Source organism: Poecilia reticulata, chromosome 5, assembly GCF_904066995.2.
Source record: "Poecilia reticulata chromosome 5, P_reticulata-male-v2, whole genome shotgun sequence".
NCBI lineage: Eukaryota > Metazoa > Chordata > Actinopteri > Cyprinodontiformes > Poeciliidae > Poecilia > Poecilia reticulata.
Genome location: NC_088834.1, coordinates 11045197 through 11189375, shown reverse-complemented (window position 1 = coordinate 11189375; position 144179 = coordinate 11045197). Strand labels below are relative to the sequence as shown.

Sequence of the window (144179 nt, the reverse complement as noted above, 5' to 3'; positions counted from 1 at the left end):
TGTCGGCCATCCTTTGGATCCCCTGTCAAGGAAACAAGACCCTGGGTAACAAAGGGTATGAAACAGGGATCTAGTTCATCCTCATGTTTAGCAGTCTGTTTGCTGGAGTGTGACACATTTTTAAGCAACCCAACACCTTTTGTCTGTGCTGCCAAAGCCTTGCTCTTTAATGAAAGGCAGTCAGCAATGACATGGCCTTTTTTATGGCAGTAAAAGCACTCCCTTACATCACGTGGAGAAAGTGGTGGTTGCTTAGCCTTAGCTTCTGACTGAGTGGGGTCAGGTTTTTGTTGACGAATGTTCAAAACTTTATCTGCACGAGGTACAGACACAAATACATTCTTGTGGGTCAACATAAACTCATCAGCGACAATAGCTGCTTTAGACAAAGAGGCCACTTTTTGTTCATTCAAGAAACCACCAGTCTTTCAGGCAACATGTTCTTGAAGTCTTCCAACAGAATTAGTTGGCGAAGGGATTCAAAGTTACCTTTAACCTCACTTGCAGCACACCATTTATCAAAAAGTAGTCCCTTCTCACGTGCAAACTCCACATAGGTCTGGCCATTAGACCTCTTTTGGTTCCGGAATTTTTGCCTGTAAGCTTCAGGTACAAGTTCATAAGCACGCAAGATTGACTTTTTCAGCACATCATATTTCATGCCGTCTTCTGTTGACAGTGATGAAACAACCTCCTGTGCTTTACCTATGAGCTTGCACTGCAAAAGCACAGCCCATATCTCCTTTGGCCACTCTAGTGCCACAGCAATCCTCTCAAATGCATTGAAGTAAGAGTCCACTTCTGACTCCCTAAACACAGGCACCAAAGCAATATTCTTGCTGACATCAAACTTGTTTTTATCTGACACCACCTGTGGAGAATCAGAGTTCACAGATGAACGAGGTGGTGAGTTTCCACGTGAAAGCCTCATAGCTTCTACCTCAAGCTGTTTCAATTTAATCTCCTTTTCGGCTTCAATTTCCAACTTGCGCATTTCAAGTTTGAAATCAAACTCAGCTTTTCTTACCAACTCCCTCTCCTGTGCCTCCAACTGTAGGCGAGCCAGCCGAACCTTGAGTCTGACATTACCACTGGAGCCACTGAGCTCTGGTGACACCGGATCGAACCGTGGTAAAGTCGCAGGGGGCGCCTGTGGCTCTGCCAACCCCTTTGGGGGAGTTTCCATTACAGCAACTCCGTCTTTCGAAGGAGGGAGTCCTAGATCAACAGAAGGAACAGCACAAACATCTACATCCATTTTACTTGAGTCTGCTAGGACTTTAATCTCAATCAGTTTTTGAACAACAATGCTTTTAATTTCAGCTTTTGAAAAGTGTTTTTTCACTGAAATGTCAAAATGTTCAGCCAGACACAACAAGTCGTCCTTACGACACAGTTCCAGCTGTTCATGGCTAGGAGCCTGTACGAATTCCTCTAAGCTGAAGCTCATTTCTAAACAGACACAAGGATCTCTCAAATTATTGTGGATGTCTACAGCTCAGGGAAAATGGTGATCCTGGACGAGCCCCCACTTGTTACGGCCCCCCCCTTTTGTGAGGAGGAGGGGAGTAACCCGACAACCACAAAAACTTGACAGAGTCCAGGTGAATGTTTTAAAAAAGAGGGATTTATTGATAAAAATCCCAGAAGGCTTGTACAAACTGTGGGGGAGAAAGGGACGGTTAGGTGGTGCCAAATCAAAGAAAATAATAAAACAAAACAGGGCCTAACTACCGTCTATGCTAAAGAAAAGAAATAGAAAACAAAAACCCTGCCTACCTAATCTAACAAAAGTTTCCACCAAAACTTTACATGGGTGGCACCCACCTACTTACCTAATGTTTCTAACAGAAAAACACCTACGTGATGACATGTACAGGGTACCCCAAACTTACCTCGCCCTCTAACTCCCACCACAAACCTTCACACCAAGAGCAACAAGACATGCGTCAGGTAAAGTCAGTTCCCCCTCAAGAGATCTCCGGCTGGGATGCTTATATAAGGCCTCCCTGGATGCTGATTGGGCCTTGGTTGACGAGGATCAATCAGGAGAGATTGACACCAGCTTTCCTTACTACCTGTGAAGAGACAAACAAAAGAGAGGGGGAGGGGAAAGAGAAACAAACAGCCTGACAGGCATGTAACAAATGACAAACAGCCTTTTAGGTCTATGAAAGGGATGCCGCATTATTGGAGTCAGATGCTTAACTACAAGAGCACAGATCTGTAGAGATTGGGTGGATGCATGAAACACAGAGAGGTTTAGAACAAATTTGGGTGGAGTCACATCACATGTTGCACAAGAGGAAAAAAAACCCTGAAAGTTATTTTAACCAAGTCTGAATCTGTTGATGGCGAGAGTTTCTGTACCAGCAGGTTTTATTGGCAGTTTTGTATTAGAAAAAGTAAAGAGATGTAGCTTTAATGATGACTAATCTCACTACTCTTAAGTTAGTAGGGGCCATACTGTCACATTCATGTAAGTTTCACTTGTTCTTTGTTAAACATTATCCATCCATCCTTCCATCTATTTTCTTTCACCCTTGTCCCTCAGTGGGGTCGGGAGGGTTGCTGGTGCCCATCTCCAGCTAACGTTCCGGGCGAGAGGCGGGGTCACCCTGGACAGGTCGCCAGTCTGTCGCAGGGCAACACAGAGACACACAGGACAAACATTACTGTTCATTTAATAAAATATAGCACTATTATTTTAAAAGTGGGCCAAAACTATGTAATGTGGTGAGATATTGAGATCTAAATAACAAAGAGTACATTGTTAAAGGGTGAAACTATCCAGAAAGGCTTGACATTTCATTTCTGCTATTACATTAATGCTCCTTTCACAGGCAAGCATAACATGTTCTGTGACTGTTATCACAGCCTGTTTGCATTTAATTTATATCTTCTGGGCTTCAACTGCCAAACCCCCGTCCCAAAACCCCCCCTAAATTAAACCTTTCACTGAACACCTAATTTAAAAATACTAAAATCTAAAAGACTGGCAAGTCAGTTAAAAGTGTTAACCTTTATGTCTATCTCACACTGAGCAGTGTTTTCCATGTGTTGAGGAATGCTGTCGAATGAGTTCTTTAAGGGAGGGACATTCAAGTTCCAACAACCAACAACCATCTCGTTGCAGAGTCATTTCTTTGGTACGGCGCTTCATGGCAGTTATGGTCTCAAGTGTTTGGGTCAGAGTTTTGTGTATTTTCTGTTTGATCGAGTTACCAGAAAGAAGTTTGGGGTGAGTTTTTCTTATTCGCGTTGGACAGACAAAGACTGTCTTCGATGTTAGACAGTCTTTGGTCACATGACAAGGACAAGAAAAACAAAGTGAAACTAAGATCGAGGTGTATGTGTAAAGTGTGCTAATGATTGTCATTTACAGACAGTTTTATATCAACTTGAGTTCTGGTTCCGATTATCAGTTTTTACAGGTATGACTGTTACACTACATCTAGTTTAAAAAAAAAAAAAAGTCTAATCTCTCTTAATCTCTTTGTTTCACAGCGGAGGAGTATTGCACTTTGTACACAGACTCACAAAATAAATACCATGATTTGAAGGAGTGTATATGGCATTGCTGTGGTGATTGCAGTAATAAATATTGCTGCACAAAGAGAAATGAACGTTTCACTGAAGAACAAGCTAACTGTCAAAACTGGTGTGTCTTTGTTTTTCTCTTCCTCATTACCAAATATTTAGTCATAATTCATAGTGTGACTTTCAAAAGATATTATGAAAACATTGCTTTTCTTTATTGAAGGTCTTCCTCCACTCCACACAACATAACTGTTGTGGAGGTAGCAATCATTATTGGTGGAGTTATTCTCTTCATCATCTGTGTGTGTCTTATCATCTGCTTTTGCTCTCCATGTTTGTTCTACAAATTGTGCAGAAAACAACCCAATCAAAGACGAATAGATAAGCCACAATTTCTGCATTACTTTTAGCTTCCACAATAAACAGGTTTTAGTGTTGCAAAGATAAGAAAACTGGACCTTGTAGAAATATTCACACTTCTTGAACCTCTTACTTTGCCATGTTAAAAACACAAACTTAATATCAAAATACATAATTTTTTTATATTAGGATTTTTTGTGATTGAGCAACACAAAGAACCGTGGAGCTAGAAAAAAATGGAACAAAATCTGAAAAGTGACAATCATTTTTATTGAGACCGTGCATAAAAATGGTCTGAATTTTTATTCAATTATCCATCCATCCATCCATCCATCCATCCATCCATCCATCCATCCATCCATCCATCCATCCATCCATCCATCCATCCATCCATCCATCCATCCATCCATCCATCCATCCATCCATCCATCCATCCATCCATTTTCTGCCGCTTATCCGGGGTCGGATCGTGGCAGCTTGTACCATATGCAGGCGGGGTATTTATATCCCCCGCCTGCATATAAATACACCCCCATCACAGTCATCGTTTCAAAAGATAAATTAATTATTTTTTCTTGTTTCCTCAGCTTCTCCATGGTACCCAGCTCCTTTTGTACCAGGGCAGGCGATGTACTCTCTCAGTCCTCCCAATCAGCCTAGCGCACCTCCACTGCCTTCAGATGAAATTGATCTGCCCCCCTACAATCCTATATATACCACAACATTGATCTGAAAGCTTGCTACACAGTTATACTGTGTATTTCAAAGATCTAGTTCAGCCATTTTGGTATTATCATTGTCCTGAAAAACTCACCATAGGGAGATAAATCAGAACAAAATTTGTGGAGAACTGAATATGTGCTACTGCTTTATTGGTGTCTGTTTGTGTAGCTGTCATCTTTCACATCCTTGTGTAAAATGTGAACAAAAGTCAGATATCCTGTTCACATGCAAATGTGAACAGGATTTGCATGTGACTTGCATGTGACTGTAAATTTCTCATTAGGGTCAAATTTACAGTGTGAAATTCAGAGAACTGTTTGTGTGTTCATGTTCATTCATGATCTCTGCAGAAAAGTTCCATTCGTTCTTGGTTTCTCTGTTAAGAGTAAATTGAAAATGAAAGTATGCAAAGCAAACAAAAAGCGCGTTTATCTGACATGACTGAGATTCTTATAGTAGCCCAGAAGAGGGCGCCTCTGACTCTGTTCTTTGTAAATATTTGTGTCTAAACCCATTTCTGCTTCCTGTTTTTCTCTCAGTTTTGTCCAGTTTAGCAATGCATTGTTGTGTGTTAAGTAGGTTTATGGTCACAAGGTCTGCCTTGTTACATTTCTGTTTGGTTGTTAAATATCTGCATAAACTCTGCAGAAGATCATGAATAAACTTCTATTTTTTTTAAAAACAAACACATCTTCCAGTTTTTTGTTGTTCTTGGAGTAAATATGCAGTCATTCAGGTATTCATTTACTTTAAGTCTACAGTAAATGGTTTATTAAACATGGACTAATAAGCAGCTTTCAATTAACTCACCCCCCATCCTATGTAGCTCAGTGATTTTTCTTCTGCTGTTCAACCATTTTGGTTAATTTTAAATTTCCCATAAATACTTGCTGAAATGATGAGACTCTTTTGTACAGCCTTTATTATCCTGTATTGATAAATATATGGCTTGATAAATCCCGTTTGTATCAGAAATCTCTGCATTGGATCAAATTTCAGCACAGTTTAGCTCAGTTTTATCCTGATTCAATTTTGGTTCACACCTGTTAATTTATTTGTGCCCAAAACAGAATACATATATTCCAATAAAATATAGTTATGACAGATAATACCTGGGAAAAAAGAGACAAATCAGTTAGCTTGCGGCCAAGATTTGTTGATTGATCAAATGCGTAGATTTCCGTCAAGTCATTCTGTATAAATAAATAATTCTAGATAAAACAGCAAATAATTAACCACCTCTTCCCCCAGTTTTCCCCCTCTGTATTGTTACGTCTATGTACATCCAACACCTTCTACTGAAAAACATAAAAAACTGAAATCAGATGTCATCAATTGGACAGGGGAGACAATAGAGGGGGATTGTGCGATATTAAACTATTACAGCCAGCGCTCCATCAATTAGGATTTGTGAGCAAGTGAAAATCTTCTGATATTATCATTAGAGTGGAGCCTGAAACATGGGTGTGATGCTGATTTATGGAGACACTAATCTGGAGATCATTCTTATTCTTCTTAATCTGCAAGTATTTTAATATAGCTTCAACTTGTTGATGATTACTCAACAGGACGTTCACGGCTGAAAATTGTTGGTTTGTCTATCTGCAGACTTGTTCCATTAAAATGTGTAAAATTGTATGTTTAAATACAACAATGTTGCTGCATTAAAAAGAGAATTAGGAGACATAAAGACCAGCTAATGTTAACAACTTGGTTGAAATGAAAAGGCACAGACTTTAAAAACAGGACTTAAAATTTTTATCCAAAAACTCAAAAATGGACAAATGTTGCCCTTTAACTCAGGGGTCTAGATAATAAGGATGAGGAGGAACAGAAAATGTACATGCATTGATGTATTGTAAAATATAAGAGCCAGAAAGGGAATGATTGAGAAAAATAGTAAGAAGGATATGACTGGAACAGAGTCTTGAAGGAATATTAGGAACATAGAGGATATTTATAGATTAATCAAAGCACTATTTATTTATCTTCATAATACAAAAATAAAAGATCCAGTTACATGGATGCGAGTTTCCTTTCAGTCGATTCACTCGGTACAACACATAGAGTATAGGATATCACGCCCCCGCGTGGCCTAATTGAAGACACCTTTAATCACGCCTTTAGGCAAATGACGTGTGATGACGGGTGGCAGGCCCCACCTGCATATAAATACACCCCCATCACAGTCATTATTCTGTTCTTATGCTCTTCACCTTGCTGAGAATACCTAATTTCTAACCCGTGCTTTCTAGCTGCTGATAGCTAGCATCGCTCTTGTTTTTTCCAAAACTAGCTTAACTGCTCATGTTAGTGTTTGCTACTGCTGCCTGCTGGTTAGCGTGTCTGCCCGCAGAACTCTACACTGTAAAAAATAAAACATAGATTTTATGGTAAAATGCCAGCAGCTGGGATTGCCGAAAATCCACCGTAAAACAAAGAAATGTTTTACCTGTAATTTTTTTTATGGTTAAATTTTGGCAACCCCGGTTGCCAGCGTTTTACCGTAAAACAAAAAAACAGGTTTTACCCATAATTGTATTTTACGGTTGAATGTTGGCAACCGCGGCTGCTGCCGTTTTACCGTAAAAAAAAATACATAAATAAATTTTACCTGTATGTCATAATGGAGTCTAATTTCTTAACCCACATGCAGAACACCAGGCAGAGAACAGAAATCAGTTAAATAAGTTTATTGTAAACACAAAATATCACAGGAGGCGAGGAGCAAGTGAGACTGACAACAGGGTAATACAAAGAGGATTGGTTTACTGCGGAGGTGTCAGTGGAACTCTGGCAACCAGTAGGTCCAAAGCATCACGAGGAATAACCTGAGGAAGAAGAACAAAGAGATATCACTTGAAGTCCACAACAGGAGATCACAATGAGATGCATGGAGGGCTGGAGTACCAAATACTGGCTAACACTCTGGATCTGAAGTGTCGGCAGCGCCGTCGTCATATACTCCTCCAGATGATCTGATTATTTGCAGCTGTGCAGGAATCCAAGAATCAACAGCAACGCTCTCAGGAGGGAACAGTATCTTGGCTGATCCACTCTGATGGTAAAAGAGGGGGAAAGCAGCTAAAAGGAACCATTCCAACAACCTGGGTTCCCAGCACTGTAAATAGTTTTTACGGTGGAATTTTGCCAACCCCTTTTCTTTGCTCTCTTTTTTCCATCCTTTTCACTTTGCCGCTTCATGGAGCTCCACTCACGTTAACTTAGTAGGCTCAGCTGGTGACAAGCTTTACCCAGAATGCACTTGGAGACAATAAGGACGATCCACTTGTAATTTAATGTGTCATAAAGTTAAATGTAAGAGTGAAAATTCGCCAGTCACGTAGGACAACATTTTATTCAATATTTTACACTCACTATGTCACTAAAATCGGTTTTGGAAAGTTTTTAGCAACCGTGAGTCAACAATGACTGGAGCTTGCTATATAATCTACTGGGGCACTGTTTACGATAATCCTACATACATCATACTCAACAGCAGAGACTCTTCCTTCTCAAGTTCTCGTCAGTCTTGATAAAGGGTTGGATCCCTTAAGTCATATGCTGCCTCCCATCTGGGCTGCTCGCTGCCCCCTCAGGCCCCTCCGTAGCTCCGCCACTGCTGTCGACCAAAATTCCCAGTATTTTACAGTATTTTCTAAAATACAGTAAATGTCTGTAAATTACAGTATCTTACCGTATTTCCTAAAATACGGTAAGATACCGGCAGCTGTGGTTTTCCCTTAGTAAAATTGGTCATATCCTTTTGGTAAATTAATGATGCTGACGGTACTGAAAAATTAGGTGGAATTGCCCTTTACCCAACTTCACCTTCATCCAAGCAGCAGGGCCTACCATACAGTTGTGACAAATCTATGGTGTCCTAAAATTAAATAATCCCAAATACATCGTTTAATCAAATTCTCTCATAATGATGTAGGAGTTTGCCCCGCAATCGGTGGATTGCCAGTTTTATACCTGGTCTTCCTTTGAGATTTCAGTTTGATATATTAAAGTCATTATAGATTTAGTTATTAAAAAACAAACCCAAGTATCATACCAGCATTCTAATCTATGTAAATTACTTTTGCAGTCTGGTTTATGGTTTTACATCATAGATATAAACATCAGCAAGGAGTGCTGTGGTGGCGCTGGGGTGTATCACAACCCATGTATTGAGGCCTTAGTCCTCATGGTGGTGGTTGCAGGTTCAATTCCCGGCCTGGTGACATTTGCTACGTCTTCCCCAGCTCTCATAACCCTCCTTTCTGTCAAACTACTTTTGAATAAAGGCCAACAGAACCTTTTAAAAAAAAAAAAACATCAGCAAAATTTGGAATTTTGGCTGATAAATTCCATTAATTTTAAGGTAATTAGCTGCAGGCAATATTACAAAAATATTTTTTCGGAATTTTATAATTACTTAGATTTTTACAATAGATTTCTGTTTTCTACATTTCAAAATCACCTGCAATATATGTTTATGGAGTTATTGTAATTCCATGTATTTTCTACAGTAATTAAGTGCTTTTTATATAGTCAGCACCTGTAACTATTTTACCATTTTTTGCCGTAAATTTATGGACTTATTTTACAGTGTTGACTGACGGTGATTCCACGTATTTTCTACAGTAATAAAATGTTTCAGATTTTACGGTCAGAAACAGTTATATTTTACCATTTTTTACCGTGAAATTTACTGACTTTTTTTTTACAGTGTACATTAATGCTCCTTTCACAGGCAAGCATAACATGTTCTGTGACTGTTATCACAGCCTGTTTGCATTTAATTTAATATCTTCTGGGCTTCAACTGCCAAACCCCCGTACCAAAAACCCCCCTAAATTAAACCTTTCACTGAACACCTAATTTAAAAATACTAAAATCTAAAAGACTGGCAAGTATATATACATATCAGTTAAAAGTGTTAACCCTTATGTCTATCTCACACTGAACAGTGTTTTCCATGTGTTAAGGAATGCTGTCGAATGAGTTCTTTAAGGGAGGGACATTCAAGTTCCAACAACCAACAACCATCTCGTTGCAGAGTCATTTCTTTGGTACGGCGCTTCATGGCAGTTATGGTCTCAAGTGTTTGGGTCAGAGTTTTGTGTATTTTCTGTTTGATCGAGTTACCAGAAAGAAGTTTGGGGTGAGTTTTTCTTAATTCGCGTTGGACAGACAAAGACTGCCTTCGATGTTAGACAGTCTTTGGTCACATGACAAGGACAAGAAAAACAAAGTGAAACTAAGATTGAGGTGTATGTGTAAAGTGTGCTAATGATTGTGATTTACAGACAGTTAGGTTTTTATCTGTTTGACTGTTACACTTTAATGATACATCTAGTTTTTTAAAACAGTAATCTCTCTTGATATGTTTCACAGCGGAGTATTGCACTTCGTACACAGATTCACAAATATCATAATTTGAAGTTGTGTGAAAAGTATTGCTGTAGTGAATGCAGTAATAAATATTTGTTGCAGAAACAAAAATTAGCTGAAGAGCAATAGGCTAACTGTTAAAACTGGTGTGTCTCTGTTTTTCTCTTCCTCATTACCAAATGTTTAGAATTTATTCATAGTGTGACTTTCAAAAAATGTTGTGAAAACATCGTTTGCTTTTCTTTTTTGAAGGTTCAGCCACTTTGGAGACGATCAAATCATTATTGCCATTATTGTTGGAGTTATTCTCTTCATCACCTGTGTGTGTCTTATCATCTGCTTTTGCTCTCCATGTTGCTGCTTCTACAAATTGTGCAGAAAACCACCCAACCAAAGACAAACAGGTAAGCCACAATTTCTGCATTACTTTTAGCTTCTACAATCAACAGGTTTTAGTGTCGCAAAGATACATACGGAAGAGGATTAGGGCCACTGAAAAAAAATAAAAACAGTTCTGACTTTAATCTCATAATTCTGAGATTAAAGTCATAATTCTGAGATTAAAGTCAGAATTCTGAGAAAAAAGTCAGAATTCTGACTTTAATCTCAGAAATTAGAATTCTGAGATTAAAAGTCAAAATTCTGAGATTTTGACTTTTAATTTTGGCCCTAATCCTCTTCCGTAGATACGAATACTGAACCTTGCATAAATATTCACACTTCTTTGAACCTCTTCATACTTTGAAGGTAACCTGCAAGAGAGGGGAGCGGCTGTAAAAAATCAATGGGCTCACTGTGAAGTGAGTGCACCCACTAATCAGGCGTGACTGATTAGTTTTTGAAAAACTATCTAAAACACGACTTAATCAGTTAATTTTTTTTCTTTTTTTCATTTTATATTGTTTCTGATCAGCAGCGGTGCAATACGTCAACCGCTGAAGGTTTTGAGTCGATCTCAGCATAGGTGACACACTGAACGCCGCCAGGACGCTGAGACTAGCACGTCCTCCTCTGACTCCTTATCAAAACGTTCATAACTTTATTAAAGAACAGGAAACCCGACGAGGGTCCCCGTTGTCAATCAGTGTTGCTTCCTAAGTGGACAGTTTGATTTCACAGAAGTTTGATTTACTTGGGAGTTATATTTTGTTGTTTAAGTGTTCCCTTTATTTTTTTGAGCAGTGCATATCAGTGGCGGGCCGTGCATTTCACACCTAGGCCTTCAGTAGTGCTCCGTCTGAATCAATCCAACCCTCAATAACTATTTTATGGCTATAAAACTATTGCAGGTACAGCTGCGACACACATAAAAAAAGCATCAAAAATAACCTGATAACATTGCAATATTATTTGGGAATGTAGCAACATTTTACTCACCAAAAATCCTGATTATTTGTACACAAAATCCATCCTCCTTTCTTTCCTCAAGAAGATTTCAATTACTCTGTTGTGCAGATTATCCGTGCGTTTCAGTTCCATCAAGAAGTCCTTTTCTATCGCCATCGAAGCTAATGCTGAAAGTCGAGCCTGCCCTGTCGTATTTCTGGCTTAAGTTTTAATTCGCTTAAGGGCTGAGAATGTCTGTTCAACAGAAGCTGTAGACACGGGGATGGTCACCGCCAAACACACAGAAACATCGTTGCTTCTAAGTGTCCCCGGCAGTGCTTTGATGCCTCGTTACTGCCTTGGTTAGGCAAGTCAAATTTACAAATCCAGTGTGGTTCCAAACACAATGTCGATCAGTGGCAAATAACAAGCACTCCCAGACAGGGGTGGAGCTATAGAGGAGGCTTGAGGGGCGACTGCCCCCGGGCCCGGGTCGGATGGGGGCCCGGGTCTGGAGGTGCCACAGAGGGAGGAATGGTTTCAAGTCGCTTAAATGTCTGATTATAGACGGAGAAAGTGCGCCCTCGCCTGTTGAGAAAGATGTATTTAATGTTAAAGTGAACAGTTTCAGTTTCGTTCCTCGGAGCCTGTGAGCCAGGAGTACCGCTCGTAGTTAGTAGACTGAAAGTGGAGGACAAATCCTTTTCCCGGTTGTGACAGGCTTGCTAGCTTCGGAGTTGCCCGACCTTGCTTAACAATGTCCAGCTTTTCTTGAAAAGTCCGTCTTGAAAATTGCTTTGACAGTAAATCTCCTACCAAATCCATTTCTCCTCCTCCTTCAGCCATTGTGGGTTGACAAATCAAGACAACAATATCTTTGCTTGTGCAGCTCGCTACAGATGCAGTTTGCTAGCTCTGGCAGTACACTGTTTGACTATCCAATCAAAGCGTGTGAATACGCTGACGTTTCCGTGCTCCTGCTAGAGGGCCTTGGTGTCGCCAACTCAAAATCTGATTGGTTGAAGCAACAGTTTGATCGATATTTATTTTATGCTACATAGCCCGCAGAACTGATTGTGAAGGCCTCCAGGCAGATTTATTTGACCCTGGCAACAAATAGTGGCTGAAATGTGATTGATTAAATACTTAAATATGAAAATACACGTCTGGAAACAGCGCAACCAGGGGGCTAGCAATGAAAGGAAGCGGACAGACCATTTGGAATTATTTAATTCATGGACAAAATATAATTAACATCAGTCTGTGATTCAGATATTTTTAGGCCAGCAGAGAAGGCCTTACAGGTCTTGACGGCCCATATGTTTTATATATATATATAAAACACAAACATATCTGGCGATCGTGTGACAGTCAAACTAAATGTGTTGCTTTCTCCAGTAGTAACAAACATGCCCCAGCCTCACTACTCACCATCTGGATCTCAAGCACAGCCTCCAGATTACCAGGCCGTGGCGGGAGACGAGGGCTCCACGGCGCCTGCCACCCCGCCACCATCATATATGGAGAGCAGTAAGTTGTTTCATTAGCTGCCGAACCTTGTTTCAACCTCTGACTGTACGACTTATTCATAAAGACAATCAGAAGATAATCCTAGAAGTCCAGGTCAGTCTCTTGAGAATATCTAATCAATTCTTTAGCATATTTCTAGTCCTTTCATTTACCATGAAGTCAGATTTAGTCCTGATGTGTATGGATGCAAAAACAAAATGTGTTTTATGGGAGCTTCCAGTTAGCATCAGGCAACCCAGCTCAACTGATATGCTTTGATATCATTCTTCTCTGCTAAATGGAACCATTACACATCTAACAATATTATAGTTAACAGCTGGAAAGAAATTTTACCCATCTGAAGCTCAGGCATTAACATTTGTATTCTAATGAAACAATAAATCCAGAAAATTATGTGGAAAGCAACATTTTATTTTTGATGTTGAATTAGTTTAAATTAGCAGCGAGGTGTAGTGTTAAAACAGCTTGCACAGCTTGCAATTTTTTAAACAAATTAATATAAAAAGACATGTTTCTGTTATGACAAGCAATAGAAACTGTACATCTGGTACATCATGCTCGAAAGCTTTGCCCCTCACTACTACGTTTTGGGTGTGACAGCTATTTATCGTCTCAAAAGATACATTAATTATTTTTTCTTGTTTCCTCAGCTTCTCCATGGTACCCAACTCCTTTTGTACCAGGGCAGGCGATGTACTCTCTCAGTCCTCCCAATCAGCCTAGCGCACCTCCACTGCCTTCAGATGAAATTGATCTGCCCCCCTACAATCCTATATATACCACAACATTGATCTGAAAGCTTGCTACTCAGTTAAACTGTGTATTTCAAAGATCTAGTTCAATTGTTTTGGTATTGTCATTGTCCTGAAAAACTCACTATAGGGTATTAAATTAGGACAATATTTGTGGAGAACTGAATATGTGCTACTGCTTTATTGGTGTCTGTTTGTGTAGCTGTCATCTTTCACATCCTTGTGTAAAATGTGAACAAAAGTCAGATATCCTGTTCACATGCAAATACTGTATTTTCTCATTAGGGTCAAATTTACAGTGTGAAATTCAGAGAACTGTTTGTGTGTTCATGTTCATTCATGATCTCTGCAGAAAAGTTCCATTAGTTCTTGGTTTCTCTGTTAAGAGTAAATTGAAAATTAAAGTTTGCAAAACAAACAAAAAACGCGTTTACCTGACATGACTGAGTCACAAGGTCTGCATTGTTATATTTCTGTTTGGTTGTTAAATATCTGCATAAACTCTGCAGAAGATCATGAATAAACTTTTTTTTTTTTTAAAAACAAACACATCTTCCAGTTTTTTTGTTGTTCTTGGAGTAAATATGCAGTCATTTAAGTATTAATTTACTTAAGTCTACGGTAAATGGTTTATTAGACATGGACTAATAAGCAGCTTTCAATTAACTCACTCCCCATCCTATGTAGCTCAGTGATTTTTCTTCTGCTGTTCAACCATTTTGGTTAATTTTAAATTTCCCATAAATACTTGCTGAAATGATGAGACTCCTTTGTACAGCCTTTATTATCCTGCATTGATAAAGATATGGCTTCATAAATCCCATTTGTATCAGAAATCTTTGCATTGGATCAAATTCCAGCACAGTTTAGTGAATAAATAGTAAACAAATAAATAATTCTAGATAAAACAACAAACAATTAACCCCCTCTTACCCCAGTTTTTCCCCTCTGTATTGTCCCTCTATGTACATCCAACACCTTCTAAAAAAACATAAAACACTGAAATCAGGTGTCATCAATTGGACAGGGGAAACAATGGAGAGGTGTTGTGCGATACTAAACTATTACAGCCAGCGCTCAATTAGGATTTGTGATCAAGTGAAAATCTTCTGATATTGTCATTAGAGTGGAGCCTGCAACATGGGTGTGACCCCTTGGACCTAAGAAAACTTATATGCTGACTGACTTTCTACTTTCTTTTGACATCAAATTTTTTGTAAATGTTTTTTAAATTGCATCAAAGCTTTCTCGTAAAAAGATTAGAAGTGGTTAAATGTGGTTAAATCTAACACAAAGACTTTTCTGGACTTAAGACACAGTGCTTCATAATGTTGACCCTGAACTCCACACATGATGATTCAGTAATATATAAATATATAGGAAAGCAGCCAATGCAGAATAAATATTTAAGAGTTCAGTATTTAAGAAGGTTTATAGAACATCGGATCTTTGGCCCTTGAAAGCAAACAGACAAACACACCATGAAAGTGAGACGGTGTCAGATTTAGTCCTGCAGTAGAAGAGGATTACTCACCTTAAAGCTTTGGGGGGAAAGCCGAGTCATAACCCTATTTAATAAATTGCCCTGTTTCAAATTTTAGGTTACATTCGTGCTAAATGTCATTGCCAGTCCACCACAGCCTTGCAGTCCGTTTTGCCTTTTCCTGTGGGCTTGTGTGTGGTCAAGACTTTGTATGCATACATTTAATCCCATAATAACCAGCATCACTCCCTCCTATAGCGCTGTCCATTAATCAATACAGTCACAGTGCTGACTGCAACTATCTCAGTTATCACACTGATGGACTAAATAGGGAAAGCTGACCCTGATTGTACACTGCTGCTGCCGCCTTCAGAAACAAACCCTCTCCTTGAAGTGTGGCTCAGACTGCTAATGAGCCTTTTGTAGTGGGATTTTACCCTGTCAGATAATCTTTAGATGTAGCCATCTTTGTAGTTTCCCCTTCTCCTTTAGGCCTGTGTTCTGTTTTAGCTTCTTCTCTTCCCACTCGCTGAATGTGCTTTGTTCTGTCTCAAGGTTTCTGGCTGTCTGCCCAAGCTGCCATTACAATATTTTCAGCTTGTTTCTCAACATCCCAGCGGTCCTGTTTTCTTTTTACTGCTCTGCAGCACTGTAGAGTCCTTCAGATATTTCTGTCTCAAACTGAAGGTTTTCAGCACACATGCTGTTATATTAAATATCAAGTTAAATTTAACTATAGTACATGGTAATATTGGACTTCATGTGCATGAAAAAGATACAAAATGAACAAACATAGACATAAAAGAAGCACAAATATATGAAACACAAACAAGGAGTATTACTTATAAAGCAGAGAAAGTTAATGAAATAAATAACACTTATCAGAGTAAAACACGTAATTGTACATTTTATGCTCTAGCCTTTATTATTTGATTGTGTCATCTAATTATCATTAGATTGAGATTTTTTTCCCCTGGTACTTTGTAGAAATTTGCACGTTAACTTGACTAATACCAACAAACCTGCCTAGCATGGTCATCTTCAGATGAAGATACAATCTGTGGCCTCAGAAATAAATGTACAGTTTAGCAGCTAAAAATAAGCTGGCGTCACATATATAGAGTTTCCCAATGAAAGAGGTTTCTAAACAGGTGGTGACGACAGAAAACTGCTTTTAAATGATGCCATAAGAACAGCAGGGGGCAGACAGAGTTCAACACCATAGTTGACGAATCCAGACAAATCACATGAGGAGATTTTAGCCTCCTGTTAGTTGAAGCTGGTATACTGATGCTGATTTATGGAGACACTAATCTGGAGATCATTCTTTTTGCAACTGCAACAGGGAAATTGTTGGTTTGTCTATCTGCAGACTTGTTCAATTAAAATGTGTAAAATTTTATGTTTAAATACAACAGTGTTGCTGCATTAAAAAGAGAATTAGGAGACATAAAGACCAGCTAATGTTAACAACATGGTCGAAATGAAAAGGCACAGACTTTAAAAACAGGACTTAACAACATCTTTATCCAAAAACTCAAAAATGGACAAATGTTGCCATTTAACTCAGGGGTCTAGATAACAAGGATGAAGAGGAAAAGAAAATGAAATGTACAAGATGTATTGATGTATTGTAAAATATATGAGCCAAAGAGGGAATGATTAAGAAAAATAGTAAGAAGGATAGGACTAGAATAGAGTCTTCAAGGAATATTAGGAACATAGAGGATATTTATAGATTAATCAAAGCACTATTTATTTATCTTCATAATACAAAAGTAAAAGATCCAGTTTCATGGACGTGAGGTAATGTTGCTACACACTCATGTACAGTAGGTGGCGGCAGTGATGGGAAGTAACGAAGTAGAAGTACTTCGTTACTGTACTTAAGTACAATTTTCGTGTATCTGTACTTTACTTTTTTAATAATGGGTACTTTCTACTTTTACTCCACTACATTTTACAGTAAGTATCTGTACTTTCTACTTCACTACATTTCAGGGACTTAAGGTGGCGCCGTAAAATCCAAGCAATAACGTGACTTAAGTGTCTGTTGTCACCCATCGCCTCCCTCTTTACTCGCATGCAGAGCTCCAAGAAATGTGCAGTGGTTTCCTCTGAGCGGGAGAAGATGTCTGTCTAATCGTCAGTAATATAATAGCGCTACATAAATTATAGATATGACGACATGTAAAATCAGCAGCGCTTCTCTTTCACAGACGGTGGGGACTTCGTCCAACTTTTAGCGTCACTTCGAAGGAAAGCTTAAAGAAAGGTAAGATCTGTGGACGTGATGCTAGCAAAGCTAGTTGTACTGACTGAGACACAGATGTTGCATCTGCGATGAAAAAAATGTTGTCACTCATGCCCTGAATTATTGTGTGGAGGTGTTGACTGAGGTGGCGCAAATATGGGACCAAAGTCTGCATTGATATGACATTCAGGAATGATCCGATTCTTCTGGACGGATCTTTACTGATTACATTTATTTCAGCTCTAAGTATTTAATATTTAGGTGTTTTATGGGAATGTGGATCTTTCAGATCAATTTGAGAAGCAATTTTGATAGGTAAAACTTAATTTTTTTGTGTCATGTAGCGCAGGGTGCTGGTCTTGACTTGGTCTTGGGTAGGTGGTCTTGACTACAACTCTGCTACGTGGCTCCTCGGTTGCATGTCCTCCCCCACCCACCTTCTTTCCATCCCCTTTCTGTTGGATTTCTTTAAAAATAAAAACCACTAGTTGCAAAAAAAGTGAAGTTCATGCTGTTAGGACAAGAAACAAGATGTTTCCATCCCTGAAATTATGATGCATAGAATCACATATCTAAGTCTAAACTATTTTACAGAGAGTAAACATAATAAAAACATGCTTTACCTGTGGCATTGTTCATTAAAATGGCACATTTCTAATGTATTAAAATGAAATATGATTGGTACACTTAATGATATTGTATTAGGGATTAGGTAATGCATTCAGCAAGTACTTTTATTTTTAATACTTAAGTATTTTTAAAGGCCAGTACTTTTTTACTTTTACTTAAGTACAAATGTTAATGTGGTAGTTTTACTTTTACTTTAGTACATTTTTGTCTGTGTATTTGTACTTTTACTTAAGTAAATTTTTTGAGTACTTTCTCCACCACTGTGTGGCGGTATGCACCTGGAAGCTGAAGAGAAGAGAAGAAGAAATGTTACCTGCGGAAATAGAGCAAACCTCCGATATACAAACCATGCAAACAGTTATAATGGCAGAATTAGTGCACTCAATGTGTTACTCAAAACATTTTTACCTTGTCAGCCAACACTGAGATTAAGACAACAGGCAAGAAAATTACCCAAGTCGTACAACAGTAAGATTATAAGGTTAATATAACTTTGTGAGGTTATCAACTTCAAAGCCCAAGTCTTCACAGCCAGAGGAAGAATGAGGGGCATAAAGTCTCATTGGATGCGAGTCTGTGAAAGCTGTGTTGGATACATTTGGCACAACAAAACGGGTGAGTAACGACTTAAATAATACCAGTTTGTGAAAATATGCCTTCAGAAAAATGCTTAAATTTAAATGTTAGCATAAAAAAGTGCTTAAATGGAAATACCGCAGTTACTGCAGCAGATGTTTTCACGCTGCCATGGAGCCATTGGAATTTACACACATCAAGCATATTTCTTCAATTATTTGATATTTTATTTGACCAAAATTTATTTATCACTACCATTGATTCTGACAAAATGCAGGGTGTTTACAGCTCGTTACATTCATGCAGATAAACATGTGACAGTTTCTGCCATGGACCACTTTTTTTTTTCTTTCTAGAAACTAGGATAAAAATAGCTATTTGGGACAGGTCACATGAAATATCTTCAGCTTAATACTAAACCATAATTAAAATGACTGTGAACTTTTAATTTAGTTTTAATTAACGCAGTTAATTTAAACTTCAAACAACTGTAAACTAGGCAGCCTTTGTGCTCCACTAAAATCATGAACGCTCCATTAACAAATTACACAGCAGTCTAAACTAAAGAAATTTAACCCACTCTTTCACTTCAACTCCAACAAAATGTGAGAGAGACGTCTTGACAGCATGGTCCAAGAATCTCACCTGTTTGTGCGACTGCTCTGCATCTGTTTGTGCGAGGTTTATTGAGGCAAACAGTTGAAGTGACACACTGACAGCTGCTCACAGACTTACCCAAGTGAAACAGAGCTCAATCACTTAAAAGTGTTACGGCCTCTGCCTCATGTCCAGTCAGTTTTTCCTGAGGCCCACCTCTATTATTGTGCCTGGCCATCCCTTTTAGTCTCTTATGTTTCTCTTCTCTCTGCTTGGCTGCACTTCATGACCACAGTCCAAACTTTCCAACTCTTCCTTACAAACCTCTTTGTAAGGAGAGGTTTGCCTCTCATTTCTGCATCTTACTCTTAGGTTTAGCAATGTAACTGTAGTTTTACAGTGTACAACTACAAACTAGTCCCTTCCAGATTACTGCAAGTCAGATGTAAAATGTCTTAATCTTTATTTAGCTGTTAACGTTTTGACTTTCAAAGATACAACTCTTTATTTTTCTCTTTATGGCACTCAGCCTTACAAGCACCCGGAGCAGAGAGGTGCAGAAGAACCCAGAAAGGACCGTGTGAACTCAACAGGTAAAACAGTCAAGTGTCTTTACGCCTTCTCTCACTCTGTTCACTATCCTCCAAGTATCCTGACAACCTTGCCTGGTATTTTGGCTCCGGTCCCCTGAGTGTTGATGTCAGCTGAGTGAAGAAGAAGGGGAGGGAGGAGTGGACAGGCTGAAAGAGAGAGGGGAGGGGGAGGAGTGAGCGGGCTATTCAAGGCACTTGTCCTCTGTCTCCCTGTGAGCATAAAGGAGGGGGGAGGCGCACATGCATTGAGAGGAGCCCACTTGCACACACACATAGTAGTAGCAGCCGCATTTCCACAGCCCGCTCTTCAGACTGACAGCAGCACACGGAGTTGAGAGCCAGCACAACAGAGAGAGGAGGACAGAGGGCTGGTGACAAGGAAATCATCTACAGAGGACAGGAAAGAAGAGATTTACTCAGGATTTGCAGCTTTTTCAGCACCCTGGGAACCATAAAAGGAATCTCCACTCTGCTCTTCTTCAGCTGAACTTTCTCTGCTGGACAACCTGCTCTCTGCTATGGCAGCCCTGATGGGACATGGGGACTCGGCGGCTTCCCTCTCATCCGTCTCCTCTCATCCTTGGGTGTTCTTCCTCTTGGCTCTCTCCTCTCTCTTGAGTCAGGTCTGCTGCTTTAATCTGGACACCACTCACACACTGCACAAGCTGGGAGATCGGGGGACCTTCTTTGGTTTCTCCGTGGCACTTCACCAGCAGCTTAACCCCGAGCCTCAAAGCTGGTGAGTTGGTCAATGCTGGGCTAAGTTCGCTCTGTGTTATTTCTTCAAAATTTAAGTGTGATATTTCTTGTAATTTCAGCAACTGCTTGCTTTACAAAATACTCCCTAAAACTTTGAGGTTATGCTTTGCAGTTTTGTGCTGCATCACAGTGAAAAATGCCAGTGGAGTGCGTTAAACAAGAATGACTTACAGTAAATGGAAAGTGAATGAAAGTGGGTCTGATGAATCAGCAGAAATGGTTTGAGTGGTTTAAATTTTTCTCAAAATCCAAGACTAATAGTCACAGTCAGAGAATGGTCTCTCATTGAGTTTAAATTAATTTGTTTCATTGATTTCACACTGATTATAATTTTTTTAAAAATTTTTTTATGCGCCTCAAGAAATGGGCTCTGTTCCAGCCCCTTTAGAAATCGTAGATAAATAATGATGACTCGTTTCGTGTTCTTGTAAATCTATTGAAATGTTTGTTGCAGGGCAGCAAATAAAAGGCAGTTCTCTTGGAGCTTTGGCATTAATATTACAGGAAGGAATGCAGATCGTCCACTTTATTTGTTGGTAGATTGAGTGCAGTGCTCTGTGTGTGAGTCATTAAAATCCTGCTTCCTGCAAGTGATCGCAAACTACTCCAAGTCTGAAACATGGTTTTTTGTGGAGTTTTGGGACTCTACGAAAAACACAGACTCGCGTTTTGAGAGTTATTAGACATATTTTACATTTGCTTTAAATATCCATATAATGTAATCTTTGTAAAGTTTTCAGTTAAAATCTTTATTAATTAGCTTAATGGAATTAAATGTGAAAAGAAATATAACAAAGTATCAAAGTACTGAAAATCTTTAAGACATTTAGTATCAATGTGAAACTAAATAGTTTTTCTCAAGGGAAATTCGTGTTCTATTTGCTCTTGTTTTGTGGCTCCATATTTAACCATCAGCTCCTCAGTTTACCCGTGCTGCAGTCGTCCTGACGCCTGGTAAGTCCAGGCCAGTGACATCAGGCTGTCATGTCACCCCTCTGAAAACCTGCTTGTATGTCCTGCAGGACTCCCGTAACTAGTTTTGAAAATTGACTGTAGTAGTAATAATTTAATACGGCTCACTGCGGTGGCCTGCAGCAAACGAGGGATGACTTCAAAGATTTGGACATGAGTAGTGTTAGAACCAGGAGACAGTCAATAAATGGGATGATGCACCAGCTGGCAGGGGAAGTAGTATGAATAATGCTTGCTTTTAGTATGCTGTTACATCAGTTTTTATATTCAGTACTTATAATGATTTCATCTCTGATCTGATTGGAGTCTAATGGCATTCTGGGCTGAAGCCAGGACTTTAGAAATACAGAGTTTATCTGTGCTCAGTGCCATTTCTCTAATGTGTATTTGACAAATTATCAACGTTTTCTCACTATTGCAGTCATATGATTAACTAATGTTGGTATTTCAAATTTATGACCACGCCTGTTGAAAAATTATAATTTTTAAGATGTATAACTAAGAATGAGCAACATTTATTCTTCCATCTACAGAATCAATTTCCAAAGGCACCTTTGGAACAGTGAATACTATTAAATGTACCAAATTCCTATTATTTGGCTGATATTAAATATGAATAAATATGAATCAAAACATTCTGTTCATCTGTTTGGTCCTCCAGGCTTTCAACCAGCATTCAGAGGACACTATAAACTGGTCACGAGTCCATCGTAGGGACGCAAACGAGAGTATCAGTCATGGATGCCAACAAGAATGCAATCCAAGGGATATCTTTTCAATTTCAAAGGGATATCTAAGAAATTTAATGAAGCATATGTCCTAATTTTTACATTTCCTTACTAATTATGCACAAACTTGCATTACACAGATGAAATTCATGTTCATGTCTACGATTGAGAAATAATTTGAAAAAGGATGAGAAAATAAAGGTTAGCACAAAGTATCTGAGGAGAAAATGAAAAGTTGTCAATGATATTAGGTTTGTAAGCTTAGCCATTATTGCTTCCAAACTCTTAAAGCTCAGTCGGGCTGCATGGGAATGAGCTGTGACCAGCCTTTTTCAAATTCTACCACAAATTTCTGGGCTTGTTCTGGGCCTGTTCTGGGCTTGATCAGGCCATTCCAGAACATCCACTTTTGGATGTTCTGAATTTGTTTAGCTTCATCTGGATGTTTCAGATATTTGGCTTGCTGGAAAATAAATAAAGTCGCCCTTCTCTTAAAGATGGAAACAAATTGCCATCTAGCATTTTCCTGTATTTTGCTGCATTCATTTTACCTTTACAAGCTTTTTAAGGCTTGCTAACCTGAAGCATACTGTGCACCAACATACTTCACAGTAGACATCTGTGATGTGCATTGTTTGGTGCCTGCCAAACACAGTGTCTTGTCTGATGGCCAGAAAGACTAAATAACTTTCTTTCACTTGATTATGGAGTCTCTCACATGCTGTTAGGCTAACTCTAGTCAAGTCTTGAGTTTTATCAACAGTGTCTTTCTGATTGTCACTTTCTCATGAAGCTTTGACCCAGGCAGCAGTTGTAGTCTGCAGAGTCTCTCCCATCTCCGCCGCTGTTACTCTTTCAGGATAGTCATGATGAGCTGGTGTTTTACCAATTTTACCAAGTATTTTTGGTCCAGTTTCTAGTGCAAATATCTTAGTACACTTGGAATAAGACAAACTAAGTAACTTTTCAGCAAGATATACACACTTGTTTTAAGTAAATAATTCCTTAATATTGATGAAAAAGTACTTGTTTCATTGGCAGATAAATTAGTAACAGAGCAAATTAACTTATAAAATGTCTTGTTATAAGAGAAATAATCTGCTAATGGCACCAGTACTTCAGCAATATTAAGGAATTATTTAATTAAAACAAACCTCTTCATCTAGGTAGAAAGTTACTTTTACGTTAGTTTTGTCTTATTTCAAATGTACTAAGATATTTGCACTATAAACTTGACCAAAAATACTTTAAGATTTTGTGTGCTTACAGTGTTTCTTCTTGCATGAAGTCAGCCTGATCTAGACAGATTTACACATGGGCCATATTCCTTTCTTGTCTTTATGTATTTAACTGACCTCCAGGAGATGACCGATCCTTTAGACATTTTTTATGCGTTCCTTGACTTTTCATAACCATTTTCTCTGATTTGCTTGGGATGTTCATTTATCTTCATGCTGTAATGGTAGCCAGGAATACTGATTAACCAGTGAATCCAATCTTTATGCTACAATCACCTGAGACGCACTCAGGTGATGCACTCTCAAGCACCAGTACTACTAGCACCAATTAACTGGACCTCTGATGAATTAGGTCAGTCAGGTGTTGAATCGTCTTTATTCAATCTCGTATTTTATGTTACACGTTTTTAATTCAACTGTAGGAATCAGTTCTCACTTTGACATTATACGATTTTTATGTAATTATTTTGTCAAAAAGCCAAATTTTGTTTCTCAAGATTGATTTGTAAAAGCAACAAAAGGTTAACACAACCATGTAGTGAGTACTTTTTACAGACACCGTAGATAATCTTTGCTATGAAAGTGCTCGCAAACATAAAGCATTATCAAAAAGTAGCCAGACATTTAATTGGCAAATTTCTGTTAGAAATATATTTTTACCAAGAGAACAATGTGTTTCCTGTCTACAGCCTTAGAGAGCAGCAGGCTTTGTGGTTACAGTCAGTATGTCATCATCCATATATCTTCAGAAAGAGACCGTGTGCTCTTGTTGTTTGTCCTGTCTTTCTCTGTGATGGACTGAAATACCAACTAACCAAAATTTCTCCTGGAATGGATCGATGATTTGTCCAGGAGGATGAACCCTTAAGAACCCAGTGTTCATGATTCAACCACAATAAGGAGAGTGGGCAGAAATGGCACCTCATAGAGGGTCCCAAGCCAAAAACCATTGCTGACCCAAAAGAACATAAAGACCCCTGTTACATTTGCCAGAAGAAATAACATAGATGATCCACAATACTTTGGGGAAAATAGTCTGTGGATTGTTTTGGAAGGTGTGCAACCTAATATGTGTGATGTCAAAGTAACAGAGCAAGAAATCAAACCAGCAGCCAAACATGCCTCTGCTTGCCGCTTCAGGATGTACAACTTGCTATAATTTATAACAGCGTTTAGTTTTTGGGACAATTCCTTTTTTCACAGAGCTAGATCGGTTTGGATAGCTGTTTTCTCATTATTGGAAAAGGTTTTCTTTGTACTTATTTTGGGGGCGGAACTACTTTTTCCAGCACTATATGTGGTGATATACCTAATTTCAAGCTGATACTATTTCTCTTCTAAACAATAAAGACAAATCTAAAATATTTCATCAACATTAACAATAAAATCATGGTTAATGTGTCATTAACTCATCTTCATAAAATGTAACCTAATGAGACACAATATTCAGTTAGCAAGCAATGAACATAGCAATTCCTGCTATAATACATTTCCATGAAACTTTCTTTTAGTGTTCGCTCTGTGTTCATGCCATTTTCATACCATTCTGAAGCTTATCGTTTTGCTTGAAGCAATCCATTTGAAACTTGCTGTAATTAAATGCTGTTGAGTCATTTTTTTTTGGTATCAGGACTGTCAGGGTTACTTCAGCCTGTGGCCATTCTGTTCCTGCTTCATTGTGTGTTTCATGTCACCTGATTCAATAGTGAATCTGATATTGGCGCTTTGATGCTCTGTTACTCATAACTTGATCACACAACTTGTGATGAATAAGCGCTGAGCTACCTCACTTTAGCAGAGTTTATAAAATGTAAGAGCTGAAGATTAGATTGAATGTGGGTGAAAAATGTGAGTTCTTATTGTCTCAAGGGACTGTGCTGTATCTCCTTAGTTGGCTTTTTTATAGTATGGCAACACAGATCAAGGCAAGTAAGACCCTGTGTAACACAATGAGCTCATATTGAGTGTAAATAGATCCTTCCCAGACACACGTCTCGAGGAAACAACTGAATGCTGCCCCAGAGAGCTTCTATCTGGTGTAGTAAACCTGCAAACCTTTTAACATTTGCTATTTTGGTTGTTGTGATACAGAGCCCTTAAATCTGAAGGGGCTTCTGCTGCTGATGGCACAGTGAGGATAAGAGGAGAGGGTATTTGAGTTATGTGCTTGTTGGCTATTTATAATGACATGAGGAGAGCTTCTGCTTATAGTTCTCTAATGGTTGAGAACTATCCTGAGGTTTTTCCCCTTCACCTACATTGTTTCCAAATTCTGCTGCAGCGAATTTTATCTCTAGTGCAACATATGAAACAAAAAGGTTCAAGTGGGCCCTTGTGAATAAGGGTTTAAATGACATTTGATAATTACACTAGGGAGCCTTGTTGTTGTTTATTTTTATGTTTGCTGCTGAGCAAGACGTGAATGCACCATTTAGAAAGCTGCACTCAGATGAATAGAGATTAATACTTATATGAGCATTCATTCTTCTAAAATATATTGTAAATAAAAAAGCATAAGTCATGAAGCTGTCAGTCATTTACAAAAACAGTTTTGTGAAAAAAACATCTTCAGAGCAAAATAAAGTTTATTTTTCATCATAAACCTTTAACACAGACGTTACGCTGGCAGTTCTTCGCTGAAACCATGCAAGTCATCTATTATTGTTTCTTGTTGGAAGATATGTAACTGGTACTGACAGACATCTGCTCTGATCTTAATGCCTCCCTTTTCAATGTGCAGCAAGTTGTCTTTCTCTGAACAGCTTTTCAATAGTTTTTGACCAGAATTGTTCGATTTTGATTTATTTCAACCTGTTGCCGTTGATTCAGTGCGCTTAAAATGGACTGTGCTGCACTACTCTCAAATGGGATAGCAAAAAGGTCTCCGGTTGCAGAGAGGTTCATGTTTACATGTGGACTTGCTTTGGTGCTTTTGCTGGCATGGACACTCTGTCTCACTCCCAGGATGGTCTCGTGCAGCCAATGTGGACGCAGACATGTTATCTGGAGTTTGGTGTCACCGGCTGAGTGCAAATCTGAAACAAGAATTTCTGAGGCTGAACTAATCCTCTCATTAAACCTCAGGATTCATTAAGAATAAGACCAGTGGATAAACTTGAATCCCAGTTTTCTTCTAAAGGCTACAAGGGAAGTCACTCGAAAAGGATACGAAGGTCAAAGTAAAGATGCCAGTTAACCAAACATGTACAAGACACATCCATATTTTCGCACCAGAGAGGGAAAAGTAATACATGATGAAAGCCTCTGCAAGCAAACGTCTAAAAAGTACCTATCAACATCACCCCAATAATAACAAAATAAGTGAAACTGAAATCTTTCTTATGTAACTTCAATCAACTTCTGCCTAGAAGAGAAAACATAGAACAGTTCATGTTAAATTTGCCTCAATCACAGTATTGTATGCATATCACAAATATCCACTTTGGCCAATGAAAGCAGTTTATAAGCAGTAAATAGGAATTTGTCTGACAGCTGCCTGTGGTCTCTCATCAGTCATCAGTCTATCTGGTCATCGTTCATTTCCCGCAGATATGTGAGCTTTCACAAATGAATCTGGCATTGTGTAACTACATGAGCCGTGGGAGGGAAGTCAGTATGGGTCCATTGATTTTAAAACATTGCTGGTATTCCACAAGCTATTCATGACAAATGTTCAGTGATGATTCTCCTGTCTTCAGAACAAACTGTTCATGTGTGCTAATGACAAGAATTTGACAAGCAAAAATAATAGTGTGAGATTCTGGTATTAAGTTTTGAAGTGAGTTGGTCATACGGAGGGAAAATTACTAGTTACTCCATAACTAGTAATCATCTGTGATGATATTGCACAAACATGGCACAAGCACTTCAATATATTTCCTGGAGACTATAGAAAAATAATTCATTCATAATTCTAATTATAATTACAGTTCATAATTATAATTCTCACATAGATGGAGGTATTTTGGTTAGAAAGAAGATCACTGTAGGTTATTTTGGGGTCACAAGTTTTATTTTAAATTTGGATCACAACCATAATCTAAGAACATTTGTTATAAGAGAAGAGTGTGTACAACTATAGTTTGGGCATTTTCATGGACTTTTATCTTTATAATTTAAAAACCAAGCTGGATGTTCTTTTTAGCACTTGGGCTGTTTTGAGAAGCATTAGAAACCCAAATGGAAGTATAAAAACATGAAAATGGAAATTTTGAATTAAAGGTCTCCTTTAAAAAAAAGAAAATCCACTTTTCACATGGATACAAAACAAATTTGCTGATTGAATTGAAAAGTGAAATTACGCGCCATCGCTGCATCCTTACCATTTACTCTGAAGGGCAATGCCCAGCAATTAGATTTTCATAGATATCTGAAAAGGGACTGCGTCTAAGTTTTTCTACCTCCCTGTTACTGACGGTTTTGAACAGTTTTCACCTCATGATAATGTGGAGGACCAAAGCTGACATACATACACACAATACTGTGAGTTTATAAACAGCAAAAGGGGGAACTGGTTTGGTGGTTTCAGTTTTACAATGTTGTACAATAAACATTTTAGAGCAATAACCAAGCACATATTTTCCCTATTTTCTGTTTTCTCTGGGTTTTCCTTTTTCCCAGAGTCAGAGTTTTAATTTTGTTCCAACATCATCAACAACGGCTGACAGTAATTATTGTCAGTGGTCATGAATGAAAAAAGAAGATTTCCTGTCATTTATTTTCTGTTGAACTAAACGCATAAATGTATACAAATGGCCCCAGTGAACCTGCCTCACACAGTCACAGTACAATAGAGAATTTCAGTATGCTAATTTGCATTAGAATAGGATGACTGAAACTACTTTTCATCCCTGGTTTAGGAGTTCAGAATAACCATACCCTTATTTCACTCCTCCATTCATAAATTATGTTCTCTTCTATTCTCTTTCTCAGTTGGTCTCACAGCATCTGCCCTGTGGAGTGTATGAGCTGTTGTGCTGCTTAAATTTAGTGGAGATTAGGAAGAGAGAAGCATCTACATTCTCTCACACACGATTAATGCTCTTTCTGCCTCCCACTTACTCTCTGTCTATTTAGCATTCTTCCATTCCTCCACAGTGCTGCCCGGGCGTGGACAAAAGCTCAGTGGGAAGCAGGGCTGCCTGGATCAGGGCTTTCAAGAATATTGCTCTGCGGACCACATGCTCACTGAAAGCACCGGGACAATCTGCAGAGTCAGGGGGAAGCGTGCAGCTTAACTGGAGAGGCAGATAAAAATGCACAATTTGAACTGTGTTCAAAGAACAGAGGCTGATTCTGTTATTCAGAAGCAGTTTGTGTTCTGAGTTTACATCAGAATGTTTTCTTTGTGCATTATCTCAGTTGATTATGACTGTTGAGGTTTAATTCTAGCTTAGCTTCCACAGTGTCTTGTATTTTTCTTCTGAATATCATGCAATCTGTGGGGGAGGTGTCCAGCGTCTGATGAAAATGGGGGGCTACGAGGGGTGGCAGGGATGAATAAATCACTGCAGGGTTCTCTTCAGATTAAATAAGTGTGTCTATACTTGTTTGTGCATGGAGGCATTTGGGTTGATACTCGTACTGACGCAGTTTAATCAATCAGCCGATGGCAGCCTCGACTGGGATCTGATAAAATGAAAGACGTCAAGAAAAAGCCCCTTAGGAACGGAAATTACAATGGGAGGTGGAGGTTTTATGTTTAAATATGTAAGTAATTGGAACAATTGACTAATGCGTTCATTCCAACATCTCAGGCTTTCAGCAAATTCTAAAAACACACTATGAGAAAGCTGAAGATGTAAAAACCATACACATATAAAACAAGTGGGGTTAATGACTTTGTTATGATTTGCTTCAAAAGCACCTTTGAAAGTTTTCAGTCTTTGAGGACCAAAGAAGGGAAGTTAGTTAGTAGTTAGTTTCTCAAGATGTTTTCTGCAAATTAATAATAGAAGGAATTATTCCTTTAGCAGACAAATTTTATCACAAACTATATAATTTACAAATACCCAACATATATCTAATTAGTCACCCACACAACCAGTTTAGTTCAGTCAGCAGCTTTGATACCGGCATTAAAAGGTGCTTAAAACTGCAGCTGGTTGGGAATTTAAGACTGAATCAAGACGTTCGTGCTTTAAGTTAGAAAGATAACTTACACTGAATGTTTTTGAATTGTGATGCAGAGTAAATAACAAATGCAAAACTTACCGTAAAACTGATTTGAAACAAAGCTTTTGTAACTAGATAATTGTCAAAATAATTTCCACGGCTGTTTTAACACTGTGCTGGAGTTATGCTGTTTATTTCCTTTGGAGAAGTTTTGAAGGATAGGTGATTTGATTCAGTGATAAATGCTGAACCAAAAGAGAGGACTCCTAAAGAGTAAATTTAAGACACCAGATACACATAAACCAATCAATACATGGATAAGTGGATAGGAACAGAGACAAAAGAACAACATCGGGGAGGCCCTCTTTATCTTACTGCATCTATGCCAGAAAATGGATCTTCATTTATTGATCAGTGGAGCAGGTGTGGATCTTGGGGGCTGTTAAAGATTAATATGCATCACATACACAATTACCAATTACTTTTATAGGTGGAACATTGTTTTCTTTCACTTTTTCAACTTTTCCAGTAGTAGTGTAAAACCTTTGTTGGATTGAGATGTTGCAGCTTTTGGGATAACCACAAACTAATCATTTCGGCAGGAAGTTGAGTCACATCCGTGGGCAGTGAAGCGTAATGTCCCAGAGGATTTTGTACCCAGACAGGCAGCTGTTTCTGTCTCTCTCTTGCACTTTTTATGTTTTGCCAACCATTATCTGCTCTCTCTGGAGTGAGTGAGATCTGAAGTGTTAAACGTGATGATACACGTTTTGGTCACCCCATTATCAGCTGCTGTTTTCCCATCACGAGATGTAAAATGAAAACTTGGTGTTAGGTGTGAAAGTTTGGATTTTCTGAAAGAGGGTTTTATTCTAGTCTGCATTGTTGAACAGTGTGCTGTATAGAAAAGATGTATATTTTAATTAAATGTAGTTAATAAAAAAGATCCATTAGTTCCTGGCTGTAGCTGCCATGCCTGGTTTACTCTGAAAGGAAATTAAAACAATAAACAATATGATCAAAAGATTAAAAACCCATTACATTTTAACATGCACAGGAAACACATGGTTGAGGAAGCTATAAAGACAGCTAATTTTATTCATTGTAATGTCTCCTCTGGCTGCTCCTCTTAATAGCACACTCCTTCCTAAAGTGCACAAGAACCTCCGGAAGAGGAGAACCAGCACCGACCCTGCAGATTAGAAAAACATTCCTAATTTTCTGAACACAGGAGAATACGGTTCCTTAAAATGCAACAGTGATGACGCTAAATAATAGACAAAGTTCTGAAAGCAATGTTAATGTTGAACAAACCTGTTATTTTAATATACCTGTAAACACTTTTGAGAGCTAATTTACAGACTAAGGAGAAGTGGAACAGCTTTTTAAGTCCTGTGGGACACATGAGAAAAACTGGACTTACAGTTTTATATTTAACAGCTTTCGAATGATAACAATTTAAAATAGATGTCAGTTTCTGGAAAGTAAAAAATATGTTTGAGAATTTTATGATTTTTGAAAAACAGACCCTAGAATTCTACTTTTATCCCTGAAACATTACAACTTTTTAGTAACAAATCATGTTGCTATTTCTGTAGAATTGATAAGCCTGAAACTAAATCATATTGGATGCAGCACAAAGTTACTTTAATCAATGATTTGATACGCAGCAGATGGTAATGCTGGCAGTCCTTGTCAGATGAGCTAATCCATGTGTGCATGTTATAAATATTGGAGGCATGTGTACAGTTACCTGTAAGCTCACAATCGTCACCCTTGCAGATGTTTTCTACTGCATGTATGCGTGTGTGTGTGTGTCCAGGTCAAAGGTCATAATCGTTTTTTCAGGATGACGACAGAAGGTCTGAAGTACCTCTTGGCCTCTTGGGGATTGCTTAGGGACAGTGTATACAGAGGAGCAGATTCACACCACTGTGGGATTGACAGATGGTGAACGATCTGAGCACACATTATGAGGGAGCAGCAGTAAGAATCTAGAAACTAACTATTAGAAGTGTTGAGGATCATTTTAAATTGCTTCTTAAAACTCATTTTTACTCTTTGGCATTTAATTGATGTTTTGTTTTGTGCTCTGTTTTGTTATTTGTGTTGTTCTTGTGCGGCACTTTGGTGCAGTTTTATACCTGTTTTAAAGTGCTATATAAATAAATTTGACATTGACATTGACATTGACATTGAGGATGGGTTTGATTTGGCTTTTAGGGAATTCGTTGTCGAGTTAAAACTCACAGCTGCAGGATTCCAACAAAGGGCTGGGTTTCCTGAGAAATACCTTCACTTAAAGCACAACACTGAAGAATCCTCTGGGTCATTAAAGATTAAACATATTGTTTGGCTCAAATCCAGACTTCCTTTGTTTAGTTTTTTTCTGGTTTGATGATAAACCTCAGTCATTTTTCATAAACTAACAAAAGTGCTTTGAGTTCTTCTAAGAATGTGAAATAACGTTTTGCAGATGCTTCAGTGTCTTTATTGTGTGTCTTGATTTTAATGTTTCAGCTGTTCATGGCCAGTTACTTCAGCAAAATGTCTCGGTAACAAAGAGAAGACAGTGTTGTTTGGTTAGCTTAGGGGCTTTTTGAGGTTTGATCACATGAGGCAGATTTTATAGAAGAAAACTCAAAGAGTTTAAACTTTTTTATCCCTTAGATGAGGATGCAATCTGGCAGACACACAACCTCTGTTTTCAGTAACAGTTTATTAAAATGTGTCAAGTGACCTAATGTTTTCTCCTTCTTGTCTGTAGAAATTGAATATGTTCCTTAATATGTGCTTTGTGGGTGATATCAAGTGTTGGTGTGAATATGTATAAGCGTTTGTGTGTGTGTGTGTGTGTGTGTGCGTGTGGGTGGGCGTGTGTGTGTTAGAGGGGATAAAAAAGGGCTTGGTGGGGGAAGGGTCATCAGGACTGCCAGGAGAAAGTGTTAGGGTCACTGCACATGCTCCCCTTAGTGAACACATCTGTGTGATGAGCGCAGCGTAATGGATGCTGGTGTTTTTGTGGCGATCAACTATGAAAACAAAGTAGACTACTGTAGAGATGGAGCAGGGGTCAAAGCAGAGGCCAGAGAGCAAAGAAAAAAGCTGTGCAGGTTTCAACAGCAGTGTTTTAATAAACACAAAAGCAACATTTCTTTCTTACACAGAAATCTTGATCAGTACATTCAAATCGTAAGATTAACAGTCTCTTTTGGAGTTGGAGTTTAGATAGATGCATTGGTGTATCCTGGAAGTCTCACGCTACGCCTGAATGCTGTCACACTTCACTTAACCCTGTTTATATTGCACATATGAAAACTTATTGTTACTTTCTAATTGTTATGCATTTGTTACGGAGCTGCACCAGCCAGGATTGTGTTGGCTGATAATAAGTTATGTTTTTCTTTGACAACTGAGCTGTTGGATGACAAAACACAGAAACTGAGGTCTGAAGACGAGGAAAGTTAAAGTGTTTATATATTCACATTGGTGCTCATTTGATACTTAATGTACTTGAACTTGCTTGCCTGCAGTAAAAATATCAATGGGGAAAAAAAAGTAAAAAAGCAAGTAGCCAAAGGCACACTATGAATAAAGTGAAAATAATATGGTTAAAGTGCCTTTATGTCATACAGAAGTTCCAGTAAAACATTTTTCTGACCAAAGATTTGAGACCTGAATCCCCAAATTGCTTTGTCTCTTCTATGTCCTCATCCTGGAACACCCTCAGACAGATGCTGGTACTGACGCTGGTGGTACCACTGGGCTCATGAGGGTATTTCTTTAAGCACAGTCGCCATCGTTTTAAACACTGTGATATCTGCAGAGCCAGTCTGCAGCAAAACCAACATAGCCTGACATCACACATACTCACCATGGAGGCCATGTCAAATGTGGATTTACTGAAAATTGAGTTTAGTACTGGGGATTACGATGGGATGGTCTGAGTCAGCATTAAACAATGAGTCGGCACAGACTTGGCAGAAGGGAAAATAGATGAAAGTATTACTCATCCTTGATGCTTTAGAACAGGTGCACATGTCTGTGTGCTGAGCTGCAACCACTTTACTTTATTTCAGTATCTCTGTGTACATTAAATGCTTCTAAAATCCCAACCCAATGTACCTTACTGCTATAAATAAGAGCAGAACAGATTTTAGTACTCTAAGAAACTAATTTCCAGTAATATTAAAGCCTACCTTCAACGTTTTGGTTTGCTTACATTCCTTGTCTATAAATGCTCTTGTGTGACACCTGCGTGATTTGTTTGAAATGAGCTTCCCTTTAGCTTTAAATAGACCAGCTTTCTCTGTCGAAAGTGTACTGCATATTTGGACCGAATCCTTTATGCTTAGAGTGCTGCTTAACAGAGATACTTTGCTGATTTTCTTTCAAGAACAAGCAAAGAATATTATTAATTTTCCAATGATCTAACGGTGTTGTGTGTTTACTCTTCGGCCATTGTGGCTTTAAAACCCTTTTTGCTGATGAGTTTAGGAAGCGACAGTTCTCCATGTCGCCATTGGTATAGAGGTGGTATAACAGATTACTCGACCTCCCAGAATGACACCCCAACGCCTGCATCTGCTCATGAATGAGCAAAGAGAGATATCTATCATCTTTACTCACAGACTTAGAACGGAGCCTACTGGAATGTTAAACTGGATCTTATCAGGTTTTTACTGCCTTCATCGCTTCCGTTTTTAAAAAAATAAAAAGATGCATTTACATGGTGCAGTGGTGGTGGTTTATCACCACTGCAGTAGTGGTAAATCTACTACTGCAGATTTACCACTGATGAATTGTAGCACCTTTGCTAGGCTTATGTCAGATCTAATGCGCTTGATACTGGGTCTTTTTATTCAAATTTAGAATTTTTTTCCCCAGAGATGAGCACAGTTAAATCTCTACAGGATTCTTTATCAAACTAGAGTCCAGCTGCACTTTAGGTGATACTCATGTCTATGAATCTTCACGGCTGGAGGACCTGTTTTATATAAACTTCAGAGAACTGTCAGATGATAAATTACAGCAATAAGTAATTAAATCAGAGAATCTAAGCATCCTAAATCACCATGAGAAAATGGTTTGGACTAAACAAATGGTCATCTTTTTAGGTGAATCTTAAATAAAGGATGTGTTTAACTGGCTTTGGCTATTCAAACTATACAAATCAGTCAAACACTTAGTACTGTAACTGGAAGCCGGAACACTTGCAGTAATACAGTTCATCTCTGGATTAACTGTATGATGATTGTAACAAAAATGAACTTAAAAGATTGTATAAACAAATCGAAGGATGCATTTTGATGAACGTCACCCACCTTTCCTGATAAGTTGATGCGTACCAGAAAAAGCAGTTTTGATACTTAAATATCTATTTTTATAATTGAACAAGATTGCTTGACAAAACTTTAGATTGTTCTCTGTTTTCGCTACATGTTCAGCTCCTTGCCTCTGTCATTTTTTTCTGTCCTCACTTCCATGCCTATGCTGTGGCTGGTGGTGTTGTAGGGAAATGAAGCTCAACGCTGGGTTTTTAAATAGCATCCTTGCCTGAATCAGCCGTTCCTAATATGGCAGAGTACGAGGACACTAGCCCCAAAATACCAGCCACCCCTCACTGGAAATAAAACTTTTCTGTGCCATAATCGTAATCTGTGCCTCTCGCAAGAAAAGTACACCAAAAACTCACAGAACTAATCAAGATTATAAGTATGCCGTACTGAATTTTGAGAGTTTCACTTGAGCTCCAGATGGCTATAGAAATAGCTTTAAAAATCTGTGGTTTTGAATATATATTACCTTGTTTGTTGAAGAAAATGCCATTAAAAATGGTAAAATTCGTCTTTTTTTGTTAGGATCTTGGTGGGAGCGCCACAGGCAGCAGGGCAGGGTCTGTTGACGGGAAGTCGGCCTGGAGCCCTTTTCCGTTGTCCGATCACGCCGGAGGAGTATGACTGTGAGAGGGTCAATATCGATGGAGACGGTCAGTTTGTGCTCAGCTTGGAAAATTCAACCAGTAATTAACTAGGTGATCTACAAGTAGCTTAATTACTATTTAAGTGTTTTAATTGCTAAATGTGTTCTGTGTTCTATCATTTGTAACATCAAGAAAAGCAAAACTTTGAGATAGTAGCTACACGTGAAAACATTGTGTTCTCGACAGTCGTCAAACGTGACGTCCTAATGCTTTTAATCCATTTATTGAGTTGGGATGGTTTCTTAAAAGCCAGAGTGCTTCAGAAACAATAAACACGATGACTCAACATGTCCTCCACAGAAAAAGGTCTAAAAAGCAGAGCTGCAGTAAACAGATGCAGTTTTTGGGTGCAATAAATACACTGCGGCATTTCTGTTATTGTTTTACTATTTTTTGTTCTTTTCACTGATCATATGGGAAATGTACTACACTACACCGCCCTGCAATTACCACTGGTATTGCTCTGTTTGTTTCATTTGAATACTCTTTTAGAAGGTCCTTACATAATCATTCTGCTCATTATCATCATCAACATTGACACTGATGCTTCATTTTCTGTTTTCACGCAGTAAGTCTTGACAGAGAAAGCAAAGACAATCAGTGGTTGGGAGTTTCGGTAAAAAGTCAAGGAATTGGAGGCAAGGTAGTGGTAAGTATTATTCTAAACACCCATCAGTGCAGAAAGGTGTCTCGTAATTGGGTGATAGCATATTGTTTTGTCTGAGCCACACTGAAGGAATAAATGTAATAAATTCTGCTTCTCACAAGACCTGTGCTCACCTGTATGAGCTACGACAACGAGTCACGCAACCTTCGGAAACTCGGGATCCCATCGGACGCTGCTACGTCCTGAGCGATGACCTGACGAGGCGGGACGACTTGGACGGAGGGGAGTGGAAGTTCTGTGAGGGTCGACCGCAGGGACACGAGCAGTTTGGCTTCTGTCAGCAGGGCCTGTCTGTCAGCTTCACTCCAGACAGAAACTTTATCCTGTTTGGAGCTCCAGGAACCTACAACTGGAAAGGTAATGTGTCAATGCAGCATTTATATATATTTCAGATTTTACAAAACATATCAAAGTTTAAGAAAGCATTATTGCAATATTCAGAAAGTGTGAGAAGTGGGGTAAACATCTTTATTGTAATCTAAGAAAGAAAGGCAGTCAATGGAAATATTATTAATATATTACTGACTGCAGGACAGAGCTAATGATTATAGGCCAATCTACTGATTGAACACAAACAGTGACAGATACTAAATCAAATTAAGCTCCTTGATTTATCTAATGCAATTATTACTTGATGGATTAGTTTCAGTCAGAGGTAAAGATGTAACAGTGTTTTCTTATTTTATGCATGTTCACATGTAAATTCGACTGAGCTCAACTTAGTTTATTTTTGTGATGCAAATTTACAACAAATTTAATCCAATTCACTTTACAAAACCCCAAATTTGTATCCAGAAACATGTTGTCAGAGCACATCCTTTGCTAAAAAGTTAAAAAGTGAGTTTGCAGAAAGATGAATAAGTTAGAACTGAAAATAATAATAATAATAAAAATATTTGTAAATATTAACCTTTTAAATGTTCACATTTCAAATTTGACTGTGCGTTCATCCTTTTTTTTTTTTTACTGATAATTGGCTTAGAAATAGAAGGTGTTGTTCAGCCAGCTGATACTGATACTTTCAACAAAAAATGTACATGTAAAATAAGTGCTTTTTTCTCAGTTCTGCACTAAAATATGATTTTACAATTGTTAAGTATTGTAGAAAAGCTAACAATTAGCTCTCTGTCACTGAGTATTTATTAATGCTTGACTCAAGAGCAACAGGGTGCAAACATTTGAAAATTCATAATGTCACCCTATAGGAGCTCAAAGCATAAAATCATAAAATAACAGAAGTACTTTTTTGTTTAGGTTAATTGGCTTCAGCCAAATATCACAAAAATTTGGGTGAAATTGTACCAGTTTGAGTAAAAAGTCAGTGATTGGTGCATCAATATTACATCATGTTATAATTTATTAAACAAGAATGAAGCAGAAAAGTAATTGAAAAGTAATTCTGCTGTGGCAGAAAAGTACACTGCAAAAACTGAAATCTTAGTAAGATTAAATATCTTAAATTAAGGAGATTTTTCTTGTTTTCTTTCTGACAAGATAATTTTTCTCACCAAGAGGGATTTATGTTAGAATATTTTTCTTATTTTAAGTGTTTTTGTACTTAATTATCTCAGTAAGATATAAAAGCTTAATGTTAAGAAAATATTACTTATTATGAGTAGATATGTGCTAGAATCTAGAATATCAATATTTACCAATCAAACTTCAAGTCTAGAACTTATTTTATATAAGTAAAAATTTCTTATTTCAAGCACAGAAAGCGAAATCACATACTTAATTAAATGTCTTCAGATAATTAAAACAGACTATGTCCAAATGGAATCCTTTGTGTTATAGTCAATGAAAAATTAAAAAAAACCCATGAACTTATACTCTTGTATAAGTTGGCAGAGTGTACTGGAAATTATAATTTAATATTTAAACGGTTGACATTTAACACAACAATTTCAGAGACAATATCAGTTTATATATCAAGATAATTCTTGGCATGTTTCCATCTGCTAAGGACCTTCTTAATCTGATCTTCTTGATGTAAGATGTGGGACCTCTTACTGACATGTCATGAAATTTCTATTGATGTGTGATTTGAAATGGCTGGTATTCCACACAATGAGATTAGAATCAACAATATTGATTGGGTCAATGTCATAATAAATATTTTAACTTTTGGTTTATATTTCAAATTCTTACTTTATAAGTTACTAATATTAGTTTGAACAATATTTTATTCATCATGTTTGTAACCCCTTTTATGACATCATACAATCCAAATGGGAAAGCGCCCAAAATGTCAGTGAGATGGTAGTAATGTTCGATACAACAGATTTTCTTTCCGATCCAATACCGAGTAAAATTTAAGATGGTATTGGCAATACAGATCCCATACTTTGTGCAAAGACAGTTAATTTGTTTCTTAATTAAATAAAAAATAAATGTAATCCATATCTTGGCTTCATAAAAAGAACACAATGTACTCTGATGCACTCATTTTAAACTCAGAAGTACATTGAGACAACAATCTTGTTTACTATAAACTATTTTAATTCAGCAGAAATATACAAAATATGTGAAAATGGAGTTGCAAACTAAAAAAAAGAAAATTAGTAAAGTAATAACCCTACTAAATATACTGCTCAAAAAAAATAAAGGGAACACTTAAGTGTTCACTTAAGTGTTTAAGTGTTCCCTTTATTTTTTTTTTAGCAGTGTACATCATTGTTTAATTATTAAAACTACTATAAAATGACAGCTGAAATAGCTCCGTGTCACTTTTTTATAATCTGTCAACATGTCCATTTCTGAGTGAGTGAGCGTCAGCAGCACGCTGCGCATGGGCATTACGTCCTTACACCTTACATACTTACCAGGCGGAAGAAAAAGTAGTTCCCATTAACAAAGTTTCATTTAGGCAAGATCTCAATAATTTAGTTACTTTCTAACGTGCTCTTGTTAATCTACATTATCTCAAATTACTAAAATGTTGAAAGTATTGATCCTTGGATCTGACAATAGATTTTAAAGAATTAAGTTCTGGTATCGGAAGAATCGATATTTCAGTATCAATCCGCACATCACTAACGGCAACGCCAGAGATCATTTAACTGCCCTCATTAACGGTTAATTCAGTTGTACTTAAAACAAGCCAATTTTACTAATACAAATAGAATATATGAGATTTATTTTCTTAATACATAGAGCATTTTTCTTAAAATAAGAATTTTTTAAGCTATTTCAAGAAATTCAGTGTCAAGTAACATTTTCTTTACTTGAGATAATTTTTCTTAAAATAAGATAATATATCTTACTCGTATAAGTAAAATTGGCTTGTTTTAAGTAAAAATACACTAATTTTAAGATATTGTAGGTTTATCTTGGTTAGATATTTTTTCTTGTTTTAGAAAATCTTGACAAGATAAATTTTCTTGTTCTGTTGGCAGATAATTTTTCTTATTTTAAGAAAATTCTACCCTATTTTTGTACTTTTTTTTCTTGTTTTTGAAAGGGGACTTTTTGCAGTGTAATTGAAAAGTACATTCCTAAAACAAAGTAGATTCTTAACAAACTTAGACTTAGAGTAAAACGTGCAAGAAAATAAAACTGAAATTGAAATGTGTTGTGCATTAGAAAATGTTTTCTTGTTACCCTGCTGTGCCTTCACCTGTTTCCTTTCCAGGCGAACTGCGAGTCGAGCTCCTGAACCAGACTGTTCTTGAACTCGGTTTCTATGACGACGGCCCGTATGAGGTGGCAGGTTACAATGAGCTCAATGCGCTGCTCATCCCCTTGCCCTACCACAGTTACCTGGGTAGGATTCGCCCTCTACGCTCACTGCTGCCCGAGCACAGGAGAGAAAGAGAGGGCCGTGGGAGGCTGACGTCCGGGCTCAGACTGTAACCTGACTAAACACAGGAACAGTAGCAAGACCTCAACCGCCCCTGACTGGAAGTGTTTTAGTGTCACTCCCATTCCCTGGGGATTATTTCTGGCTGAGCCCGTGACTCATAAAGCCCAAAATATGACTCAATATCTTTGTGTAAGCCCTTTCTCACAGTGGGTGGACATGTTAAAAACGCCTGCAGCCGACAGTGGCCTGAGATGAATTCTTCTGATGCCAGTGATTACTGGTTTTCTTATGGAAACAAGGGAAAACATTGTATGGTCCAGCTTCAGTGAGATGGTGCTGCCCTCATTTCACGTGCCACCCTCTTTGAGAAGCTGGAAGGGAGAACATTTGACAAATTTTTTGTGGGTGGGACGCAGTCTGAGCCCAAAACGTCACCTTTCCAACATGAACCCCGTGGTTCTGCAGGCGGAAGTGCTGCTGCGCCACAAAGACAAAGCATCAATCAATCACAGCTTGTCTCACCTGCATTCCCTCTTCTCCTCTTTTTCCTCCCTCACCATTTCACCACCCCATCACTCCCCTCCTACACTTGTCTTTTCTGTCTTTCTTCTCCCTTTTCTTTTGGGCCACATAGGGCTTTTGTTCATGGCTAGCGCCGTTGAAGATGCACTGCTGTACAAAACTCTGGAGCCTTCCACACCGTTTGAGGACGTAGCTCATAATAGCTACTTAGGTTTGTAGGCGTGGAGTGTTGTTGTTTGGATCCGGTTGGACTCTTAGTTGATGTAGTCTGTGTTCTGTCTCTGTCTTTGTCTTTATCATTTGTCCTCAGATGTAGATTTTTACTCTGTAGTCTTTGTACCATAATACGAGAAAGCCATCTACAGCTTTCTTTTTCTCTGAACTCTGATAACTTAATTTGACTTAATTTGATATTTTTTACATTAATTTCAGTCAGCATTCCCAACTTCCTGTTTTTGAGCCAAGCAGATGGTTGTCTCTCTGTGTTTATTAGCACGAGGGTGTTTGTCTGTTTTGTCCAACATCATTAGTGTATTTAGACCATTTGTCAGTGTTTGCTTTGGTGAAGCTTTCCAGGGCATCTTGGTGGTGGGTTTTCTGTTGATTGTTGGAGTTTCACTTAACAAAACTGTGTTAGAATTTAACTAACAACCCAAGTAAGCATTGTTGCACAGATGTGTTTCTAACCAAACTCTTACATAGACAGTGTAACAATAGTTATGCCGTTTTTGCAAAGTGTATTTTTCACAAAACTGAAAAAAAAACTTAAATGTAGTTTTCTTTTGTATTTTATGTGATAGAACAACACAAAGAAGTGCATAAAAAAAACAGTTATTTATTTTTATTTTTATTTTTTTTCCATTTGTATTAAGATCCATTTACTCTCATTACCCAGAATATTATCAATTGAACGTATGTCTGAAGTCATCTAAACAAGAGACTCAGATTGGGTATAATTTAATCTCAGCATTAATCCAACTGATTTGTGAAAGTCTCAACGGTTTGCTGAAGAAAAAGTGAACAAAGAACTTCACAAAGACAAAGAAACACCACATGCAGGTCAAGGATACAGTTTTGGAGAAGCAAGATTAGGTTTAATTTATCTCAGCATTAAACATCTGATTGTGAGCTTCTCATCCAAAAAAAAAGTTTTTCTTCCATTTCACATTTGTGCACAACTTTATAGTCTGTCATATAAAATAAATAAAACAAAACCTGATAAAAGTTTCTATTTGTAAAGTGGAAAAAATGACGAAAAGTTCAGTTAGTAAAATATCCACTGTATTATTTCATAAAAAGTTGCTATATTTTGCAGGATCTTGAGGACGTCTGACCAGATAAGAAAACACGTTTTTGTACTGGGTGGCCTGTAGATCGAAAAAGAGAATGTAGATAAATATTACAACGGTTTTTGGGCAAAAGGCTTTTATTTATTGGTTAGCCAATCTTAGTAAATTTCAGGAAAATATATTAATGTTATGGTGGAGCTACATGAAATCTCTAGGCATTAAAGATTCAGTGGCTTCTCTTAAGCTTCAGAAACAACATTTGGAAGGACGTCTCTATCAGGCATATTAAAACTGTCTGTTGTCAAAGAGCCAGCGTCTGCTAAACAAGACCAGTTTTTATTTATTGTCGATTTTCAGTTATTATTCTTGACTGTGTGGATCCACTATAAATCTCTCTCTATTCACATTCCTCTGAGCCTGGATACCCTCGCAAAGTTGAGCTGTCTCCTTGACAACACTAATTCCCTCCTGACCTTTTAGCCCTCGTTTATCACTCACATGCTGCCATTGATCCCGCAACCAAATGACATGACACACCTATGCATGCGTGCTAACATTTCAATCATTGCTCTTAAATATCACAGGATTTATAGATTTTATCACAATGTGGTCACAGCTGGTTAACAAATTATCGTTTCAAATTGGTGTCTTTCTGAATAATGGCAGGCATCCTTTGTGAAAGCCTCAAGGCCAAACCATATGTTACCCACAGAATGTAGAAAAGCACAAAAAGCAATTTTATAATACAGTTTTAATACTAGTCTGGTTTGAAATATTATCTCTTTGGGTATTTTCATTTATTGTCAATTTTATGCAGATTACTTGGTTAACGATTTAAGGCCAAATTATTTCAGATCACTTCAATTGTTTTCTTTTTTATCCATAAATACCATTAATTACAGTGAGGTTAAACAAATAAAATGAGCAACATTTACATAAGTTACAATATATAAAATCAAAAATATTAAACATATTTTATTATTCTGAGGTGAAAGTGTAACAGCCATACAGTTCAGAAGAGTTACCGCACTGGTAAACAATTTTTTCTGCTTTTACTCCACAGTAGGTTTTGCAGTGTTAAGCTTGCTGGTAGCATGCATGTTAAAAGCCACCATGTGCAGAAAAAGTATCACCGACCCTCCATTTATTGGTTTTAGAGGAGCTGCGATGTTAAATTCCACACCTGCCACCCTGGAGCTGCTCTCATTTTGTGTCCTTCTTGTCTCCTTTTGCATGTTTACTCAGAGCTAACAAATGTCCTTTGTGTTGTCATGGATTAACCCCTCCGTATAAACCCTCTGCCTGCTTTTCACACTGAAAAATGTATGTATTTGTATAAAAGACTTTAAATGATTTGTAATTTGTTTTACATCTTGATAAGAAAATGCTAACACGATATTTTCGTGAGGTAAATACACACTTGCTGCTCCTTTGGTTCACGAGATTTACATTCAAGTGTGTTTTCACATTCCTGCACACATCAGGTTGCAGAGAGCACACATAAAGACGGAGCGGATGCATTTGATCATAAATCAGGTTAATGTGCTTTCACTTTATTTACACACTGGCCCCGCCAGAGGCATGAGCTGCAGCGTCACCAGTCTCATCAGACCAGAACCAAACATCTCTTTCTGTTACTGTCACAATTAGCCCGTTTGCTTTTACCGTTAGACACAAACACAACCCACAGCATTTACACTCATCATGACTCTGTCATAAAATCAATAGTCACTTACGCCACACATTTCATTAGTAAGAAGACAAGCAGATCATTGCACATACTGAAGAGCCGCCACTAAACCTCACAGCCAATGCTAATGTCTGAACCCAAATCCGTTACTCCCCAACCCCCTTTTCCTCGTCTTATGCTTCTTTCTCCTCTTACACCAGGGTTTTCTGTAGACTCAGCTAAGGGTATAATGAATCTCAAGGAGCTGACCTTTGTGGCCGGCGCACCACGTGCCAATCACACAGGGGCTGTAGTGCTGCTGAGGAAGGACAACGTGCACCGACTGGTGCCACAGCACATCTTCTGGGGGGAGGAGCTAGCTTCCTCGTTTGGATATTCGGTGGCTACCACAGATCTTAACAAGGATGGGTGAGGAAAAGCTAATTCATAATTCATTGTGAAATTTTATGAGAGACCTGGTGGCCATCTGGCTTACTGTCAATTCCCACGAGGGGTCGCCACACATTTTTTGGCCAGTTCGGGGCTGTTGTATTTGAACCAAAAGAACATCATAAAAACATTTTTTGTCCCTGCTGGTTGATTTTTCTTGGAAGACGTTGGGGAAATCCAATGAAGCAAGAATAATCTATCAAATCCAACGCTCCTCGTGGAAATGAACAAAGGGAAAAAGCTTAAAGGCTGCTATAGAAAAACAGCTAAAACGCCAGCGGCTAATACATTTGCTATTGCCACTACAGCAGCAGATGAGATTTGACTCGGGGACAAATTGAGGAAGAGGTCAGGCTAAGAAGTAGCTGAAATGTTTGTAGATGTTTCCTGTAGGGTTTGTGTGTGTGAGTTTGTATGTTTAATAGTTCTTTTAATATTAAAAAGAAATAAATATAAAAAAAAATACAAAAGACTTCTTCAAAGTGAGCATCAAGAAAGTCTGCTTTCTGAGATATAACCGCATAAATCAAATTTGTTCAAAGATGAGGAGAGTGGTCTATAAACCTTCAAGCTCTAAATATTATTTAAATATGTGAAATTCTGTCTATTTCTGTTTCCAGATGGACAGATGTGATTGTTGGAGCTCCCAACTTTTTTGACCGCAAAGCAGAGATTGGTGGAGCTGTTTATGTTTTTCTAAACCCGCTCGGTCACTGGGACGACCAGGCCAGACCGATCCGCCTCAACGGGACGTACGACTCCATGTTTGGGATGACAGTCAGTAACATCGGGGATCTGGATCAGGACGGATACGGAGGTGTGGGAAACGTTGAATTTTTGTTTACAGAGCTTATGGCTGAATCATTAATCTTAATCAGAAACTTCATATATTAATAACAAAAAGGTTGTTTTTGAATTGTATGATTTTGAGACTGAGGTTTCTGAAATTTCAAAATGAAACGTGCTTTTCGGGTTTACTCCAGACTGGTGGGATTAGCAGGTTGAAAGGTCCTTATTAGTTGTGCTTGTGGAACCGAAAGTGGTAAAAATAAGTTTGTTTGATATTTGCAGATATTGCTGTGGGAGCTCCATTTGATGGAGATGGGAAGGTTTTTATCTACAGAGGCTCCGATGCTGGGATTGAAACTAAACCTGCTCAGGTCAGTTTCAGAAGGAAACCTAATAAGTTTGCATGTAATGTAATGTAATAAATGTAATCTGTATCACATCAGGTTCTGGATGGCCATGACTTTGATGTGACACGTTTCGGATACTCCATCTCAGGGGGGCTGGATATCGACGACAACCATTATCCAGATGTGGTTGTTGGTTCTCTTAATGACTCAGTGGTTCTCTTCAGGTAAGAAAAAACACCGGCAAACATTACTTTCACAGAGTCATTTTTCTCAGTAAACCTCTTCACAGAAAGTCATAGGTCTAATCTCTTGTTAATGTTTCCTAATTGTAATCAGTGTGCAGAAAATACTGCAAACAAGCAGACAATAAGGACATCTAAGCGGATGATTTAGTTTCCCTTAATGCGTCATAACGTGCTATCTCTGTGTCCTCAAGGTCTTGTCCGGTCATCCATGTGGTCAGAGAAGTATCAATTGACCCTCAAAATATTGATCTGGACCAAAAGAACTGCAAGGGAAGAGACGGCGTCTGGTATGAACAGATAATGTGAAAACCCTCTAACACGACTCGGCCCTAAACTAAAGGATTTGTTGCTTTAGAAAAAGTGTCTGTCAATATCTAACTGGGTTTTACGTTTCTCCAACTTCCTTTTAGTGTTGAGGTTAAGGCCTGTTTTATGTTCACAGCACACCCTCATCATTACTCACCACACGTTAGTAAGTCAAACTAAAGTTTTCAGCTTTTATATTGTTTAATGCACCTTCTTCACAACAGAAATTGTATCATGTGTCAAGAGATTTTACACTAACATTAGAAAGCTCTCTTATTTGAAGTATTACTACATTCAAATGAAATGCAGATATGCTTTAATTCGTTTAATTTTGATTCATTTCGTTTGCTCTCTTCAAGCCCTGGTGGTGCAGTTTGAAGCAGACACAGAGCGCAGAAAGCTGGGCCTCCCTCACCGTGTGAGCTTCCTGGGACGCAGCTCGCTGGAGCCTGAATACACCCAAACAGAAGAAGTGGAGCTGCATCGGCAGCGCGAGACTCACTGTGCCACGGCCGCCTTCCAGCTGCACGTCAGTTACTAAGTGCAACCATTTCTAAGTTTATGCTGCTTTTTTACCACCTATGTTTTTTTGTCGGCTAAACATTCCTGGTCCGTTTTGCTTCCTGTCCTGCAGGAAAACATTCGTGACAAACTGCGTCCCATTTCATTAGCGATAACCCACAACATCAAGCCTGTGCCACCACGCAGAAACTCTGCCAAGAGGCCGCAGAAACTACCACCTGTGCTGAATATCTCTCCGTCTAAAACGCTAAATTCTGAGGTTTGTAGCAAAAGTAAGGACAGTTGATCTTTTAATTGAAGCCCTTGAACTAGATGCTTCTTCTGCTTTTCTTTGAATAAACTCTGAAGGTGAACTTCTTGCGAGAAGGATGCGGCAGCGACAAAATCTGTCAGAGCAATCTGATGCTGAGCTACCAGTTTGGAACAACGCACCTTAACTCTGACTTCTTCACTCCTCTGCCAAAGTTAGTGCAGTCACTGGTTAATACTTGAGTTTGATTATGTTTTTCACTGATAATACACTGCAAAAACACAAAATATTACCAAATATTTATGTCTAAATTACATGTAACTCTTCAGCAAGAGGAGCTTGTTAATTAATGTTAAAAATCTCTTAATATTGATGAGAATACTAGCTCCATTGGTACTTTTTTGTTAATATTAGGTTTTTATCAATATTTAAGAAGTAATGACTTAAAACAAGCTCCTAGGTCTAGATATTTATCCTACAATCCAGATCTAGACAAAAATTCTTGGTAAGATTTTGTATTTTTCCAGTTTAATTATTATTGCTGTCAGACTGCTTGTTTATTTTATATCTAGAAAATCTTGCTTTCTCCTAAGGTGAAAGACATATTTGCTGCAACCCAGTAGGATTAGTTTAGAAAGATTGTGTGCTTATATATATATATATATATATAGTGTTTCTTTATTGCAAAATGTTTGCTTTTCAACCAGCTGACCCACTCTTGTCTTACCTTCGTGCAGAGATAACGGTGGCGTTCAGGTGTTTTCTCTGTCTGATCAGCGACTGGTGGTGCTGGAGATCACAGTCACCAACATGCCTTCAGACCCTCTGAACCCCGAGGAGGACGGCGACGACGCTCATGCTTCCCAGCTGTTCATCACACTTCCAGACACGTTAACGTACGCCGGCTCCAGGGTCCCACCGCAGGTATGCCTTAAATTAAGGAGTTGAAGGAACCCCTGCGTGAATCAGTGTGTTTGTTATGAAGGTATGTGTTTGATGTCCCGTAACTGCAGATGATATGTCAAGCGAATCTGAATGGGTCCCAGGTTGAATGTGATCTGGGAAATCCTGTCAAGCGAAATGCGAAGGTAGGAAATTGTTTCTTTTATCTCGTCTTGTGAATGTGTTGCTTCTTAGAAGCACTTTTAAAAGAAATCTGGCGCAATCCAGTGTAAGATACAAACCAGACTGAAACCTCTGTCTGTTTTACAATTATATTTACACTTCATTTCAGCTAAAATTCACCATCAACCTGAGTACATCAAATATTACTACTGAGACCACTGAGCTCACTGCAGATCTCCAACTGGCAACGTACGTCCCAATTACCCCATCTGTAGCAACCAGTGTTTAACACATGAACACTTTCATCTATTAAGTTTTTATTGTGACTTGTTGGTGTTTTCTCTCCAGGATCAGTGAACAGCTTAATCTGGATTCTGTCACTGCTTTTGCTAAAGTTGTGATAGAGCTCCCCCTGTCTGTCAACGGGTGAGAAAACAGTTTTCCACAAATAAGTCTTATTGGTGTTGATAGACAAAATGGAATGTACAGTAAATATTGCATTCTGTTTACAATTAGCTATCTTTTAAAGACAGTTGAAATGGATTTTCCTTAGAGATATTTGAGTAAATGTTGCACACAATACTTTTCAGACTTTTATTTGAAAAAAAAAAAAAGATTTAAAAATACAGTGAAGTTTTTGGTTGTAACATGAGTAAAAGATCCAGAGGTAGGAAAAAAAACCTCCAAGTTGAAGTGTTGATGTGATTGTCGTTTTTTTATGTGTTTTTTTTCAGACTGGCTCGTCCTCATCAGCTGTTCTTCAGCGGGACTGTAAAGGGGGAGAGTGCCATGACCAGCCTGGAGGACATCGGCAACCCTGTAGATTTAGAATTTGTGGTGAGTTTATGCCTATCTAGGCTGACTGTGTCCACTGCAAAAACATAAAACCTTGCCAAGTACTTTTGGTCTAGTTTGCAAATATCTGACCACACTTGAAATATGACAAAACTAAGTCTTCAACAAGACGGCTTGTTTTAAATCAGTAATTCCCAGATTTGTTTTAGAAGTACTTATTCCACTGGCAGATTTTTTCCACTTATAATATTGGAGAAAAAAAAGGGGGACAAAAATCTGCTGGTGGAAATGTTACTTTTTAAAATTAATATTTTGCTGGAAGGTTACTTGTAAGTTAGACTTGTCTTAGTTAGATGCAGATATTTGCAGTAGAAACTGGACAAAATATCTGGTAAGATTTTGTGTTTTTGTAGAGTATCTTATCTAAGAATAATATTCTGTGATCACCACAATTTAATTACTCAGTTTAACTAACACTGGAGAGACTTTTAAGCAAAAAGATAAAACAACAGCCGTTTTCTCAGCTCTCCAATCCTGGAAAAGCGCTCCAGAAACTTGGCTCCGCCTTCCTCAACATCATGTGGCCTATCGAGCTGCCCAATGGGAAGTGGCTGCTCTATCCCGCAAGCCTGAGGTTCGAGGGCCAACCAGACACTCGCTGCAGTCCTGCTGAGGCTGTGAATCCTCTAAATCTGCAGAGCTCATCAGCTGCTAATCAGGTGGTAGGTGGAACTGGAGTTAGGGTCACTCAGCTGTTCTCCAACCTCCACTTACATTAAAAATTACATGCTTAAAAGATAATTTACGGGACTGTTGACAGGTGGGTAGAAGTCGCCGTTCACACCCAGAGGAGGAAGATCGAGTGTTGACAAAAGGCAGCGATGTTGGCACCATGCCAGCAGTGGCAGCTTCAGAGAGACGCAAGTCACTCAAACTGGTAGGAGGGGCAAGAAATATGGAAAATATAACTAACTTTAGTTAATTATTGCAAATGATCTCAGGAAATTGAAGATAGATACATTTGATTTGTTGAGATTATGACACAAAGGATGTTTCTTTAATGGATATTCCACTGCAAAATGCTCAGATGTCCTCTTGCTCCTTAGGATTGCCTGCTGGGGTCAGCGCGCTGTGTGCTGTTCCAGTGTCCACTCCACAGCTTTACTGGTCAGGCTGTCCTCAAGATCCACGCCAGGCTGTGGAAGAGCAGTTTCATAGAGGTAAAACAAACAAACAAACAAAAAAAGTAATGTCTCATTTAAATGTCTTTAAAGGCAAGAATTGAAGATTAGCTGGAACTCATTTTCATTTTGAAAATGTTGTGATGGGTTGAGATGGAAACTGCAACCTAAACATACCCACATTTGAACAATTAAAATCACTTTTAGGGTTAAGTATGATTTTTTTTCTCTGTCTCTCAGGATTTTCCAACAGTTAGTGCTCTGGAGCTGCTGATCAGAGCTAACATCTCTGTGAAGTCCAGCATCAAACATCTGGTCCTCAGAGATGCATCTGTACAGGTACTGAGCTCACCTCAGGAAAGTAAAGACTAAATTATTACAATATATTTAAACACATTGATAAACAGAAGTCCTGAACATGTAGGTTCACCGAACCAGTGACCAAGAAGATTTTCATGTCAGATGTTTTTAACACAGAATACATTAAAATACGTGGAAAATATATGTTGCATTTTGTAAATTCTACAATTAACTCTCTCTTTCTCACCAGATCCCAGTAATGATCTACCCGGAGCTTGATCTTGCAGAACAGTACATGATTCCCTGGTGGATCATCCTGATAGCCATCCTGGCAGGCATCCTGCTGCTGACTCTCCTTGTCTGCATATTATGGAAGGTAACTCACAGGATATCTTGGTGTTATGCTGTTTGAGCAGTGGTGTAGACTTCTTTATACTGTAGATGTAAACTTTATGTATATCTGTTTTCGATAAGGGCCAACTCTCTAAATTAGAACATTATTGAAAAGATTTTGCGGCTTACTTTTTGCTGGATGGTAGTATATGGAAAGTTTAGTGGAAGGAAAATGTGTGTCGGAGAAAAACTGTATGATTTACAAGGACAAGCTTTGAGAAGATGAGAGGAAAACTCATTCAAGAATTGTTGGAGATTTACGTGGTGTGGGTTGGAGTTGGACTCAGAGCTGCAGGAGACGCCAAACACAGATGTTTCAAAGACATTACCTACATCTATCGCTTTACTTGTATTAAGCCTCTTCTGAACCACAAGGTATGCAGGAAGCCCTTTATAAGGGCTGAGGAGAAAAATGACTGCATGGTTACTCAGTGGTCCAGAGTCCTGTTTTTAAATTTTGCATTTTATTTAGAAATTAAGGCATAATTTTTTTTTAAATAAATCAATTTTAAGTGAAATTTCAATTCATTGAGATGCATCTGTAAATAATTGTTAAATATTAAATTGAGATAAAAATAAGCATATTTTCAGGACCTAAGTGAAGAAAACATTTGGTACTTAAATATGCCCTCAAATACTGTCTGCAGCTAAAATGTTCATCAAGGCTTTCTAGAGATCAACATCCAACTCAGAGGTTTCTAAATGTGTAAATTATCCCATCACTTAACTTTCAGTCATGGGATAATTTACACATTTAGCGTTCAGCATTTTATAAGCACTCAATCTGTTTATTTCTGACCTTTTCTTTATATTCCAGTCACATCTTTCCAGCCATCTCTCAATCATACTTTCCCCCCTTTTCTGCCTATATTTCTTCTACGTTTTCCCATTCCTGTTTTTATTTTCTTTTATGAATCCTTCTGTTTCTGAACCCGTCACTTTTCTCTTTGTTTCTCCACTCCCCTCTCCGTTATGATCTGATGCCTCAGTGCGGCTTCTTCAAGCGCAGCGAGCGGCGCCCGCACTATGAGACGGAGTACTACCGCGCCCATTTGGGGGTGCAGCCCTCGGAGGCGGAGAAGCAGGCATTAGAGCTATAATATCAAACCTATTTCCATCTGGCCTGCTCTCCCCTCCTCCTCTCTCTCCAAGCGGTAAAACTCCTCATGCACAATTATTCTGCTGCTCAGCCCACAGGAAGGATGGTGTTGTACGTCATAGCATGAAACGGAGATGAGTGCTGCTCTATTGGCCCTATGGGGGCTGTGCAAAATCTAAACAGTAGGGCTGAAAATAATTGTGTCCTGCTATTTTCTAATATTCAGATTTTTATTTTTAACCTTCTGATGCAACGTTTCTAGTGTTTCAACGTGTGATTACGCTACTGCAGTAAAAAAAAATATATTCAAAGACTTTTTACACTTCTTTACCAATAATTACTGAGTCTGTATGCAAGTTATTCCACAAAGCTTTAGATAGTGTCCTAATTCTTACCTTTAAAAGGTATTATGTAATGCACAGCATGGTAACAAATCCTCTTTATGCAACGCAATGAAAAAGAAAACAACTTAAAAAATTACATTTCTCTCAATCAAATTAAGTACATCCAAGTAAAAACATTAAGTTCACTAAAGTTATTATGTGAGACAAATGTAAATAAAGTAAATTTGGCAAATCTAAATCAGCTACATGTAGCAAATTAAGAAAATAAATTTAGATTGGAGCTCCATTCTTTTTTTTCTTTTTTTTTCTCTGGTGTCTACAACACCAGAGACACTTGTTAGATCAATCATCAGTTCCACAGGATGATGATTATTAGCATGTGAAGCGTTCCCGTTATTGAGGATCTCGTCTTAATTAGTGCTTGTTGAACACCATCCAGCCGCCTCTGCTTCAGGGCTTTGAGCTGCCTGCTGTGCTGTGTGCGGTGCCGCTTACTGTTTATTGACCTGCACCTGTTCATTCTGGCATCACTCTGTGAAGATGACTCATTTTCTGAAACAAACACTTGTGCAACATTTTTTTTTTAACCATGTTTGGTTTGCATCCCATGATACGCTTTAACTAACTGCCAGGATGAACTTGACATAAAATCACTGGGTGTTTTTTTTAATAGGACGGATGTTTGTTTAGTGGACTTTAAGCCACAAGCGTGTATAAATTTGGCAACAAAAAGCATGACAATGTGCTTTATGGTGTGTGCTTTTTTGACTGCAGGTAATCAGAGCATCATCTAAGTAATCTTAAAGGATTAGATGAGGTGATTAGATGATTAAATAATTGTTTTTCCCTATTATTCTGTGATCTCTTTCTGTCTCCTCCTCAACTTCTCTGGACTCGCTCCCCTTCCCGTGTGGACAGTGTGGCTTCTTCCGACGTGCCCACTACAAAGACAAACTTCCTCAGTACCACGCGGTGAAGATTCCTCGCGAGCTCCGGCCGCAGTTCCAAACGGAGAAGTCTGGAAGCATCCATAAAAAGGAATGGGCCACGCACTGGAGTGACGGGACCTTGTAACTTTTAAAGCACTGGATTTGAATCGGCGTGTGTGGTACTCATTCTGTCTTTGCTTTGTAACTAACTGACTCAAAAAGGAAAAAAAAAATTTAAAAAAAGAAGCGCGCCAAGACTGCGATCGTGAGATTTTGGTGCATGTCAGAACATGCAAATTGGTGGCCTCTGAGCAGATATGTATCCTCCAAACTGCAGCTCATTAACATCTTGGCCTCAGATATTCTGTTTACACTGTGCGTCCACAGTGTTTCACAGTTTGACAGCGAGCACTGAAGCCTCACAACCAGATTAGAACAAGTCTAGCGGCTCAGTATGTTTCCCGGCCTACGCGAGGGAGCGTTGACGCTTCGCCGTCTGTCAGTGATTTTGACTGGCAGCTCAAAGGAGGACTGGAAAAATCAAAGACCTGCATGAACGCACAGACATGGAGGACAACATTAGACGAGCAGATTGATGCAGAAGCCATGTGACAAAGACTACTTTTTGCCTTAACTACTGGGATTAACAATGAATATGGGCAAAGAAAAACAGCTTTTTAACAAAATGTGTGGAAAATATATTTTTTTTGTTAGCAACAATTAAAGAAATGCATTATTTCATGGATACTTGAAAATGTATTTAATACAAGTGCATCCCAATAAATTAAAAGCAACATTGAAAGGTTCATTTATTTCCGTAACAGTTCAAAAAGTGAAACTTATTTATAACATACTAATTACTTCAGCTTAATTTGATGGCTTAGAACTATGAAAAATGTTTTAATTTTCCCACTTTGTGTTTCACTTTTCAAATTTAGTTACGGAAATAAACTTCTTGATGATATTTTAATGTCAGATGCACCTGTATGCTCACTTTTTTGCTTACATGTGATTTAAGAGGAACCCCTTGTTACTGTTATTTCTTTTTTTTAGTTGCATTAGTTAAATCTGCTGAACATCTCTAGTCTGCTGTCTGGGTTACCTTGAATTTACAACAAAATACTATGGAGGGAATGAATTGTTGGGGTTTGTGGTAATGTTGTTGCATGGAAATCAAATGTGTCAGAAAGATGATCAATATTTAACCCAGAATTTCTTTTTCAACAATTTCCTGCTGATACTAAAGAAATGTAATGGTCCTTATGCACAAGACAGAATATCTACAACAGGTTTTCAGGTAAATTATTTTTTTCATCAAGTGTATTTTTCACCAGGCATTTTAAGAGCCGTGCAGCAAATAAAGTCGTTTTTTTTAACTATACAATCTCACTTCGCTACTCGTATAAATTCACGTGAACCGGTATAATAATTTCAGCATCGACTGGTCTAATTTCAAACACGTGCCTTGTAATAAAAGTGGCAGATGGAGATCTACTCATTACAAAGACGAGGCTACTGCTAATTAGATGATGCTGCCCTCAGACATCTGTTGGTACCGGTGGATGATTACAACCTCCTTCAGACACTGAGCAACACAAAGAGGGGATTTCCTGGTTTTGTAAAACAACAACAAACAAAAGGGCAAAAGTTTTTTTGTTTTTGTTTCATTGGAGTCGGCTGTGAAGCACGAGGAGACAGCTTGGATTTTTAGGTATTGCTGGACAATCGTTTGTTTTCTGCATGAGGGTCCTGTTGCTGTTCTGACGTCTCCAACTCCAGTAATTCTTGTTGCGATTTGTTTTATTTATTTTTGTTTGACTGTACGATGTCAACATTGTAAATAAATGACAAGTAGGTTCAGACATTTGTTGTTGCTAGACTTTCTTCATCCAGCAGCAGACAAGGAGACTTGAATTTAAAAAGGTTGCGGTTCACTAACACAACACAAGGTGGCGGCAAAACAGTGAAACCGACACCAACCAGAATGCACACAAAATACACACAAAGACTAAAAATAGATTCAGCGCAACATTTTTGATGAAATACGACGCAAGTTGACAGTTGACGGTGCATGTCAAAAATAAAAACCAGACAATGAAGTCAAAGGAATTGACTGTAAGCCTGTTGATTGTGTCAAAGCAGAAATCTGGGGAAGGATACAAAAAACAGCTAAACAGAAAATGGCAGCATTGAAAATGTGTTAATTTATTGGTTTATTTTCAATTTGATTCGTGCAAGTTTATATTTTTTGCTTTTAGATGCATAAGGAGACATATTGTACAACATTTTAAATACAAAACTGTATAGAAGCTGTCTATCATGAGTACAAACCTGGTTCTTCTATGTAAAACAAATTCTGCCACAAATTGGTTTCATTTCTGCAGCTAAAGAGTTGCACATTAATCCCTCTAAAAGAGAAAGCTGTTTGTCTCCCAAAACCATCTAACAATTTTCAGAGGAATGCTCTTCAAATCACAGAAGTATTAGCTGAAAGAGGAACCAAAGACATGTAATGAGTTTGACCTTGTGAGCATTTAGAAATGAGTTTTAGGTCTTGAAATTTCTTTTTTTTATTTTTCATATTCAGTTTTGTAAGGAACTCACAGTAAAGTGATCTGTGTGATTTATTTTTATCAGATCTTTATCAGACAATTATGCAGTAAATCTTCCCCAGTGCCTTGGTTGTTGTTGCTTCTTGTGATCAAGGTTACAGTGTAATTAAAACCGGAAAAAGTCACTGAATGCATAAAAACATTGCCGTATGATATGGTAGAAAGTCTAATAAGTCTGAAGCAGTGTCATTTGACTTTCGCAAGTTTGCTATAGATCTCAAATTTTAAATGTGATTTTCAAATCATATATTTTACACCAGAGATTTGTTTTGCACTTGAAATTCGATATGTACTTTATTATTTGTAAATTAGAATTTCCCTTTTAAAAGCACAGCATGCCTTTAATAATTCCTAAAGGTTAAAACAATCTACATATTACTGTGCAGTACTGTATAGGTAAGCTGCATTGAGCTTAGTTTTGTACCTTCAGAAACATGTTACTGTCAGATATTTTGCTCTAGTCACGCATTAAAACATGGTTAAGACAAAATACCCGAACTACATAATAAACTCTACCAAGCTGACAGAAGAGATTAGTTTAAAATCCAACAGTTTGAAGTAAAGCAGAACAAACTAAATATGCATTTTACGTTTAATATTTAATGTCAAAGTGAGCAAATTAGATTTTTCTCTAAATCCAAAAGCTTCTGAGCTCATTATAGTAAAGAAAGCTAATTCCCTTCTGAATCCTTCATCATGGTTGCCATGGCGGTTAAACGGGACCAGGGACACGGCGTGTGTGTTTAAGCGGATTGTCACCCATTAGGTGCTTTGATGAGCCAAATGTGTTGACGTCTCATCCATTGCTGGGGAAGTGACTAAGAACTGTATGGAAACACATGCACAAACCCACACTGAGGCAAATAAAGAAACAAAGCAAACGCATACGGAGCTAAGAAACTCAGAGTGACCCTCGCTAATCCAGAGGAACAATGTCTTCAGTTCATATAAAGCTAAATGTTGAAAGCTGGCTCTAAGCAGACAAAACACTTCTCTTTATGGAAAATATTGTCTTCCAATAAATTTGTAAGACACTAAATGCTCAGCAGTATTTAAAAAGCTTGTAATACTGATAATTTGTGGTGATGTTTTGGCTTAAAGTCGTTTATATCAAACAACAATGATCACTGTCTTTTGTAGATAGTGGGGAGTAAATGGTTTCCTGTTAACTCATCTATTCATCTTCTATCTCTACTTATTCATGCGTGGACTTGGGTGCTGCTGGTAGTTTATAGCTAACATCAATAATCTATTGATGTCAGCAAAAAGATTTTATTGGCCATTATCACTGATGGTTAACAGACTGTAAACCTACAAAATTAAGACATTTTACAACCTTCAGCTCTACTGATCAAATGCATATAAAGCATTCAGCCAGTGTGCATGCTTTGACCTGGTGCATTTTTGAAAACTTTAAAGATTTGATGCGATATTTTGTACTGACCATCCATTGATTCATTACCAAGATATTTCTTATTCCATATATTCTGAAATAAGAATATATTTTGGTATCGTTCCAGTACAAGACATGTACCGACAAGAGGCCGCCTAGATTTATTTTGAATTCATCAGGGTTTATAATCTGTTAATCTTTTAAGGGTAAACTACCCCAAAAATTTATCAAAATTGGCATAAATGGAAATACAAAATTTTCAGACTACAATAAGCAATCGAGCATTAAATTATAAATTGCATCTTAGCAGTTTTTTCTCTGATAATGTATTACCATAAATCATAGCATTACAGTAAAATGTTAAAATAAATCAATTGCTGTGGCATATTTAAATGGGTTATCATGGTTTGATTTCAGCCATGAACAGGAATGTTTGAAATGAGGGTCAAACTGTCACAGAGCCACCCAATATTTTACCTAAAGTTTTGTAAGGATTACTTATTGGAGAAAACAAAGAGCAGGTCTTCTTTCATTATTCATTTTCATTTGTGCAATGTGCAGTGAAACAGACCCACACCATAATACTACCACCACCATGCTTGACAGTTGATAGTGTTCTTTAACTCCCGGAGAAACAACAAACAACAACTGACTCTGAGCAAAAAGCTCTCTGTTTGACACTATATTGCAAAAATGTCAAAGAGGCAAATCGATCCAGTGATTTTTGTTTTTATTTTACATTGATGTTGTTAGCTGAACAAACATTGTAGTCTGGAAACAGGATGTCTCAAATGCATTAATAAAAAAAATGAGTGTATATAGACTTTTGAACAGAACAGTTTGGTCTTCTGAGTCGACTCCTTTGGACAATTTCATCTTCGGTCTCAGAGTGCTTTTTTCTACTTTGATCACTTTCTTTTTTTATTTGATCATTTTACCATTTATGCTCAGTAAATCTGTCCCGTCTAAACTCTCATATTGAAGCATAATTACTGTTTGTTTTTTCCGTTTTTCATCCAGTGTGAGCAACAGGACACCAGGGGCTGATGAATCAGCTTCCATTTGCGGGGATTTATCTATTTAATAACTCAGCGAGTTGTGTTTTATCACCCTGTGGACTTCATAACAATTCGCCAAGGCTCTCAGTCATCATTAATGTCCCATATTTTCCCTCCATCAAGTCCCATGTTACAGTAGCACATTTCTCCAACTCTTCAGAGGTTTCCAGCCCCCTGACCAAGAGGTGTATATAAAACCAGAGAGCTTGATGCCACCAGTGAATATCATCACGACGGCACAAAGAGAGAAAACCAAACCACTATCAGGGTGATTCTCTCTTTTGCTTTGCAGGACTCCAACCTGTGAATTTCAGAAGTTCACTCGGCCAACCTTTTCTCCTTCAGCATCGGTTCGACCTCCTCTTCATCTTCAGACCATGGACACAGCTGCAGTGATGACTCTTCTGGCTCTGATCCTGGCGATGGCTGGCGTCAGCCAGGCTCTTCACATCCAAGGCGGTGGGGAGGAAAATGACATGCTGCCTGGCAGCTCGGAGGAGAACATGGCTGACCACCTGCTGGGGCTGGTGAGGCAACAAATCATGCGCACAAACTCTTTGACCAATTTATTCTGCTGCCTCATGTAGTTTAGGTTACCTTTTGAAAAATACAATTTCTGTCAAGTGCAAAATCAATTTGGCATCTTCAAAAAAACAAATACAAAAGTTGAAAGACATCATGAACACACATGGTGTCACAATATTCAGTCTTAGTAAAACATGGAGTATCTGCCACATTAAGATGAATGAAAGACACTTCGCACAGACAGAAGCCATGCCAACATGTTCAAAGTCTGTCACTTCATGTGGTGCAGAATTTAAATGGGAAATGGGCCTTTTATGGATGAATCGCAGAGCCCATTTTGGATTTTAGAAGGCACTCCTTGTCATGAAACACGATGAAATACACTGCTACATTCAAATTTCTACATCTGAGAAAAGACTTGGTTTCAGATCAAAAGTAAAAGAAACAGGATTTTCTCTTCCTGGTGTTAAGGACCAGATAAATCTGAGTATAGATTTGCATTGAAATTAGATCAAGTTGATTCATGGGAAGCTCTGTGCTGTTCCACCATCTCAGCGTCTCACAGAGCAGCAGTTCAGACGGTTTGGAGTTTTGTTGTATCACGAAACTGACAAATATGTGGGGCTTTTCACAAACTTTTTTTTTTTTAAGCAGGCTTTCTGTTTTTTTATGTGTGCAAGTCTTGATGTGAATGTATGCTATGTGCTTCAGGAGATTGAGAGCAGAGACACCAGCCCTGACGATCGCCTGCTACTTTTAGTGCTAAGAGCACTGAAGCAAGCTGGTTTCCCTCTGGGAACCCAGAGAGAGACCAGGGAATCCGTCCTCCACCAGCCACAGAGGTCAGTCAAGATGGTTCGTTTGTAACATTTTTCAACAAGCGGACACTGCAACTTATATGACACCTTTTTTGTCTTATTTTTGCAGTCTAAATGTGAATTCCTTACAACATAAAACCAGAATAGAAAAGTGCATTTCCTGTTTGCATCATAAATATGGTTTAAATTTTCCTCTCATTTTCAACCAAATATACAAAACACGCTTTGAGGCTACAGGATGCAGATCTTTTTCCTAAAGTGCCATGATGTTTGGAGTTTAAGTTAAAAGCTAACTGCATGAAAGAAACTATCTATATTTGCATTTTTAAATGCCGCAAAGTGTGATAAGCACCATAATTAACTACATTACTGAGGGAAGGGTTTGTATAAGTGGTGTAGGAGAAAATTGCAACTATTTCTATAAAAATAGGAAGGTGTTTTTTCCTTTCCACAGTCCTATCAGCGTCCAAAGGCTGGAAATCATTCAGAAATTGTTGCCTGCAGGGTAGTTTTTCTTACGTAAAAGCAATTTGAAGTCTGCTCTGTAGCATATAATTTAAGTCTGAAAGCAAAACAAAGTAAATGCCTTCATGTTTTTGTAATAAACCCAGTTTGATGTAAAGCTGAGATGCATTACAACTTTTATCTTTTCAATTGACAAACTTTATGCCCTTGCATAAGTTCACATTTTTTATTGTGAAAATACTTTTATTCTTTCTACATTTAAGAATCTTCACTTCTTGCGCAGGATCCATTTTTAGTTTAACACTAATGACTTTTACAGCATATTTTACTTGCAATAAAAGAAAACAAACTTAAGAATCCCACAGTACATAACCTTAATTATTTTTTTTAATCTAATTTTTGCTGATCAGGTTTGGCCGCAGCTCCAACGGGCAGGTCGTGTTGGAGGATCAGATCCAGCCCCGGGACTGGGAGGCCGCCCCTGGTCAGATTTGGAGCATGGCCGTGCCCCAGAGGTTTGGCAAGAAGTAATCTGGCAGCCAGACCCACATGTCTCTGTTCTGGAACAAGGCTGAGCAGATGTCTGCAGACTAAATTAAGATGAATAAAATCTGAGCAGTATTAGCATTTTTTATTTTTATTTTCCTTTCTGATGAATATTGTAGTCAGCCACACGACCTGCTGTTATACTTAAATTTAGATTAAGGATAAAATTTGCTTTTTTTCCTTTAACTTCTAGCATACAAAAATATACTGATGTTTTTGTACCTACTGAGAGGATTGGGGTTAAACACTGAATGTGTTTGTTGTAATTTGTCAAATAAAACAGCTTTGAACTAGAAAACTGTGTGAAAAATAATAAAGGCGCACCCTTCAGGATGTACGTAGATTTGACAAACTCCAAAACAAGTGAATAATTTAGCAATAAGCTGTACATGTCGACGGGGTACTGAGTGAGTTCAAAGCAGTGAATACGTTGATCCTGCAATCACCTCAACACGTTCTGCTTACACTTACTAAACCCTTAGCCTCTGAGGTATATTTGAGTCAACCTACATAAAGCAATCTGTTTTATAACTTATTACTCTGACTGCAGAATTTAGCCTTTAAAGTGCATGGGAGGTAAATGCAACGAGATGCTGTATCTACATTACTATACATTTAATCACTTCAGAGCAATTAGATAACAGTTTAACAGATTTATTGTGAAGAGGGAGGAAACAGCCTTATTCAGCATCCGACCCTTTAACGTGAAGCTTCTGTGCTCAGCCACACCGACGGCTGTTGTCTGTGTTGGATTTACAAGCACCTGGGGAAGCAGCATGCAATAAGCTTGAGCTCTAATTAAAACACAGCAACATGCAATTACTCTGCGAGTTAACGGTTTCCACAGCCAATTACTGGGAGGGAATATATGTCCTTCCCTCTTAGTATGAGCCTTTTATTAGGATGTCCTCCCATTCCCTTTATCAAGGGCCAGGAAAATGAAAGAACTAGAAAGAGCACAACTGGTGCAATTCAGATCTAGATAACATCCTTGGTGGGTCATTTTTAAACCTGTCAATGGCTTCATGTCATGTGGCCATATATGTGTCATACAGTGCACAATAATTACAACGGGGCCTTTTATTTGCAACTTTAATGGGAATAATCTCTAAACATCAACAGGGCAGCCATCCAATCACTCATTAAATCATGCATTGAAGATTTATACATAAACTCAGATTAAAATATTTATCTCTTCAAAGTCAAACACTGAACCAGCTCAGTACAATGCTGTTATTGTTTAAACTTAGACAATAATGTCTCAAAGAGCTTACTAATAAAGATTAAAAAAAAAATTATCTTTAATTTTTATTCATTAAAGAACAAAGGAAACATCAAACAGGACAGAAGGTTCAACATTCCCCACCTTCCCCTCCCCCCACATGTAACAGTGAGGATAAAGGCAATAATAGGAACTGATTGTTGTTTTTTATGGTCCCCATGCAATAACAACCTTATTGATTGGTGCCTCAACCCCCAACCCCCAAACCCTCTTTCCAATAGCTGCAGCACAACGATGTCCCCAGTTAGGAAATGCATTCAGAGACCGACGATCCTGCAGGGAAATACGCTCTGAAAACGGATCACAAGGCATAGCTGAGCAGAAGTAATTTTTTTAACAAATTTTTTTCTGTTCTCTAGTAGTCCTCTTAGGAGTCACTAATGTTTGACAATATTAATACAATAACACGCATGATTATGTGGAGCTGTTAGCTGCACTTGACTATTCTCTGTTGTACAAATTAAACTGTTGGTGGCTTTAAAGCAAAAAGAGCGAACATGAGGCAGCAAGACGGCAAGCAGAGGGAAAGCTGGGTGCTGTTTCCTACATTGTTGGAAGCCCTTTATCAGCACATCTGGGTTAAAGAATGACTGAACTCATCTGAATTTCATGAGTCCACAGGGGGGCTCTGGAAAAAAAAAAACGCCTGTGTGTGCACTACAAAGAGACAGACTGAGAGACAGACCAAGGAAAACAAAGTAAACACATAAACTGATTTAAACATTGTGTCTTGTACACTCTCTGGAGCTCTAAGAACAACTCTGTCCAATTTAAGCTTTTTGACATTTCTCCAACCCTCCTCTTCCCCTCATGTTCATCACCATTCTCTACCAGCAAAGGGGGAGGTGGAGGTCAGTAGTCAGCACACTCCAGCATAGTCTGTCACATCAAACAGCTTAATGCTTGCATGGTGACTGAATGGAACCAAATAGGAGAAAATAAAAAGCCAAGAGAAGCAGAGTTTAAAAGTGACCCATGTGACAACAGAGGGCAAACATGGTTCCTCAATACAAAGCTTTCCCTGCCAGGCAGGATCTGAACCATTTACACTGCATATGTGTGATTCCTTATGTAAATCACAGATTATTGTCTTCCACATCACACATACTTATTGAGCCAATTCTTGCTGATAAAAGGGGTCGACATCAATGATATTTTTTGAGATCAGAAGAAACTTTTTTTTTTTTTTTTTGAATAGTGAGCCATTTTTTATTAGGTGCACTGCAAGCGATTGCAAGGAGAACAGTGGTTGTCTCCCAGCTTACTTTCTTTACTCTTTGCTTTTATTTCCCACTTTGCAATCCGGATGTAAACCTACTTTTTTTTTTTTCATTTCTTGTGTAACAGGCGTAGGCTACACACAAAAAAAATAAAACTAGGAAACCTTATGTAGTAATTTGTAGCTCCGGGATTTTGCACAGCAACTGCATTCACTGCAAGATTTCATGGTTAGAGACTTAAGACACTAAATAGTTTTGAAATAAAAAAAACCACAGAACAGATGGGGCCTAAATCAGAAACATTAATGAAGAAACATTACACACCCAACACAGAATTTAATGCAATGAATATGAGAATCAGAAATATACAGTATTACTTTCTCTCAGGGGTGTTATTCCATTATTTATCAGCAGTTTTTACCACCAAGGAAAAACTGCATGTTTTTTAGTTGTGCTAAAAATGCTTTGGGATATTTTTTTCCACCAATTTCATGCTTAAATGGGAGAAGACATCTTGCTCATATTCAGGAATGAGATAGATTTTTTTTTTTTACGGTTTGCTCTCAAGGTTGTTTGGGAGAACATGCAGCCAGCTGCTGCTAGGTCTTTCTTTTTAACAGAGAGAGCATTTAGACTTTTATTAACAATTTAATCACAAAGACATGATTCAGAAAGCCTCCAATTACTGTGGCAGGTTTTCATTAACGTTACGGCTTTTCACACTCAGCTGTGACGCAAGAAAGGAAAATGTGGTTGTTTTTGTGTTTAGGCAGCTTGCAGTTGCAACATACTTTCTAAAATAATAAAAAAGGATTCAGAATTTGTGCATTTTAGCACTACTGGATGAAGTTACAAGCTTTTATATTTGATTTGGGAAGATATCTTACTGCATTTTATAAGAAGTCTGTATTTTAAATCAGGTGTTATGTGCACGCTTTAGAAATGATGCAATGCAACATGACTGATTGAGCCCAGTGAGAACATTTCTCTACGTTACCTTTCTTATTTTATCAAGGCTGAAATGTGAACAAATAATTGAGTTCTTTTACATAATGCAAGATGAAATGAGTGTTAAAAATTTAGAGGAAAGTAAGATGCTTTATTCCTTTTTTTGTTATAAATGTATGTCCCTTGAACACAAACATGCTATTTTAAAGATAACCACAAAACATTATGTATCAATTTTTAAAAATATTGTTTTACTTTATGCCATTATTAACTTCAGTTCTCAAACATACCAGATACTCAAAAATTAATCTCTCAAGTGCCAGTTTTACAGATTAAAGTCTCTTGTGTTTCTTTATTTTATTTGGAAAACGCAACTAATTCTATACAGGAAATTCGGAAACGACTTTAAAACCGTAAGAGGAAAAATATGTATTTTAATGTAAATAAAATTGCATTTGTAGTGTACTTAGAAAAATTAAACCTGGAGTAGAGGTTACAAAGACAGTTCTATAGCATACAGATTCCCTTATTTAGAGTAAAAGATAGATGAAAGACTTGAAGACAAAATAAAAAAATAAAAAAAATCACACCATAAAACACAGTCCAATCAAACTGTGTACTGTCGGCATCAATACAAAGCTGAATAAATATAACATTGGAAAACAAAAGCTGATCTTTATGAACAAACTTTTACTTTAAAGCCCAATAAACTCAAAAGCATTCATGTCAAAAAAAGATGTATTTTTCTAACATGGTGTTCTTCATATATATATATATATATATATATATATATATATATATATATATATATATATATATATTACTGTTGTAATAAAGTCTAGCATTCATGCAGAGCTGATGTTGATTTGTTTATGAACAACACCTCTAGTGAAGAGAGCAGAGTTAGAAAGCTGCAAGCTTTTATTAGATTTTTTCTCATCAGAAACACTGCAGATCTGATGCACCATATGCTTCTTGGTGGTGTCAGGTATCGGGACCCAGCAGACGTGTGATATGGGGGACACTCAGGCCAAGACACGATCGATAAAGATGGGGTGGCCGACACACAAAGAAAACATTGCATCGGCACATTTGAACAAAGCTCAGATTATTACACAAGTTTTGCTTTTTTTTCCCCAGACAAACTTATCTAATGTTTAAAGTAGTGAAGCAAACTAATCAATATGCATTTATTCATTTACCAATTAAGCCACTTTATCTGTCAGCATAATTGCAGTTTCAAAATTTCAACCTTTATTTGCCATCTAGATGAGTGAAGATGGAGATTACTGAGGTTAATTCTGTGAAATTATAATCAGCACGCTGATCTCATAGAGCCACTGAAGGCTGGAACCAGTGTGTAAAGAACACAGTGTGGGTTGGTTTAAAGCATGTGTAGGTTGCTGATTTTAAAAATACTCCCAAAGCAGCGGTCGACTTTTTCCCCCTTCAGCAGAGATAGAGAGAGCGTTTCTTTGTCATCCTGACTCTGCCATCTGTGCAGAGGATGCTGCAGAACAGCCCTGAGATGAAACAGCCAATACAGACACACAGAATGGTGAAGAGAGGGCGGGGCTTCGTGTGAAGGGGAGCGCAGCGCAGCGAATGGGAGAGAAGGAGAGGAGAAGAGGTGTCCCTGGCTCAAAATGCCCTTGCCTGAGCACTGAGGGCTTGGAGAGGCTGAGAGGAAGGAGAGGGGAGCTGGGAAAGACACGCCGGCAGGTGCTGAGGACAGGACAAGTGTATAGGTCAGAAATAAGTAAAAGAAAGCTTATCAGGGGAAGGTGTAGGCAAGAGATAAAATAAATAGAAGAAAAAAGAAACTGGCTATTTTTTGGGAAAAGCTGGAGCCCACTTATTTTTTTTAATCCTGGTTCATTTACCTCTGCACGGATTCTCCTCTTCGTCTTCTTCTTCTTCTTCTTGCTCTCCTCTCTGACAGACAGCACCACCATGGAAACCGGGAGCCCCAGAAAGATTCAGTTCACCGTCCCCCTGCTGGACACCCACCTGGACCCAGAGGCAGCAGAACAAGTAAGGCGGAAAGCAATGGAAAATTTAAAAAGGGGGAAAAAAAAAATGGGGAAGAAAAGCTGGCTGTGTGGATCAATCAGAATCTGGAATGTCTTTGTGGATTCATGTTTGGAAAAGTGAAGGATTTCTACTTTTAAAACAATTTGTTAAAGATTATAAATTATTAGATTTAGACAGTTGAGTTGAATTTAACCAAGACCGATTGATGCTGAGCTGCTCAGGAGAGTGTGTCACAAATTCTGTGTACCGTAGTATTTAAATTAATCACAGTTAAAACATTTAACATTTGATGTGTGTCCTGAATGCAGAGCGGTTGTAAGGTCAATGAATTTATGATCGATTTTTCCACCTACCTAGACTCACAGCTTGGCAGATTTGTAGTAGGCACTTAGGATCCCAGCAGTGTTAAAAGTGATGTTGGACTTCAAACACACATCCCCAGTGGTTCATCGGGTGAATTTTTGATTTCACAGATTGACTGCTCACGGTTCCAACCTGTGAAACACTGATAGAAATTCTGTTGCATCATAGGTTAAAAATGAAATCACTATCGCTGGTGTAAATATTTCTTCTTCCAATCTAATAGTAACATCTGTGTTTGTTATTAGCAAACTAATCAATCATGTTTGTTTCAAAATATGGGGTGATGCAAGAAATCTGCATTTCATGATATAGGAGGGAATAAGGCTTAGTCAGTGGAAAATCCCAGCGCGTGCAGTTCTTGTGCCTGTGGAGAATACCGTGTGAAAATATGTCAGGTTTTCTCCTTTTTATAAATATAAAATGAAGATGACGGCTCATTCATAATGAAAGAATGCCGAATACAGCCGGCAAAGCTTTCGGAGTCTGCCTACACCCCATCTGCCTCTCCTCTTTCCTGTATCCTTCTACTTTTTAGTATTTTCTTCATTCTGACTGAAAAACACTGGGTAAACGTGGATGCCTGGAGACTTCTCAATGCTTTTCTGTTTATTTAGAAATTTTTCCCTGCAAAAGGATTTTCGGGAGCTGTGTGAGGTTGTGGTCAAATTCAGCTGAAGGCTGAGACAGAACTATAGCTTATATAGTTATACAGGCACATCTATGTTAAAATAATACTTTCCAAAACAAAACTATCACAACCCAGATCAATCAATTATGGCATGTCTGTCAGGTTCTGAGGCACCAGAACCCCAGACCATCACACTGTCACCACTGTGTTTGAAAGTTGGCGCAATGTTTTTTTTTTTTTTTCAAATGCTGCATTATTTTTGCAGCAGAAGTAACATGATAAACACCTTCCTAGTGTTTCCCCTTCTGTGGAAGCTATTTTAGTGTCTTTTTCTATTGTTGAATTATAAACGCTGATCTTTACTGACAATACTGAGGCATGCAGTATTTTAGATTTTGTTCTGTGTTCCTTATTGACCTCCTGGATGAGTTAGGGTCATTTTGGTATACATTACTTATAAGGTTCTCCATTATTCCATGTTTCTCTACGTTTCTGGATAAAATCTCATTGTGGTTTTCTGGAGACTCAATGTCTTAAAATAGCTTTCTAGTTCTTTCCAGACTGATGCATGTCATGTTTTAGTTTCCGATCTTTCTTTGAACTTATTTACTTTGTGGCATACTAATTTTGGAGGTCTTTAGCCAACAGCATGTCAGACAAGTGATTTCTCCACAGGTCTGACAATTTAATTGCAGTTAATTTATGATTCAACAAGATAGCCGGTTATATTTTTTCACATTGATCAGGTCGGTTTCAGGAAAAAAATCACCATTCATGTAATTAAGCTGTTTGACAGTGTGTAAAGTAACATAAAATATCTGATTGCTGATTAAATGTGCAGTGACACCATGAAAATATGAAAGTGCACATATAAATACAGATATAAGTGTCAAATAAAATATTTGGCAAAATATCATGCTTTCCAAATAAAAAAATAGACTTGATGCAAAGAGCTGTAGTTCAGTGCATTATAAGCAACGCATTATAGAAGAGACCTTCCTCTACCAATAAGCCCTTCTTCCCTGCAGCCTGGAGGCATTTAATAGCACCTTCACTACGGAAGAAACAGTGTCCATCTACATTATTGTCAAAGTGACGTCAAAGCTGTTTATGCTCAATATATCAAAGAAAACAGAGAGTGTGATCTAACACTCAAAAACAGAAAAAAAAATCCTGTAGCAAAATCTGACCCTGTGCTGTTTCACTACGAATAAAACATTTAATTTTGACAATTACATTGTCAACATTTAAAAATATTACATTTCACTAGGTAAAACTGAGAAGGCTAAAAATAATCCTTTAATATACTTTATTCTTTTACTTTTTGACCAGGAAAGACTCAAAAAGATTTAACATCTCACTTACAAGGATGTCCTGGCCAAAATGACAGCAGCTCAAACACCACAAGAATAAAATATAACCAATGTAATGCAAAGAGGAACACCTGCATGAAAACAGTTATAGCACAATTTGTCTCCCATGAAAAACAGCTGTAGCAAAGTGGTTTATACTAGTTTTCTTTCAGTACCTTAATAAAAATCAAGCCTCTGAAGTTTGCAGAATTGACTTTCCCAATTTATGTCAACAGTTAAGTAATTTATAGTTTCACAACAATACTGGAAAGTGGAATAACTTGTATCTGTTGCTCTTGGGTTCACATGTTTAGATCAAACCTTCAATCTGAATGACTGATACCATTTTGGTTCTAAAGCATATTTTTTAGCTTAACTATCAGGAGCTGGAAGTTCAATATATTCTCACTTCTTCTGACATATTAAGGAATTTTGATCTTTTTTTTTCCCCCAGCCAGAATTATTGTGAGGTTTTATGTTCAGGAAATCTTCTTGAAAAGGATCAAACATGAAAAGCAAGAAAAGAGAAAAAATAAAATTCCCTTCAAACCTAACAGGCATAAGCAGAAAAACCCGAGTTGAAAATGCAAAATATTTCTCATGAATTTTTGTTTTACCTGCAATTTAAAAATAACATGTAGGTTTAAAAAAAATACATTAGTCTTTGACTTATGGGCACAATAGTTGTAATGATAGACTTCATTTGAGAAATATTTATTTTAGATGTAAAAACAATACAGGTAGTTTAATTTTTAGAAATTTTAATAATATATTGTCACACAGACGTCATCACGTTGCCTACGTTGCAATGCATTCTGGGTAAATAACGTATGCTTGATCCAATTGTGTTAACAGCCACGAGTGAAATCACAAGAGGTAATGAATATGAGGGAACAACCATCTGTTGACTCCATCATTGTTGCTTAAAAATAACTCAGTCTTCTGGAGAGAAATGTTGAGGGCACAATGTCCTTCTGAAGTTGTGTTCGGTTCTTTCCCACTGCACTCTTCTTTTTCTCATGTGGGAAACATCCAGACTAATCTCACTTATGACTATATATATATATTTATTTATTTATTTATTTTTTTATTGCAGCCAACAGTGACACAGTGTAGAATTATCTAAATGTACACCAGTCATTTAAACTACAACTCTGGTAAAGTTAACCTTCCAGTGTTTACTCTGTAGGTTTCAGTACAGAACAGACACAGCCACGTCAGCAGTCCAGCTGATCTGGCTGGGCCATTTTTTCACATTGATCAGGTGAAAAAGTGGCAACCTTCATGGTTGAAAAATAAATTTTTGACACATCATAAGCCACAATATTTTAGTTAATAGGAAAATTACAATATATTTGGGACAACATGTTCAACTAATCATGGACGCTTTAGCAAGAATAAGGTGTGCAGTTTTCTAACTTCTTGGGCAAACTGCTTGATCTTTTTGTTTGATTGTATTGATCTATTACAAAAATATAAATTTAAAGTGACAAAGAGAAAAAGTCCAAGTGGTATGGGGATTTTTGTTATGTACTGTATATAGTGTACATTTTATTTCTAGGTGGCAGCTGTTCAATAGAGGCTCAAAATATCCTCTGACCTTCTGTTTGCTTCCTTTTACTCAATAGTACACATTTCCTTTTGGTTATATACAAATGAAATAATCTGTTTTCTTTGACCTGTAAAACCCAGAAGAGTTTTAGCTCACAACCTCAAATACAAGCATGATGAAACCTTTCATGATGTGCCAGTGGGACTTTTCCTTTTCAGGATGCATTTTCAATTTATTTCAGCATCACTATGAGCATCTCGCTCTCCATGCGGGTTCTCATGTGGCGTTGTATTTTTATTATAAGTATTACTATGACCAGAAGGCCCAGCAGGCCGTAAACAAACAGAGAGGAACCTCTGAATGTGAAAAAAAAGAATCATGTTTATGAATTTCACACCAAAGGGGTTTCACTCATGCTTCAGTAATCCTTGCACCCTGACACCTCTCAGCATTGTAAACCAGCCACCCTGGGGACCTGGGGTGTCAGTCAGGACAGCCTCTCTGGGCTCTTGATAGATAGCAGCAAAAAACAGCCCCATATTTCATCAATACGCCAACATTGCATAAATACTCACTGTACACCCAAAGGAGCAGATTGGCAAAACCGTATAGAGGCCTAATGATGTCAGTGACTGATGTAACTAATTGAAGATTCTCAGTTTGGGAACTCAACCTAAAGCAGAGAGAGTAAGTCCTCTAACTAATAATAACAAAGACTAACTTAGGACATTTCCATTAGACATTTTAGCTGAGTTGTTGCAAAGATGCAGAAAATCTAGATCCTCTGTTTTCTATCTCAAGCTGTTGGCAGTCATTTTGTGACAACTTAAGTCAGCATCTTACTGTGCCATGATACACTTAGAACAACATTGATTCAGAGACGACTCCATAGCGTTTTGTGCTCTTTGTACCTTTGCATTTTGTTGAAGGATGGCAACGGGTGTTAGGTTAGGGTGCAGCGTTGCCTGCTGATTTATGTTGAAGTATTAATGAAGAAGAAAGAGAAAGGTAGCTGCAATACATGCAGTAATATTGTGAATCTTATGTGAAGTTAATATCAGTATTTCAGCCTCTGTGCAGCAGGCATACCTGTAATTGTTTATTCTGCTAGCAAGCAGATTCAGTGTACAAAAGTATTCAAACATCCTTTTGGTCAAGTCAAAACTGAAGGCAAACACGGTATTTGCTTAGAATTTTATTGATGGGTGTGAGAGTAATGGACATTGAATAGATATGAATACCACACCTGTGAAATTTGTATAAAATATTAAAAAGTTGCATATTATTTTCCTCAAATTTTGCAGTTATTCAATGCTTTTTATTCATGAAATAAATTAAAATATCCATGTTTGTAGAAAGGATCCCCTTATAGACTTAAATGTTGAGCACACAAATATGTACTGTTTAATATCAAAACACTACAATTTAATTTTTCAAGTTTTTTTTACATTTCACGGTCTAAAAAAACTATAGAAACAATAGATATCTGATATAGGTCTTTCTCAGGACAGCAAACACATCACTGTGAATCATGAGGCATTTTAAAGAGAGATTTTATCATTACTCCACCTGTAGTCAATCCTTCATCAATTAGGCTCTTAAATGTTTAACACCTGAGGAACTTGTCAACACAGAACAATAGAAAACTGAATCTGATCATCTGCAAGTGTGCAATTTGTATATGTTATATTAAATATTACATGACCAAAAAACTATTCCAGAGCAGAATAGTAAAGGAGAAAGCAAAGAAAATTGAAGCAAAGGAAAATTTGGGGACTTATACATCCAACATTTTTGAGAGTAGTTTGGAAAGGAACAAACCTTAAACCTTTAGGTAATCCTGACTGTTCATCCTTCAACATCTCAGGTGGATTGATGCATTAGGCTTGGATCTTTTGTCATAACGACAGCTCAAAGGTGGTGCCATTGTAATCCAGAACAAAGATGCTTAGAGATTAGAGATCTTGAGACAGCGTGGAAAGGGAGTATTCTACACACTGTTGAGCCATTATCCTACATTGGCTTTTTGCACAAGAGATAAAACGTTTCTTAGAGAAAGCTCTTGAGGATAGTTATGAATACAAAAACAATGAATACAATTTTATATGGTAACAACATTGTGTAAAGCCTATTTATTACACACTGCCTGGAACCTGGTCGTCTTATAGTTAATCGGTTTCTAATATAACATTGATTTTCAAATCAAGTCCCAGCTGCTTCCTTCTACATTATAGAAACTGCATATTTTCTGAAAGACATTTTGTGCATTGTTTATCTTTCTGAAACGGATCCACTCTGCATTATGCATCTTGTAATTGTATATACTGACCTATTGGAAAACACTTTTACATTACAGTAATTTTCATCCTTCCAGCCTAAAGAAGAGTCTTCCTTTCAGTCAGCCTCTGAAAGTCAGAAGTATCTATGATGCGGATGAAGCTTTTGACATGCAAGCTAAAGACCTTTGCAAAAATATTTAGAGACATAAGTTAAGAGAACCAGTTACTGAAGAAAATGTTACGAGGGTGTGGCATTAGCCCCTAAAACTCCTTCCAGCAAGTTGGAAACTACATTCTCCCAGCTGGGGCTGCACAGTGGTGCAGTTGGTAGCATTGTTGCCTTGCAGCAAGAAGGCTCTGGGTTCAATTCCCAGCCTGGGGTCCCTCTGCATGGAGTTTGCATGTTCTCCCTGTGCATGCATGGGCTCTCTCCAGGTATCCAGCTTCCTCCAACAGTCCAAAAACATGACTGTCAGCTTGATTGGTTTCTCTAAATTCTCCCTAGGTGTGAGTGTATAGCAGACAGCTATAAACCTTCTGCTCACTTTTTGTCTCAATTACTTGGTGGTAATTTGTCTTGTTCTAGCTGAGCTGAGTGTAGTGCAATTATTAAAGGCAATGTGTTCCTACATTCTCATACAGATAAAAGCTTTTCTGTTTCACACAGAATCACTTGTCAGACTATGTTATATAGTTATTGAAATGTCCTTGTGGCTTGATTTATATATGCAGAACTAAAAACCAGGATTTCAGAACCTTTTATGTGATTTATATTTGAGATATATTATGAAATATCAAGGCAAATAAGTTGTACTGGCTCCTAAAAGAGGAGGCAGCAGAGATAAATCTTTGCTAGAAGCATTTTAGACCCACTCTTTATGGAGATTAAACCCTAAAGAACTTAATAAGGAATTGAAGTTGAACTGCTTTCTTTAACTTTAGTGATTTCATGTATTTATATATGCTCATGTTTGTAAAGAAAATTTCTTTTTAATTTAGTTCTTTGCCACTAATTATGCTAGTTGCTCACAGATGTCTCTTCTTTGGGTTGATTGCCTGCTTGTTTCTGATTGGCTAAGATGCCCTTTGACCTCTATATAGACACATGGTTTGTCTGAGGTCTGTAACAAGCTGACGACAGCATGTGGCTGAGTTGAATCCTATTCTTTCCCCCTCATAAAATCTTAAGCATATTCTCCAATTTTTGCTATCCCAACTTTTTGTGCGTCTTTCAAAGGGCTGATGATTCATTGGGATCCATTTGACTCCCTGAGGAAGGCTTATGTAAAAAATACTGAAATTTCCTTCGTATTTTAAACCACGTCAGCAAAGTTTTTTTTAAAGAGGAAAGTGCCCATTAGGAATAGATATTTAAACACTGCAGTATTACAGGGTATGAGGGGGAATATGCTGCCCCTTGGCGGTTACCCATGTCACCCATATCAGAACTCACCACTGATCACAGCTTACTTGTTATACTACTTTGACGTAATAATAACCACTTGCCTTTTCACAATTTGCAGTTTTAGTTTAAAATATTTAGGTTTCCTTGCTAAAGTAGCTGAAGGTAGATTCAGCTACTGTAGCTATGAAGGTAGATTTAAAGCTACAATATGGCTCAGGACAGCTAGCAAGGTTAGATGAATTCCCTGCTACCCAGGTTTTCTGATTTTCTGAACAAATTTTGAACTGAAACATGTTTTTGTTGCTTTTATCACAGTTACCAAAAAGGTTCAGACATCAATTGGGGTCTTTCTACACTAAATATGCATGCTGTGCCTCTGCTTGCTTGAGTTTTCTTGGTAACAACCTTTTCTTCCACTCCAAGTCCATAAAAAATTTACTGGTCAGGTTAATAGAGGTCACAGAGATCTCAAAGTGGCATTATGTCCATGGAGTGCTTCACTGAGTGATGATTATGAACCATAGAAGTGGCTGAAAAAATAGAGAAATGAACTGAAATGGCTGCTATGCATTTAACTGTATAAAATTCCGTGATTATCTCTTTACAGAGTTCTGAAAAAATAGGAAGTGAAAGCTTATATTTATTCAGTCCAGGTTCAGAAGCCTGAATTTAATTAAGCAAACTTTCGGTACTAAACAAAAATAAGCCATTATTGAAATTTGCACATGGGCTGCGATTTCCTGTACAACCAAGTTGATTTTACAGCCTTCATGCTCTGTAAATTGTTCCAAAATATCAGTACATTTAATTTCTGTTCTGCTTTTAAAGTGTCTAGTGCTAAATTTTGTAAGATTTTCAATGTTTATTTTGTGCTAAAATTAAATTGTTACTCTTGATACCCAGCAGATAATGGCAGAAGGGAAATGTTTTGCTATCAAATGAAGTACAAGAGTTCCTGTACAGAAAAATGACATGCGGTTGCGGTTGTTGGGTGTCCTCAGGTGTGCATGTGTGAGTGAACATGAGGATTATTATGTGGAAATAGAAAATGGAAGGTGATGTATGTTCGCCCTCATTAAATTTATTCCACACTGACCTTTTCTGAAGTCATCACTAATGCTGAAAAATGTTTTAATCTGAGCTGGACTTTATGGTTTCACCCCAGTCTAAATCTGATTAATGAAGTTTCATTAATTAAACAATCTTATTATCTATCTGATATTAATTATTTTTGTTTCCCATTGAATGATTATAGTAGGCCTTTGTTATGCAAATCTATTATTTCTTGCGCCTTGTTGGCTCTAACAACTTAATGACAATTTTTCCAAACAAGGATTTAAACTGGTTGAATTGAGGATGTATTTCTTTTTTTTAATTATTATTATTATTATTTCTACTTTTACATATGTCAGAGTGACTCAGAGCTTTAACAAGATATAAGCTGTGCTACTTACTACAACATAAAAGACTGAGGAAAACTTTAACATAAGACTATAAGTCGCAGTTCAGGCTTTCATTTAACAAAACCAAATGTGAGAGTGCAAAACTAGCAGACCTGACAAATAAGCATTTGCCTTTTGTCATCTTTTATTGGTTATTTTGCTCATCAGATCATACTCATTACATATATTTATCTTTTGAATCAAAATTATTAGTGGTTGTATAGCTTTTTAATTTTCTTGAATGTGATTTTTTTTCTCTTGTTACTGATGTGGAAACATAATCTTACTATATCACAGACATAAGTGCTTTTTAAAAAAACTACATATAGTTAGAAGTGTGTTGTTTCTTTATGGGAGAGTGACTCATGAAGTTAGAAAGCCATTTACTGCATGCAATTCAACAATGAGACTTTGTACTTTAATGTTCCCTACAATGACTTTGTCTTTCTCTGTTTGTCCTTTTACTGAGAACATTCAGAGCATTTGGGTCATCATTAGTCTCCAGTTAATGTGCAGACTTAAAAAGACTTAGAAAGATGGAGAGAAACTGAGAGGGTATTAGAGGAATGCAAAACCCCAGGTAGTGATGTGGCTGTTTCTGGAGTAATTCATCTTAATCAAATCAAAGTGAACCCACTGTTGGAGAGTCTGAAAGATTCATTATGGAGGAGCTCTTGTCTGAACAATGCCAGGATCACATGTCAAATGACAGAATGAAAGATGAGAAATCGTAATCTTCCTCCTGGACTGATATAATCTCACCACTTTGCACGATTTCTGATCTTCTTTGGCTGCCCCAGTAACAAGCCTTGGGGAAGGTTGTTTTCACTTTTTATTTATGCAGCTTATTTTCTTACTCGAGAATAATATTTCATCATTAACCAAACCCCTCCGAGGAGGGATGAATCAAACACAAGCTCAAAAGAGCAACTTCCTGTACAGACATTTTAAAATAGATTTATACTGAATCTACAAAGTTTACTAAGCTTGATGAACTCTTACAGAGAAGCTGGTAAGATCATTAAAGCCATAAAATGTGAACAGTAGTTTTATTTTAATTAAACTCTCCTGGTTCCAATCAACCAAGACTTAAGGCAATTAAGAAATTGAACATTCCAATAAATCAAAGGTTTTGTCTGTAGCTGAACCAAAAACCATATAAAAGCCAGATATTTATTTTATTTCAGTAGTTGTAAATTTAATTTACCTACAAGTTTGCTCTGATCTATGTACAGATGGGAAAAAAATAAAAAAAGCTAGTGAGTAAATTTCACTGTTTAGCAATGGAAATATTACACATAAAAATTGAGTCTGAGTTTAGTCATCACTGTGGTCATCAATCATCTAAGTGATAAATTAATGCAGGGGACTACCATTTATTTGATCTGGAACATAAAGCACTTTTTCCACAGCATTGACCTTGAATCTAATTTGAATGCATCACTTTGTAAAACCAAACAGAACCGACTTTTCATCTCTCCAAGGATTCTTTTGGGGAGCTGACTCACAGATCAGATAAGAAAACAGATTAATTTATTAGTTGTAAATAAATTAATCTAGAGAGTTTTAGTTATCATATGAAAATAAAAAAAGCTTTTTGATTTATTTCCCAAGATTTGTTCTTCAGGTATTTTTTTCAGTTTGAGGACAAAGAAAAATAAAAATTAAGCCACTCTAATGTCTATTTTTGCACATGAAAAATTACAAAGCAGAGCCATGAACATACTAGTGGAGTCACAACCCTGCCATTTTTGGCTTGACCTATATTTTACAGCTACGGCTTCTCCTGCCCACCAGTCACTTTCAAAGAATGCTGCTGTCCGTTGTTTCGAGAAGTGACAGGCGTTCATTATTAACAGACTGTGGGTTGAAAGGCAGGCATGGTGGCTTGAAGGGCAAGTCCGTTCAGTAAGTGCTGCTGTTTGTGCGAGTGGAGGATCGGGGAGTTTTCTTTGCTGCAGGGTGAGAAGAATAACAATGACTCTGGTTGTAATCAGTGCTACACAGCCATGGTTGTCCTTTAAAGTAGGCCAGTGGGTTGGCTTGTTGGAATGGAAAAAGACACAAAGCTAAAACTGCTAAAAGTATTGTGTAAATTACACAAGATTTACAATCCAATTATATAAGTACACTCATCACTGGCATGGATGCTATAGGACAGATTGACACTACTTTTAAATCTCAGTAATGAAGTATCATTAATTAAACAATCTTATTATCAATCTGATATTTTTTTTTGTTTCCCATTGAATGATTAGTTACTTAGATACTTAAAAGGACCTGGGGTGAATCCATTCTTTAGCACTGTAATTAATTTCTGTCAGAGAGATAATCATGTAACCCAATATCATAGAAAAAGAAAAAAGAAAAGAAGCTATTCAAAGCTCTAAGAGCTATAAAACCTTCAGACATTTTCTTGATCCTGTGTGTAAAGGCTTCTTGTCTCTTCTGATTACTTGTTGGTTTGTGTTTTAAACTACAAGCAAATGTTGTTGATTCTTTGTGCAGATTGACCAGCTATTAATACTTTATCCATCATGATGTATGAGTGGAGGGTGGACCAAAGTGCAAGATGGATTCTGGATGAATATAAGGAAAGATGTTTTTAACAAAGTGTCCAAAAATCAAACAAACTCGCAAAAATCATGGAGAACACAGGGAGCCAGAGCAGAGCAAAAACACAGAAACCAGCTAAAAAGACAGCAGGGTAAAACGGAGAAATAAGATCCAGCGAGTACTGAAGGCAGGGGAGGTGGATAAATACTGGGACTGGGACTGATTAGATAACGGTAAGACACACAAAAAATGACAGTAAAACACCAGTTTAAACATGTTTTAAGCCAGCAACATTTTGGGTAATTAAAACCAGAATTACTTGTAGCAAGCATAGCATAGTATATTTAATGACACCAGAAACAAGCTTTCGTACCGGAGGTTTTATCAGGCTTTCCACACATCTTGACTGTGAGCAGCAATGCATAACAGAGTCACACTGGCTCAAATCGAAGGCTGCAATCATTACAGTTAATAACTGACATCTGACTTAAAATGAGAAGCAACCAATTTTCTCAGAAATGACATATAGTTGTGCGCAGGAGCTGCACACCTCTGCCTGGCTGCTATAGAAAAGAAAATACATTATCATCACATATTCACACCCTTCTTGTTTGGCAAGGTTGTGTTTTAAAGATGATGAACGCCCCTCATATCTGAATCACATCACTTTGAATGTACTAGAAAGATGGAACTCACTCTGCTTCTTTTGTGCCCAGGGACTTTTTTTTAATCTGTAGTCACATTTGTACCTGGAGTCAAAGCGTGAAGCTCATCAGTTCAGGTCTACAACCTTGTGAAGCTCCAATATCTAATATCTGTAGCACATGTAAGAGAAAAAATATAAAATAAATATTAACTCGTGTTTGAAGAGAGACAGAGAGAGAGAGCGAAAGGTTTGAGCAGGAAGAAAGATTAATAAAACTGAAAGCAACAACGTCTGGTTACCACTGTTAAGTATATTTATGTATACTTCAGAGTGACTTTACTTGGTGGAAAAAACGTAAACCTTATTGATTTCTGGTTCAGATGTATATTTTAAAGCATAATTTTAAAGCACCTAATTTTAAAGTTCCTTTTTGGTAATGAAAACTGATCATGTTTTGATGCTGCTTTGTTTTGGATGAGGTTTTGCTAAGTGAAGCAGGCTTCAGGATGAAGACCAGACTCGACACCCAGCATTACCCAGCAGCTTTGTCAGCTGCAGTACAATTGTTTACGCTTCTGTCAAGAGGAGGACATGTGACGGTGCTTAAACGCTATTTAAGCTAACCTTATTATAGGGCTTTACATTTATTGAGCAATAAAATTAAAAGTAATCTCCTGTTGCTGGATTTGTCTGAGGAATAAAAAAATAAATAACATTTTCCTCTCAAGAGCTTTTGAGAGAAAGTACTATTAAGCAGTTCACAGCGGTTTTCGTTTTTATTATTTAATTTTCTAAATATGTATTGATGCACATGATGAATCTTGCTCTGAAGAGGCTTTATTTTGTTTCTTCTTGCAATTTTATTTCCATTAAGCCCCTTCTTATTAGTTTTGTATTCCCAACAATGTCTTTTTTTTATGAATGCTCTTTTTCTTTCATTTTTCAAAGCACAAAAAAATCTCAACATTCACAATCCAACTACCCTTTCCATCTGCCGTGATCAAACAATGCACACTAAAGTTCTGCACCACCTCAGAGCCGTCATCTTTGAACATTATTGCTCAGTTATTTTCCTCTATAAGTGAATATTCACAAGTGAAAATCCTTCTTTAGTCACTGCGTGTTGCTGCTACTGATCCCAGAAACAAGCAGGAGTTTGATAACTATCTGATCTCAGTGCTCAGTGCTGCAGGATACAGCCTTGCCCTGGTCCAAATCAGCCATCTTCAAAGTCTACAGAATTCCAGTTCTTCTGAAAGTAGTAGGATCCTGGATGCTGGACTGACCTTATTAACTGCTCATACTGGGAAAGGGCTGCAGCCATGCTGATAAAATCTATTCAAATAACTTGTTAAGCAAAGCACTGCTATTCTTACCATCGTTTTATTATTGATTGTATGTCAAACTGAACACCTTCTGAAAACGAATGTCTCAAGAATACTGACATAAAATGGAGAAATTTGTGTGAACATTCATACACCTGTCTGTTACTAAAACTGTGTTGATAATAATTAAATCATCAGTTTCTGAACAAAACGTAATCTTTTTCAGATCAGAAGACGCAGACCCACACCTGCAACTCTGGTGGCGTCCAGTGATCAGTCCTCACCAGGTAGGAGACTCAACAAGTGAAAATAACATGCTAAAAAGAAACATGTTTTCTATTGTTAGTTGTGTTTCTCACACACACACACACACACACACACACACACACACACACACACACACACACACACACACACACACACACACACACACGCACACGCACACGCACACACACACCTACACACACACAAAAACATAGTTTGAAATAAAATGCTTAAAATTTCAGTATCCTCAGTCACTATTAAATGCAACTTCATAGACTGAATTCATTACTCCAAAAATCTTGCATATTCTTCAAGCTAAAGGTTTATACACAAATGAGGATAAAAGTATTTCTGTTTTTCAGCTTTACTGCTGTTATTCTGCCTCTCATTCCTTGTAACCACCAAATGAATCTTCCTGCTGCATTACAGCAACAAAAACAGCTACGAGTTCTCTCACGGGATCTTGACGATCAAACAGAACAGCGAACCTCTGAGGACTTTTCTTGCTGTATGAGTCATCCTCCCTGCTTTCCTCACTGCCTCTGTTGATTTGGGAATATATTTGTGTGTAAAGTGACCCACCGCAGAATTAAGAGATGAACGCAGAGAGAATAATTTTCTCCTGTTGGTATTCTCTGGTCTGAATGAGGAACGAAGCGATGAGTCATGATAAATAGAAGGCTATTAGTATGCTCTCGTTCTTTATCTCACAGTTTTATATTTTCCCTGCAGAAAGTCCAGCATTGCAAACATGATTCTTGATACATATCTGCAGTTCTTTTAAAATTGTTTCCTTGTGTATAAAAAATACGTTTTTCATTTTAAGCCATGAAAGTCATTTTAACAAAACCAAAAACCACCTGAAATTAATTAGCTGAATAAGTTATAAAAATCTAAGGAAGCTGAGCTGAATATCTGTGGAGAATGATTAACTACATGCAGATGAGGTCGGACCATTTTTGTTTTTTTCATGAATCTTACCCTGGGCAATCTTCTCCTTCTAAGTATCCCTAAAAGTAGGATGAAAAAATTAAATATATAGTGTTTTTGGTGCTTGATTCAATCCCAGGTTGCAAAAATACCACATATTTGAATTAAGTTTTAATGTAATCCTATTCTGTGTCGAATATCTTAGCTTGCATCTGAGTTGCTTTAAATATTTTAGGTTTTCAACTAGAGATGAGCAAAATGCAACCCAGATTATTAAAATGTGTCCCTGTGAACAAGCACTTTGCTTTACTGCAGAACCGAAAGCTTCACATCAGATACCAAACACGGTTTCATTACCCAGCCTCGATGTGCAGCAGCCATAGTTTCTATGCCGCACCTGATGGGATGTCACTCTGGGACTTGATATATTAGTGGGTTTGATGATTAACAATCAGGAACAAGTCGAAATGGGATCAGCAAATAAACAGCAAAACAAATATAATGCAAGTGAAGGTAGGCGTGAACAAATGATCTTAGATGAAAATTCTGTTGTTTCTGTAGACATTGATCATTGTTCACAGCTTTGAATGTTATTTAAACTTGTTTAGGTAAAAACCCTCACAGTTGTTATTAAATCCTCCTCATATTCATCTTGAAGGGATTAGTAATCACTCCTAATTGCCACAAGCAGCTCAAGAAGTTTCATTGTCGCTGAAGTGCAGCTATGTGGCTTGTTTCTTGCTTAGCTCTCATTAAACCTCCCACAAATGTCAAAGCAAAATTAAAAACTGAACTAATGAGATGGACTAAGTCAAGCAGATGCAAAGGCACACTGAATCAGACGCAGACACACAATATCACAGCTGTCATGATCGGCTTCGTGAGCTTTTGTGTGTGAGAGTAAAAGCTTGTGGGAGGGGGATGGGGCTGAACAGACATGATGATCAGAAAGCAGAGCTGCACTGGTGCAGTAATGGTGTGCCCCACATCAGATAAATCCCTGCATTATTAAATGTGCTGCATATTGCTCTTCTCTGTGCACTGTGATCCCCCAAAACCACGTCAGAGGAGCAGAGACAACCAAGATACCCACTGTGTGCACAATAATGAAGAAGGTCATTAAGAGACTGAGGGTGACCTCAGTTTTCTTCAAGGCTGACCCTACAAACTGGAGGATTTCTTGTGTTCACCGATTCTTGAAGTAACTTGATCAAATAAGCGTGGAAGAAGTGCTGACGCTGAAGATTTATTAGTGAAATTTAATTACTTCTATTGTTCATGCAAGTGAGACAGAATAAAAAAAAAACATGCACAGCCATCGTTCCTCCTAATTTAGAAAGTGTAGCTATCTTCTTAAGAAATGTTATCAACATTTGGAGTTGCCTGTCATGTTGCATTGCTTTATAGGCAATTTGAAAAGACTAAGCAGTTTCCATTGTGCCAGAGAAAAATTCTCAATTGTTTAAAATGCAAGATCTTCCTCAGTCTCTGCAAAACATAATTGATTACAATGTTTAATGGATTTTGTAGCATTTAAAAAAAAAAAAAGTACATTCATTAATGTATTTATTACTCCCCCGGACCACAGATCAGCAAATAATAAGGGATTCAGTTTCCTTCCCAGGACATTTTACATTGTGTTAGGATTAGACTGGAAATAAACTCCAAACTTTCAGTTGTCAGTCAAATTTTCTTTGCCACAGATTCACACCTGTCTAAATTGCAAATGTTATTTGTGTGACCTAAGGAATGTCAAATGATAAACTTAGCTAGACTGTCTATATTTTACTAGTTAGGTGAGGACTGAATCACAAGACAAAGAAAAAGTATGAGAATTTGACTTGTCAGCAGTTTTAAACAGTAGTTTGTGTGTTTCCAATCAAAATTAAAAATATTAACACATGTATCTCTACAGTATATATGTTTATTATTCACTTATTAAAATTAATGAGAGAGAACACTTAGATATTAGATTTGGAGTCCTGTTAATGATTTGTTGGAATAGATACAACAAATAAAATGCCTTGTGCATTTTAGTCCGCAACCTTCCCACAGTTTTCTTCTAGTTTTGGCTGATTCGTATATGAAAGGAGGCAGACATGAGATAATCATGTTTCTATTTTTTTCATATTCTCATTGCTATCATTAATAGTGTTGTGAGCTTGTATTTGCTTCAGAAGTACATTTGGTGCTTCTTTTGTTGAAAGACAATGAGAAAAAGCAAAGGAGGCTTGATGCAGGTTCAGCATGAAAAGAAAGGAGCCACTTCTGTTTAAATGTGCAAAAATAGACAAAACAGGCTCTTCCTTTCATACTCTGAAGGAGACGCACGATTACACGAGACATTTATTTTTATTTAGTTTTTCAAATACATCAATAATTGACTGCAGCATGAATTTTCAATCATTTGTCAGACAGTGCAATTGGTTGTGAGTATTTTCTCAAATTTTTCTGAAAGTGGCTTATAGTTTAAACACATTAGAGATGAGGACAACTGGCTGCGAGTCAGTGGAGTGTCTCTGTTTTCATCTTGTTTTGTTTCAGTCGGCCAGCTGGGAGTTGCAGTGATAGACTCATCACTACTGGAAAAGCTTTTTTACTGGCTTTTTTCATCGTTCTGCAGCACAGATGGGCCACACACAGACATGAAACAATCTGATAATCAACCATTTTACTGCCAAACTTTATATTTCTTGACCCAAATTGTTCAAATTTTTTTGTTAGAAATCGAACTATAGCTTCTTGTTGCTTTCATTTAATCTACTGTGATTTTAGCAATTGAACTATGAACACTTTATTCCGGTGTAAATCCATCTGCATCTGATTATAATTTCTTAATTGCCCAGCTCCCACTATGTTTTCTATTTCCATGTTTTGATGATGAAGGCAGCTCGTCTTCTTCCACAATAATGGTCTCATTTGGCTCTCAGCAGGTGTCTGATTAATTGAAATACTTGAAAACAACTCAAAAAAGGGAACTGGATTTGCATTTTTCCAAAATCTGAGATTCAAATGAGATTTCAAGCAAGCTTGACCCATTTTACACTTTATAAACCAGTTGTCTAAGAACCTGAAACAAGAGCGAACTCATTATTATACAAAACGTACAGAATTTTAAATGGAAGGAAAAGAGTAAATGTAGCTTTTGTGTCCTTTATGTTGCTTGGTTGTTGTTTAAAGAGCCATGTTCATGTAGGGTTTTCATAGCTTTATACAAAAGTATGAATTAAACTGAGAGAAATTTAAACTTATCCAAAAAAAATTAAAACACGACTGAATTGGGTGTATTTTTGTAAAGAAAGAAAAATGCAATTATAATTAAAATAACATTTAATAGCATTTCTGAAAATCTTTATTCACTTTTGGATTAGAGTTTGGTGCATAAAGAAAATCAAAGAAATGAGGGAATTAAAATAAAAGCACTATCTTTTGAACAGAGCATACTTTTAAGTAGGGATATTATATGCAAGTTGGCATACAAGCACACTCACACACACGCACACACACACAGACGAACATCATTTGCAGTGCCGAGGGATGCGTAGGTTGCCAAGCAACTAGGTGGTGTCCTAGAAAAAAAGTTTCAAGGCTGTAAAACATAGATTTTGATGTAAGTTAAAGATGCTCACTGTTGATCAGAGGTCTCACTGTACCAGAGTCAGCTGTTTCGTTTAACACGTTTAACTGCGTCAGCTCCAAGGCTATCATGTTCTACATAATACATCTCCCTGTCTTCTCTTTACTCAGAAATGCTTCTGCGAGTTTTACAGCTTATATGCTGTTGAACGTTTCTTTAAACATTAAGAAAAACTGTTAACAGCTAAAACAGTTCTGGATCAGCTCAAATAAATTCACTTAAAAGGGACAAAACTGAACTGAGTTTGAGTGCCAGGTGGCTCAGGTGGTAGAGTGGGCTCCTTGATGTGGTTGTCCTGTGTCCGAGTCCCAGTTTTGGGCAATTAGCTGGAAGTCTTTTCTCTCTCTCTGCTTCCTCTTCCTCCTATTTCATGGTCATTTACTACTAAATAAGAGCCACTAGAAATTAAAATATCCTGCAAAAAAACACCAGACAGTTAGTGATGCAGATGTTCCCTGCATCACTAACATTGTTTTAGTTAAAAAGTGAAATACAAAAATGAGAAATTTTTTTTTAAAGTACAAAGTACATTTAAAAAGTCAAACTACAGCATGATCAACATAATAGAAAATAAACTTGTTTTCTTTTCTGACTACATAGGAAATAAGTTTACAAAACTCGCAGGTTGGGTTAGGGTTTGTCTTTGAAGGTGGATGTAATTGACATGTGTAGCTGCATTGCGAGGCTCGGTGCTGGGTAAAAATCAGGCCCTTGTATCAGATAATGTGTGATGTGGGCAGAGGTCATCTTCTCTGCTCTGCTCTCTTTGGATGCACAGCAGTGCTCCATCTACGAACACAAAATCTGAAACAGTTTTTTTGTTGCAGTTATGTGGTGTTTTTTTTTTCTATTTCTGTATCCAGAACTAAAGTGATTGTTTGCTTTGTGACAGAAATAGATGAAGATCGGCTTCCAAACCAGTTGTATAAGGTAATTCAATCAAGCTCTCTAAAACACAGATTCACTGAAATGTGATTATTAAAAATAAAATAAAAAAAATCCCTCTACTGTTGTTTTCCTTAAATTGAGTTTCAGCTCAAATCCATCTTTGTACTTTCTGCTTAGCTGATATGTAATGTTGATATTTTCCAGGCTGCTCTGTTGAACTCTCCCCGACAACGAAGAAAAGGACAAAAGGGGACACCAACAATGAAAGGTGCACTGTTTTATCAACCTTATTATCTCTCTTCCATATGTGATGGTGACAATCTGTTAAAAACAGCACTTTGTTTTTAGCTCCCATTGTAGAGCAGCTTCTTTCCCAGATACAAAATGTTATATCTGTAAAACACCAATCCCTTTTAAGTTTTCATATTTCATTTTATTTCTAGAAATGCTAACATGTTGCTAAGGCAACAAGGTATTTGATAAAGTAACCTGCATAAGGTTTTGAGTAACCTGAGAAGTTTTATTGGCCTCAACTTTTACTTTAATGTTCCACAGCCAAGAATCTCTTTTCACATGTAACATAAAGGTTTGTTTTGCTGATCTAGATCACATTTAAATAGTAAAGCAAAGATGAAAGGATGGAAATGATATTTGGTTGAAGCTTTTGAGTAAGTAGGACACACATTAATATCCTTTATTATGGTGAAATAAACTTTATATTTGGACATTAAATAGGAGGAAGGGGTTTCTGTGTAAAACTGGAAGGAGAAGTTTTTTTCAAAGCTGTAACATTGAAATGGAAAAAATATATTCAGTTCTGCTAAACAGTAAACTTTTCTTTACTTTTCCTTTTTTTATCACTGCAATGTTCCCTTGTGATGTAATGCAAAACATCTTTAATTATCTTGTTGATGAAATGTGCTATGGATATAAACTTGCCTGGCCTAATACAGATGTGCTTAGAGAGATAGACTCTCTAAGCACACAGACTTTAAATAAATTCCTCTCCCAGAATTAGATTTTTGTTTTGACTATACATTATGAATGACTTTAGTTTAATGAAAACACCGAGTAATACGACAAAAAAGAAGGAGCCATTTTTGCATCCCATTTCCACTTTTTAGGTTTAAACGACTTCCAGGCACTATTGTCAGCACAGTATAATCTGCACAGCGCTGGCTAGTTAATGAGGGGAGTTCTTTCCATCTTTAGGGTCCAATTTCTAACTTACTCTGTCAGTGTGGCTCTTCCTTTGCCAAGGACTCATTATCCGATTTTTAGACTGGGTCTCCCTTCGTCTCTATGTTTCTGACTTATAAAGTTGGCCTACATGAGAAACATTTTATTGGTTTTTGGAACTTTTATACAATGCTAACAGTGGAGAAAACACATGCCACGAAAAATGAGCAAGTCGATTTGATTTTACAACATATCATTAAAGAGGCTATTTTAAGTGCACAGTTCTGAGGGAGGGGCATATGTAGTCAAAGTGACAGCATTTTTCATTAAATTAAAGAATAAACATTCAGAGACATATTTTTTAATGTTTATTATGCCGTTTTATTTAACAATCTGTTAGAGGTAACCTCTGATGGCCAGAATATTTAGGTGATAATTATTGTGCTTTAGTTTTGAACATGTTAAATAAGTGTTAAGTTGTTTTCCCCTTCTTAATAGTTCAGGTGGTTAATTTAACAGAAAAACATTTTAAGCTGCTAAACGTCTTTAGCTGGATTTCTTCATCCTCCAACAAACTCTTCATCCTTAACCTTGTTTACTCTGTTTAGTCGCCATCAGCTGTTATTTTCACCCATTAATGTCTTTCTTGATGTCCCTCCTCACAGAGCTGCAGTTTCTTGTAGAACATCACCTGTACAGGCAGCAGCAGGGAGCTGGAGACGAATGCTCCTCAGAAAGCTGCTTGTCTGACCGGCCCAGTCCCGACTCTGTTCCCACTGGCGAGGAGCTCCCACATGATGACGAGGCCACTGCAGAGGCCTTTGAAAAGCTGCGCTGCCAAATGGAAGGTAAGTTAGAACCAAAATAAAAAGTGATTTTACTGTTTGCTTGCATTGGCATAAATTGATTATGTACATGTTCTTAAAATCTACTTTATAAACAGTCGTACTTCGACTGTACACTAAAATGTTAAGTCGTTATTTACTTATTGACACTGATTCTTGTCTTCAAGCTATAACATAGCAAATGTTTTTGTTAAACCCACTAAATGCTGGGGTGTGCTGTGGTGGCGCAGGGGTTCAGCACAACCCACATATGGAGGCCTTAGTCCTTGACGCAGCCATCGCAGGTTCGAATCCCGGCCTTTGCAACCTTTGCTGCATGTCTTCCCCCTTCTCTCATTACCCGCTTTCCTGTTAATTAACTATCAAATAAAGGCCACTAGAGCCAATAAAATCTTAAAAAAAACACTACATGCAAAGACATCCATCTTTGCAGATGCTGTCTGTCTGAGCTAAACTATTTTACTTTCTCTGACAAAAATAGCCTTGCCTGAGGGCAAGTAATTCAATGTAATGGCAGGTAGAGCTAACAGCACACACTAACCACACTTGTAATTGCCCTCGACTAATGCATTCTGAGTGTACCGGGCTTATTTCTCTGTAGCAGTAGCACTGTGTAGTGGTTTAAATTTTATATCAGTCCACAGTGTGACGTACAACATGGAAAGCCCCCTTTCAAGATTATAAGATGATTGTCCTTTATTTGAAAGTTTCACCAGTGGAGGCTTAAATGAAGTGCTCAGTCTGGATGAAAGAAGCAAAGCGGAAGCTGGGGAAAGCAAATCAATGACCATTAACACCAGTTCTGTCGAGTATGGATTCACTCAAAGATCAGTGGTTTAAATTTGTTATAAGGGGTAAATAACCTTCAACTGTAAATGTCAGGAGGCATTGACTGATGAAAGGTGGAGCAGCTCTGTTCATCACTTGAAAACTACTGCTGCAGGATGTTGTTTCATCTTTAGCACGTTGAGTTTTGTCTCTGGCTGTAGTTTCTCTCCGGTCAACATTTATCTGCATCCCTGCTCCCTGCAGAGTTCTCCAGGGAGAGCCTATTAGATGCCGGCGGTGAACTGGAGTGCCCCCTCTCCAAGGAGAAAAACGATTGTTCCAGTGTGGCCACCGTAGCAGATCCCTCGTCCCAGAAAGAAAATGCACTAACAGGTAAACAAAGATCAACCTCGCTAAGACGCAAATCTTTTCCTCCCACGTCTGTTTCTGTTTCACGAAGGGACACTTTCACTGTCCATTTGCCAAGTACACAGGGTTTATTTATGCAGGGTAAACAAGATTTGGTCAGTGTCAAGTAATCATGGCTTGTCAATAAACAACTGTGACGTGGCCTTGACTTCATGTGTGAAATATCCAGGAAGACAGTCACTCAGCTGCTGGAGGCTGAATATCAAGTTTGAATACAGAAGCTAATATCTAAAGTGTTTCAACCAAAAATAAATCTAAAAAAAATTTGTCCTTGCCCCTGGTAAAAATCTTTAAAATAATATGCCAGCTAATATGTTATTAGCTACTTTACAGGATCCTAAGCAGGGCTTAAACACTCCGCAGATTGAAATAATCGTTATCTTATGCAGCACCTGGCTTAAGAAACCAATCTGGAAAACTATCACTGGAAAAAGACAAAGGTTTTGCGTGGTACTTGACTGGATGCAGGATTTGCAAATCAACATGTATCAATAGGCTCTTTAAGCAGCCGAGCAGATTTGACTGCTCTTTAAACGGTAAAATCTGCGTAATAATGCTTCTGTAAACCAGAAAATAAGCAAATGCTAACTTCAGTTTTTTTTTTTTTTTTATGTATTCAAATTTTTGTTTTTCCACACATTTAAATTCCCTGGGAAAATTGGAGCTTTGACTTATAAACCCATAAAAAGCTTCTGAAGGAGATGTCGGAAACTGCAAATATGCAAAAAGGGAAAAAGGGAAGAATTTTTTTGTTCATGAAACATTAATGTGTGGTAAGTAAAATTTATTTACGTAGCACCTTATGCAGTCAAAGATTACTAAGTAAGCACCTCACAAAGAGAATGTAGCAATTAAAAAAGAATTAAACATTGACAAAAGACAAATAGTGTATTTAAAAAATACTAACAATGGAAAACACATATTGTAATTTTAAAAGACATTAAGGAAAATCATACTGGAATAAGAATTTTTTTTAGCTGCCTTTTGAATAAGGCAGAACCCTGAAGGCAATGTAAAAACAAAACAAGGTTGTTCAATTGTTATTAAAAAAAAGTAAAAAAAAAGACATTACTGCATTTAAAGGGCATAGAAGACCTGTATTTTTAAAATGAGTTAATATTGAGCATGCATATTCTTCAGTGGGAATATATTCTTATCAGTGAGACTCATCAGATATATTTCAAATATATCTGATGATATTTTTGGAATATATATATATATATATATATATATATATATATATATATATATATATATATATATATATATGATTTATATATCTGATATATATCTGATATATTCCAAATATATCTGATGGAATTGACAAAGAATGCAATAATACCTATACAATACAAATATACCTATACAAAAAATTAAATGAGGTATGCTACACTCTCAAAAGAATGATAATATATGTTACCAAATATTTATTCACTTTTCATGAAATTCCTCTAAAGAATATTGAATCGAAAGTGCTCCTCTGATTCTCAACTCTTAGTATTTATTGCTTGTCTATATTTTCAGACACAAAGGCAGGAGCATCCAGTGCAAATCAGCCATCAGGGAAGAAGACAAAGAAAGTCAGCCTCGAGACAAAGAAATAAAGACGTCTGTGCAGCCAAATGTTGTCCAGTCTGCCCAATGCAGTGACAAAAGATTGTCCATGCAGATTGAGGAACATCAGGGCATCGCTATACCTCTGCAGCCAGGTTTTAGTTACCACCTCAAGAATAAGACAAAATCTTTCTTTATCTATTTGTGAAAAATTAAACTACATTTTTAACAGTTTTTACTGTACTGCTCTGAAGCTAGCCAATTGTGTGTATAAATCTGAGATTTGTGCCTCAGTAACACATTCATAACCGTGCTTCATACATGACATTCCCTCTTATTGATCAAAACAAACAAACAAAAATTGCATATCACTTTCTTTTACAGATGTTTTAGTTTGTGCTATGAGTTTCCTGTTTCACATTGGATTGATAAAATGGATTAGCACATCATAAAAAATGGATGTGCTAATGTAATTAAATTGTAATTAGAAACGTGGTCCCTAACTGAGTGAGTTAACTGAGTGAGCAGTACATTTGTGTTGAGTGAAATTCATATCAGAATGTATATTAACATAACATGCATCACCTAAAATATATGAGCTTTGAATCTTGAAATGAATAACTTGCTGAATTATAATAACTGGTTAATTATTGAGTTCAAAAAGTGGCCAAAAATAAATAAATTAACTTTTAAAAAGTCCTTTCACCCCCATTTTTAGTTATGTAATCACTTTTTTTTTTTTTTTTACCAAACATGCACCTATAAAAAGCATCATCACAAAGTCAGTGTTTTTTTCCCCAACATTGTTTCAAGGATTTTTTTACTCATCACTGTTTAGCATGAATAATAATACTTCTGAAAGAAAAAATTATAACTTTGTTGAATTGATGAAAAAACTTCCTGTGACCAGAATTAGCATTCAACCGTGCTGCTATTTTTTTCCAGCAGCTACTCAAGTTTGATTAGACTCTATTTTTTTCATAATTAGCCTGTAGTTGCTTTAACCTAGGGAAGCTGGCATATTTTCAGATGAAAAAAGCATTTCTAGCATTTCCCTAAGCGTTGCTACCACGTCACAGCATAACATACTAAACATGTTTACTTACAGTACTGTATCGAAATCCTGATCAGGATTTTTTTTTGTCCTGATGTCAACCAACTTAAGCATATAGGCTGATAATTAGAGACAGTTCAATAGACGTAAATGTTTGTAAACTTCGTAAACTAACACACCACACTTAATCATTTTGACACTCAATAACGAATCACAAATGTTTCCTCTTCTTATGATTCTTACCTTTTGTAATTTTGTCCAAATCACAATTTTAGCTGGATGGCCTGAAAACGCTGCTCTAATATGTAGGTTCACAAAACACTTCACCTCACACATACATAGCTTCATTATTTCCTTCTGAAGATGAATCTGACTTGACCATATAGAAACAGTTTTTAATAAACTTAATGTTTACATTTTTGCTCCCTGCTTAAGGGCTGCTCATTCCGTTTTGATTACTTATTGATTCGTCGTTTAATGAGGTTCTAGTCATTTCTGTGCACAACAAAAAAAGTTGTTGTTCTACTCCAGAGAGTCACTACTTTGTTTTACTTGTCCTACAATTTAATGTCAAGTGTTTAAGCTGCAGCCGTCCCCTAAACTGACAGCTGTCTGTCCTTATTCGACAAATCAAGAGTAGCAGGTCTCCTGACACACACAGTGACCCAATGCAGCCTCTTTCTCTCCGTACAAACATCTTGATAGATTCTCAAGGGTCAAAACTAGATTTGAACAACAAAATAAAATGCATAAATTACAATGTTTTCCAAGCTGTAGTGATTAGTTAAAAAAAAATTGGCCATGCAAAACACATCTAGTTGGTGTGGCATTAAATCAACATCATGAGGAGAGTTTTGGTGATTTTGTCCCAAAATCAAGATGGATACTTCTCTCAAATGATTTATTTCAAATTGAACTCTTGAGTTTGTGCATGTATTTTTTGTGTCTGTGGTGACTCTGTGAAGGGCTGGAAACTTGCTCAGAGTTTATCTCAGTCCTGCCTAGTGACTGCTGTAATAAACTCCAGCACACTCTTTAGCAGACAACAGTCAAGTGTGGAAAATTAATCATTTGAGTTGGACCCATGAGCATTCTACTTTTTGAAAAGTGTGACTTTAATGAGTAGATTATTTCACTGCATGGACAGAGTTATATGTTGCTCCTCCATACAGAAAGCAGTTGAACCACCAGGTTGTAAATGTGTAGTTGACAAGTGGAGCTCATTACATTGGGATACATTTGCAGATTAATTTACATATTTTGGATTAGCACGGGGAAACTCATCTCCACTGAGCAAACTGCACCATCATTCTTAACATATGACTGCTTATTGGGAATCTGAACCCAGGCCATAATAAACATCTCAATGCATGGCACTGAATGTAAAGTGATGATATTTTTAGGTCTGAATTTGAAGCATTTACTATACATTGCTGTATTTTATACAACAATCTAAATATTTAAATATGGACACGCATTGTAATTGCTGCATTCTCTGTAAAATATTCTTCTAGTTTTGTATGTGCTGAAGAAATTATGAAGCGATCACCACTTTTTGAATTGTTCTCATCACATTCTGAGGTATTTGTTTCACTGCAGAGGCATTATCATGTAGATTATGTGACAATCCCTCCATAACCTTCCCGTCATATTTACCATGTCTGAAAAAAACAGAACCTCTTTAGTTAACACTTGCAGCACTGGCAATTTTCTCAACAGCAAACAAAGACTGTAAAACATTCCTGTAAAAGCTTTTATTTCCCCTCCCCCTGTATCTATGAACCCTGTAATGTTTGTGTTTTGAATGGTAACAGTGTAGTTTAAATGAATTATATTTGGAAGTTTTTGTTTCTGTTTTAATTGAATGGATAGCTGATTTGCGTGTGTAATCTACATTTGTTTGATACAATAAAATGTTTAAGTTGGTGATGGGTTATGTTTCTTTGACTCATATCCAGGGACACTTTCCAAATTCATGCAGGTTAAGGCTGACACCTTGTTTGAGAGTCGCTGTCAGTCAGGATGTGTGTCGTAAGCAGAGTTGGTCAAAAACGTCTCCTAAATTGTCAGAAATAAGAGCGAGGTTAAACTTACCACTGCCCCATTTGTCGTGGGTTTACTTGGGGTAGATTTTGACTTAACCCTAAAAATAGACCCTTTAGCTTAAATAATTCACTGTACTTAGACCCAAGAGTATAAAACCACATTCATTTTTCATGAAGAAGGCAGGATTCAACAAATGCATTTTGTGACACTGCAGCATTTAAAGTTACAAGTGATACAGACAAAAGTAAATGCTATTTTTAGAGCATTTGTATCTCTAGGTAAAGTACATCAGCACATCTTCATATATATTTTTTAAGATCCATTCAGAAAAAAAGTGTTGTGATTAAAATATGTTGCAAAAATTACAAAATGAACTTTCATGTGCAATTTAGATCTATGCTTAACTTACAATGTTGAATAAACTGGGCCGCTGTGGTTATTGTTTGCATTCTTAAAAGGAAATCATGAACACCAGAAAATGTTTGCTATAAGCATTGTAGTGAGTCATGAGGCACTGGTCATCTTACATTAAATGTACTACATTTAAAAACTCAAATTAAATACATACATATTAGAAACCATGTAATGTCTTTAGCTTAACCTCTGTTGAAAACATCTGAAGTTTAATACTCAGTTGGGGCAGCAGAATATGTTCTTACTCTATGCCTCCTCCTGGTGGAGGAGTAGAAAATGTCAGAATTTCAAAATGGTCACATTACTAGTAAATTATGTTTTGGTGTAACTGGTGCCTGCTCAGAACAGAATACTGAAAGCTTCATTGTAAGGATTTTTAATTCTTATTGCCTGAATTTATTTATGATTACAATAACTACAATGCATCTGGAAGGTAATCACAGTACCTAACATTTTACACAGCTCGTGTTTCTGCCTTTGTCCAAATTGGATTCATTTATTTCCTCATAATTTCACACACAAACACTGCATTATCACAAAGAGATTTCTTTTGATTGATTTTGAAAATTTCTTACAAATAGAAAATCAGGTATTCATAAATTTGGTTTAATATGTTATTGATCCACCTTTGACACAGCCTCAAGTCTTTATGAATTTGATGCCACCAGCTCAGCTCACCAATCTTCAGACAGATTCACTCATTCTGTTCCGTGGCTTTGTCAGGTTACAACCATTTTCAGAGACGTTCAATAGGATTCGAGTCTGGCTTGACCGTCTAGAACTATTCCGAGTGGTTCTGAAGCCTTTGGGATCTTGGTTATGTGCTTTAGGTTGTTGTCCTGCAGAAAAATGAACCGTCACCCCAGTCTCGGGATAAGATCGCTCAGTTCCTGCTGCTGCAAAGCATCCCCATAGCATTGTGCTGCCACCACCATGGCTTATCGTAAGGATGGTATTGGTCTGTTCATGAGTCATACCATGACCCCTGGCTTTCTTTATAGATAAGGAAAACTACCCTAAGGCCTTATAGAGATATCCGGGGCATAACTCAGACACCTAGATGTCTCCAAAAGGCTTCAATTATGATTCTTGGTGCCTCTTGAACAGATATTAGTTGTACACATGCATCAAGTTGGATGGGTGGTGGTTGGAGGGGAATTTGCAGAAATGTCCAACAAGGATTTAGTGATTGTGTTGCACATCCAGTAAAAATAAACATGAAAACAACGTGATACAGAAAAGAATTGACTACAATCTCATTTATAAACAAACATTCACTTTTTTTTTTAAATTATCATACTCAGTGGCACATTTCTTTAAATCACTATTAATTTCTGTGTAGTCTCTTTTCTTTTCTTACTCTCAGTTTTCATATTTTTAGCTTGGTGTGAATCTGCAGGCTTCAGCTTTTCTATCACTTTGTTGCTGGTGTACCTTGATTTTCCCCACTGAGGGCCAATAAAAGTAATCTATACTATATGTAAAATTCATGTCTAAATTCAAAGGCTGAAAGCTGGTTTTATTAAGACTGCATTCTGCTACTACTCCCAGTTATGGATTATCTCGAACTATGACTGAATAATTTTTTTTGGTGTTTTTGCTCTTCATAGAAGTTGCAATTTACTCAACATTTCTGCATAGCTATGGCACCTTCTAGGAGCAGCCGAATCAGCAGAACTGTTGTGGCCAATTGCTTAAGGTTCTCTCTGAAAAAATATGATCTGTGACCTGTGTTTAATCTTGCCAATCCTTTGAGAAGGACCTGTGACCTGTGTTTAATCTTGCCAATCCTTTGAGAAGGACCTGTGACCTGTGTTTAATCTTGCCAATCCTTTGAGAAGGACCAATTGCAGCCACTAACTATAAGTATCTGTTTTTCATCAACTAAATTTAACAACTGGCTCAGTTTAGCTTTGCTTCTCTCCCAGATGAAGCCACTAATAGAGACTCCTGGGCCAGAATTTGAATGTTGAGTTAAGACCAAAATATTTATTCCCCTGCAGATTTAGGTTCAAAAATTATCTTTGCAAATCTGCCAAAGTAACTCGTTTTTGGAATGGCCCACCCAGATCCCCAGCTTTAATCAAATAAAGTCCATACAGAAAGCCTGTGAGTTTTCAGCAGATCTAGAAAATAAATCTCTTCCTAGTTTTACAATCATGTAAACCACAGAACCAGAATGCATCTGTAAACTTTGTAGAATCAGAAAAGGTGTTTAAATTTTAATATGTTATTACAAAACAGCAGCTGCCCCTCTTCAAATTCTGAAGTACAAGTACGTTTTGTTACATTTGTAACGTCGATAGTCGAGCAAAAATAAGTGACTTGTGGGTAATTAGCATGCCCGTACAGCAGGAGGCGTCATTGGACTCAGTATTAACAAACTGCAAAAGCACCTTGCTTAAGATTGTGGGGACTGAGAGTATTGTTGGCATCTTGCAGCACATATTAAATCACCAAACATCCCATAAACTCCTTAGGAGTTTATGGATAAATATTTATTAAATGTTTATTTAACAGAACGGAGAGGCCTCTCGGAGCCGTACAGAGTCATGCGAAGTTGAAGGTGGCTTCTGGTTTTAGTCCGCTGTGGGAAATGACTAAATGGTGATTCGGCCTGATTATATCTTCAGTGTATTTATAACTACAAAGTCAAAACAGGTTTTTTTGACACTTCAAACCTGGACTAAATTGTTCTACACTAACAGAATTACTCAAACCCAGTTCTATGTGACTTCACAGTTACAATGTACAAATACTTTGCAGCAAATACCTCCATGTGATTATGTCAGGCAAATATTAGCAAACTACCAATTTAAATGCTAGAAATATATAGAAAGTAAAAGGCTAGAATTTAAAACCATGCTTTATAAATCTGGAAACTGGTGCAAAATAAGTGCAAATGCTGCACTCTTAAATAAGTCACATAAGTCAAAATGATGTATGTTTAGAGTTTAATGCAGGATAAATAAGTCTGCGTAGTTTTATAACTACAACTGGAAAAAGCTTCTGTCGTGTTTAAGTGGAAATTTAAATAAAAATGTCTGACAACTAAATGACATGACCAGCATGTCAACTTTCCATTTAAATTACTGTGATGTACAACTTACTCTTGAAATAAGACACAATTGACATATGTATGTATTGCACATCATCTTACGTTTGGGAGATGATCTTAAGTCTAATCATGCCTCCTTCTCTGTCACACATTATAACAAAAGATTGTGTGATTTTGTTACAAAACGTTATTCCCAGCCTCAGTTTAACAGTGTATAAATTCTTGGTAGCAAGCCCAAATCATAAGAAAGTCCCTTCTACTGTTTTGTATTTTCACTGCTGTCTTGCAGAGATTTTTCTGACCGCTCCTCCTCCCTGGATTGTTGTTCTTTTGTAACGCTGGAGTCAGAAAATCCTGGAGGAAATAAAAGGTTGGAAAAGGGATTGGAAAATGTTGATAAGCTGAAAGAAAAACAAAGTACCCGTATCTGTTAATCTCAGCATGAGATCACTCTGAAATGAATTAAGATAACAAATTAAATCAAAGTGATGGAGCCAAGATGCTTCGACTTTGCCAAAATGAGGCATATATTTCTTAAAACAAATCATCTATTAGACTGCAGCTGAAGTTTTTCAAAATTGTATTTCTGGTACCATTAATTATTTCTTTACATCAGAAAAAAACATGTTAGGATTGAATTGCTTTAAAATAGTTCAACAAAAGTGCCTATCTATATTTTTTTTCTTTATGTGAAGTATGGCTGCTGTCAGAGAAACCTACCATTTGAGCCACTCTCTTTCCATTTGAGCTTGTTGTCTTCTGTGTGTCGAGTCCAAGTCGAGCGAAAGCTCACCAGCTCAGCTGTGATGTGTGCCAGACTCCACTGCAGACCCCTGGAGCTCTCCTTCCAGAGATTACTGAGAGCAAATAACAATTGTCATTTATGCTCGTATTGATTTTCATGCTGACATTCAAATGAATCCTGAACACTAAAGCAGTCCAGACTTTTATGTGGACCCACCAGGAACAGATCAATCATATGTTGTTTTCCCACTGAACAAAAAGAGGAGGATCTTTAAACATGCTACATGCAATTAAATCATGGACTTTTCTTTAAGTATATTGTTGCTTTCATAATCATGTTTTCACACACTTCTTGAATTTCAAATATCTCAAAATTCATAGCTTTTGTCTTCCCTTTCTTAGATGAGCATAAATTTGGTGTGTAAGTATTTATAGCTTGTTGGTAATTTTCACCTTGTTAGGTCACAAGACAAAATACTATCTATCTATCTATCTATCTATCTATCTATCTATCTATCTATCTATCTATCTATCTATCTATCTATCTATCTATCTATCTATCTATCTATCTATCTATCTATCTATCTATCTATCTATCTATCTATCTATCTATCTATCTATCTATCTATCTATCTATCTATCTATCTATCTATCTATCTATCTATCTATCTATCTATCTATCTATCTATCTATCTATCTATCTATCTATCTATCTATCTATCTATCTATCTATCTATCTATCTATCTATCTATCTATCTATCTATCTATCTATCTATCTATCTAAAAAGTCTATCTTTTTTAAATTTTTACAATGAACATAAATATTGTCATCTCTTCCATGATCTCCCAGTCATTTTGGTAATTTATCCTTATATTTCCTTAAAAAAATACTCAGACAATTACGTCCAGTCAAGAACAAGTTTGCTCTTTTGTTTATTGATGACCTCATTTCTGTGCATTGATACCCTCCTTACATTCAATTCTGTTGAACAGCAACTAAACAAAAAATAATGTACATACTGTCACATCCTCTTTATTTCAGAAATGTGGGGTAAGATTATCTGCTGTGTCTCGCTCAGTTCGGACTTCCCTTTTTCAGCAGCTGTCGTTCTCAGCCTTGTATCGGCTATATTTTGTCGACAGTGCAGATGATGTTATTGTTAAGGAGACAACAGTCTAAGTGTCTACGTTATTTCTGCTGAGAAAGAGATAAGAGTCCTTGCTTGTTGCCTGTATAGAGCCCTCTGGCTCTAATAATAATCATACATATCCAAAATTTTATGATCAAGTAGCTGTGTCAAAAATGTTTGCAAATCAGTGCTGATTCACTTAAAATTCAAACGAAGGTTGGATTTATATAATAGATACAAGTCAAAGACCATATCTCAAGAGAAATAACTTTTAAAGTGTAAAGGCTTTAAAAGCCTTTACACTTACTGATCTTGTGAGATGAGTAAGTGTAAAAGAAGTATTTAGGTTTTGTTAATATTTTTTGTCTCTCCCTAATGCTTGCTCCTTGTGGTTTCCAGGTATTTAATATGAATTTAAATCCAGACCTTCATGTTTAAAACATAACAACTCTGGAAAGACTTTAATTCTTGATCCAACTTAAGAATCAAATGTAACTTCATACATAATTTTAGCAATTTACTTCATCCTCAGGTTAGATGATTGTAGCATGAAAACAACAGTCAAACATGAGAGGAAAATATTTTTTTCCTACAGTACCTGTGTCTGTTGCAGGGATCCGGGGGACCTGGGTTTTCCTCCACCAAGGGAATAACAATTTTCTCTGCCATTTCCGTCAACAGGGAAAACGTAGGATACACAATGAAGTCAATGAAACCTGTAAGGACAAATGTCAGCATGTCGTTACTGAGGTACCTACAGTAGATCACATTATAATTAATGTACTTTGAACTTTTGGGAGCATGAGTGGCACAACAACACATAGTAGTACTTAATTCTGAAGTGGAAGGGAAATGTTACACGGTTTTCCACATTTTTGCAAATACTAAAAACATTGACAGTGTGTCTGTAAATGGCACTTTTCAGGCTTTGCCACAGTCTTCATGATGCTGTTTGTTCACTAACAGCTGGTTTTACACTGGTTAAAACACAATCAGGTTGATTATATTTACTCTTTAAGCAGATTATCAAGGTAAGTCCTTGCAAATTTTTGGGAATAGTGTGAAAGAATTTGAAAAAAGTTCAAGGGGTGGGGATTTATAAAGGTGATTAGAGCTAATGTTCGTAAAGTACCGTTTGCATCAGTAAAAAAACAAAAAAAAAACACACATTTCAGAAGTTCAGAGTAAATGATTTTCTTCAAGTTTCTTCAATTTTGAAAAATAATGACAAACATAAAACCTGGCAAATAAGAACACGTGTTTGTTCTTCTACAGAGGCATTGTAGACAACAACTATATCCTGCTTAAAAGACAGGAGCATCATTGAGACATACCTATCTGGGACTCGGCTACTAAGGTACTTTTTCGATCACACAGTGGAGAGAAGGGAAGGCCGAGCTCCGCCTCTCTATCGCCCTCACAAAGATAGAGAGAACAAGAGAAGATTCAATGGCATCCCACACATGACCTGAAAATAACTTTCTATGGTTAGGTTATTCCAACAAACAACCAACTGAAACTTTTAGACGGAGCGTTTTGTGAGCAGGCGGTTCTGTGTTTTTAAAGGTACAAAAGAGCCTATTCAGAGTTTCCACATCTTGTTTTCACAGAGACAGGAAAACTGCCCAACATCTGTCAAAAAAAAAAAAAAACATTGTTAAAATAATTGCAAGTCTCACATCAGATTTAAGTCGAGGTAGCTTTTAAGGGAAACATGTTTGGCTTTTCAGATTACAGTGTTTGTAAACTGTCACTCATTTATAGATGCACACATTTATAAAGACTGACTTTCTTGTATTTACGTAAGGTGAATAATTACACTGTAGTTAAGACAAGTGCCATAAATATAGTGATGCATGTAAAATTATTGAAAACATTTCAAGTAGAGTGCATCTCAACTGTGTAAAGTTTTAATGGTCCAGTTGTACCCTGGAGCCCTGGTCTTTTTTGTCATTTCCTGCAATAACGTTGCCTCAAACCATACCAAAGGAAATTCTTAAATAAATCCCAATGATTACCAGAGTTTAAAGGCAACAAAACATAAACTCAGCATGTTTCCTAAAGGGGTTTCAGACCAAAATACTGTAAAATAAGTAAACTCATTTTCTGAGTACAGAAAAGCCACTAACATTACAGAAAATAAGCTCTTCCAGAAGTGTAATTCATACCTTTAAAGCTAGTCAGAGATTTTTGTTTTGTAAAAATAATATCTTTTAAGCTTTAGGAATTTTTTGCAAACTTTGCTGAGGTATTTACCACAAAACCGTGGCAAAACGGAACATAACCCAAAACGAGAACCAAGCAGTCAAAAGAAACATTCTTACATTGTTATTGTAATTTTAATGTGCCAAGCCATTTGTGAAAACTGATGCGTAGTCGAACCCAAAGTAGAAAACTGAGCTGAAGTCAGAGGTGAATTCTCTACTTTTTTTCTACAATGGGCATTTTTTCAGATCGTTTTGCAAAGATTATTGTCTCAGGTAGGTACTGAAATGATATCACAAGAACCAGATTAAGTTTGGATTTTTTCCCCTGTAATAAATGATCAGCCATTGGTGAAAAACTTATTTTTAACAGATATGTTTAAAAAAACATACATCTGTAAGGGAGCAAATATTTTTTACAGCACTGCAGGCGGCACCGGACGCTTGATTTTATTCACACGCTAACTATTTGGGGAAAGACTCAGATTGTAACGAGATGGAGAAATAAAAGAATCAAAGGAAGGATTCAAACATGCTTTATATTTCCAAAACTAAAAGTCCGACGTCACAGTTTAGCCTCTTTAGCAACATATGGTGAATATCAGTCAAAACAGGAAGCAATTGGAGAGATAGTGGAAAATGTTTATACAGTTGTAGTTATCAGAGACAGTTTGTGCATCAGCTGGTTTTCAGAGGATTTTTCTTTTTTTAAATAATAGGACATTTTACTGCCTTTTTTATTTGTAGATATAGATTTGCAAAGTTCTTAGCACATGACAGCATTGAAACTTGGTCATGTGAACTAGTGAAAAGAAGATTGAGTGATATTTCCACAACTTTCACTTTGTCCAGGATGAAGTGAAGCTTTCTAGGAATCCCTCTGTTGCAAATGATTAAATCAAATTACTTGTGCCAAAAATCTAATTGTTATAATTTAAATTAGGAGGAGAAAAAGTACAAAAAAAAAAAAAAAAGGTCTGTGTCAGATCAGCTCTATTCAGATGCCTACCTGCCTGAAAAACTCCTCCATTAAGGCTTTGGTCCAGCGAGAGTGCAGCGCCCAGGGCTTGGATGGATGACTGATGTCAGCCGTGTGCAGTAACAGAGACAACGCTTTGGGCTTATCCATCCTGATGGAAAAAGCATAATGCTTTGTTTATGTTGCCTGAAGACAAAGCAGTTCTGACACAGTTCAGAAAGTATAAGACACACAGTTATTTCATCCAGATTGTAGTTTGAAACATTTCAAACGCCTCTAAAGAGCCAATACGTAAGTTCTGGGTTTTGCACCTACCGCTCTTGTTGTTGTAGACAGGATTTCATTGCTTTTACTTGAAGTAGGTGGGAGGACATGTCAGTGGCCAAAACCATCTCTATAACAAGTGATCGCATCTCCCTGTAAACACACACAGACGTACACAGACTCGCAGTTTACTGGCCGGCCTTGAATGATGTGACGGAACCATATAAAGTAAAAGTGGCAGGCGGGAGAACTCTGTGAGGTTGCAACCTTTTTAACTTCACTGATGGATTTCCTTGTTCTCATGGTAACACTAACTGCAAAAGGAGCCTGTTGCGGCATGCTGCTGTGTTTATCTCTGCACAGCTCCACAGTGAATATTACAGCCGCACCGGGTGTGTGAAGTATGAAGCAAATGACTCCATTAACGCAGACGGTGCGGATATTGTAAATTATTTCCCGACACAAACTCCACTGATGATGTTTTAGGAGGCTTCGGTTTTACCTTAAAGTCAGCCATCAATCTTTACTGTAATGGAAACTCAGCATTGCAACATCATTATAAGGCCTGACAGATGCAGCTGCAGACTTAGTTGCTAGTGAACAGTTCGTCATTATAGGTAAAAATGATCCTTTACAGACTCTTAGGAAATTTAAGGTGAATGTAACGTGGTAGTTTAATCTACCGTCCATTTCCTATGCAGAACTGATGTAATTTACTGAGAATTGTGGGCCGTCTTTCTTAGACACACTACTTTAGCTCTGCCAACAAATTTTCTTTGGGACTGAGATTAGGACTTTCTGTCCTAGACCCGCTTTGTAATAAATATTTCACTTTAATTAATAAGGTCTTTATCCATTAGGGAGACCCAGTTGTGGCTGAAGTCTTATGATGCTGGTTCAACATTTCTCCATAGTGTTTCTTATTCATTAGCTCAATCATCTTGTGAAGTGCACCAGAATGTTCTGCAATAAAACACAGCCACAACAGCATGCCCCTGGGTTTCTCACACTCACAAACTTCCCCTTTGTTCTCCAAATGTAAAAATGGACATTATGGTTAAACTTCTATTAATTTTTTTTTTTGAGACTATAGAACCTGTTCCTGTTTACTTTTCATGTTGCCTTTGGGGTGATAGCTTCTTCCTCTCTCTGTAGCTTCTCAGCCTATGATGTTACAAGAATCATTTCACTGCTGCTTTGGTTGATAGACACATTTCTCAGCTAAATTAATAATACATAAAAAAATTACAGAATATAAACCAAGGAAAAATCAGGCACTGCTTTTGAATTGTTTTTCGAGGGTTTTAAGACCATCTCCAAGCAGCTCCAGTGATCACAGATGCATATCAGGTGAATCCATAATACTATGTCATGTTTAACATATTAAAGTAGTCTTGTGTCAGCTAATATAAATCATAAAGTCAGTTGAGATTTGTTTATTTTTTAGTTGGCAAGTAAACCAATAAAGAATAAATGTCACAGCCACAGTGCAGAAAACATTATGCACAGCTTATGTAGTATGATCTACCGGCATTTTATCTTTCGTGTTATCTCAAATTAACTATAAATGTTGATACATTTTAAAATAGAATGAACGTAATTATCTTACATCCACTCTTCTCGCGTCAAATTAATGAAGATGTTCATCTGGTCGTCCTGCAGCAGGCGAAATGCTGCACTTAGGTGATGACTTTCCTGCACAGATCTGTCGTTGTAAATCAGAGCAAACTCTGACCTGGAACACAGACAGAACGATAAAGACGAGTTGGTAATAAACAGAAAGTCTTGTGATATCCACGCTTTAAAATGCATAAATGAATAAAGATGCAGTCAAACAGTAAAGTGACTGTTTGGCATGGAGAGTTTGGAAAATGTGATTAAAAGTAAAAGCCTTAGGGAGCAATTAAATAACTGTGATGGCAAAACTATAATGATGAGTTTCACACTGAAGAGAGCGTGAAATGTTGGGAAAAAAAAGGTCAACCATGTGCATGAATGACTCACTATTTTAAAGGTAATTAACAAATTATTTGATTACCAGCTTTATGTTAGGGTCTTAAAATTAGAACTAAAGGAGATTATGTGAAATTTTTCAATCAAGACGATGGAGGTGACGGTGTTAGGAGTTCACCCCACAATTAGAGAGTTGCTGGTACGATTCCTGTTCTACCTGCCTCTGTCGATTAAGATACTTCAGCCCCCTTGAGGCTGGATGCATGAATGACTGTCATGTGAAGGGCATTAGCCATCTCTTGATAAAGCTCTTCACAGACACAAAGCCATTTACTATAAGGTTTTATTTTAAAGCCTCTGAAAAACTTTACACTTAAAAAAATGATTGGAAAAGAGCTACTATATGTTTGGAGATCTACAGATTCAGCAAACAAAGGCAGTTTTTACTTTTATTGTAAAGTATCCTAAAAGCGATGTTATTTTAAAGGGGGAAGTACTGAAAGTAGAAAAGTTAAAAGTAACTGTTGGCTGACAGCAATATAAAAACATAATAATATTACATTGGACAAAAAGAACATTAGTTTTCCAAGGCACTATATTATTTTAATGATAATTTGATGTCCGCAGAAACTGATCACAAACTGATAACTTAATCCAAGGAAGCATGACTGACATGGGAGAAAGCACAGAAAAGTAAAGCACTTCAGAAAATACTTAAAGAATTTAAAAGCATTTAAAAATAATAATTACCCTATAACATTATTCTTATGTTTAATAAATAATATTCTTATATGACTTTTACCCTCATTATAATTTTATCCTTATGATGTAATGAATGTTGATTGTAGACAGACATCCTTATGTTTCTTATTGTATTTCCAAAATAAGAAAAAGCACTTAAAATGGGTGCTTGGAGACTGTGTTGGAAAAATCTAAAAATACTGCTTTTCCCTCCTTAAAGCCATGTTTGCTTTAGAAAGATCTCACCTCATTCCCCAAATTCCTTAAAAGCTATATGTATATGTTTTTTCTTACTATTTCTGAATCTACTTCTATCTCTAGCTCTGTTTTAAAGTTTCGCAATGTGACATTTATGCAACAGGCACTTTACAAACAATACACAAGGTTTATAATAGATGGCGCAGGAAATAAAGCCGACCTTGTGTGGATGTGAAAGTTGTTTGTGGTTCCCGTGTGTTCGAAGTCGTGAATGGCTGCAGCAAACAGGGAAGCCATCACTTCCAGCTCTGTCAGCCAGTGCTTGGTGAACAAAAGGGACACAATTAAATGGATAAGCAACATGTCAGGTCTGAACAACGTAAGAAGATGCTTTGCATACAAAAAAAAAGGAAAAAGAAACATCAGAATAACCAAGACTTTGCTATGATTTTTCTTAGAAATGGAAAAAATAAAGTATGTCGAATCTCAAACTTTTGGGGGCATTCTATACACATGCTGGCTGAAATTAGATTTTTAGAGGAACTGGAACTGATTTATTTTTAAGTAAAATCTTGGGCTCCTCTTTAAAGAACAAAGTCCCCCGCATCATGTTCAGTTAATGGATGAAAAAATTAATGAACCCTTTTCAATTCAAGTCAGTCACAACATCAGACACAATTTTGCCAGTAAGAATCCCTGATTCCTATTTCGCCTCTAAGGAAGTGCTTTTGTATAAAAATGTCTTTGAATGTTGAATGTTTTAATTGTACATTCAGTCGAGGATCAGACTATTGAAAGCACCACTTTGAAATAAATTCTCTTTAAGCCACTCAGCGCTGACCCAGAAATCATTGATCATTTACAGAGTCTGACACTCAAAGGATAAATCAGAGGGTTGTTGACACATGAGCGAGAATACAGAAAAAAAACAAAGTAGAAAAATATAATTTCATCGATGCGTGTTATGTAATTTGTTCCTATTTCTGAATCACAGACAAAATGTAAAACAGAGAAGATGAAGAAAGATGGGTTTTGTGGGCAATATTAGCCACAAACATCCCTCCAAAAAACAGATGATTGAAAAAAAAGTGGGTGAAGTCAGTAATAATTTTTGAGTGAACGGTACCACGAGTCCGGAGCGCAGCAGCAGACAGTGCATGGTCTGAGTCACATCGGCTGCATGAAGGAGGTTGTGATATGGATTATTGTATTTGCAGTATCCTTTTTCCAGGGCAGATAGGAATTCAGTCAGGCATGAGATGGGAATCTAGAGAAAGCATTATGTAATCAATTAACATCTGTGCCTGGATTAAACTCAGAAAACAACCTGAATTAGGTAAAAAGGTCAAATAACGCACATGATGCAAAGAAGATCATTTTCAAAATGGAACAATCTTTCTATCTGATTATTTTCTACGCATTACACACAATTAGCGGTGAGAGTTCATGTCTCTCTGAGGGACATTTTGTCCAACCTCATGCTCGCACGTTAAAAATAAATTTGCTAAAAGTCAGCTCGATACAGCATCAGTTACAGACCTTGAAGCGGCTGTTGAGGTCATATCTTGTGATCAGTTCAAAGAACAGAGTTTGTAGTGCGTGATCAGAGCTAGCGGAGTTCAGAGCAAAAACATCAAAGCTCCAACGGTCCACATCCTGAAGAGAAAGAGAGAAAAGTAGCAGCCCCACTGGAGCATACCTGCACTGATCCTTTTTCTAAGAATGTGCCATTTATCAAATAAACATGCTGCACACTCTGAGGTAGCAGGTTAGTGTGGACTTACCCTAAGGCAGTTTACGACTGCCTCAGGTTGGTCTGGCATAGTTGATGTGTAGGCCCTCTTGAACATCCTGGAATAATGCAGTGTTTATCTTGAGTTCAGTTAAAGTTCAGATGTTGACATTGTGCAGCAAACTTGACTCTGGAGGTGTTTATACTAATCCCCTAAAGCCTCTGCCCTCAGTGTAAGAATGTTTTCCAGGAAATAAATGAAGGCTAATGTTTCACAGTTTAAATCTGCAGTTGTAAAATGAACTTAATGAATGTTACGAGTTGGAATACTGGGAGAGGAAACAAATAATTTACAGCTTTAGCGAAATGGTATAAGGAATACAGCCAAGTGGTTCTATTAGTTTCCTGCAGGAGGTTGTGCTGTTAGCGAAACACCCACTTATACCCTTGAATTGATGACACAGATCCAAACGGAAAGTTTGAACTAGCATACCTCTCCACAAATATGCCAGCCTGCACCGCATGCACAATGCTGCGAAACTTGGGCTTCTCATCTGAGCGTCTCAAAGGCCGTCGAATCCTCTGGGTGAAGGTGGACGCCAGCCAGTCAGTGACCTCCGATGGGACCCCGTCTGACTGCAGCTGCTGAAGATCGTCCTCTGTCTCCAGACACTGTCTAAGATCACACATTGATTATTTGAAGGGAGACAGAAGTAAGGTCATAAAATGATAAAGGAACAATCTGTTCTCGTTGGACTAATTCCTGATCGTAAAGGTCAACGTATTGAATAACAAGTCAAACCTTGGCTCATGGAAACTATGCACTCTTTTTGTCTGCATTTCACACAGACAGCCACTCACTCCTCCCAGGTGACAGGTAAAGGATTAGCCTGCGTGTTTCCAACTCTGTCAGCAGGGGTGCTGGGGTCTCTACCTTTTTCTTCGAGCAAGCAGGGGAAATCGTTGGTGTCATGCAGTTCCACCACCTGTCAGCTATCAGTCCTTTGCAGGTGACGCATGATGATTCTTTCAAACTGATGCAGAGTTTTATTTGTCTGAAGTAGTCGTGAGTGCTCATATCATCCACTCCAACTTAGTTGGTGTGCAACTCTATGAAACATCCAGAGTGAAGGTAAAACTTTTCTTATCTGGACTTTTCAAGATTTTATAGGTTTGCAAATCATACATCTAACCTTAGAAATGGCAAATGTAAACCATTTGTTTACAGTTATAACTAAACAAATTGTTGAAAGTGAGCAAACCACATAATACAATAACTTACTGTAAAACCAAATCTGTTCTTTGAATGTCCTGAGGTACTTCACATGTCAATACAAATACCATTTGAGATAAACTGTTTAAAAGGGATAAACTGTTTAAAATTGTTTAAAAGGGAAAATGTGATTATTATTTAGAGAAATCCTGTTATTGATTCAGATGTTCAGGAGTTAATACTGGCTTAGCAGAGAAAAACATATTGCTGACACAGACTTTTTATTTGTACATTTGTAAACCTGACCTGTGGTGCAGCTGTTAAAATATTAGGGGCGTCCTCTTGGTGTGGTGCACCTAAGCAGCTTCGTAGTTTGATTCTGACTGGAGCCAGCTCTGTTATGTAAACAGGGTTAGGGTTGTTTTTTTTTTTAACAAGCATCATGAACGCGTTGACGTACCTTGATAAAATTGATAAGGATTGTGGTCTCCTCAGCTGTAAAGTAAATCAAGTTAGGCTGCAGGATTATTTGTAGATTTTAGTTTTCACTGAAGACGCATTTTATCCCTTAATCCATACATTTTTGCAGTCATTTAGCTTTATTTTGCTTAAGCAATATAGTCTTTATAAAGCCAAAGCTGCAGCTACATAACAATAAGTGCTACTTGGGACATCAGACCACATCTTAAACGGCAATTTTCAAAAAGACATTGAGCAAATAATTTCTTCCCTTTTTTACCGATTAATTGCACACAGTTTATTTGAACAATTTCCATAAAACTCCACACACTTTGATAAGGATCGGTCTGCTGAGCAGCCGAGTCGGGTAGGCTGGATCGGCACATAACAACCTTACATAATGAGTGCTACTGCGATTTGAAGGCTCCCGCAGTTTTGTGAATCACATATATTTCTGTGATGTTTTTTTTTATTGGAAAATACAAAAGAAACTACAATAAAAGACTTCCTAAAAAAAGCATAGCACACGCTCATTTGCAGGTAATCTTGCCAGTTTTATTCCAACAAGACTGAGATGGAAAGTAAAAACAGCATTAGCTCTTTTTACACTGATGGAAAAAAAACACATAAACCTAACTTAGTTTAGTTGTTGCTCCTTGATCAGTGGCTTGTGGTTCACGCTGTAAAAGTATGTCCCATTGCAATTTTGAATTTGAATTGTGTTAAGAGCCTCAAACAGACTGCAGACTCTTTCAGCACATCAAGTTCAAAAGGCTCAGAAATCAAGAATCTCAAGGGAATAAATCTTGAAAATTGTAAAATTAGATTTTTGGCCTGTAACACTGAATGCACAATTTACCACCCAATCTAGTCAGCATCAATAAGGATTTTTGTATTTTCATTTATTTTTTATTTTTTTCAATATTACATGACTCCTGTGTAAAATGCCACGTTAGGACACAAAATTGTAAATATATGTAAGTCCCATGAACGTTGGAGTAGATTTTCTTTTTAAACTATAAACGTGATTGGTGACCTTGTTTCCTCTCCTGGAGCAACAATTAAATGTATATTTGGATCTTCTTTGAATTTCTATTTATTGTCTTACCTCGATCCATCAAGATATACTGCCTCCAGTAACGATGCCGTGAAATCCAAGTTTTTTTTTATTTCTTCAAAATCGACATCCTTCTCCTCGATCTGCTTTAGCATGCTTCTCAGCCTGAAACCAGAAAGCACAATCAAGTTATGGGGAACTCACATTCAGCTAAATAAAATGGTAGATTGACCGGCTAAATGTACCGGCGCTCACAACAATTGAGATTAAGGGGAACAGTTGGAGGTAATAAAAACCTTTTGAAGAACTTTGCATTGCATGACGCAGTCCTTTATAAATTAACTTAAACTTCAAGAAATTCAATGAAATAAAAGCTTTATAAATTGACAGCTCTTTCTTTTTGCCATGGTCGAGTGAAAAGTGCAGTGCAATCTCAACAAGCAGAAATGCATCATTGGGAAATTACATAAATGTCAAACTATCCAGAGACAGCCGGTGGTAAAAGGGCACCATCAGAGCCAAGTTTTCCATGAGAGGGAAAACATTCCCTTGTTTAGGGTATTATGTAACAAAGATTAAGTCAGAATATACTGAATAAAGAAAAAATAACCCTGTTTGAATTTTGAGGGCCTTTCAGACCAAATTGCTCACTCCAAATTAGTTTTGAAACTTTTTAATCACGTTATGAGTGAGAACTGGAGGGAAAAAAATAAGTCCCCTGCAGTGGAACAAAAACCAAATGCTTGCAGCATGTGTCACCTACATTTTAACCACCTCCTGGTTTTGGGCTTAATTTCAAATGTGTTGAGACGTGATAAAGAAAAAAAACGTTGTCTCGGTCCGCAAAAATTGCAATCTGTTTGGAAACAAGACTATTTTACAGTCGTAACAATCATCTGCCATTAAGAATTCTTCTAAAACACCCTCATTAACCACCCGTATGGCGTTGAAACTGCGCTGGGCTTATATGAGGGAGCCAATTCCTGTGGATGAGACGCTTGCAGCTTTTTCAAGTGTTTATCACACTGGCAGGAGCTTTCAAAAGCTGTGGAGTCATAAAAATAGCATGCCTCAGAATGCCACGGCTCACTTTCAATCTCAAGTAATCTCTCCTGATAAGCTAGTCTTTTTTGTTTTGACTGGCCAGAGGTGGAGGACCTCTGACAGGACTTTTGTGGGATATCACTAGTCAAGAAGGTTCATATAACCGTGTGCATAGAAAAACAAAATAGAAATCCGCTTTCGGCAGATAATTTGGTCAGTCTGTGTTGTATGTCATCCTTAATATAGTATTAGTTGCAATGTGTGGCAGATCAGCCGCAGAATTATTTCACTTTCTCTATCTTTTGCAAGTAGATCAAGAAAAAACAATACAATTGTCATACATGAGTAAATCAAATATAAGAATTTGCATCCAACCTGCAACCCGTGTGTTGTTAAAATGCATCTGAGAATTATATATTACCCCTAAAGCTTTGAGCTGTGACCCTTACGTACAATTATACATCAGTGTGTAACCAAAACAAAAACCACATGACCCACCACCTCTGCAGCAGCTTTTCCTCCCACACCAAAGGCATGGGGCAAGACAAGTGTTTACTCCTGCAGCCAAAGTGAGTAGAAGAACTTTTCTAAGAAATCCACTTACACCTAAAGCAAACAGCAAGCAAGCAATTTTTTAGGGTAGAAAAATACTATCTGGTTCTTTGCTCCTACGTGGCGGGCCTAATATCTGCTGAAACCATCTGTACCAGAGTTTTTTTATTGAGTCACAAGTTTCCATTTCTGCAAAACAAGAAACCGCCACCTGGAGAGATATGAAACTTGTGGGAAAGAACATTTGCTGTGCCTCCAATTCAGCACTTTAGCATTTTCTGTCTTATAGTATATGCAGATGTGGAATTCAGTTTAAGCGTATAATGTCATCTTGTATTAATGAAAACCCTACGTCTTACCTAGAGATAGGTATTTGGAGCCTTTTCTTTCGAATTCGCACCAGTTCAGCCATTCCACAATCAAGCTCTGTTCTAATCGACCCCAGAGTTTAATGAAAAAAAAAGTAAAGTTGATGAAAAGGAAAGTTGGTTTAAAGGAGTAGTAAGCTGAAAAGTTCTGCAAACCACCAACGCAAACTTTATGAGCCCTGAAACAGCTGCAGCAGCTCTCCCACCCACTTCTGGGGGGACTTACTCCACTTCTCTCTGATTGGTTAGTCAGCCCCAAACTGTGTCAGTATGAGTCTGCTTGAGTGCGTGTGTGTGAAAGAGAGAGAGTGAGAGAGAGAGAGAGAGAGAGAGAGAGAGAGAGAGAGAGAGGGAGAGAGAGAGGTGCTGTTTTTATTTCTTCAGTGACTGAGTGTTTGTGTATCTGTGTACACCCGTTGTATGAAGTGTGAGAGAGTTGACCTCACTTACTGATGAAGTGTTGACTGCAAAGCTTTCAAGCTGTGCATGCGCATGTGCATGCGCATGTGCATGCGTACGCGCGTGTGTGTGTGTGTGTGTGTGTGTGTGTGTGTGTGCGTGCGTGCGTGCGTGCGTGCGTGTGTGGGGGTGTGTGTGTGTGTGTGTGTGTGCGTGTGTGTGTATAGCCAAATCTCAAAGGAGAATTTTCCACCACAGCCACGAATCAGGGAACTGCACAGGGAGGCTTTCACTGACACCCAAAACCAAAACACACAAACAAATATTGTCTAGGAAAGACAATCCACAATTTAGACCATCTAGTTTGACTGAAAATGTTACATAAAATGCCTTGCCAAAGTTTTACACATGCCATGACCTTTTCAACATGTTCTTATGCTACAGTTTAAAATGTTAATACACTAACATACAGACATACATACAGAGTACAACGGCAAGCCTGTGAGGGTTTTTTTCTACCAGTTTTGCATGTTTGGAGGGTTTTTTATTCTTTGTTTTCAAAGTAGCTCAAGCTGAGTCTGATTGCATGAAGAGCATGTGCAAACACCAATTTTCTAAAATGGATTAAGGGGTTGGCTTTGACTAGACCATTCTGACACATGCATATGATTTGATCTGAACCATTCCATTACAGCTCTGACTTTATGCTTAGGTTTGTCCTGCTGGAAGGTGAAGAGATTTTAAAGTTTCTGGTGGATTTTCTTTGAGGATTGCCTGTACATCCTCCCAGTAGTTCTGATCGGCTTTGTTGTTACTACTGAAGAAATGCATGACCACAGCATGATGCATCCACTACCATGTTTCACCGGACTGTGTGTTCACATTGACGTGAGGTGCTAGGTTTAAGTTTTTTGCCAAAAACTTTAATATTTATACCAATCATGTGACTTTTGAAAGCAAATGGTTGCAATGGATTGTATTTAGGTGTGTCAGATTCAAATCAGCTTATTAAAACAAAACAACAACATGAAACATGAAAACATGAAAGAGTAATTTTACTTTCACGTTAAAATTGTGTCACTTTATGTGTAATGTGACAAAAGGTGGGGAAGTTGAGGAGAAATTATTTCTTGTGCAGGGAACTGTAAAATAAAAAAATACATAAAATATAGCAGTAAAGTCAAAGTAATTAATTAGTGCTTATGTGTGGCACGAATAAATGTCAACAGAGTGTTTTGAGATCCGTAAAGAGAGCATGCATGACTAAAAATGGACTTTTATATCTTTTTAGGCCCCATATAAGGACATCAGACAATTGTGCAACACAGTGTAGACAGCAAAAGTTGTTTCTGAACACTTTACAGTTGTAGATCCTAAATCTATTAGTATATTTATAGTGTTGTGAAAGCAGTCTGACTGCTTGGCCTGGGAAAACCCCTGCCTGCTGTCCGTCTCCTGCCTTGCCTGTTGGGTCAGAGTGACTCTCATGCTCCCATGCTCTTTGACATGCCACAACAAATGGTGGACAAGGAGAGAAGTAAAATCGAAACTTGTTACTCTTCATCCCCTGTGTAACGCAAACGAAATATAAGAAGACAAAGCACAAAAAGACTTCTACTCACAAAAAGTGTTTCACTTCCTTTCAGGGTTTTTTTTAACTTGTCATTTTTTAAGCAGACGCCTCTTTGATTGCTATCTTTTCACAAACTAATGTGAGCCATTTGTTATTCACCAGCTCATTGCAAAGAAAGAGAGGGTGAGGGAGAAAGTGAAAAGAGCAGAGAGGAGAAAGAGGGTAAATCATTTCTGGTGAAACACAAACTGTGAAAAGTTTCACAACATGACAGTCAGATAACTGTTTTTTTTTTTCTAAAATCTTGGTTTGTTATTGTGTTGCTCAGGCATTTAGATGCCTGCACAAAATATTTTTATTTAAAGTGTCCATTCAGTAAAATTAGAATACACTGAGGTATTATCAGAGAGTGAAAGTCTAACAGTGAAATTTCTTACATTTGAATATGTTAAAAAAACACATTTATTGACTTAACAGTGAATAGATTACAGTAAAAGTTTTGTTTTCCTTTAAGTCACACCTTGGTCTTTTAAAATCCATTAAAAATCTGACAGAAAAGAGAGAAATCAAGTGTTTCTTGTCTATAGCTGAATGATCTGAATTAAATTCCAAAATTTTAATATAAAATATCAAAAAATATGTAATGTCTATTGGCCTTAAGGAATTAAAATATGTATTTTTTTCCAGTGTAATAAAGCAGCAGTGAATGGGACTTCAAACACAAATATGCATAAACAAATTCATTGTAACGTTTTCCATAAACCTCATTTGGATGGATATGTTTTTCAGTATTGTTTTCATTCAGAGGCGTTAGTTGCGTCAGCTGTAAGGCTCATGAGACAGAAGTACAAAGGATCAAAATATTTTGTTTTTATGCAGTTTTTTGGTTTACTTTCTCATATTGTCTTCCATTGAGCAAAAAGTTAAAGTCAAGTTTGTTGCTAAAATAACAATACAGAAAAATAAAATACAGGCATCATGTATTTTCTAAGTAACTGAGAGAAAAGTTAAAAAAGGCTTGCTCATGTCTGAGGCTCTATTTGAAAAATAGCTTTAAATGGGTTTAGCAAAACCAAAATAGGTATCTGATTTCCACTGACAACAGCAGTGTAATTATTATAATGTGGACTTCACCTTGATAGGTCAAACTAACACAATACCCAAAAGACTCATTGTTAAAATAATAAGTCTTGATAGTTATAAATGACAACATCAAATGCAGTTTAAAATTCAATATTTTAATGAAAGTAAAACTAGTAAAAGAGAAAGCCTTACCGTTCCAGAGTCATCATCCACGTCACGACGGTCAGATTTCTATCAGATCTTCTGTGTATCTTGCAAGCAGGTGTCATAACTCCTTTTTCCAGATCACGTACATGTGTGTATTTGTCAGTGTTGTACAGAAGCACAGAGTGAGTTTATTCCTCTATGTGTCTCTGTAAATCCAACACGTGGTTATTTGATGTGTGTAACCTGCTGCAGTTCTCAGTGCCTTTGACGCTCACACTTTCACATAGCTCTCCTCTGTGTATTGAGGAGTCTGTGTGTGGTTTGTGTTAAAGTGTGTGTGTGTGTAATCCTTAGTGCATAACAACTCAACAGAAGAGGCACTGTGTCACCAACACCATCAGCAGAGAGTCCGTATGTTGGGACCAGAGTTTCCATCATTAACTGTCCCACTGGGTCTCAGAACTTGGAGTCGCAAGGAGAACAGTTTGTTTGCATGCAAAACTTAAACATGCAGAAACGTTACAAGGTAACAGTTGCTTTTCTGCATGTCTACCTATTCTAGGATTTTACAGAACACAATCTATACGACAAATGATTATTTTAAAAAGTTAAAATTGTACACTCAAAATGCAGCAAACACAATATCTGGCCAAGTATTTCACCTGCTTAAAGTTAAGTGGAAACATATTTGCAGCCCTCCAGATTTCTTATCTTGCTCCTTTTTCCATATTAGATGAATATAACATGATGAAATACAAAACATATGTTGTGTCATTATTTCATAAATAAAGATAAAAAGGGACAATTATGCAAACATTCGTGGCTCCACGTTAAAAAGAAGAAATTGTCCCTAATTGCTGGCTAAGTGGTCTGATAAACATTTGTCATCAAGCATTTGTGATGACAAGTTTCATGTTGTTTAAATTGTTGTGAAGAAATTTTGGTCCACTCTACTTTAAATAATTTTTCAAAATCCATCCACATGTTTTCCAAAAATCTCAATTGGCTTTATTTGCAGTCTTTGAGAAAGACTCTTGTTTAAAATAAATCCAACGACCAAATATTTTAAAAAAGCCAAGCAAATAGTTTGATTTTCAATTAAACACTGTTACCAAGAAATGAGCCAGCATTCTGTAGTGCATGTTCTGTACAAGTTACAGCTTTGTTGACACAACTAACAGTGGCACATTCACACTATAGTTCCGGAAATAGAAGCAAACCATTCCTTTAAAACTTGACAGAATTTGAAAATAGCATGAAGTTTCTCCCAAAGCTTGGACTTAAATAGCAACGAAACTTCCTGATTTATGCTGACTCTCTTAACATAAAAATAGGAAAGTATACTAAGCTGAGTTATGCTAATGTGTGCTGCATTGCAAAAACAATGTTAAGCAAACATTAGTCCACTGCTATAGCAATTCTGCTTCTGATTCTGCAATGTTATTCTTTGACGTGTTGTTTTCATGCTTTCTCCTCTGTGTATTCATGCAAATGTTCCCTCTAGTGGGAATCAAACCTCTTCAGTCCTCAAGAGGAGGCTCAGCCTAAGATACTGAAAACCTAAATACACTCGCCAAGACACTCACACACACACACGTGGACCTACACATAAATGCTTGAGCTAGATAAATGTGAAACTGAGCTGACACACAGCAGCTGCAGCTCTAGTTGAATGGGAAGGGAGGAGGAAGCAGAGAAGGAAAAGAATGGGGAGACACGGCTGGGTTGCAGAAGATAATTACAAAAAGGAATGCCTAAAATTATTCACAAGCATTATTACTTCTACAAAACTGGAATTCATTACACAAATTATATATGAAGCATGAAGACAACAAAAAAAGTCTTATGTTGTTGTCACTGTTTCACTTTATTCATGAGAAAAAAAAAAACAGTGAATGTTTTTGGAGATCAAATATTAAAATGATGTTTCCTTGCAGAACATACCTTTTCTTATTGCTTTAAATAATTTAAGATGACATAAAAGACAGGAAAGCTATATACCTATTCAATCCAAATGAAAGTTACATTGCATATGTCTGTCTTAAACTAAAATTAAAACTGACTTTTGTTTTACTGTAAGCAAATAAAATGCATTTTCTTAGCAATCAACATATCAAAAGTCAAAGTTATGATTAGCCAACATGGAGACATGGGTGAATCCAAAGCAGAAAAGAAATGCAAGAAAAATACACATGTATGAAAATACTATTTTTGGTAAGCAAAGAATCTGGACAAAATGTCTTCAGGCCGTAGGCATGAAGACAGCCTTGTGCACCTCCCTGTAGGCATTTCGGAGAAGAACGTACGGGAAGCAGCTTTCCAGCATGTCTTGGCTCAGAAACGGAGAGTCTTCCACAATCTGGATCAATCAGAAACGAAGAGATTGTTTTCATTCAAGCAATGTCATGATTTCTAGAGCTTATATACAAATTATTTTAAGCCAACTTACCATGTGCAGGAGCAAGTAGATGGACTCTCGGTTTTTGACTTCCACTCGTTCCACGTTTTGTCCCAGCTGAAGCAGAGTGGAGGAGGCTAGCTGTAAGAAGACACAGGGGTAAAAAAGAGAAACATCAAAAAAATTGGAACGATTTCCTGGCACTGATCATGACGTGCAATGAGTCAAAAGGTTGTCAAGAAAGCTTATTTTTTTTACCTCAAATATTTTAGGGTAGTTTATAAAAACATCCATTTATTTTTGTCTCATTGAAGAAGTTGAAGCTTTATTCAGATTTGGTGTATAAGCAGTATGACACAATAAAAGAGATCTCTGAATCTGAGTGCTCTCAAGTCTTTAATGGTTGTTTCCCCGTTATTGAAGACACTTGATTTATTTGGTGACTTTCCTTTTTAATAATTTTCATCAGGACATAGTTTAGAGAACTAAGCTGCAAACAGTATTTCTGATTAACTAAAAGGAAGCACTGTAAGTAGTCAGTGGGTAACTCAAATGACAAAGTAAACCAGTAACACAGTCTAAAATTAATCTATAAGTACCGTATTTGACACACTCAACTGTGTCAAACAAACCAAACCCTGTGAGCAACTTGTTTACCCCCTCAGTTGTGGTGGCGCCGTACCAAAAACTACTGAAGGAAACGACACAAAGACCTCTGAAAAAGACATGAGCGCACCTTCCTTATTCACGAAATGTAAGCAAAAATGAGTGGTGTCAGATTGTAGCAGTTATAGGATTTCTCTTTCATCTTTGACAAAAGAAGCCATTTTGTCTGCCAGCACTAGATATGTGCATTTATTTTGGTTATTTTTACCCAGAATGTCCTGCGCTAAAATCCGCTTCCTGCTTTGGGAGAGATCTCCGTTTCACTTGGCATTTAGATATGTATTCAAACTACACCAGAGTTTACTTAAACTGAGGGTTAAACCCAGGGTTTAAGGCAGACCAGAGTTTGATGTTTTGGTCCACACCAGACCAAAACATCATTTTGGTCGATTGTGCATTCACACCTCCCCAAACAAAACAGACTTTCCAGGGAAACAAAACTAGAGATTGATCAAAGCTGACAAACCAGGGCTGGTGTGAATGCACCCTAAGTAGTCCAATACGCAGCCTGTAAATACCACAGAAGCGCCCTAACATTTCCTTGTAAGTACCCGTGGGTATCAAAAAACTGTTTTGCTCCAAGGAATGTTTTTTGCTTACCAGGAGAAACTCTTTGAGTTGCTGCTCAATGTTCTGGTTCTGGACCGTGAACATGGCAGCAGTCAGCTGATTGATTGCTGCAGCTAAACAGTGGATGTTGTTGTTGTGACCTAAGAAAAAAAAAAGGAAAATATTGTCACCAGAAATGACTGGAAAAGAATGTCCTCTACTTAAGCCATGGGTAGATGATATTTTTGTGGCTGGGGTAATTGGAAAAATCTTCTTAATGACCTGTAACTTAGGAGGAAGCTTGCTGAGCATATTTCCACAGACTCACATAGTTAATTTATTTCAGTTATGTCAATGGAAAACGAGGACAAAGAAAATAATCAGAGACTAAAGCCACTGTATGATAGAAATCTTGGTAATTTGCTGCTCTTAATGTTTCAGTCTAGGCTCAAAGCCAAGCAGTTAGGGTCATCAGGGCTGCATGCCAGGAGTAACTGCATCAATGCACGTCAGCCAGAGTTATCTGTAAACGAAAGCCTCTCAACAAAATGTGTTTCTTATTAGCGTACGGGCTTTGCTCCGGACCGTGTCGAACTGGAAAGTATGATGCTGGTCTTTCAGGGTGGAGTACCCTTTATATACACTATCAGCAGCTGGTGAATAATTGCTCAAGGAACAACTGATTAGTGTTTACTTGTCTGTCTGGTGAGAAATTACTGTCAAGCAAAGTCTACAGCGGCTGAAATGAGCAAGTGGTTATGCACCTCCGTGTTCTTGACTATACAAGGAGTTGGGGTCCAGAGCGAGGGTAGGCAGCGACACAGCGACGTAGACAAGTAACAAACGAGACAGCTTGAACTCTTCTTCAACTGATGTGTTATCTGCAAGTTTTTGACACAAAAAAAGTTTTAAGTCCTTGGTTAAATTAATCATTTGTAGCACAACATGTCGTGTAAAAAACGGAGAACAAACACTTTACCTGTTTGCATATTGCTAATAGCTGCAACAAGGGCCGGGTCAATATCACATTTCAGTCCTGCGGCGGAAGCCAGCTCAAAAATACTCAGTGTCACCTGCAGGAGCACGGACATACAAGTTTCAAACCTTTACATGTAAATAAATAAAAATAAAAAAAATCACAGGAAGTTAATTTAACCATTCATAGTCATCAGTTTCCCTTGTCAAGTTCACCAAGGTTCAAATGTAAAGTATTAATGGTTTGAGTGTCGCTGGACCATCTCATCCCTCTGAAAACAGTCAGAGGGACTGGAATTTACACATTTTCTTTCTTGCGACAGAAAAGTGAGCACACCTTTTCACATACTTTGGTCTACGGACTGACAATAAATCAGTGGTGGGTGTCTTTGTCTTGACAAGACTTTTGATCTTGGCCTATTTCTGGTTGCATGCAAAGTCAGCCTGTCTAGGCAAAATGTTTCCACTGATGTGGTTCAGAGTGCAGCGTGTTAGCCACGATCAGTCTCTCTCTCACGGAGGCATGAGAGAGCTGCTGACGTCTTTGGGGTTATCCTGGCCCAGGCTGTGGCACGGCTGTCATGCCTCACTCAGAAGGCAGACGTAAGTAGGGGGCAGGAGAGTTCATGAGTCACAGTCACGAAGATTGCCCCAGAGGGAGATCAGGAATTCAGTTTGGTGGGTACTGAAGAACTGATACATCTCGTTCCTCTCAGGCTTCCAAACTCAAATTCGCTGTTAAATATCATCCATTATTTAGATGCACTTTGCATCATATCCACACTACGTTCTGCAAAAAGACATCTCACTGTCATTGTGGCTCTAAGGAAGAAACTTAAAAACAAGCTTTTAAAATATGTTTAATTAGTTTAGATTAAATATTTAAGAATCTGTACCCCTTGTTACATCTCTTTACTTATGAACACCTTTTTAAAAATCCAGCCAACTTGAATACAGGAGTTATTACCTTGATGTCTGTTTCAAGGGAGATGAAGTTCCTGAGACATTCAATGGGTGCCATCAGGTATGGACAATGTTTCCGCAGCATCTAGATTACAGCATCACAATATGGTTACGATGTATATAGGGGACATAATTGTGCAATCATAGAAGACAACTGCATAAATGTAGTGTATGCAATATCTATGCAGCTCATTCAGGAAGAACAATCTTATTACAATGTGGTAAGAAAGCACTAGGACTAAAGGGACTAAGTAAAGAGTTCTTCAGTTTTCTCTCTTTGTCACATTTTGAACTGTGTTTGACTACATTTTGAATAACCACAGTTAAATTTAATAAGGTGTAGAGTAACCTGGAGAATCAAGAAATCACTTTAACAAAATCTGGTTGACAACATGAAGTAGGCAAATAGACGTTGAAAAAGCAACAAATTATGCATTGATCAAAAGAAATGCAAGACAAATAAGAAGCATTCAAAGGCATCTATTAGTTTAGAGACAGTTGCAAAGCAATTTAAAGCTTTGAAACTACTATGATAGAGTCATTGTACATAGGAGAGTTGCTCCTGTGAATCTACTAATGAGCAACTATTTCACCAAAATTACTACAAGAGTACACTGACAACCTTCCAGGAGGTCATATAAGAACTTTTACTTTTACTTGTTCATAATTCTACAATATGAGAGAGATCGGGCAACATTGGCCTCCAAGGAAAAGTTCCAAGGTAAAAACCACTACTGACAAAAAAAAAAAACCCACAAAAGCCCATCTCACATTTCACAACACCCCCCCCGGTTGACACCTTTATGGATGGTGGAGGTGAGGAATGAGTGGGGCGCCAAACGATCCTAAAGACAAATGAGCCTTATGATCTAAGGCTCATGCAGCAGTCCAGCTCTAAGCAGCTCAAAACAAAAAAAAACCCAACAAAAAACAATGAAGTTTTGGAGTGGCCTTGTTAAAATCTCAACTTAAATCTAATTAAGATTTAAGTGTGGGAGGTCCTTAAACAAACTGTTCATCCTCAAAAATCCTCCACTGTGACTGTATTTTGCAAATAAAATTAGGGCAAATTACTGCACAAAAATGCAAATGCTTGACTGTAAAAGCAGTTAAAGTAACAGGCCAATTTCTTATTCACATACAACCAATTAGGCTTAGATAGCAAGAACAGAAGAACAATGTGAGTGGCCATACATTTTCTTGCAGCATCAAACATAGTAGTTGTTCATTTAAAAATATGCTTTGCTGTTCTCATATACAATATTAATTTTAAGTTGATGTTCCAAAAGAGACCAAATGTACTGAAAAGATGAGGAAAACATGCACACAGAAAGACATGCACAGCAAAGACAAAGTTTCTATGGTAACCAACCCACAATGTCTTTATGGTTACTTAAGCTATATGGTTATTCTGAAAAAACAACAAAGATAAACATTTTCATAATGCGATGATATTAGTTGAAAAATGTTTAAAATCCTTCATTTTTGACATTTATAGAAGTCCACTTTGTGATGTGATGTTTGCATAATTGATGTTCAGGGTTTATGTCTTATAGCTGATTTCTATCTACGTGTGAAAATATATACTAAATCATTTTAGTAGTATTCTAGGTACAATTCTAACATCAGTTTTATGATAGAAAAACTTTACATCTTTCAGGCAGTTCATTGCCATGGATCTGAATGAGAGGATCACTCCGATGATGGTCATCCTTTTCAGGACATTTTCTCCTCCTGGAAGAGCACAGAAAACTCATCAGTACGTCTGAAAAGTGCTTGCAGCCACATTTAGCCACACTCGCTTTGAGGTGCAGCAGTATGGCTGAATGTGAAACAACTTGTGTCATTTAGCAGCTTCAATTAATATGCAAGTGGTAGACATCTGATGTGATCATTTGCTTATCATTTAACCCCAAAAACTGACATATGAGTAAGAGCATAAAGAAAATTTGCAAAAGTGTTTACCACACATTCAAATAAGTTATTTTTAAGTTCTTGTGAACCTCCTTCTCATCTTTTTCTTCTTTTCTCTTGCTTTTCAGCTGACCTCTTGGTGTCTCTCAGCTCAATTTTCACATGTCTGTCTCTTACCCCCTCATCGCCACTTCTCACCTGTCAGCCTCTTTTTTAGAGTGATCATTTCCTCGGGCTTGTCAAAGTTGTTTTTCATCTGTACCAGGATGTCCATGTTCTCAATCACCATTTTCTGACAGAGAAGAATAAAACAAAATAAGAGATAAAAACCCCCACATTAAGGCTTGAGTTATGAAAAGTTGTAAAAGTCATAGCTTTGACTGATCTCTTTAACAGAATAACATGTTAAACATAGTTAAATTTAATAAGGTGCAGAGTAACCTTATTACTCTACACCTTATTAGACTAATAAGGTGTAGAGTAAGCACCATCTTCCCAGGGGAAGATGGTGCTTTCTGCACAGAACAGAGGCATTAACTGCTCTCTTATATGTAAGAATCAATTATTTAGCAAAAACCTTGTAGGTCATAAAGGTTTGGCTTATTGAATTGAGATAAAAATCATTATCAGTAAAGTTTTCCACTGAGTGAAGTTCAATTAACTCCCCTCAGACTGTCAGGAGGGAACTACTTACTTTCTCTGAGCTCATATCCTCAACCACATATTTGTCCATATAAGTAATATTTTAGCGGACTTAGAAAAAACAGGTTTAACAAAATCTGAGCGTAGCACAAAACGTTAAGCTGATTACCTCTGAAATGGAGCATGATGAGAGGTTTCCGTTTCAGAGCAGCTGATCAAAGTAAGTTTGATCAGCTGATTTAAGTGTGTGCCCATAGAAGAAAAGAAAAAAGCCTAAATTATTGGAGCTCAGATACTGTAAGTAACCATAGCACTCGGTACTGAACGAGCAGAGTCAATCCTTTATTTTATGAAGGTCTTTTCAAAATAACTGGATAATGTATGGAGCGACAGTGCACCATTTCAGAATTGACCTATCTTTTTAAAAAGATGTTGTTAGTTATTAAGTCTTAGTTGTGATTTGAAGGCTTAAAATTTTTTTCGAATGTTGGATGCAGATTCTCCAAACACCCCTAACAGGAATACACACCTGAAAAAGACGAGTCTGCACCCAGGAGATACCGTTCTGATAGTGGAAAAGAGTTCAGCTTTACCACTTACACTCTGGGATGCGCATCCCATAAATGTACCACCTGTATCTCAGAGGACTTCTGTCACTTTTTATGACAATGTTCATAATCTCAATAAATGTTGTTTTGATTCCTTCTTTACAATGTCAGTGAATATCTTCACTTTAATATTTTAAATCTATGCCTTTCATCAACATTCGTGGTTTTTTTTTTTTTGCATATATTTGAACTAAATCTCAAAATATTTTAGTTTTTTGGTGGAAACATTCCTCAATGGCCAATATTATTTTTTCTATTCACCGACAATGGCCCTAATACTCTGTTGTACCTAAATATTTTCAGCTCAACTATCTTTACTTCACGTCACACTGTACCTTCAGCTCGCTGACTTGAGAAGTAATGTGCCACATCAAGTTCTCCCCGAGAAACTTCATGCCGTATGGACCAATAAGTTCTGCCAGGGCCTGTAACTCTGCAGAAAACAATTGATTAAGTTAACAATTACGCTGTTCAGAGATGCTGGAACAAAGGTTGATTTATCGCACTACAGCTCCAGTAAAGTGACACTGTTTCCTAATGTGCTGTTTTCACATGAATTCAATAAGGAGCTTGACTCCCAGTCTCACCTTGCACACAGTAAATTTGATCAATGAGTGCAGCTTAATCAATGAACTGAGAAAACTGTAGCTCTTATGCTTTTCAGCAAGCCAAACATGTGAATGAACATAGATTGATACATGTGTGGTTTAGATTCGATGTGCTACCGAGTCCCTAGTCTCACCTATTGTGACTGATTTCTACATAGAGGAAGAGAAAAGCAGAGCACATATGATGGAACATCACTTAGTCATGGGTTTAGATATATGGATGTCAGGTCCCCACAAAGAGGAACAGAAATGACAAAGAAAGTACACAATCAAGAAAGCAAATGCATATGTTCAAGCATTCAGAAGATCAAGAAAACAGGCCAGTGTAAGAAGGAAGAAGAGCAGGCAGAGGAACATTAGCATACAATATGTGGCGGGAATGTCTGAGAAACTAAGAATTTTTTCTAAACGCAATATTTTGGTACATTTTAAATCTTGGTAACACTTTCAGACAGAGACTACTTCATCCTTAGGGACAAAACACCCAAACGCAAGGTCAGTGGTGTGGTATACGCAGTCCAGTGTGGAAAATAATGTTGAGCCCTCTCTGTATTGGAGAAACAAAACATAGCTATACAAGATGATAGTGCAACACTTGAACTCATCAGGTCAAGGTTCAGCAATTTATCTACATCTCAAGGACAGAGGGCAATCACTTGAACACAAAAATGTGCAGATTTGGACAGGGAAGACAGATTAGTTTTAGAAAAGAGTGGAAGAATCTTGAACAAACACGATGACCTAAGGTTCCAAATTTTTGACATCTACAGTGCAGCTTTGACTCGTCTCCTCAGGCTGTTTCACAAAAACTCACACCTTGAGACACGTGACCAAGACAGTCACGTGTCTCAAGTGTCTCAAACAGTGCACATGCTGGCAGTGTTGGGAACTCGTTAGAATCATCTGAGTTAACAACACTTAAGAGGGAAATGAATAGAGGGCAGGGCCACAGTCTCATGTGGCCTCATTAGTGACGTTAGTGACCTCTATTGCTTAATCAGTGTGACTGTTCTGAAATCTAAGTTTCATAACTGAACCGAAGGAGACGGAGGAGAGGTAAAACGTCTTCAAGGTATCAAGAGAAGAGCAGTTGCCTTCATATGCATCTCTCAGGATTGCTATGTCCTAAATAACTGAGAATCTACACCAACATAATACAGTAGGTAATGGACTGGATAGGGAGGAAGAGTAAATATAGAGAGTAGGAATGACAATGTGTGGAGGCGATAACCGAAGCACAGAGGCGTCCTTGTGATGCATGTGCAATGTTCAAGCTTGCCAGTGTAAACATTAAAATGTGTGTGTAGTAGAGTGAATACAGCCTTCATGGGAAGCTCAACCACTGCTTTGAGGTAATGTGGAGGTGGAATGAGAAGCTGTGTGGAGGAGAGACACAAGTGATGCTATTGTAGTTATGTGGAAGGGCAAGAGGAGGATGGCAAATAATAGGCAATGACGTTTATGTAAACCAGGTAATGTCAGGATAAGCTGACGAGCGGTAAGAAAAACACCAATGCACAGCAACACAAATGCAAACTCCACATCCTCTTGAGCAACAGAGCTCGTTTTACATGCACACTATTGACAGACATCTGAAGTTTTGTCTTTTGCAAACTGTGAGTCATTTCTGGAACCTGTAGGATTATGATAACTGAACAGAATGTTTCTTTCCTAATTAAATAACTATTAAAAAGACAAAAACATTATTCTTGTGCTTATTTTGTTGTTTTCCAATGGTTTATAAAATAAATAAATAAAAAAAATAAATAAAATAAAGTCTAATAATAACACAATGTTCTGGTGATCTATTATAACATGTCTATTAAATGTTTTGCATAAAATCATTCTCATATAATAAAATTTCAGCCATGAGGTTCTGCCTATTTTGAGCTCCTTTGAGAATAAGCTGTTTTAGGGCCTCTTCTATGCAAATAATCTGTTGGCCTCACCCCCCGACTCAACCTTGAATTTGCCCATGAAAATGGCTGCAAACAGATGCACAATTGTACAACAGAACGTCCTTGACTCTGAGTCAGACCCAGAAGCAGACGATTTGGTTTCTGAATGGTAAATCAACAGCAAAATACTTGCTATTTTCAGAAGTTGTTGTACAGCCAGACAGTGATAAAAACCAGCTATCCAAGTCTGCTGCTGCTTAGCTGGCACTGTCCTTTGACAGTGTTATAATTGTTTAGTTTTTTTTATTTCTTGTTTTTCAGACACCAAAAAACATTTGGACTGTTTTTAGAAGCAGTAGAGACCCAAATGGAAGTAAAAAAAAAAAGCAAAAAGTGTATTTTGTGTAACATATCCCCTTTAAGGATATAAGTGAAAAGGTTGCCTTTTAAATTATGAATTAAATAAATAAAAATAGACTTGAATAGATTAATATTTTTCAGCTGATAATGTTTACACATTGAAAATATAGAGTTTTGATGTTAGTCTGGGAAAAGGGTTCCAGTTTGCTCGTGTGAGGATTATTGGGCTGGAGATCAGACGAAAGGGATCCCCCAGGGCAGTAGCACTGCAGGCAAGAATCATCGCTGTGATGATGTTCACTAACCTTGCAGAACCTTTTTGTCTTTTATCTTTAGGGGTTTGTCTGATCTACTAATGGACTGAATGTCAGGTTTCTTGTAAAAGCTAAACTGGAAATATGTGGTAGAAAGTTTCCTTCAGCAATAAAAACTGGCAAGAAAGACAATTGAAATGTGTTGCCAGAAAATATTCTATTTTGGTCTTTACTGGCAGTAGATTAATATTTCATATTTGCACGTCATTAAAGCTCTAGGGGCTGACCTGATACGTCTGAGAACTCCTCTGCTCTGAAGCTTAGTTCGTTGTCGGCGTTCTGGTTGACGAAGCACTGCATCGTAGGACAGTGGACGATCAAGGAACTGCTCGCTTGACGTAAAAGAGCCTCCAGATACCTGAGGTGCGGAAAACAAAAGAAAGCAGGAAATGCCTTTGACCTTTACAAGACGGGTTGAAATGAAGATGTTAATTAAAAGATCACTTCCCGGGATGACTCAGAAGATAAGATAACAAGGTAGAGAAGCGTTAAGGGTACACTTCATATTTATTTGAATCCACTTCATATTTATTATGAAGTACACTTACAGAGCCTTGCAAAGTTTTCATTTCCCTTGAAAAATGTTTTACTCTGTGATGCTACAGCCTCAAACATGCATTTGTTTTAATGGGGTTTATATGTGATAGACAAACACAAAGTAGCACAAAACTCAAAGAAACGTTACAGGATTTGTTTACAATCAAAATCTCAGAAACATGGTTTTCACTTATATTCAACTGCCTTGAGTCAATACTTTGTAGAGTTGGTGTGAAAAGAAGGAAAATATTTATTTCTGTAATAAATTTTTTCCTTAGAACCACTTTTTGTTGCAGTTACAGCTGCGAGTCTTTTGGGTATTTCTTTAAGGATTCACACAGTGAGACTAAAATAGTCTTTTTTTCTTTGCAGAAAAGATCAAACTTTGTCGGTCTTGGCACTGATGCTCAGTTGTAAACAGATGTGACCTTTGATTGGGTCAATCTAATACTTGACTATGCTTTGATCTAAACTTTATTCCATTGAAGTTCTGGCTGAATGTTTAGGGTCTTTTCCCATCTTCACAGCCTCCAACACTGTGCAGCGGTTATGTATATAATACGCCAGTTGGACATTATGAAGCTCACCAAAAATTGCCTGCACTGTAAACAATCACTTCAAGGAGAGGGATCCAGAGCAGAATGAGGTAGATATTAATGTTAATACAGTATTTAGTAGCATGGCCAACATGGACTGAAAGGCTATGTTCACTTCCTCTGCTGCCATTGCTAAAACTAAAGGCAGACTACAATTGTAAAATCCACATCATCTTTCACAACTTCTCTTGTTCGATGATTGGCCCAGTTGAAATTTACTGGGAGAAAACCCAGACGGAGCAACGAAGAGAAATGAGAGGAGAGCAGAATTGCGTAGGAAGGCAACAGGCAGGCCAGGATTTATATTGTGATGAAATGAATCCAATTAGACCTTGTACTTTACTAATCAGGTGTCTTCTTAAGGCTATTTGATGCAATGGATTTTGTTTAGACGTATGTGAGTAAAGGGGGCTCAATTAATGTGCATGCCACACCTTTCAGTTGTCATTTTACGAAAAAATGTTGTAAAGTATGTATCCTTTCCCTTTCACTTATGCGCTACTTTGTGTTGAACAGTCAAATAAAACCCCATTAAAATATTATTAATGGATGTAAAATAACACCACCAAGGGTTATGAACAGTTTTGCAAGAAGCTGCACACCCACCACGTTGTGTAGTAGTGTGTAACTGTGGCTCCTCCGCGGGAGTCCAGCGGCTGTGTCTGCTGCAGCAGCACACTCTTCACCAGCCGGGTGACGTCCACGTTGATGTAGCCTGCGAGGCCGTGCATGCTGGCTGTGTAGGATCTTATCCCCGCCAGCAGGTCAGAGGGACGTGTTATCTCCTGGGTGGTCTGGTTGTAATTGGTCATCTTGACGATGATTCTGGAGGAACATGTTTAAACATTGTCACTTGTCAGCATGCCGACAGTTCTCAGATGGGATCTTAAAAGTGGTTAAACGAGCCATGGTGGCTTGGCAGAGAAAGTCAATGAGTCTGGGGCTTCAGGGCTTCACTTGAGAAAAATCAGTTTACTTTTTCGTTAAGGCCTGGCTTTCTCTCACTTTCTCTCACTTATTTTATTTATAGCTTGAGCCACGGAGACCATTCACTGGAAGAATGCTGACTCAAGGGAATCAACTTTGATGTGACAAGGAAGATAGTCATCGACTATGACATAGAGACAAAACAGAACATATTCAGAGAATCATTAAGTCACCCTGGGACCAAAAGCTTAAACAAACGGCTAGAACCTAAACAGGAAGAGCCAAGAAATGACATCAGGGATTTCTGCTTAGATTTTTAGGTGTGTTCAACACAGCTTAACATGAAGGAATATAAAGTAAACCAGACTTCATCACTGTGCTGAGGAAAAGCATTTTCCCATAATGACAGATTATTTGGAGATGAATGAAAGAAAAGAAACAGTACAAATAAAGAAAGTTGATAGTTCTAAAAGAGTGATGTGAAAGATGATTAATAGTTTAAGGGCATCATGTCACATCCTGCTATGAACCACAAGATATTTCATTTTTTGTGTATATTCTTACAACAGTTATTTATACTAAAGATCACTTCGTTGTGTAGAAGATTTAAGTAAGGGAGCTCAGTGGACAACATATCACTTCTCAGCAGAATGTTACTTCCGGAACATTATAACCATTTTTAAGATTCATTAGGTCACTTTACTCTCCTAGGTTTTAGTCTTACTCTGTCAGACGCATCTCCAGATGGGAAAGGAGGAACTCTGTTGGAACGACAACATGTTCAAAAACCATAATGTCTGCGCTGAGACTGTAGGAGGAGCACAGCTCTGTCAGCATCATGTGCAACTTGTCCATGCTAGGAGACAGAGAGACACAGGGAGGACATTTCAATTCTCAAGGAGGTTAGGAGAAGTATTTTAACAATGACTTCAGCTTTGATGTTCTGTCACACACAAATAAGGTAATAAACAGAGAACTGAGAGCATGTTTTCCAACTGAGCAGAGAGGAGAGAAAAAAACAGGTTTAAATGTCTCACTTAGGTGGTGGTTAAATATAAACAGAAAGGGGATCAAACTATAAAAACAGTAAAATAAAACACACCGCCAGTAAATTTGTACAGTACATTTATATATAACGGGCAGAGGGGTTTTCTTTCTAACTTTAATAAGCTGGTAACCTCTTCTAAATCAACATGAAGGGTTGTAAAGTTAAAAGGATGTTATGTCTTTTAGATAATAGAAACAAAATGGCACCATAAGAAGTAACAAATCTTTTGAAAATGTCAAAACACATCTTAAATCTAACATATTCAACAAAACAAGGTGGTAGAGTTTATTACAATGTTTGATTCTTCATGACTGAGCCGTTTTACATTTCATGCTCATAAGCGTCATCAAAAGCGTTTTTCTGGCAAATTAGCAGGTTGCGACTTGAGCACTTTTTTAAAGTAAAAGTTAAATTAGTTTCCCCCTAAACAACTTTTCAGAGACATCGGCATGTCTAACGGTGTGAGTCCTGGGGTTGATTTTTCACTGTGAAATAACATGACTAAACACTGAGGTTGGCTAAAGTTACTATCAGATTTGTAGCTTTTGCTTTGACAGATTAGTAAAAAGAAAAAAAGAAATCAGTGCTTTGAAGGGTTTTAAACCAAATTCAATCATCTCTTTCTAAAATCTAAAATGATCGTAATGATAATATTTTGAACTTTTTTTTAGCATTGTTTGGCCACAGAAGAAAGGACAAGAAGAAAAAGATTTTCCACATGTGACATTTAATAATTTTCTACTCTATTATATTCTGTTTAAGAAGTTTATAAAGAAGGATTTGGGAGAGAAAGTTCACATTTTAACAAATATCAATAGAGACTGAATTGTCTGTATTGTCTCTTTTTCATTAGCAACAAATATTTAAATAACAGAGAAACATAGTACTACTTTTTTAAATAATAAGAGTAAATATTGAAATGTACTTTGATTAGTACATTAGAGAGATCACTGGATTTATGTGTTTGTCTTGTACAAAGGGAATCTCATCTCTAAATCTGTTTTATAAAAGCAGGAGATTGTTTTGTCTCTTCTATTTGTTATTAGAAAGTTGGAGCCATCTTTAAGGCTTCAACTTAACTAGTTTATTTATTTAAACTTTAAAAGTGAGCAGTGTCTAATTTGTTTATTTTTATAAAGGTGAAACTTTTCTAGAAAGTGAAACTGCGTCAAGCTAACTTTGTATTGCAGAAGTAGTTTATCTCTTTGACTGGGTTGATTATGCTGTACATTCCTGGAAATCAGACCTCCACCACCTCAAATTTCTGCTAGGTTATAATGTTTTTAAGGAGCCACACAGTGGAAAAATGGCAGGAAAATTATTATTAGAAGGAAAACGTAGTAAAAGCTCACTTGGTGGTCACACTCCGGTCTTTTCTCAGGCTCTCAGCACCTGGTTTTTCTTTTTGAACCTCTCCCTTCTTTGGCAAAGGTTTCTTCTGCTTTCTGTAGCGAGCAGCACTGATGGACTCAGCACAGTGCTTAGGCAGCAACTTATTGATGATGTAAATGGGGGAAAAGAAGGAGAAAATGGGGGAGAAAGAAAAGGAAAGATAAGGTAGAGGAATTAAACCTGATACTAAAGAACATTTAGCTTGTTTTTTTCACACTGCTGGAAAAAAAAGGGAAAATGTGCTATCTTAACATCGCAGGGAATTAGAAAATTCCCTTTCACGCTTGGAAATTCCCAGGTTTGCTCTCTGCCTCCAGCTAAATACACACATGCCAAGTTGTGGTTAGTTCGATTATGTGTGGATGTAGACTTTGGCAGAAACACGCTCTTCTGAATAATTAGTTTTCTGAAAGCTGAAATAGACTCGGACTCCACCTGGTCATTGAGATTGCGCTGCTCAGCACATATCTCCAACACAACACCGCCCGTCTGCTTTGCTATCTGCTCCAAGAAGGTCACACACAGGCGCAGACTTCGCTTCTCCAGTATCTCTGTCTGCACGAAAAAACACAGACGAAGGAGTTTGGTTTCACAAAAACAGAAGGCTATAAATACTTTTCTCACTATTTAATGATCCACCACAGATGTGTAAAAAAAAAAACGTAAAAAAAAGTTGACTGGAAATACAAAATTCACAACAAATATATGTATTTTAGTTTTAATATTGTTTTTCTTACCAGAGTCGGGGTAGTTTATAAACCTTCATATGAAGTGTAATTTATTGTCCCAATTGTTGTCGAGCATGTAATTTCAAACAAATGGCAGAATACTGACCTCTTCTGGGCAGAGTGGGTGTCCACACTGACTGAAGTGAGAGCAGACAGAAGGGAAGGACATGAGGTACCGCTTCATGGTCATCTCCTCACTGCTCTGAGTGAACATCTTCTCAAAGACACGAGGATAGAAGCTGGGGAAAAATAAAGAATATCCCCTTTGAATATGGAAGAAAACTCAAAGCAGAAGAACATAGAGCAGAGACTGACCACAATATGGAGAGCTCTGAGGTTTCATAGAGCATTTCTTCCACACTGTCCACCATCCTGGTGTGAAACTGGATCATGTTCATCACTTTAGCCAAGTCAGGATAGTCTTTCAGTGGAAGAGGTGCCTTATTTACACTCGTATAAGCCTGAAGTCAAATTACAAGCCATGCTTATTAGACAAATGTACCCTTTACTTTCAGTTTTATTTTTTTAAATACATGTGAAAAAGCACATAAAAAGGGAAACCTGTAGTCTTAGCCAGTCCATTCGCAGTCCTGTGAAATCAAACTCCTCTTTGTTGTCCACTGCACAGAAAAATACATTCAAATATACATCTCATACAACACACTTTTTTAAAGTAGCTTGTGAATGTTTATGCAATCACTTATTTTTTCAGTTTTCCCTGTTTCATTAAAGTTTTTTTTTTTTCAATAATTATTATTGATCCTGCTTGATTTGTAACAGCAATAAAGATTACAACTTCAAATGGGGTGAATGGTTTTAATAGGTACTACTATAGTTTAGGGTGATGCATCTTTACAAACAGCAATATTATTGATTTAGATAATATTCCTCTGACTCAACATACTTCTTAAATTTGAGAGAAAAATCTTGTCAGGTCAAATTAAATTAAATATTAATAGAATACGTTTCCCTGAACATTTGTTCATCCCAGGTCCAGGATATTTTAAAAGCTTATGGAATGCGCTTAAATAAATACTGTGCTACTGTTTTTATTTTTAGGTTTTTGGAAATAATTATATTAACATACGGACTATAGAGCGCACCTCACTATAAGCCGCACCCACAAAGTAAAAAATAAATAAATAAATAAAATTGGAAACGTACATATATAAGCCGCACCGGACTATAAGCCTCTCGTATCTCTGTCGCTCTGTTTTCCACAATAAATCTTTTCCTTAACAAATCTGCTATTAAGGACGCAACCCTCCGTCTCCAACGCCGAACCATGGATTCGCTCACGCTATCGATCGGTATTACCAGACCAATAGCCTTCAACTTAAAAACGGCATTATATGAACTTCTTCGTGTGATTTCCATGATGAGGGGGTTTGAGGTTGAAAGCATTTCTCTGTTGTGCCTGCTGCTAGCATGTGCTTGTTCTAAATAAAAATCAGCACTTTCTTCTTTGATTTCCAATTTTGACTTAAAATGATTCACTTCCTGCTAAAGAGCCCCCCCCTGGTGGTTGAAGAAAAATCCACAGAAAAGCCGCACCAGGTCATAAGCGGCATGGTTCAAAGCGTGGGAAAAAAGTAGCAGCTTATAGTCCGAAAAATACGGTATATGGTAGATATATAGCCTATAATTATTTTAAAATAAATTGCCTTAGTTAAGCATTTTTCCACTATTTAAAAAAAATGTTGGTATAAATAGACAAAGTTCTTGCTTCTGTAATTTTCACATCTTAGAACATGTTTTGTGGGGATTACCTTGTTTAATAGAAAGAGCAGAAAGGGTTGAGACAAACGAGCTCATAAGAACCGACTCCTCCTCTGGACAAACGTACATGTTCTGAAATAGCAAAAAAAAAAAAATGAGCAAAGAGTCATCATTAAAGTTGCTGATGTAATTCAACTAGATGCTTCGTTCAGAATCCTTATCTTTTCCCCAGCTTTGGCCTGAAGATTTATAAAACATGCCTGGACCTGGTGTAAACGTTCTGTACCTGTATGGTGTCATTGAGAAGCAAGGCATCAAACTGTGCAAGATATTGAACATGGTAACGCTGGACTACATGGTTGTACTTTTTCATCAGTCCTCTCAACTTCTCCATAAAATACAGCAGCTCAGCCATCTGACTGAAAAGAAAAAAAAACATATTGGACTCAAGACCTATTTTGGCATCATTCAGTTTCTTCTTCATCACTTGAGATAATGATAATTATATGCTGCTCTCACCAAGGGTTCATGAAAATCAAATAATTAAAAGAGGTTTACAGATAGTTTAGTTATGCCTCATTTACTCCAGAGATGGCGCCTTTTGTGAGACAAAGCTTCAGTTTATCGATGCCAGATATCTGCACGCTTGTATGACTGCAACAAAAGCATGTAATTGCAGAAGTCTAGGGTTAACTTCCTGGGCACCTACTTGTCATTGTAGTCATCTAGCGTCTTCATCTTTGGCATGTTCTCAGAGTGTCTGACGAGCCACATGACCTCGTCACGGGAAAATGACAAAGCCATCATGACAAATAGGGCCTTTGGGATTTGATTAGTCCAAAGAGCAGAACAAAATGAGAATATTAGGAAAGGTCAACTTTTTTTTGTGGATGGAAACTGGATCAGGAAAAGTAAACACTTTAGTCCTCCAGCTTCTCATGCATCTCCCACCTTTGGTCCAAGAAGTCCAGGTTCATCTTCCAGAACTTTGAACAGTTCCTTCAGTGCTGCTCTCAGAAAATGCCTCCGCTCTCTGTGCATTGCTCCACTGGTAACATACAGTAAAGCAAATCATTAAGCCTAAATACATGGCACTGAATAGTTTCAAAAACAAACAGGGGAATATTCTTTTACCAGTTGGCCAGAACGTGCTCACGACATTCCTTGATGTCTGCAATGCGTTTGCTGTATCTGATTAAGAAAGAGGGAAGCAGTCAAAAACAGTTTATGGTGATTAGAAGATGTCACACGTCTTAGATTAAATCCTGGCTTAATTTGCCACTAGCCTCTTTATTTCAATACAGTAAAATGTTCAACGCAGAAATAAGACACTAACTGGGCTGTGATCTGTAAAACATGTTCATCATCACACCTTTCCTTTGCAGAGAACTTTTTATAATTGCTTGTCAACTTAGATTTTCTTCATTCTCAAAATGTGATCTGTTGATGTTCCGAAGCTGTCAGTGTGGGAGGAATGATAAAAAAAATATGGCCTCTGTGCTTCCCAAGCATTTTAAAAAAGTGTTCATCATATCATGTTACCATTCATTTCTGATTTGATATAAAACCATTCCTTCAAAATTATGAAAACATCTAAAATACTAATCTAAAACAATTCAGTCAAAGCAAAAAATATATCTGTAAAGTTTTCAAATGGTGGTCAGATGGGGATCTCTTGGGATGACACACCAAAATGACAGTATTTGCGAAAGTTTTATGAAAATGTTTGCCATGTGTAAAGGTCCGGAATGATGAATGGTTGCTGTGATTGAAATCAAATCTCTGTGGATAATGCATGTTGTTAACATATTTTCTGTTTCCTTTAGACTTTTATTTTTCAGACATGTCTAAAACAAACTAAAGTAAACAACTGAATAACTATTGTGACTTTGTAAAGCTAATTTATTGTTCTCCCACTCTAGATTTAATTATATTAAAAAAAAACCTGCATGAAATCGTGTGTCCTCTTGGTGGCGACAGTGATCAAAGCAAGAATTAAGAAGCAGAATTGAAATTGAAGATTCTGAACACATTCTATCTATAAGTTGATATTAAGAGAATCAAGATCATCAGTGAAGACTGTGTACCCCTTTATGCCATCAAAGAGGTCCTCAGAGACTTTGTGTATGTTGAGGACTTCTTCTCTGGTGAGGTTAAGGAAGAGGCCGCTCCGCAGGGCCATCTTCCAAAGCTCCAGGGAGGCCTGGTTTGTGTTCAGACTGCTGTGGCACAACAGGAAACCAACTAAAGAAGAAACATCAGGAATGGTGATCAAATATTTTTGACAATGATGTTTTTCTACAAGTCACTACACAATCTCAAGTCTTTATACAGTCTTAACCAAACCTTAATACAATTTTGTCAACATCTGTTGTGATAGAAGATAAATAATAGAAAGCTGAAACTATTTTGAAAAGAACATTTTATCTGATGATGTCTAAATAGATAATAAAATATCTCAACAAAACCTGTTTAAATGAACATGTTTTTTCTTTATCACTGACTTTAAAACAAAATGGAGCTGTAAGCAGGGCCCAAACATCCTAAAGTTATTTATTTCAATTTGTAATTTGATTCTGCATCAAGTCTATATTATGTTATTTTTTAGCAATTCAGACAAAGGCTTCATTCAGAATAAGAATGACTTACTAATGATCCAGCGCTCCATTATTTCCATAGAAAGGTATTCACATGCCATCTGTGGGGATGACAGTTCATTAGACACCAACACACATTAACATTCTTTATCTGAGAGTTATGAATAGAAATTAAGCTGCCATACAATCTGTCAAAAGAATTCAGGGCACCCCACTGAAAAAATGTCTGTTCTTCATTAAGAAATGTTTAGATCTTGATGTCTAATCATATGCCTTTTGTTTTTGGGGAAAAAATGACATAATTGCATTTACGCAAACAATGAACCTTCTCTTATTTATTCAATTAGTCATATGTTTCTTAACCCCAAAAAAAGGTTATGACACCTTATTGTTAGGGCATCTATTGCTACCCACTTTACCCTAAAATAACTGCAGTGAAATGCTTTTCCCAGCCATCTACCGGTCTGATGTTGGTCTGTGGGACGTTTCCCCATTCCCCTCTTTCAGCTGAGAGATGTTGGAGGAGTTTCTGGTATGTCCATGTTTTAACATCCCACAACACATCAAAGACGTCAAGGTCTGAGCTTTGACTTGGGCTATGATTTCCATTTCCTAGTTTTCAACCTTTGAATGTCTTTGTCACCTCTTTCTATTTTTTATCTACTCCAAAATCTATATATTTTCTTTAAACATCAAACTATATTCCCTTTTTGTAAACTGTTAGCTTATTAGCCCAGGTCTTTTGAGCCAACATTCACCCTCACATTATTTAAACCTTCCTCCTGTTCACATTCCTTGCTGGTTCCTCCTGCTAAATTTCCTGCGACATTCCTGTTTTCTCTGTTGGCTTTTGGTTCCTTGATTGGTGTTTTTGTTCTTCTCTGGCTCCATGGGCTCCCTGTAATTTCTGTATTTTTGTTGTTGTTTTTTTTTATTAAATTTAAATCAACACAATGTCTCAGCCTGCTGCATTTGGTGCTCATCACCAACATTCGCCATGACACATGTTTCATTGGAACTGTTTGAAGTTGGCTTTAATGTAAGATGTCTGATTTACTCCTGCATAATTTTATTACTTTTTGCAGAACACTTTGAAAAGTCTGTTCTCTAGTTTACATTGCTTACATTTTTCACTGTTGTTAAATTCTGTTAAATAATTATGCTTCCAAACATATTTGAAAATGCCATTTAAGCACAATTGTATAATTCCAAATTTTTTTGCAAAATTAAAATTAAGATTCTTGGTAAACAAGGTACTTTTGAAATTAACATTTATAAATACTTGTGAAAATGAATGAAATGACAAACAAAGCAAACAAAACCATATGTAAGTTCTCCAGACAACCAAGTAAAATTTTGCATATACCCATTTTTGGTAAAGTCACTGCAGTTGTAACCAGCAGAAGTAACAGGAACAGGAAGTTGGACTCACAGTTTCGCAGCAGGCCGGGTCCAGCATGGAAGCTGGAGTGCTGAGTAAGCTGAGGAGCTGAGCGCTCCTCCATTGCTCTGCAGGCAGGTTCCTCCGAGGGTAGACCATCTTTAGAGAAAGCAATGCTGCTGTAACAGACTAGGGGTGGGACAAAAGAGTAAAGACTAATTTAAGAAAAAATCTTAAAAAATGCAAACATTTGGTATACTATGCAATAAGAACAATTTTGTGCAATGCCTAATAACACCAAATGTGAGTTGAATGTACCCTTGTGTGAGGGCCAAACTCTTCAGTCAGCTTCTTCCATGGATGGTCATATTCCACAAACATCTGTCCAAGCCGTGGGTATGAGGGATCGCTGCAGGATTTTAGCGTGGCAAGCAGAAATGCAATAAATTCCCGGGAGAGAAATAGAAAAAAATTCTCACGTGTGACTCTGATCAACATTTTACAGACAGACTGTTTAACATGACATGTAAAAGAGGGTTTAACTGTGTGAATGTGTGCGTGCATGGGCGTGCGTGGGCGTACGTGTGTGTGCGTGAGTGTGTGGACTTTCTCAAATTAAATATGACTTACATGTCAAGTGTAAACAGCTTGTTTAATCTGTTGGTATCCCTTCTATAATAAATCTTTTGCTTTGTTGTGTAAAAACAAATATCCTCCATACTGAGTATACCAAGCAAGCCAGCTGAAATGTCACCTTGTTCTCAAAGATTTATTGTAATAAGGCCATGGAGAATCTGATTTTGGGTCAGTAATATTGAGTGATGAAAATGAATTAAATTAATTATAGCTGCCTTGAAGAAGTTTTCATGTTGCCTCATGCAGAAGAAGCTCTCCAGGTTCTCTGATTTCATCCAACAGTGAAACAACGTGCATTTTTGATTAATTGGTTACTGATCTGCCCCATAGGTGTTAATATCTGTATTAACACCTATCTATTAACACAGATAAACCCATCAATCATGTCTCAATACATGGCACTGAATAGTTTCAAAAACAAACAGGGGAATATTCTTTTACCAGTTGGTAAAAGATTGACAAGCTTCCCAGATACACTCCTTGTCCCATCCTTTAACTGATAAACGCCAGTGAGCCTGAACAGGTATAAGTGGGTACAAAAAGGGTCAAAGGAGCAACACATCCCTCAATTTAAAGTCTATGATTAAAGCTTGAGATCAAGATACAGCTGCTGATTTTTTTTTAAATACAGTTTGAATTAATGATCTAAAAGGCTATTGTCATAAAAACACTTTCTCCGTGTTATTCATGAAGCTTATACAAGAACACTTTTTAGTTAAAACATTAAGTACATTATATTTGTAGTTAAGCCAGATAAATGACACAACTGAGTTTTAATGGAGATATTTTTTGTTAAATGGCTCAGTAAGACCAATACAGTCCAGAGTTACAAATACAATCTACTCCTGGTTTGTTTTGGTCAATAAATACTAAGGTGAAGGTTGAAATCTAAATTATTTCAACCTTCAAGTATAAAAAATATCCCTGATGAAACAAACAACGCATGTTTTTATGTTTGAAGTGGGACAAGGATGCGGTTATAAGATCCATTCTGTAATTTTCTCACCTGCTGCCATTGGTCATCTCATGAGCACAGTTGAACATTCCCACCAAGACCTTTTTGTCATCAATGCGAGAGAGCAAGATGATAACAGATGCATAGGTGCTTATTAGGTCCAGATAGTTTTTGGTGAAATCGAAGTTGGAAGCCTAAATTGGGAAAAAAATAAATAAATAAATAAAAAAAGCAGTATGTAATCATCCCTTCAATTTTTTTTTCCACACTACCTTAAAAATAAGCTTTTGAGATCTTACACCAGTGACGTGCGGTGAGGTTCATTGCTGGTGAGGCACTGACTTACGACACTATGCATGTTATTGGACGTACGGAAATTTCGCGCAGGCATATAACGCTGGGGGGCAAAAAGACTCATCTTTTACATGTAGCATAGCTGCACATAGCCACGTTAACTCAGCGAAACTTAAAAATGTGGGTATTAATTTCGTGCTACGATCCGCAGCAAAGGGAAAGAGGTATTCGCCACGCTACACGCAGACTCGCTGCCATAGCAACTAACAACAATGCCACTTCATGTTTTAGGATTTAACATCAAAAAAACATTCAAGAATTTTGCGCACAGAACAAAAAATTCAGTATGTTGTTGTAGTACGTTTTACGCTTAATGTTTTATTAATAAATAATTGCTGTGGTAGATTAGCTACTGCTTCTACTTTACTGAATTATTTAGACATACAAACTGTAGCCCACAAAAGGCACATTTCATTAAAATAACTAAACAAAAACATCTTATTGCTGTCTTACCTTTACTTATCAATTAAATTCATGCACCGCTAATTCTGCACAAAAATATCCGTTCATCCAAAGCCAAGTCTATCCTCGGCATGTCTTTCTACTCCGTTTAAGAATCGTCAAACTGTCTCGAAGCAAAACTTTCAGCTCCCGTGTTGGTCTTCCTTTAGTTATTATCTCCTGCTTCAATTGAAAATCCACTTTAGAAAACTGTTTAAGTGTAGAAATGTAGTTTTTCATGATGCCGTCGGAAGAGAAGAGAAAACAAATATATCGCTGTACTTTACTTATTTACTGTATGGCTAGCTCCATGGCTAGCTCACCGTGCCTTACTCTGCAGTTGTGGAGTCACAATATCTGGGAACATGAGCGCCCCCAGCGATGAGGCAAGAGAACTGCCTGCCTCACCTCGAGTCTGTTCTCTGCCGTTTCTGTTCGCTCCTCCGCGCTCAAAACACGATACACACACAGGTGGTGACAGAAAAAAACACTGTACATTATATACATAAGCTAAATTATGGAAAATCAGTCCATATATTAAATGTTTTTTAGCCATTTTATTGCCGGTGTACAGACAGGACAAACATGCTCTCATAGAATGGCAGCCAGTGCTATTAGCGAGAAGTTGCGCAATCCCAGGTGAGGCTCAGCTCGCTGCTGCCTCACCGGCTTCGCTTCTGAGCATTTGAATATGAAAATGCGAAAATCCGGCGATTTTGAAGAAAAAATAATCAGAATTGGTTAAGCTACGTAAAAAATAGGTACTTTATAGTACAAACCTCAGGGTGAAAATAGCAATATAAATGATTTTATTACTATTTTTCCATGATGACAGGTGAGGCAGAGCCTCACCTGCCTACCCTGACCGCACGTCACTGTCTTACACACAACAACGTTGAAAGCACATGATATAAAACAGGGTGTAAAACGAAAGAGTGATCTACAGTGGTCATTAAAGTAAACTAAAATATGTCTCAGCTGACATATTTTGTAACATTAAGAGGCAATGTTTAAAGTCTTAAGGTTTTGACAAAGCAGCTCTGTAGGTACATACAATATCAAAGAAGCACTGGCAGGCATCAATGGTGTTCAGCAGTTCATAAACGTGATCCTGAAAGGAAGACAGAGAATTATTTTTTTGAACAATAGTAATGACAATAATAAAGTAAGTGTTTTAAGCAAAAATAATTGTTCTTATTCTAAACAACTGAGAGATATAGTTTATTGGCAATAGGAAAAAATCGCAATATTGTTATTGTTCACCTCCCCTCACATTTTCATGGTTTCTATGCAAGGCCAAAACATCCATCAGAAGATTCGACTTAATAATTTAAGTTTCAAATCAATGTGAGGAGATAATTATTTTTATAACAATAATGATTTTTACCTCAACTGTTTGCATGAGAGACAGAAGGACAAATGGAAATAAGTCGAACTCTAATGTTTTTCCAATATTCTGTTATATTCATCCTGCTGTAAAGTAACTGAACCAGTTCAGTAGTTGCAAAACAAGTCACTGAGAAGGAGGAAGATGAAAAAAAAGTATAATCACCCTGAACTCTATGACATCCAGGAAGGAGTCGTAGAAGCTTGCTGTGGCTGCTAGTACCTCAGATTTCTGTCGCTGGATGCAAGTCAGGTTTTGCTGTAATTTTGAAAATAAGAATAACTGGTGATATGTAAAGGTCAATGAAGGGAAACATAATATCACATGAGGTAATAAAATCTGCTTACAATGTTTCCTCTGAAGTCAATATTAGGGAATTTCTTATTGATGTACTTGACTGCAGGTTCCATCCCTTTATCTGTGAGGAAGCCTGGACGCAGCTTGGGATCTGTACATAGCTAGAGAAAGAAAAAAAAAGGAAACAAATGATTAAATAATTAAAGTTGCAATTATAGGAAGTGATTAAAATATTACTGAGGAATGTTTTAGATTTATGTAACTTCTAGATAAAAATTAAAACATGTCATACCCTCTCACTGACAAGTAGAAATCTTTAGCACAATGACTAAACATACATAGATCATTAAGTAATATATTGACACAAAAATATATTGGATTGGAGGAAAGTTAAGGCAAATAATTGGAACATCAACTTCATAAAAATGAAAAATAACACATCAGCTGCTACCATTATCAGTGGCACTTTCAGCTGCCCCATCTGTTCATGTACCAATCAGTCAATATCAATAATGTACATAAAAATATCCATTGACATCAACTACATTAATCCAGATTGAACAACAAACATGGTGTCTCTCCAGTCATTTCACAAGTAGGCCTCTTAAATCAGCTATGGACTAAAAACTACAATCTACTACATCGCTTAAAAAATATATATTTATCGAAATTATTTGACTTCTGTCTTCTTTGTTTCTTTATTTTTTCTGTCTTTGTGTCAACCAAATGTCTGGTTGTCACCGCTTGCAGCTCAGAATAACTGAAATTTCAGATGACAGACACCACTGACTTCCTGTTTGCACTTCCTTTTTGGAGAAAGAAGCTCAGTTGCAGTTTGCAAACTGTACTGCCCACAGTTTGAGCCCAGAAGGACAAATTAGTTCGAAACAGCAGAAAGTTAACCTTGATTTGCCTTGTTGGAATCTGATCATGGTGTCAGCTCAGAGTGGGTTCAAGAAATTCAGCAGTTTTTACCATGACTATTGAAACACATGCGTGAGAGTCTACTCAGCGACAGTGTAATACACAAAACGTCTGTCAATGAGAATCTTTGTACATCCTGATTGCTTTAGAGATGAAGAATAGTAGCTAAAGCAACATTAGTTAGTCACTCTAATTAAAAATGAAAATAAACATTTATAAACTACCACTAAATAACAGCGATGTTGTGATGCAGGTCACAACAGCAGGTCATCACTCGTCTTATTACTTTTGTAGTGTAACTTTTAATGAAAAGGTTGATTAAATTTCTTTAGTTCATTTAAAAAACAAATTACAGGAAATGTAAGGAGTTCCTTATTTCTTGTTTTTGCTGTTCATCCCTTATACCCTTTAAAACTTTCTTCTTCCCCTTACCTTCTTAATGTAGTTCATACGTATCAACACCCCACTGCCCCTCTCATTGAGGATGGTAAGTTTTTCAGCCAGTTTTTGCTGGTAATCCATGGTTTGGGGCGAACAAAACCTCTCCCACCGGTAAAAACACTTGCCTCCTGGTTCTGTAAAGAAGTTGAACCCACAGAAACAAGTGCACTCGGAGCCTCACCCTGTCACTAAGTCACATGGGACTGATGGGGGCAGGGAGGTGGAGCCAAATGTTGAGCTAAGTGTGAAATGTTCAAATGCTGTGGCTAAAAAAAGAGAATATGCAAAACTTACACAGACTAATTAGACAAAACTAAGAATTGTTTATTAATTTTCGGTATGAAAACTTGATTTTGTGTTGGAGATTAAAGAAACCATACTTTGATCAAACTGTTGCAATGTAAGTCTATCACACAGTCATGCTTCCTCAAATCTAAATTTATTCTGGTGTGTTTATTTCTAAAGTCAGGCACTTCCTTTATTTTTTTTAAAGAAAGCTTTCAACAAGCATAGCACAAAAGCACAGAGCATTGGAGTTGGTTACAGTGATTTAATGATTACCAAAGCTACTCTAAAATCAAATATAGTTTGAACAACTGCATGGCAGAAACCGTCACTGCAACGTCTGCTGACATGACAGTCTTTGACAACTACCAGAAAGCTAAAGAAACTGGCCATTTTACAGATGGCTTTATCCAAGCATATTTATGGAAATTAGTTGGAGTATACACGTAATAAAAAATGTATTGGTCTTAGGAAATATTTTAAGTTTCAGAACTTTGTGTTTTCATTTGTAACGATCATCAAAATCAACAGAAATCATCGCCTGAAATGTACTTCTGTCCATGAAATTAATCTATATAACATGCGAATCTAACTGTCTTCACTGAATAGATTCAATAAATTACATTTTCAATGGTTTGTTAATTTATTGAGATTCATCAAAGACAAAGCCAAGAGAAATTACCAGCACAAGCTATGGTTTTTTTTTGTTACGCCACAAGATGGCAGTATTTAATAACTGTAGTTTCCTGCTTCACCTGACAAAAGTTTACATACAAGAAAGGCTAAATGTTCCCATTTATTGAGTATTATGAAACTGTCTGAGCTAAAATGAATGAAATAAATTCAAACAATACATCAAATCTAAGAAAACTAAGCAATATTTGAAGTAACAGGGTTTTTAGGTAATTGAAACCTCTTCAAGTGTGGCTTTACTTACAATGACTGCTGTCTGTCCTGTGTAATCTCCAGTTTGTGTGACTGATACCCACTAACATCTGGGAAGATCCTAAGTTAATTAAGAGGCCATAGAGTTCTATAAAAACATTTTTGTCCTGTTCCCTTTTGCTTTCATCACACTTATATTTTACAGATCATTAAATAAATAGTTACATTGGACAAAGATAACTTGAGTAAATATTAAAATCATGATTTATTGCATTAGGTGGGAAATGGTATCAAAACCAACATGACCTTATGTGAAACTTCAGTAGAACTGCCCAAAAACTAAGCAACAATTCTGCAAAGAGGAGACAGTCAAAATTTCATCACACCATCATGTTAAAAACTTAATGCCAATTATTGCAAATGGCTATTAGTTGTTAATGGTTGCAGCCAAGGATGGCCTTGGCCTGTGCCTTGGGGTGGAGATGGGGATAATTTTTTTCTCTGGCCAGATTTATAGATTATCTTTGTCTGATGTAAGTTGTTGTTGTTTTATAATAAGAAATAATTAAACTGGACAAAAAACTCTTCTATTTATCATTTCTATAGATTCCTACAGAAGCTCTCTGTCATTGCAGTCCTGTTCTAAATTACTCAGACAAAATATACTTTGTCATGTAAACTAGAGAGTCCCAAAGTTATTCCACATCCAAGTGTTGTTTCCTGTTTCCCCCATGGGACTCCAGGAACTGCTATGTAGGAGTTTTAAGTGTAAACTGAAGGGTTCAGAGCACATTGTAAAGCCATTTGCAATGTGCCTTTACTGAAAACAACCTTTACGAGGAGCCAAATAAATAATCTGTTTATCATTTCCACATTGGCTGAAGCAGAGAACTG

At 37.3% G+C, this 144179-nt stretch overlaps 6 protein-coding genes and 1 long non-coding RNA gene across 23 annotated transcripts; 4 read left to right on the top strand and 3 right to left on the bottom strand.

The window, feature by feature from the left end:
* The first annotated feature begins 3021 nt into the window (after positions 1–3021).
* Positions 3022–14374, top strand: LOC103464621 (uncharacterized). Of its 9 annotated transcripts, XR_014087548.1 has the most exons (6): positions 3022–3241; positions 3386–3434; positions 3508–9775; positions 10258–10409; positions 12730–12861; positions 13512–14374. XR_014087548.1 is itself a non-coding variant. In XM_081607013.1 (4 exons), exons 1-4 carry the CDS (start codon positions 9602–9604, stop codon positions 13582–13584), a joined length of 402 nt encoding a protein of 133 aa, XP_081463139.1. In that variant the 5' UTR covers positions 3043–9601; the 3' UTR covers positions 13585–14374. The 9 variants fall into 9 exon arrangements, 2 of the variants coding, with proteins under 2 accessions (XP_081463139.1, XP_081463138.1); XR_014087550.1 differs by lacking the exon at positions 3386–3434 and having other exon boundaries at positions 4488–9775; XR_014087549.1 differs by lacking the exon at positions 3386–3434.
* A 3945-nt stretch (positions 14375–18319) lies between these two features.
* itga7 (integrin, alpha 7) lies at positions 18320–54366 on the top strand. Of its 4 annotated transcripts, none has more exons than XM_008408512.3 (26): positions 18320–18595; positions 19683–19746; positions 35419–35546; positions 36110–36189; positions 36309–36564; positions 39839–39970; positions 43711–43918; positions 44560–44756; positions 45011–45099; positions 45172–45299; positions 45512–45607; positions 45731–45792; positions 45986–46155; positions 46261–46407; positions 46497–46612; positions 47136–47322; positions 47412–47486; positions 47633–47712; positions 47812–47889; positions 48198–48300; positions 48783–48980; positions 49079–49195; positions 49365–49478; positions 49680–49778; positions 49990–50115; positions 52494–54366. In XM_008408512.3, the coding sequence occupies exons 1-26, from the start codon at positions 18523–18525 to the stop codon at positions 52647–52649; spliced, it is 3279 nt and encodes a 1092-aa protein (XP_008406734.2). In that variant the 5' UTR covers positions 18320–18522; the 3' UTR covers positions 52650–54366. The 4 variants fall into 4 exon arrangements, 3 of the variants coding, with proteins under 3 accessions (XP_008406734.2, XP_008406732.2, XP_008406733.2); XR_533654.3 differs by lacking the exons at positions 18320–18595; positions 19683–19746 and adding exons at positions 19971–20485; positions 51122–51286 and having other exon boundaries at positions 52494–52609; XM_008408510.3 differs by lacking the exons at positions 18320–18595; positions 19683–19746 and adding an exon at positions 19972–20485.
* LOC145551661 (uncharacterized) lies at positions 30631–36432 on the bottom strand. The gene is made up of 3 exons (XR_014087544.1): positions 36321–36432; positions 35363–35517; positions 30631–30749 (listed from the first exon to the last, which is right to left on the bottom strand). It is a non-coding gene; the product is annotated as an uncharacterized LOC145551661 (long non-coding RNA).
* Positions 54367–57776: 3410 nt separating the features above from the next.
* Positions 57777–60219, top strand: npffl (neuropeptide FF-amide peptide precursor like). The gene is made up of 3 exons (XM_008408509.3): positions 57777–58094; positions 58804–58934; positions 59786–60219. The coding sequence occupies exons 1-3, from the start codon at positions 57945–57947 to the stop codon at positions 59904–59906; spliced, it is 402 nt and encodes a 133-aa protein (XP_008406731.1). The 5' UTR covers positions 57777–57944; the 3' UTR covers positions 59907–60219.
* A 4495-nt stretch (positions 60220–64714) lies between these two features.
* Positions 64715–92427, top strand: LOC103464423 (protein phosphatase 1 regulatory subunit 1A). Of its 2 annotated transcripts, XM_008408508.3 has the most exons (7): positions 64817–65405; positions 79180–79240; positions 84677–84714; positions 84877–84940; positions 86517–86699; positions 87729–87857; positions 89418–92427. In XM_008408508.3, the coding sequence occupies exons 1-7, from the start codon at positions 65325–65327 to the stop codon at positions 89495–89497; spliced, it is 636 nt and encodes a 211-aa protein (XP_008406730.1). In that variant the 5' UTR covers positions 64817–65324; the 3' UTR covers positions 89498–92427. The 2 variants fall into 2 exon arrangements, with proteins under 2 accessions (XP_081463137.1, XP_008406730.1); XM_081607011.1 differs by lacking the exons at positions 87729–87857; positions 89418–92427 and adding an exon at positions 86927–87711 and having other exon boundaries at positions 64715–65405.
* A 3471-nt stretch (positions 92428–95898) lies between these two features.
* On the bottom strand, positions 95899–114043 carry LOC103464421 (dual specificity calcium/calmodulin-dependent 3',5'-cyclic nucleotide phosphodiesterase 1B). Of its 4 annotated transcripts, none has more exons than XM_017304907.2 (14): positions 113906–114043; positions 108746–108859; positions 106459–106641; positions 106018–106084; positions 105773–105889; positions 105360–105500; positions 104454–104554; positions 102951–103076; positions 101393–101494; positions 101108–101228; positions 99229–99310; positions 98493–98610; positions 96740–96876; positions 95899–96420 (listed from the first exon to the last, which is right to left on the bottom strand). In XM_017304907.2, the coding sequence occupies exons 1-14, from the start codon at positions 113980–113982 to the stop codon at positions 96224–96226; spliced, it is 1683 nt and encodes a 560-aa protein (XP_017160396.1). In that variant the 5' UTR covers positions 113983–114043; the 3' UTR covers positions 95899–96223. The 4 variants fall into 4 exon arrangements, with proteins under 4 accessions (XP_017160396.1, XP_008406727.1, XP_017160397.1 ...); XM_008408505.3 differs by having other exon boundaries at positions 95899–96373; positions 113906–114035; XM_017304908.2 differs by lacking the exon at positions 113906–114043 and adding an exon at positions 110650–110875.
* A 1660-nt stretch (positions 114044–115703) lies between these two features.
* nckap1l (NCK associated protein 1 like) lies at positions 115704–142286 on the bottom strand. 2 transcript variants are annotated; one of them, XM_008408502.2, is made up of 31 exons: positions 142107–142286; positions 140801–140911; positions 140619–140711; positions 140121–140177; positions 138323–138465; positions 136999–137089; positions 136732–136869; positions 135352–135400; positions 134790–134946; positions 133837–133893; positions 133654–133750; positions 133412–133521; positions 132989–133121; positions 132753–132834; positions 131545–131603; positions 131299–131444; positions 131090–131222; positions 130691–130810; positions 130216–130355; positions 128540–128671; positions 127495–127713; positions 125983–126113; positions 122911–123008; positions 121524–121617; positions 121063–121145; positions 119416–119496; positions 118453–118546; positions 118238–118354; positions 117525–117634; positions 116310–116399; positions 115704–116219 (listed from the first exon to the last, which is right to left on the bottom strand). In XM_008408502.2, exons 1-31 carry the CDS (start codon positions 142194–142196, stop codon positions 116103–116105), a joined length of 3372 nt encoding a protein of 1123 aa, XP_008406724.1. In that variant the 5' UTR covers positions 142197–142286; the 3' UTR covers positions 115704–116102. The 2 variants fall into 2 exon arrangements, with proteins under 2 accessions (XP_008406724.1, XP_008406726.1); XM_008408504.3 differs by lacking the exons at positions 140121–140177; positions 140619–140711; positions 140801–140911; positions 142107–142286 and adding an exon at positions 139079–139414.
* Between the last annotated feature and the right edge of the window lie 1893 nt (positions 142287–144179).

Coding starts and splice junctions, on each gene's coding strand:
- LOC103464621 (XM_081607012.1), top strand. CDS start 9,602: ATGCTGTCGAATGAGTTCTTTAAGGGAGGGACATTCAAGTTCCAACAA. Junction 10,410..12,729: donor ACCCAACCAAAGACAAACAG/GTAAGCCACAAT, acceptor TGCTTTCTCCAG/TAGTAACAAACATGCCCCAG. Junction 12,862..13,511: donor ACCATCATATATGGAGAGCA/GTAAGTTGTTTC, acceptor TTGTTTCCTCAG/CTTCTCCATGGTACCCAACT.
- itga7 (XM_008408510.3), top strand. CDS start 20,265: ATGGCAGCCCTGATGGGACATGGGGACTCGGCGGCTTCCCTCTCATCC. Junction 46,156..46,260: donor CGGCCGCCTTCCAGCTGCAC/GTCAGTTACTAA, acceptor CCTGTCCTGCAG/GAAAACATTCGTGACAAACT. Junction 46,613..47,135: donor TTCTTCACTCCTCTGCCAAA/GTTAGTGCAGTC, acceptor ACCTTCGTGCAG/AGATAACGGTGGCGTTCAGG.
- npffl (XM_008408509.3), top strand. CDS start 57,945: ATGGACACAGCTGCAGTGATGACTCTTCTGGCTCTGATCCTGGCGATG. Junction 58,095..58,803: donor CTGACCACCTGCTGGGGCTG/GTGAGGCAACAA, acceptor TATGTGCTTCAG/GAGATTGAGAGCAGAGACAC. Junction 58,935..59,785: donor GTCCTCCACCAGCCACAGAG/GTCAGTCAAGAT, acceptor TTTGCTGATCAG/GTTTGGCCGCAGCTCCAACG.
- LOC103464423 (XM_008408508.3), top strand. CDS start 65,325: ATGGAAACCGGGAGCCCCAGAAAGATTCAGTTCACCGTCCCCCTGCTG. Junction 79,241..84,676: donor CAGTGATCAGTCCTCACCAG/GTAGGAGACTCA, acceptor GCTTTGTGACAG/AAATAGATGAAGATCGGCTT. Junction 87,858..89,417: donor GAAAGAAAATGCACTAACAG/GTAAACAAAGAT, acceptor CTATATTTTCAG/ACACAAAGGCAGGAGCATCC.
- LOC103464421 (XM_017304907.2), bottom strand. CDS start 113,982: ATGACACCTGCTTGCAAGATACACAGAAGATCTGATAGAAATCTGACC. Junction 103,077..104,453: donor AACTTTCACATCCACACAAG/GTCGGCTTTATT, acceptor TCTGTGTTCCAG/GTCAGAGTTTGCTCTGATTT. Junction 101,495..102,950: donor TTGACGCGAGAAGAGTGGAT/GTAAGATAATTA, acceptor GTGTGTTTACAG/GGAGATGCGATCACTTGTTA.
- nckap1l (XM_008408502.2), bottom strand. CDS start 142,196: ATGGATTACCAGCAAAAACTGGCTGAAAAACTTACCATCCTCAATGAG. Junction 127,714..128,539: donor CTGGAGATGCGTCTGACAGA/GTAAGACTAAAA, acceptor ATGTTCCTCCAG/AATCATCGTCAAGATGACCA. Junction 121,618..122,910: donor CTCAAGTCAGCGAGCTGAAG/GTACAGTGTGAC, acceptor CTTCTCTGTCAG/AAAATGGTGATTGAGAACAT.